Here is a 133,361-nt window from a genome sequence, read left to right on the forward strand (position 1 = left end):
TTTATGATTAAGAAAGTGTAGTATACGGCATTATTTATTGGTTATTATTTTTTCCCTGCTCATTTATGGGGGTCCCCTTAGTCCGGCGCCTCAGCATGCCACGGGGTCTGCAGGGCTCTTATCGCCATCACTGCCTAAAAATCAAATTTATTCTGCTCGATTTTTATGTTTTCGCAAAACTTCTTCCTGACGACCATCAGTTTTGTAATTTTATATGCCAAAATAGCATAAAATGTGATTTCTAGAGATAAAAATTTTCGTATTATGCCCAGAGGGAGATTCCAACCCTCTGACCCACAATGAGTATGCCCCTCCACCTCAACATTATTATCCTGGCTACGCCCCTGGTTGGAACATTATAATGTTGCTATATAGCATAAATAACTTTTATTTGCATTCTCCACATGATCTTTGCATAAGAAAACATTTAAATTGGGCCCGATCTAGAAGTTTTAAATACAATTATTGTACTAATTATTCAAATACTTTACCCCGAGAAATATATATTTCTCGGGGTAAAGTATTTGAATTTTTTCAACCTGTGGGTGGGAAGTCCACCTCTCATGACGCATGAAAAATATATTTCATGCTGTACAGATTAATCCTTTTACTCAATAAGAAATATTAATTACAGAATAAAAACATATCTTTATATTTGAGCCAAGTGAGTTATATATTTTTGAAGAAATCATAACATAGGAATTAACTAGCTAAGAGGAAAGTTTAGAAGAAACCTATAGGTTAATGGTCGGCTGATGCTGATGAGATATGCAGACTTCAGCAGCCAAAATTGTGGCCCGGGGTAGAGTTTGGGTCCTCCGAAGAGAATAGCCCCCTTAACTCTGTGACCCGGGGCAGTCTGCTCGAGCATGAATGAATTAATTCATGAGGAGAGGGCAGATGGATCCATCTGCCCTCTCTTCTGTGTGGCACTGACTATCGGTGGGGATTGAGGGAATAGTTCCCCCCTAAAAGCCTCAGAGAAATAAAAAATACTAAAAACTATTGTCTATGTTTTGACATATAATAACTGCATCAGCTTAAAGTTAAAGATCATTTATTAATATCATGGCAGTTAGATGAGTCACTCAATAGCGACTGGTGACTAAGGAGTCAGGGATGGTGCGACGCCCTGCAACGATGCACAACCCCCCTCCCACAAGTCCCACTCCCCACTTCTCCCCAAAGCATATTCCCAGTTACGCCACCTAAGCAGGCCCATGCTGGGCCCCTTCTTTGGACGGTGGATGGCCATGGCCACAGAGCACCAGCACTATGCAGGGGGAGGACTACAGGCGGGTGTCTGGGGGTGTAGAATATATAATAAATAAATTCACAAATTTTATTACTTACCCTCTTGAGATTACATTGAATCTTAACAGATTTTATTATATTAATTTAAATTATCATTTTTAAAATCAAGATGGTGTTAATCTTGCTGATAAATCATTGAAATTAAGTTAACGGCTCAGTGCTGGTATTCTGACGGCAAAATTTGTCAGCTTCAGAACAAGAGGGCACCAAATATTTCCAGGCTGGTGAGCACACCGGGATATGTCCCGGCAGCCCAGCACGGACGTGCACCTCAGCAGCAGGTTTCTTAAAATCAAGTTTCTTACATGTTGAGTGTCATTAAATGTATGTATTGAACTAATTAAAGAGTTCTTCAGAACTAACTGTTACAGCCCCAGATTGGACTGTGACCCACATGCAGTTAAGTACAGTGGATGACTGGGCATATGCATCTGTGAGGTAAAGGTAAATCTTTGCCCTACTTCCATTAGGCAAACCTACTTCCTCGATCTTCTCCATCACCATTTTTAGGTGGCCGTTGATAAAAATGGATTCTTTCAGGCCCAAAAAGGGTTTTTGCAATCAAGGCATATGCTTTATTTAATTGCTCTTTGCCATGCACACACTTCGTAAACACAATCTAATGATTTGATCGTTGGATTATTCTTCCTCATAGGATAATCCTCCAAAGTTATTGGAATAGCAATGGCTGATGCCTGGTTTCACAGATGGTAAGACCCACCTGCCTTTGTGACGGTGCGGGATTCCTTGTCCCTTCCTTCCCTATCCTGTCCCAGGAGGCTTCCTCAGGCTCCTATCGCGGCGGCTCCTCCTTCCCTTCTCCTTCCTGTCCTCCCCTTCTGGGTGCAGAGGTAAAAAGCTCGCGCTTATAGACCCTGCCCCGGGAGTGTATCCTCGCGAGCCCGCCCTAGGGTTTCGTTCACACTTCGTAAACACACTTATGTTAGACGTGAGGTAAAGTGCTTGCGCCCTGGCACAGGGAGCGGGGGATCTTAGGGGATAAACCCCCCCCCCTAAAGACCAGAGAATTTTTCAAGTTTAATCCATTTTACTTAATTGGATTGATGCTACTTATAGAATAGAGTAAGGATTAATAAAATATCCCTCAGAAGGCCATAAAACTCACTTTTTGAACCATTTTTCTTAACATTTTTCAGGGAGAGGGCCACCGCATCTCCTGCCTATAGGCCTGGAATACCCACCCTGGTGGGTATTCCATACCCCCCAAACACCCCAGTAATAGTTGCACCTAAAACTCCCCCCATTCCTTTATTCCTAAACAGCCTTAAATTCCTAGCTGCCCCCCTACCTGACATTTCCCTGACCAGTATAAACCCCGCTCTAGTTTGCAAAAGTGTTTTTTAAGGATACTTCAAACCACTCCACGTGGTGCTGGAAAAATATCTGACACCACATCAAACAGTCGCGTTACGCATAAATTGCCCGAGAGGCAATTGCTGTGGGACGCAGTTTTGAGATCACGAAGCAATATTGTGCCCCCACACCATCTGTAATACAGTAGATTCCGGTTAATGTGTCCACCGGTTATACGGGGCAGCCGCTTAATTTGGGCAGATCTTGCAGAACAGAAACCAATCGTAGAATATCCTTGAGTTTTCTCTGCTTAACTGGGACAGCATGCCGCTTTATTGGGCCATGAGTCAGCAACCATCAACGAAATGAAAAATTTTTCGTACTTTTTTTTAACATCTAGTCCTATTTTTCTCAAGGGTACCTATTTCTGCCTTATTCTTAAAGCTCTTGTATTTATACTATCCGTCAGAGGATTCATATTCTGTTTCCCGACAACGAGACCTCATTCAACGTAATGTTATTTTTAAGAGGAGAGGACTCCTTTGGCGGCAGTTCGGCTGCAGATAATAGAATCAACCCGGGATAATGATAAAGATAAGAAGTGGCGACACCCATGCTGAGAGTTCACGATACGAGCGGGTACGAGCCAAATTATAGAGATTACTCGCTGATGTCGAGCAGAGGAGACTGGTTAAGATAAACAATGTTGCTTACCAAGAGCTTTTTGTTTGCGACATCTTGCACAAAATTCAACTGACTCATGTGGTCTATCCCCTCTCCCACTTTCCACTACCTATACAACTAAGCTATCGCCATTACAAGATTACAATGTTTCTTCGTTCCTTTTTCTTTTTTCCATCCTGATCTCAGCGGATGATGCATGCCCAGAAGTCATTTTTCTCTCCACTCAAAACTAGTCAACTTAGAACGAACAGTCTAAAACCAGTGTCTGTGGTGCGTATGTTTGATGGGATTTATCTTCTGTTCCACGATATAAGGGAACCCTGAATAAGTGATATTGTTTTAGTGCCTAGAGTTCAATAACACTCCTTTTCTTGAGTAAAATGCTGCGTAAGGACATTTTACTTGCTGAAAAAATTGCCATACTGGAAAAAATTAAAGATCATCCACAATCTGCTGAGATGACTGGAGTGCCGAAATTGACGATAGCTCGGTTATTGCAGCAACAGGATAAGCTGAGAGAAGAATGGAGCCACAATGGAAAGCAAGCACCACCCCTTAAACGCAAATGTCAAGGTAAGGATCCAGATGTTGAGGACACCTTAAACCAATGTTTTTCGATTGTGAGCGAACGTGGGGTTTGCGTTAGCAGTCCAATGCTAAAAAGAAGTCGGAGGAGCTAGCTTTGAAACTTGGTCATGAACATTTTCAGGCAGCAGATGGTTGGCTGTCTAGATGGAAGACCAGAAATGAAATAAAATTTAAGAGAGCTCAAGGAGAAAAAAATAGTGACGATTCTGTGATTGGAGAGGAGTGGAAATTGAACGAACTGCCTTAGTCACTCCAGAAGTTTTCTGCTGATGACATTTACAACGCCGATGAAACGGGACTGTAATACCGAGCAACACCAAATGGCTCTTTTTGTTACAGTTCTGTAGGACTAACGGGCTACAAAAAGGCGATGGATCGCATCACTATTTTGTGTTGTTCGAATATTTCGAGAACTGATAAAAAAAACTCTTCTAGTCATTGGGAAAAATGCTACGCCTCAATGCTTTAAAGGGCTTAGAATAAATGGTTCACTAGTGCGGTACTATGCCAATAGCAACCCATAGGTGATTGCGAGACTCTTAACTCAATGGTTGACCACTTGGGATAAGGAATTAGCACGAAAATAAAAAAAAATTCTTCTTGTACTTAATACTTCTTGACTGATACTTTACAGCGCATCCCAATTTCTCAAGTGAGCTAAAAAATATTCAGTTGGGATTTCTGCCCCCAAACACCACGACCATGGTGGGAAACACTTTACCGTGAGAAATTAGTAGATTATATTCTAGAATCTACAGAAGACAACCTTTTGACATCGTCATCCACTGCCAAAGAAGTAAATTCAAAGGTGAACATTCAGCAGGTGATAATGTTTCTAGCTGAAAGCTGGCTAGATGTCACCCATCAAACAATTCAAAATTGTTTTTATCATTGCGGTTTCATACATTCCAACGCAGTTGGACTTATACCTGACCAGCATAACCTGAAAGTGAATTCAACTCGTAACTGAAGCAAGTGACAAGCCATGAAGAGTGCGATACTATCGACTGCAATTTGGACTGTTATGGCACCTATGAAAATTGTGAAGTTGATATTGTTGAAACCATATTATGCAGGCAACAAGGTGAAGCGGAAGGTGAGGATAGTGATAGAGATGAAATCGCACCTGAGCGTAGCCGGTGACATCTCAAGATGAAAGGAAGTTCGTTGAGAGGTCAAGACTCTTCTCTATGCAAGAGGGCAATGAAGGTAGCCCAATATCGTCATTGGATGTCTGTGCTGGCTTTATTCGTGCGATGAGGATGACAAGAACACAGCAGGGTACATTAGACAAATTCCTCGGACGAGGAGATAAGATTTGAACAGTAAGTATACTTGCATGTTTATAAGTAAAAGAAATATTTCGAATCACATATTCTTAACTAATTAAACGTGAATATTTCTTTAATGGGAATCAGTAAAAGAAAATCATCCAGTGTCGCCTGAGGCTGTGAAAAATATTTTTAGCTAAGATTTAAAAAATTATTGAAAATGTTAATAAGTAAACTATTCTCGCGGATTTATCAAGCAAATGATTAGTTTAATAAATTTAATTTGAATTATAAACATTCTTTAGTCTTCTTTCTATCATTTAAACATTTGTTTATGCCATACACGGGATAGTTCACCTATAGGCGATTATAATTATATTATTATAATTGGGGCAAGGTGCGCCTGCTCCGATGTGTCCCAATTAACTGGAATTTACTGTACATGGAAACTATATAGTAGCATGGAACTCTCATAAAGGCAACCATTAGCAATCACATAGTCATGTATCACACAGTGGTTCTTGGAAACCAGGGGCAGATTAAGGACAATGTTTTTGGGAAGGATAATTCATTACTTTCTGATTGCCTTGATGCTATGAAACATCTCTTAAAAATAACTTATATGAGGTCTGATATACGTACCAAAGTGGCTTTTAGATTTCCTTCTATTATTTTTTAACATTGTTATGCAGGTGAAATAACAACCTTCATTAGTGAGCTAGCCTCAAAGATTTTCATCTTTTCAATTTATCCAGAAATAACAGGGGGCAGCAGCTCCCCCCTTAATCCGCTTCTATAGGAAACCAGGGCTTATAAGGAGGTGATTGCTGGATAGAGATGTAAGGTTTTCAGATAAATAATTTATTTTTCTACTTTCAACCTCCTCCTACCTGGAGACTGTATGGTGGGATAAAGGAATTAAGAACAAGACTCCTGTGAAAAATCCTGGACATGTGTCCAGAAAAAGTAAAAATGATCATTAGATCAACCTAAGCATATAACACAAATCCAAGAATTGTAAACCATTACCTAAGAAATAGCAAACTGCCTGAAACTCTGTACCAGTGAAAGCACTGGGTTTGGGGAAGAGGGTGCCACTTGGCTTCATCAGACCCAGTATAAATAAAAATAATAATAGTAACCAATCCCATCCTTTCTAGTGAAGAATACAGTGGAACTTGGTTATAACGGCATCGGCTGTAACGTCACATTTTATATAGACCAGCCAAAATAGAACATTTTATGTTGTACGAAAACCCGTTTATATCGTCAACAGATATTGCGACGCTCGGGTATAGCGTCAAAAATTTTGCGATTCTTAGGTCGCAAAAGTGGTAGTGTGATTGTATTATGTCCCAAAGTTCATAGATACCATGTCTAGAAACATCAAAAGCAAAAACAGGTCATAAGCTGGACGTTGAGCTGGTGACGGGATGCAACTCTTTTGTTTAATTGGTGTCTGGAGGGAGCGGGGGCTGTGCCGCATACCTGGGTCTTATCCCTTCCCACCCCTACATTCTACAAGGTCTCTGACACAGGCACACTGTATTGTATTGTTTGTATCGTTAGTTACGGTAGATCATCAGGCACATCACTACCTACCTTCGTGTGAGCATCGCGTATGTTGACAGTTGTTTTGTACGTCATTAGTTGTGTTTTGTTTGTGCAATGTCAAGTTGTGGTGTCAAACGGAAGGTGCTTCCTATCAAGGAAAAAGTGCGGGTGATCAGAGCGGTGGAAAGTGGAAGAAAAATCACTGAAGTGTGTCGTGAGTTTGGTCTGGTTATTTGCACTTTTACTTTGTCCTTTCACTCAGATTTAAGGCTGCTTTTTTATAACGTCACTCGGATATAACGTTAAAAATCTTCTGGTCCCTTTGATGACGTTATAACCAAGTTCCACTGTATACCAATAATAATTTAATGCTCCTATCATTAACCCCTCAAGCATTTCCCAAGCAAGTTCCTATGCGGTAAAATTCCTTTTCAGCATCGTAATCATTCACCAAAAATAATTCAAAAATTTATATTCTCTTAACAATAGTGTGACCTTGATATTTATTAATACGTACTTACAATTTTCAGAGCCGTTTACTTTTGCCTGCTCTCTGTATGCCGTGTTTAGTAGTTGACCAGTCTGTGGTGTTTCTCAAAATAAGGTCCTACACAGATTCCTGGACAGTTTTTACACCTTTATCTTGTCTCATATCTCTTTATGTTTTTCTCACTCACTACATACTTTCTTCTTTCAACTCTAAATGTTTCAATTTGTGGGTTATGTTGAACAAAATGCTGTCTGGTCGATCGAGCACCTTCCAAGAATGATGAAGATAAAATGGATTAACCAAGTAATTAATGAGGAAGTGCTAAAAAGAATGGGAGAAAAGAGAAGTATTCTAATAAACCTTAGGAGAAGACAGGGCAACTTTGTTGGCCTCATTATGAGGCTTGATAGCCCTATAAAAACAACTGCCGAAGACGGAAGAAAGGCAAGAGACGGCACCAGATGAATTATATACGACAGGTTATAAAGGATGTAAAAGAGAAGAAATATGTCGCAATGAAAAGATTAGTGGATAGGAGAGCAGAATTGAGAGCTGCATCAAACCAATCTTAGGATTGTTGATTTATGATAATGAAGCAAATGATGTGGAATTACTTGTGTTGAATGGTTTTCTTTCATGATTCTCAGTTATTTCCCTTCAAATGCTTTGAAAAAATTGCATCTGCTCACCTTATCCAACCATAGTTCACCTGAATCTGAAACATACCGTATTTCTCTAAATATAGGCCCGCCCTAATTTTGAGGCTTCAGTTTCAGAAAAATAAAAAAAATGCGTTTGAATACAGTCGCCCCCTTTACTTGTACCATGGACATTTTTGGAAAAAAAGGGGGGCTATATTCCGATAAATACAGTATACATATCTTCCCACCTATTATCCAGCACAAGAAATAAAACAAAATGGGATGAACTGGATTAATTTTATTAATCTCAAGTAACCTCTTGCAGTCCACTCACAAAAAACAAATGAGGTGAACATGTAACATTACTGCAAATCTGAGGGTTACAAAATTTATATCTTGGTTGTGATTATTCAGCTCTATTTTTATATAAGCAGTGTAACATTGAAGAACTAACATCTCAACATAGATTCAAACACCACAAAGGTCCCATAAAATTTCAGAGAACATTGTCTCCAATCAGATAACAAATTATCAGATATCTGCAAATAGTTACAAAGAAAACACTAGTTCATAAAATAATATTCATCATAACATCACTGATGGTTGATTATACATGAGTGCACACAGGACTTTTGTGCTATTCATCTATATCACAGCCTAACGTGTACATAAAGCATCTCAATATCAGTCATAATTATCTTCACTTTGAATTACATTAGGGATCTCACAGATTTCAAAATACAAGTCAAATACTTTTTACATACTGAAAATTTTACTAAAAGAATGTCAACATTGGATATGATCTTCACTAGTCACATAGGAAATTGATTGTTTCCATACTAAGAGTTTACACAGCATGAAGATACTGGACACTCATGATTTTGATTGTTATCACAGGACTGACTACACAAAATTTCCACTGATATTAATGGCTTCAATATTGTCGATACAGATTTTTTACAAGGTAACTGCCACTTCTTTATCTACAGCAGCCTCTATCAGTGATATGTTTAGGTTTTCAGATCATAATTTTTAGCTTTTTATGAGTGCAGAATTAATTGGAGATAAGTCAACATCAACTAATATTTTATTTTTGATTAATCAATTCTCTCTCCAATATTTCGTAACTCTATTTTTGCATCATCAAGGCTTGAGAACTTTTATAACAAACACAAAGCTGAAAAAGTTCTGAAACAGATCTCAATCTTTAGTGTTCCAGTTTAGTAGAGGTTAAGAACTTTTTCTGCTATGCGTTGGTTTACAAAAACTCTCGAGGCCTGATAACATCAATATATACAATTGCCAAACATTGGCTAGAAAATTTGTAAATGAAAAAGCTGTTGACATTATTCTATCGCCAACAAATTCAAGACATACATATTGATTACAAATGGTCAGAAAATACTCGTTAATTTCAGCTTACACAACAATGGCAACCAAAGTTTCCACCTTCGTCACCAAATTACCCCAGATGATATGTTTTCAATTTTCACCATTTAGAATCCAAAAAGCATACAGCTGACTAGAGGCAGACCTAGATAAATTACGGACTGATAATGCAACAACAAATATGTACATACACAATTCCCTCATCGCGAACATGAACTTATTTGATTACTGAAGTTAATATGTTCTCAGCAAATTGCTTCTGCAACAAAATTGCAATGCAAATCATCACCTTACAAAGTAAATTCAAAGCTATCACATAGAAGCAACAAGGGAAGTACAATTATTTTCATCCAAACAAACCTCACATAAATATAAATGATATTCTCTAATGCAAAACATCTTATTTCAAATGCATGTACACGAAATGTAAATAGTAAGCCCAACATGGTTTTTAAAGTAAAGTAAAAAAGAAACAAACTGAAGTCCACTGTGTGATGTAAATGCACATGTATTAACCCTATAGATCAGCCTCAAATGAGATTGGTAAAAAGTAAACCAGCCAGTACTTGTTGTTTAAATGCAACCCAAAAATTGCGGAATGTAAGAAAAACTGCCAAAACACCATGTAAATCCTGCAAAGAGAGCACTGTACGGTCATCAGAAGCTCTGCTAGCATGATGATCATATCACTGCTTTTGATAACAAAATATGTAATGGGAAACCAAATATGTACCTAAGTGATGAGATTCATTGACTTGAGTTGAATATGGCTAACACCTGTCACAACTTTCTTAAATTTTAACACAATGACTTTGATGAAGCACTAGATTTTTATTTATGTAGACTTCTGTCGTATAACTGACTCCATGTAGACTCATCAAAATTTCAGTTATAAGTACTTCATTTCCAAACTAGCCACATCAAAAATTAATAAATGCTAAATGAAAGTTATTGACTTGAATTGAGTATAAAACAAATACCGAACCGCAACATTCATTAATGCCTTAAAAAGCTGATGCTGACAGCAAGGTAATATGTAACAACATTAAAATTGATAGGAAAATTACTAGCTTTAGCATGTCTCATGCATTCGTAGAATGAAGCAATTTTAAAGAAACTAGGGGATGCTTAATGAGTTCAGAAATTGCATCAGTTATGAGAATAAATCAGTCTACTCCAGAGGTACTCCAAGTGTATTCTTTCCTAGTATATTACTTAAGGATTTGCCACGAGAGATTGCCATGAAATCGAAAATGCACTTATGTGACAAGATACATTGAATCTTAAGCTTCAAGTTGTTGCTGTTGTCAAGTTCAATAAGTAAGTACCATCACTGGTTAAACGTAAAAAGAAAGGTGGAACTGGAAGTCAACAAACGCTTGGACAGACTACCGCTAGCAAGTCTCATATGCCAAGGATATTTTGATTGATGCCCTTGCCACTGAAAGGACTACAACTACGTTATCCAATCCATATAAGGTATGAATTATTGGTGAAATCCAAATTTCAACCAGTCATTTGAAGATCAGTGTAAGATAACCAGCCATAATTTCAAAAGACATACATGGAAAAAAAAAATTCCCATCCTTTATACCTACCCCAATAATTTCTCCACAAGCTCAGACAGACATGAGAATGACATGGGAACACATAAATACATCGATTGACACTTTTTAATTTCAATACAACTTTTTATTTGGTAAACCCCAACCAATTTCAACACACACATGTCATTTTAAAAAGAAATACCATAAATTATTAAGGAAGAAGGCACTTCTGATTGGTACAAGGGAAGTAATGTCAAGTAAGAGGAAGGGGAAGAGAAATATTAACACATATTTCCCCAGAGAATGATGCATGAGTGCTGAATCCTGGAAGGGGTTTACCAAATAAAATTAAGTGTGAAATTAACAAATTTTTAATCTATGTATTTGTTTAGCCATGCTTTCAAGATTCCCTAAAGCTAACTTGCAAACCATTTAAGATTTGAGAATAATATCCCAAGCTATCTACCATTACACATACTCGCAAGCAGGAAAACAGACTTCAAAATCTTAAAAAAAAAGCAAAATAAAATGCATGTCAACAAGATCACAGGCATTATATTCCTTTGTGTTTCATTATGAATAGAATGTACCAAATGGCTTACCAATCCTGTTTGAGAAAATATTTGGGCCATGATTCTGCATCCAAAGTTTTTAAGTACAAAATACACCATCAGAATAATGGCATTACTTTTACGACACAAAAGCATTATGAATATTGCATAAGGCCCAATACTTCAGACTGATTAACAATAAATAAAGAGCAACAAAATCTCTACAGCTACCTCTCTGCTAGTGCCAAATACTGTTCTTCACACTTCCAAGGGCTTAATATGTAACTACATCAATACTGAATATAGCAGTATGATCTCAACAAATAAGAATAAAATTATTATAGGTAAAATTCTTTTCATGCAAATGCAAAGAGTAAAAAAAAAATGATAATTTAGCAGCAAATATCAAAACCTTGATGAGTTCAAATATTTCTTTTCTATCAGTTTTGGAACGGTTTGAAATGTACAGGAATGTATCTATGTATTTTTGTAAAAATAACTAAAAAAAAACATGGCTTTTAGAGCCTATAACACAAAAGCAGTTCTTTTCTAATAACACTCTCCTAATAGTCCATGACAGTATTTATGCTCAAAAGAGCTAAAGATGGACTCGACTACAGGAGCACAACCTCTACGTGAGCCTAATACTAAGAATAATTTGTACACCAATGCATACAGAGAGGCTTTTAAAGTGCCTCTTGACTTGCCAAACTTCCCTAAAAAATATTTGGACATGTTCTAAGCATAACGTAGCAGACTAATGAGAAATGACGATTCTCTAAACGAGGCAATTAATGGGCAAGGCCTGGTTGAATACAACTGTCTCTATTCTACAATTTGATCAAACAGTACATAGCTGTAAATAAAATGCATTTTAAACAATTTTTAATATTGAAGCACAGCCACCACCAGTAAGAAATAAGCCTCATCCATGAGCTTTTAATGAGCCAATTTCCACTAATTTAAGAAGGTAATAAATAAATGCATTGAAACAAGTATAGGTAACTTAAACCCATTGATTTTCTCCAGGTTGTTCCAATAATTTATGATCAACTAGATAAATATGTATCCAGGTTGTCTGCAAAAATTTTAACAAATGCTGAAATTTTGTACATCAATTTTTGGCAATTAATATAAAAAAATGAATCTCACTAACAAATTACCCTCCAATGACCCCTTATTCAAAGGCAAGTCACATCAAAGTTGGTACACATCACCATAGGGAATGCATACCTAAAAGTAAGGCATGTCGCAAGATGTAATGTGTCATTGTATAACTTTATTATATTACACACTAAAATTATGCCAACATTTTCTCGTGATGACTGTTTTAAGTATTTTCTAAGGCGTGCCTATTTTGGAGATTTGCATTTACTTGTTTATTGTTCTGACTTCATAGATCACAGAGTCAAAAAGGCATAGTGCAGGTGGCCATGTGACATAATTTCTAACAAAAACACTTGATTACGTTATGCACGTATATAATATATGGTCATTTATAGCTTCTCCAAACCAACTGTTAACCATGAAAATATCAATAATATTTTGTTTTTACCAACACAACAACAAAACAAGGAGTGTAGTATAAAATTGCTGAAGCTACTCTGGCCAAATAAATTTCTTCGTTGCTAACATGAGCATCTAATATAAAAACAACATCATTAAAGTTGCACTCAAATAAAACATTGTGATTTCCCCTGAGTAAACATCTCACTGAAATCTCTTAAGTAGATATTTAAAACATAACTTTTCAAAACAGGAACCTACATTGCCATCTTAAACCACATTAACAAATTCATAAAATACAATGTTCAATTTTTTTTGGTTAACATGACATTTTCTCCAAACGTATCTACAAAGAAGAACCACAAGGGGGTATTATCAATTTGAGCATAACCACTTTCCCATCAGCCAAGGCAGAATGACTGACAGAACATTGACATGGTATGTACCTGGAAATATCATGAGCATGGCAAGGAATAGGCACTACCATCCGGGGAACTGGAATGTACAGTTATACACAAAATATCGATCTAAAAAGCTTCTCTAAATTGTACAAAATATTATACTCTTTTAGAAATTTACCAGTCGATTTTCTTGCTTTTTAACAATTACAGTCTTTCTTCCTCAGACACAAGTGGCAAGGCCGGGGCCCCAACAGAGGGTGCAGATTCAGACGTCGGGGACTTGGTGTCGAGATTCTGAAGTGCCCCTGTAAAAACAATGGAGAGATTAATAATGAAATAGAAAAAGAGTTACCATTACATTGAAATCCTTTCACTGATCAAAGTAAATTATATTAATAATTTATATTTATTAAATACGAATTTATCCACAGATTTGATGTTTAGTGCTCAAGCACTGGATACAGTCTAACTAGTATGCATAATTTCATCATTATTATACCTGAGCAAAATGTAAATACCCAGAAATAGTTGCTCACCTGTATCGATACTACAGGCATGGTTCAATGCGGTAATGTATTCAACATATACTAAATACTTTCTGCTCAATGCCTGAATGGTGCTAGGGACTGACCAATTATCCTGTGTGCATGAAGCCCGAGTGCCACTTCGAATGCGGATCTTAACTACAGCAGCTCTTATTCTTCCGTTTATTCTCTAACTAATAATTTTATCCATAGATTTTAGTGTTAATGCACTGAAGAATATTTACTACAGGCAAATTCATGCTAAATAATTTTAACAGTGTTTACAGCTAAACTTACATTTACTTTACTCTGACTGGCTCAAACGATACACAAAAAAGCCCATATGGCAGGTGCACTACTAGCATTGTGGCAAGCAGAAATGACTATGCTTTATTTTGAAGAGGCATTGAATATAAATTTTTAGGGTTCAGTTGCATTGAATTTACATTTTTGTATTTATAACCTTCAGGTTGAACATTATTTATATACAGTCAACACTTGCTGGCCCTTTCAAATGAATGAATGATAGAAAAATTGATTATAAATAAACCATACATATATTAAAAATATTGACAACATTGAGCCGCAACAACAGTACTTCCCTAGGTAGGATGAAAAAATCCACATGACAGACCACAACCTGTAGAATAACCTCCATTTACAGGTAAAATACTTCAATAATAATATTTTATAAAATAAAGACTTACATAAAAGTAATGCAGACTGAGAAAAAATTACATTATGTGTATAATTTTTATGAGTTGGTTCTGGATCAATGCACATTTTTCCTAGATATTAAAGATAATGAGGACTAAAAATTAGTGGCCAAAAAAACTAAAATAATATCTTGGGTTTAAGAGTAAAAAACAAATCCACAGTATTTTTTTCCTCAAATTTTGGAGACACATTAAGGCGAAAGGTGATTGCCCCGTTAAAAGATGAGTACGATACTATCGTTGTGAAACCTTTGCTAATATACAACAGTCACTGCATTTTTTCTGTCAAGCTTGTCTAAATTGACATAAATTGGAAATTGTAAGTTTTACATGTTGTAATTAATTGAATACATTATTTTTGGCAAAAAACCATCACAACAAAAGAATTCTAGCCAAGTTACCAGTCAAATGAGACTTTTAAAACCAAGATATATGCAGGAGTGAAGTAATAAATTAAATATAATAATGACAAAAACACAACCCGTCGGAGGGCATCACAAGCAGCGAGTAGGGGGAACTAGAACGACTCATCCGCTCTGCGATAGGAGGGGGGGCTGCGAAAGCTTGGGAGGGTAGGGGTGATGATGGGGATGAAGAGTGTTTTCTTTGTGTATGGGAACTCTGCCTTCCTAGCAGCAAGGCACTGAGAGAAAGGTGGGGCAAAGGACGAGCCTGTAAGGTCATGAAATTTTGTGAAATCTTTTTTTCTCGGCAGAAACGTGCGAGCTAAGTGATTTGTGCAGTTGAGTTTCCAGCCTGTCTTGTCTTGTTTGGGTCTAATGCTAATAACACAGGCCTGCATTTTTACGGTTCTACCATTTTTTTTCAAATTCTGTAGATGGAGTACCATATATTCTTGTGCACTGAATCCGAAAACCATCTTACTTTTACTTCATTGAAGCAAATTTATGCTGTTGTAGTGAAAACATTTCATTGCTTTTGGGTGCCATCTAATATAAGAACTAGTGATTCTTTAATAAACCGATACTTATGAGTGAGGGAAACATGATTAACAAAGTTAAATTAGGTCGGAAATGCATCATATTTGGATTTATTCTTTTTTATATTTGGTGCCCATTCCTATTGCTGAAATCATACAGAGTAAAACACTCATTGCGGAAAGTTATTGGTTGTCACCGAAGAACACAGTACATATGTGACTCATGCTATCAGCGTGTTTCAAAAGTTGGGGAGTAGGAAGGCAGGTCGCGTGAAAAGATGAGAGATAGCACAGTGTAATACATACAGTGTGATACATAACACTGTATGCTTAGCACAATATGACAACAACATACATATGATGCTGTGACATATATGGGTCACAATGTGATAATTGGCCTTCTCAAAAGTATTTAGCATAATATCGACACTCAGTGTATCTTGCTTAGGAATCAAATTTTGCAACAGTTTGTACCCACTGAGAGAACTATTGCAGTGCTCCGCATATTATTGTCAAACAGTCCATAGTGAATAATTTTTACCCGAGATGTTAACAAGTGAAAGTTAACCACAGTAAATAACACAAACTTTGTAACTTCCTCAAAAATCCTGCCACTGAAAGAGCATAACTAAAGCGGAAAAATATGTCGTGTAAGCTAAATATGTAAATGTTTATGAAAAATTTTACCTATTTAGGCAGTGGCACAGTGGCGCCGACTCCGTGGGACCTGAGGGGGCCCGAGCCCCCTCAAAGATTCATTTGGGGGGGCGGAGCCTCCTCAATAATTCAAGAAAATAATTAAGTTATAATATGCTTTATGAAATCACAAAAATATATTAGTAATTTTTATTTCCCATGTCTGACGATAGTTACCTTTTAAAATAAATTCGACAATGTGTGTAGAAACAAATAATTATGAGATTAAGCAACTGAATCAAGTAGTGTGAATCATGGTAGTGTTTCGGTGCTGCGACACACTTTGAATTTAACCTCTTCCCGGGGCAAGACCTCCGATATGGGCCCCCCCAATATTAATTTATAAGTCTGCAGTGGCATAACTATGGGGGGATAAAGGTATGGTAGATGCCCCCCCAAAGCCTCAGAGAAATAAAAATAATATTCAAAACATTGTCTAGTTTTGACTTAGAGTAAATTTTAACGTAAACTTTAAATGAAACCCAAATTTTAAGGGCTAAACTTATGTAAAATGTATTCGCAGTCATGTCATTTTTCCAAAATTTTCCTAAAAGGGGGGTTAAGGGTGGGAGGTCGCCCTTCCCCATCCCCTCTCACCCCCCTCCAAAGCATATTCCTAGTTATGCCACTGTATTTAGGTGAAATCAAAGGTTGTGTTAATCACTTTGGTAATCAGGAATTTCCACCTGGCCAGACCTGACTAATTCAGTTTAAAGTGAAACTTATTTAGATCACATCTTACTCACCAACACCACCTCTAAAGGACCAAGACCTTGTTATGTTTGGTCGAAGACTCTTTTTAGTAATCATTATGGATAATGACCGTTTAAGTGGACCACCAACTGAAGAAGTTTCCATGCAGTCAAATCCTAAAATCAAAAAGAAAGAAATCCATCTACATGCAAAAACCAGACTAAAAAGCATGAGCCAAAAAAATAAACTTTTTCCAGTAAAATAACAAAAGGATATAAAAAAGATGAGAACTTAATCTGAAAGCTTGCACCTATACATACATATTTACACAAGGGGGCTTGCAGAGAGCAACGTGTAAGTTAAAAGTATGTATCACCAACAATTTTACTTGAAGTCAAAGTAACTTCTGGAAATGTCCATGAATCACTGAATTGACGGCATTCACTAAAAAAAGTTGACAACCTTCAAAAGCTTTATACACCAGCTATGAAAATCTCACTTTTCAACGCTAATCTGAATTTCCTCCAGTTCTGTATTAAAATGAGTATCATTCATTCTATGAGAATCTTATATATATATATATATATAAAACAAAGTCGAAAAACATGTTAGTTACACCATTTATAACCCGAGAACGGCTCAGCGGCGGATACATATAGGTGTCCAATTTCCCTAGTATCCGGGATACGCAGTGCACTATTCTGAACTGAGTTATACTGGCGCGCCACAAGTCATGGCATATTAATGCTGCTTCCTAGGGGCTATTTTCACGAGATTTTGAGCGTAAGTCAAATATCGGTCTTGAGTTGCCAAACAACCTTAAATGTTGACTTTATTAACTGCTTAATAAGATCTCAAAGTCTAAAATTTCCTAAGGTAAAACATAAAAATTAGAAAATTCATTGAAAAAAATAAGCATACATTTACGTGTCATGGCCTACCCTATGCAGATTAAATACAGAAACTATCTTTCTAGCAAGCAATTGTAATACTTATTTTTGTAGTTTTAGTGATCTTTTTCTTATTTTGTTATAAGTAAAAAATTATTAAAATCAGTACAGCCACTCTTGATTTGCAAATGATGTAACTAAACTTTTCATTGATTATTAGGTGGTACGAAGTTCACCGGGTCAGCTAGTATATCATAAAAAATATTTTTTTAAGAGAAATAATAGAGCATTGTACTTCCCGTACAATAGGAATGTAACAGGAATTCTTCGATAGAACCAGAAAATTACACCAGTTTTACTAGAAATTAAATTTACTCTCCATCTCTATTTCAACGACAAAAACTGAGCAATGAAATATCATTAAGATTTTAGAAAGAAATTTACTGACCATTTTTCTAAACAATTAGAGCAAATCAACGATCTTATCTTATCTAATCCTCAAAATTTGATCATTTGGTCTAATCAAAAGCATTTGCAGCCATGAATAACTGTTTCTAAAAATTTAAGTGCGTAGGTCTTTATAAAAATTGGAAAGAAATAGGCAAAGCTAATTTTGAGAACTCTTGAAGCAAAACCCAAGTAATCTGTCAATTAATTCCCCCACCAGAAAAGAGACAATGGAATCTACAATAAATGCCATTAACCCTCTAAGTGCCACTGAAATTTAATGGTACTAGCAAAAAGTGTCATGGTAAATTTAAGAATTTTGTAGTTATTTAATAAAAAACATAACGTGAAGTTACTACTTTACACATCAATACAATGTTTTTTTTATATTACTGAAAAGGAATTATTTGTTGGTTATAATATTCTAGTACATTGGATAAAGGATAAAACAAAAATCAACTTATTATGATTTTGAATCCCGCCTAAGCTCTATATCAGCTCATTCACTTCTCTCTCGTGAAGCACAAGCCGATATATGTATTGCCCTGTGGCACTAAGAGGGTTAATTATTGTCACCAGAATTTTTTTCCATTTTTACAACTTTAAAATAGGAAGGCAGATAGAAAACTTAAATGTGAATTTTGTTGCAATCTGAAAACATGACAATAAAAGATCATGTCATAAAATATAAGGATGGAACACAGGCAGCCTCAGAAGTAGCATGGCATGCATGTTGAATCAAGTAATGCAGGGGTAGAGGCTGAAACCAACACCCACAAACATGGAGACAAGAACACAGCTAACGATTGAATTTTCATGCACACCGAGTACCAGCTCTGACACATAAAATATTTGTTCGTGACCACACACTCAAACTAAAAGATCAGCTCATAACAAATGGTGCACCTTACTGAAAGTCAATGGCAAATTTCATAAACATTCACTATTGTCATTTTGTTTTGAATTCAACACAAGCGTGACCAATTGCTCTTTTAGGTTTGATCGACTATATTCCATAACTGCCTTTCATTTTCCACAAAGAGATTAAAATTAGGAGGAAGATTTTTACAATTTTCTTAAAACATAGTTACCAATACATACTGATCCATTTGAATCCCAGCACATGAAAATCAGTTTTTCCAATGTAAAGATATAAATTTATATCTACAATAAATGAAAAATCATTAAAACTCATTCACTAAAGAGCTCAATAAGTCTCCACTGAAGAAAACAGCTGAAATTTAGCTGACCACCCTCTTCTATACACTTGTTAGAAAAGGTGAATCCTTTCGCACACAATACAATTATGGGTGACATTACAATAAAAAAAAACAAGATCCATACCCTAACCTTGAACCCCTAACCAGTGGCATGCTTTTTTTAAGAAAAAAGTGACCAGTAGCCAGTGTGTCTGCTACCCTTGAATTAAAACAATGCAGATAAATTTTAAATCTAATCATATAGTCACTGAATAGATTTCTTTGAATACTCTTGCCCTTCACTATGGCATGGCCAACAAATTAATAGCTACACAAAACTTCTGTTAGCCTACAAAATCTATTCTGTAGCCATTGGTAATAAGCATCATTGAAAATATGAATGAATTTTACCACAGAAAATAATCTTACTATATTTATACAAAAATAAATATGTAATTTACCAGCATCAGTTAAGGGTTAAGTATATCTGAAGTTTCTTCATGTGTTTTTTTTTTTATTTTGTGGATACCAGATGATAAGATACATCCTAAATGAATCCACACTTTTTTTTGCAATTGAAAATCTTAAAATATACGACTTCCTATAGAATTTCAACTGTGATTATTTGGTTTAAAAAATACTGAATTCTGACTGGGTCATAATAGTCCTGAAAATTACAACTTTTCCCACAATCTTGGCAAATGCATGGCCATAATCTCATCCAGAATAGCAGCCTTAGTCACATTTTTTTAATTAAAATGACTTGCAAAAGGAAACTATGTATACGTGTTCACAGCATTCCAGAGAAGTTAAGCCTAATGATATGATTTGCATATAAAATGGAAGAAGGAAATATGTAGTCAACAAAAATAAACATTTTTCCTAACTTAACCATTCAGGAGTATACCTCAAGAAAGTATTATCTAAAATGATCCCTTACTTATTGATTATATAAAGCAGCGACTAATTTGCAAAAGCCTCTCAAAATATTTAATATTAAAAATATTTGGCAAATATGTACCATGTAATGCAACATTGCCACAATCACATCAAAAACACAAAAGGCACTTCCTATATACATTCTTGAAAAATTACAAAATAAAAGAAATTAAAAGTATCAAAATGGGTAACAAGCTATGTACAGCACATGCATAAAAAGTTTTGCCTTGAACACGAAAAGAGGAAATGCTGAACTATTCCATAGTCTTTTGAAATCAAAACAAATATTCACAGAATGAATTTCTCTGAAAAAATGAGTCTTTATACTACTATATTGAACACATATTGGCATTCATAAAACATAGTAGTTTCTGTTCCTAACACTAAATTAACACTTGATAGTTCAGATACACAAGGCAAAGGATTGAGGTTCGAGAACCAATCCAGTTGCCCAGAAAGCAAAGGAAGAAAATACGTACATACATTCAAAACAGGACTCGACTGGTCAGGAGGTAAGCCACTTCAAATTAATTTACAATACACGTATAGGCCTATTTTGTATGAAATTTTCTTTGGTTTGTCAAAGGGTAAGAAAATTTAACTAATAACTTCAGGCTTTACTTTGTGAAACCTCTCCATATTGGAAGTAAGGAAATAAAACTTTGTAAGGTTCACTGTTATTTAAGGGGAAGGGAGACACCCCCTCTCCCTATATCAGTCCGTGTTTAACCCTCACCCCCGCTCTTTCAACCAGTCTTTTTCCTTTCCGATAGATGTCCTCACAGTTATTTGTGTACTTTGTGTATAAATGTATGATGCATGCAAGATGAGTCACCTGACGATGCAACCAAGTTACGAAACCCGGGTCGTGCCCATAATTAAATAACAGTGAACCTTGCAAAGTTTTATTTCCTTACTTCCAAGATAAGAAAATTGATGGCAGCAAATGTCTTGGACTCTGAATACTCACCCATTCTCAAGGCTCAATTTGAGAACAAGAACAGGCCTTGAGTCGGAACCTGAAATGCTGGCTGACTCCAATTTTCTTACCCGTTGATAAGCCCAAAAAAGTTCATACATATAATTGGACAGGAAAGTGTTTAATTATACATTACTAATTGGTCAACATCCCTCAGTAAAATCTTGAAAGTGTCACCAGTAATATTAATCACGAGATGCACCAATTCAATGCACCTTTATCAATGAATAGCAATAATATAGCCAACAATTACATTAGCTTTATTTTATTTTACCTAAGGTTTTTGCTTTTTCCATTCGATTCTGCTCCATTTGCTGAGCAATGGCTCTTTTAGCTATAGCCTTTTTAGCATATAGAGAATTTTTCATGATTACAGGCATATTGGCATCTATTTTGGCTTCTTCGGCAATCTGTTCGAAAAACTCTGGAAAGAGACAAATCATAAGTCCATAATCAGCATCACTAATTACAGTAGGAAGAGAGTTTAACTCAAAATGTTAGTCACCAATTTTCTTTGGAAAGAGGAACATCTTCAATTTTTGACAACTTAAAAGAGTCATTAGCATTCAAATAGTCCTAGCACTTACTTTTCAATTGGATGTAACAAAAAATGGGGACTATATTCAGTGCAATACTGTTGAAGTACCATGGGGAAAAAAGAAGCTTGCCTAACCTGAGTACTATTTTCATAGGCGAATAGAATGGTGGCATAGAAGATTCAGTTTATTCAATGAATTGAATTTTTTATAAACATTTCAGAGTTTCCAGCTCTTAAGTTTGGCTTTGACTAAAATGTTGAACCCATCTCAAGTGCAAGAGAAGATAGTGCCTACTTACGCCTAAGCTTTTTAACATCAGGTAATATTTTGGAACGGAGAGAATCACTGATTCCATCACCAGGAACATCAACAAGAGCCAGTGCACCCTCTAAGTTCTGCACTGACGTGTGGGCTGACTGCAGCTGCCTCTCAGCCTCAAGTCTTGCAGATACCTCCAATCGAAGATCTGCTTCAGCGAGGCCTCTTTGGGCCACCAAGTCCTGCAAGAATGTTATCATTAACAACATTAAAATGATGCAAAATGCAATCATTGGTTTGCTTCAAACCTCGGTACACAATGAGCTCCATCACAATTTTGTTTTCTTTAGTGAGAGAGATTGGAAAATTAAGAGACACATATTTTTCCATTTTTTAAATCAGCACCCGAATTCTTCATCACCTACTTCCACAGTGAAAAATTGAATGCCTTGAATGTTGATGACATTACCAGCTCATGCCAAGCAGTTAACTACTTCTTGCCAACTCCTTGGCCTTGTGCATGGGCTCAAAGTGATGAAGAACAATTGGAAATTGTTTATAGATAGAAAACCTTATTTTTTTTAAAAGAGAAAAGTTATACGGCATTATAACAAAGTTCAGCCATCCAAGAGCCCTGTATGCATTCCGACATTACTCAGCAGAGAGCCAAAGAACACACGTTTTCACACAAATAACATCAATGCAAAATCAGTGCATTTTCAACATTGATATTCAAATGAACATCACATCAAATAGGGGCAGTAAACCAAAATTTAGAGTTAGGATAACAGAATCTACCAAATGAATAACATTCCAGTCATATTCCTCACTCATGCAAGTACTCTATTACCACTATGTTTGTAAAGATTAAATCCAGGATTTAATATCCACCATGAAAAATCTATGAGATTAATTTAATTGAAATTTGGTGAGCTATTATAGATCACATCAAACAATTTTTCAGAGCAAAATATTGAGGCCTTTTGAATGATCTTGAAACAAATCATAAAAAAATGTTTTTTTTTTAATTTTATACTAATCTTCACCGTCCCAAAAACAGTGCATGAAAGACCTTTACTACAGGGGAATCTAATAAATAACAATGCTGAACAATCACAAACACCCATGCTCTGAATAGGGCCAACCTGACCAGGCAGGAATTGAACCCATGACCTTCGCTTAGGCAGACTTTACCCCAGCACCACCGAGGCCGGCATGTGCTTTGTTTGCAATACAGTTCATAAGAGGTATCAGGGCAGGCCTTAGGGCGGGACGACCGCCCCGGGCCCCGCGTTTGTGAAAAAAAAATTAAAATATACGATAGTTTTGAAAACGCAATTTCAACTATTACTGTATTGTTAAGTCCGTGCTAGACAAAAGATAATATTATGAAAAAGGAATAATAATGCAGTAATTTTTATTGTGCATTGCGTTTGTCAACACAGAACTGTGTCCTGTGAGTGGTAACAACGAGAGAGAGAACTTGACATGAGTGAGAGCAGGCGCGGCTAGGTAGTTGAAGGAGTTTGTAGATGGGGTATAAGGTTTAATATTTTAAGTGAAGGCTCCCGCACTGAAGGTTCGCCCCTAGCCCCGCACCTGCTAGGGCCGACCCTGAGAGGTACCATAGCAATAGTGAAAATGTATTTTTTCTATTTTTAACCAACAAACTCTCATGTAAAATTTATTTTATAAATTCACTTCCTTTTTTGCTTCTTGCAGAGTAATAATTTTTCCTTTAAAGGGAAGAAAAGGTAATTTTTCAGTTCATACAACTTTACCCCTTCCCAGCCACAATCTCAACACTGTTTAACTTTGAAATAGATTTTATAAAGCCATAATTTTCACCACCCAATAATAACTTCCATCTTCCTCCACACAGAATATATAACCAGATCCCTTCACTCTACATGTCAATAGTTGGAAAATAATCTGAACACTGAAAGAAGTTGCTTCCTTCTGACCATTTCAGTGGCCAATGACTAAAAACATAAGCTCATGACCTATGTGGCCAACAATAATAATAATAATAATAATAATTTTTATTAACTTCACTGGGATAATACATCCATGAGTTTCGCCAAGATAATACAGCATAAAATGCTAACATATAATAAAATACGATACAAACGAGCTATACAAACACACAGCTATCAGTGGGATTGAGGTCATAGGTTATTACACAACACCAGTTAAAAACTCATTTACATTGTAGTAGCTCTTTTCAATTAACACATTTTTCAGTTTGGCTTTGAATTGGATTGATGAGGAAATGGAACGGATGGTGATAGGAATCTTATTGTACACAGTGGCAATGGAGTGGTATGGACCTTTTAAACAGACTCTGTAGGAGTATCCGAGGGTGTGTACGTTGTTTTTGGAGCGTGTGTTGTGATTTGAATTACATGACTTACATTCAACGATGACAAGAGTTCTGATGAGTGCTGACAAATCAACTCCTTTTCCTCCTCCAAAACTTGAGCTCGCAGTTCATTTTCAATGAGCCTATATAAAAATGAAAATTTACTAATCATTTAGAACTAATAAATTAACTGGTCTTAAATGGCATGTCATTTACCTGCCACAAATATGTTCATAAATACTTCAGAAATTCAAATAAATAGCAAAAATCAAAGGCAATGTAAGTTAAAACTGACCTTCTTTCAATTTCACCTTTCTCTGATAGCAAAAATTTAGTGTCTTCTTCGATTTCCTGCAGCTGCTGCTTTAGATTCTGAGTTGCTTGAGATAAATGAGAATTCTTTTTTTCAGATTCTTTGAGATTCCCCAGGATTTTCTTTTTCTCCTTTTCCAGATCTGACAGGTTTTCCTGCATTCAAACACATCCCTGATTACTAATCAATCACAGAGTGTTAGGGTTCTGCTTTTAAAAGTAAGGTCTCAACAAAATCATACGACAAGATTTGTGTACTGAGTTGAGTAATACTTTAATTTATTCCAAAAATCCAGAACTTCCACGGTAATGAGAGGACATAAATGCATAATATGTACGAGCAGCCAATAGGGAGGAAAAAAGATGGTGGTCAAATCATATCACAGAAAGTTTATGCTCAAATAAAATTTCTGAAGATGAACAAATTGTGAGCATAACACCTTTATACCTCATGATTGCAATCAACCCTAGCAAAATAATTACATAATAGAAGTTGTGACAAACTCTAACACACACAGAGGGATAACACGAAAACTAACTAAATTCAAACTGCAATACTTTGTAAAGAATTGAATCTTTTTCTGGACTGATGTGCTTGAGGCGACCGTCCGGCAGCCTGTAGCAACGATATTCGCGCGAAGTCAAAGGCAGCGACTGCTCGGAGGCCCAGTCGACAAGCAGCCGCTTCCCTTGAATATTGTGGAAAGTTCTAGAAGCCTCAGTAACCTTCGCCTGATGATATATAAGCGGTGAGCATTCCACTCCAGACTCTCAGTCGCTCGCTCGCTCACCGTTATTGTACGTGCTGCATAATAAGCGAGCATCACTAGACTGAAAAATGTGCTGGAAAAGTGGCTGTGCAATTATCCACTGTACTCAATTCATGAGTATTTTGAGCTGGACTTTTCTTCTCTTTTATTTTAAATGTAATCTTTGTAATGTATGTGTTTCTAATGTTTTTGATCCAATGTACATGTTTTGTATGTTTCGTTGTATCGAATGTTTTTATAAATGTGTTGTATACAACATCCGCGAGGGCCAATCCTCGCCGTGGATGAATAAAGATAAAGATAAAGATAATAAATCTGTTAAGTAAGATTCTGTTTGTCATTAACGACCAACACGACTCATATTGGTGACCCCGACGTGATAATATGAGGCGTGTCGGTCGTTAATGACAAACAGAATCTTACTTAACAGATTTATTATGCAGCACGTACAATAACGGTGAGCGAGCGAGCGACTGAGAGTCTGGTGTGGAATGCTCGCCGCTTATATATCATCAGGCGAAGGTTACTGAGGCTTCTAGAACTTTCCACAATATTCAAGGGAAGCGGCTGCTTGTCGACTGGGCCTCCGAGCAGTCGCTGCCTTTGACTTCGCGCGAATATCGTTGCTACAGGCCGCCGGACGGTCGCCTCATGCTCATTCTTCAAAGTTAACCCTTAAGCACCAGACATCGGGTGGAGATGATGAGCATTTTCATACGCAGAGCATCTGATGTCGGATATAGCTGCCATGGATTCTTCCACTTAACAAACAGACGTCAGCTCTAGCCGACACGAGGGAAGGGAAGTGACCGCTGAGGTGGCCATTTTCGGATGCATTCAGGCCTGGCCAAAGACCCAGCTTAGCAAGTTCATGGGGCCACTCTTCAGCAATAGGGTGGTTTAATATTATTTTTTTACTGCCTAATTTGAAAGATTATTACTGTACATATTTCACGCTTTTAGATTTTAAAATTACGTTATCTACTTTTCGCAATTAAATGAAAAGTGAAAAAAAGTGCGCAAAAACGAGAAGGCTAAGTATGAATGCTGGGAAAAGCCCATGAGATGTCTGGCTGCTCCTGTGTGAGGCCACCTGGGTGCGAGACTATGAACACCGCTACAATGCAGGCTCCTTGCTGCCGAGCATGGTGGTAGCATAGAGTACCTTGCTAGCAGGTAGCAAGGCTATGAGCGCCGCTACGATGCAGGCTGCTAGCAGGTAGCAGAGTATCCAGATGGCAGGTAGGGCTTGGCTTAAATAAGGATTATTAATACCCTATCAAACGAAGGAAACTTTCTGACCTTAGGCAATTTTAATAGGTGATTATTAAGAGATGTTTCCCTGAGCTCTGTGCCTCATGCATGCATTGGTAATCTCAGACGATGTAAAACTCTCATTTATGATCATCCTCACCACAGGAATTAGTTGCAAAGCGGTTATATTGTCAATAGTTTTTTCAATATTAAATTTGTTTGCATACTACAATTTTTTATACTTTGAAATGAATTCTTCATTTTGTTCTGTGCGTAAGCAATTTTTAAACAAAAATTTTAGTGCTAAAAATTATGCACCTCTGGACTTTTCTTTTCTTCTGGATTCTTTTTACCTTGTATTTTCTAACTTTGTTGTTATTAATGCCAGAAACCAATTTAAAATTCTACAATTCTTAAAAAAAATGATAGTAATTCTTCTAAAAGAGTAAATTATTGAAAATTAAATACAACGCTTGGTTGAAAAAAACACTGGTAGCGTAACAAGTTGAATGTGGATTAGTGCTATGAGAGGGTTAGAGGATGTAGTCCAGCGGCCCGGGTAAGGGACCGTTGAGGTCCCCATGGGCGGATCCAGGATTTCTTTCTGGGAGGGGCACAAGCACGGCCGTATCCAGGATTTTGCTCAGGGGGGGGCACAAGGATACCTCGTTATACAAAACGAACGAAATGAGAATGGGACCATATTAAAAATCTAGCATATTTTTAAGGGTCTGGGGGGGGGCACGTGCCCCTGTGCCCCCCCCCTGGATCCGCCTATGGAGGTCCCAAAGGGTCCCAAAATTTGAGGGACAAAAATACTAGGGTAACTCCACCCAAAATATAGAGCTCCATGCAGGGAGGTTTAAAATATTCTCATGCAAGTCACTGAACAGAAAACGTTTTCCAATTGTAGGCACCGGCAGGAAAGGGTTAAATATAAAATATATAATAACATATAACAATTAAATATTACAAACCATCCACAAAATCTACTCAATATTTCACTACAAAATGACTATGCATCATGGAAAGGTAGCCCAGAATAAAAAATGAAATAGTTAAAATCAGGGCACAGCTGAAAACATAATTTGGAGCTGTACCAGCCTTAATAAAGACACATGGCAGATACTGGCCAAACGTATGATGATACTATTCCTTCTGAAAATATTATAATATCAGCCAAAGCTATAATTATGGGTTATAAATGGTATCCAAAGATGATGCCCATATGTTTTAAGAGCATCATTTAGAAAACTTATCATCATATGTACGAGGGTGAGTCAATACATAAGTCGTAAACATGAGTGTGCCATTTACTGTTTGAAATTACGCAAACATCTTTTGCCAGCAGATCCATCCAGCGTGCAGTCCTGACTTAGTCCCAAGTGATTTTCATCTGTTTTAGCTCCTAAAAAATCATTTGGGTGGCCGTCATTTTGATACAGATGATGCCATAATGTACGGGGTTACACATTGGCTGCGACAGCAACCGAAGAACTTCTTTACTGCTGGCTTTAAGAGATGGGATAAACGCCTGAATGTACTGGGTGAATATGTGGAAAAGTGAAATAAATGTCAGAAAGTTACTTTGATTATTTTTGCCTCAATTCAGTTTTGCGACTGATTTATTGACTCCCCCTTATATTTTTAACTCATATGATTACCTGGTGTGTGCAATAGCTTCCATAATTTTCAACTATATATGTTGTTTTGGTTGAATTCCATGAATTTATTTATTGTGCCAAATGATGACTTAAGAAGTCAAAACCAGTCACAAATAAATTTCATGTGGAATAACAACATTCCCTTTCATTAAAAAAAGGATGTAAAGAGGATGTATGGAGAGGCAATTTGGAAAGACACCAAGTACAGCTCAGTTAAATGTTTGTGACATATACACAAAAACTCATTTTTAGCCCAGGCAAATCTATTTTGATAAACTTCAGGGAGAAAGAGGGTGTGTGGGTGAAAGAGACCATTCTCTCCTGGGACTCCGTTAAGAACACACATTGCACTCCCGGCCAACCACCTACCATTTTCTTCCTCAAGATAAACAGCCTTCAATTTCCCCATCTTAGATTGTCCACCCTAACAACCTGTTGTGACTGATGGCCGGTAAATAATAAAGATATCTCTCGCATCGATCACCATTTGATACTACTCGAATTTATTAGCAGAGATCAACAACAACAACAATACTCATCTCTATGTAAATATAGGTATTGAATCATCCATAAACATAAACATTAATATAAACATTATTATACACATTTAATATAAACATTTAATCACATTAGTTCTCCCCCACTTATTTGAAGACAACATAGTCTTTAAGATAGGTCGGCTTTTGCCGGTTCCTGGGAAGGTGCGGTAGGAGGCTACTGGCCGAAGGAGACTGGGTTGGTCGAACGACTTGCGGAGGAGAAGGTGCCAGCGGCGATTGGTGGGTTGGCGGCAATTGATAATCAGGAGGCACCCCTGCAGCTCCTGCTGAGGATGGCACACCCATTGTGTGTTGTGGAAACAAAGGCGAGAATGTGACTTGTTTCTTCGGAACCAAGGTGGCTATCAGCTGATTGATGTGACGTTTTATGATTCGACCGTTATCCAACTTTACGATGTAATGGCAATTGCCGAGCTTCTTTAATACGATGCCAAACTGCCAACTGTGATGAATTCCTGCATAAATCTTCACCTGTACTCTCTCCCCCAACTGGAGACTGCGAATTCGTGAGTTAGTATGTTTTGTTGGGACAAAAGCTTTGCAGTTGGGAAGCAGGGCATCGAGACGAGTGCGGATCCTCCTCTTTAAGTACAGCTCTGCAGGAGTCCGACCTGAGGCCAAAGGTGTTGCCCTATAGCGGAACATAATGTCCCGTAACTTGGTGGTTAGTGGAGTAGGATCATCAGCAGCAGCTATAAGTCTCCTCTTCAATGTCTGGATGCTGCGTTCTGCAAGTCCATTTGTGGCTGGGTGATTAGGTGCGCTGAACTTCTGGAATATTCCACGCTCTTTGCAGTATTTTAGGAACTCTTCGCTCCTGAAGATGCTTGCATTGTCCGACACCATTACGGAAGGGTAGCCATGTACTGAAAAGATGCCCTCCAGCGTAACAATTGTTTTGGCAGAGGATGGAGCGCCATGGATCATGCGGACTTCTGCCCACTTCGACCTTGCATCCACACACATTAGGAAAAATTGGCTATCAAATGGCCCTGCAAAATCGATATGCACCCTCTCCCAATTCTCATCAGGCTGATTCCAGGGATGAATTGGCGCTTTTGGCGGACTGTGACGGACCTTAGCACAGGACTCGCAACTCTTCACAAGACGTTCTATATCTTTGTCTAAGCCTTCCCAGTACACGTATCTCCGGGCAAGTTGCTTCATCTTCGTGACTCCCAAATGCGACATATGAAGCTCTTTAAGAATTTGTGCTTGGAGTGACTTCGGAATTACTGCACGATCAGAGCGGAACAACATGTCACCAGAGACAGTGTACGGGCTATCCTTGCGGCTGGTCTTGAGCTCCTGTAGAAGCGCTTGCAACTCTGGATCCTTGGCGGTTTCCTCAGCAACAATATCTGCAGTGATTGATGCGCTCGAGATTTGTAGCAGGGTTTCAGCATGCAAAGCGTTGATTTCTTGATCGATAGAGATTTCTAGAGAAGGACTAGATGTAGAGGCTGGGGCGCGAGATAAACAGTCAACATTCTCATTCTCTCTCCCCTTCTTGCATCGAACTGTGTAATCAAGACCACTGAGAAAAGATGCATACCTCAGTAAACGCGAAGAGGTCATCTGTGGTAGTGGACGATCTGGGTGAAAAATCCTTGAGAGTGGCTCATTATCTGTGACGAGAACGAAACGCTTTCCGAAAATGTAGTTGAAGAAGTGCGTTGTTGCATATATAATGGCCAAGGCCTCTCTGTCAAGCTGACTATAATTAGACTCAGCCTGCGTCAGAGCTCGTGAGGCATAAGCAATTGGGCGCTCATGACCATCAATATCATGGCTAAGTACTGCAGCTATCCCAGTTGGTGAGGCATCAGTTGTGAGTATGACTTGCTTTGATGGATCGAATGGAATGAGTAGTCTATCCGAGCACAACTCTGATTTGAGATTTACGAAGGCAGCTTCTTCAGCAGCAGACCAAACGAAGCGTTCACCCGTTCTTAGCAAGCGGCGTAGTGGATAGGACTTTGAAGAGAAGTCTGGAATAAACCTGGAATAATATGTTACTAAGCCCAGGAATCTCCTCAACTCACCTAAATCCTTTGGTCGTGGCATTTGAGAAACTGCTTGAATTTTAACTGGGCACTTTTGAATCTGATTGTGCGACACTACATGACCAAGATAACTGATGCTTTCCTTGAAGAATGAACATTTGGCACGATTGAGATGAAGATCATTCTCTCTGAGGCGTTCCAAACATGCAGTAAGATTTCTGGTACATTCTTCAAGATCTGAACCATGACAGATAATGTCATCGAAGTATGCCTCCACCTTTGGTAAGCCATTCAACAATTGACCTAGAATGCGATTGAATTCCGCTGGAGCAGTCTTAATCCCGAAGCTGAGGCGATTCATTCGGAACGTGCCTTTGTGTGTTGAAATCGTTTGAATCTTGCTCCCTTCTTCATCGACCCGTAAATGCAGGTAAGCCTTGTACAAGTCCAATTTGCAAAAATACTTGGAACCTCTGAGGCTGTGGAGAACCTCGTCTATTCTGCGGATGGGGTAATTTGATGCAACGAGTCTAGAATTCACCCCACATTTGTAGTCTACGCATAGCCTCACTCCTCCATCGGGCTTAGGTATTACCACGAGTGGCGATCCCCAGTCACTTGATATAATGGGAGTGATGACACCTTGTTTTTCCAATGTGGATAACTCTCTTTCAACTCTCTCTCTCAATGCAAAAGGAACATCTCGTTCACGGTTAAAAATGGGTGTCACGCCTTCTCTAAGTTGAAGATGTACTTCGACGTTTGGAACACACCCGACTCTTTCTTCAAAAATTTGTTCATATTTCTTGAAGATGTCTTCTAGTGAGGTAACTACTTTCACATTGACAGTGCGAAGACCTGATTCATGGTTATCTATTTCTTTTAGACTAATTCCAAGTCCACGAATCCACATCCGTCCGAGTAGAGCATCATGCCCTGCTGGTACTATAAATAGATCGGCGTCCATTGACTTCCTATTATAGGTAACCGAGACAGTAACTTTGCCTTTGGGTTTGATAACGTGGTCTGAGTATGAGCGGAAAGAAATTGATGTCGGTTGAAGCGGTATACTAAGTCCAAGTTTGTTGAAATCGGGTTCTGAGATTAAAGAGAAACGCGCACCTGAATCCACTTCGAACGACTGCGGCTTGTTATTGAGAGTGACTGTTACGATGTATTTATCGGTGTCTGGTCCAACTTCATACAAATCCTCAGTGTCTTCGATGCGAGTGATGCCATAATCATTGTTTGAGTGACGATCTTCTTCTTGTTCTTGAGAGCGTTGAGACGACAGGGTGTTGGTCTTCGATTTACGGAGCAGGGTGGTGATGCAGACTTTGGAAATGTGACCGATTTTCCCACAGGAAATGCACTTTAGAGATTCGCGCATTGTTCTGCAATCTCGCGATTTATGGTTTGTGCGACCACATTTGAGGCAAATACCATCGAGACCTAATGACCGATAATTAATATGCCCTCTAGAATTGCGGGAATGGGAAAAATGACGCGGATGAGAGTTGGACTGACGGCGATTATCTTGAGATTCGGAACTCCGGTGACTGCGACGTTTTCCTTCTTGACGACGATAAATCTTATTTGTATCTGCGGCTTGATCCGATGTCTTCTCAGGCGATTTACTCAACTGTCCCGATTCGAAGCGAGATGCTTCTAGTGCTGTGGCTTTCGACAGGATTCCGTCGAAATCCTTGAGATTTGTCTCTTGCAGTATCGCTTCTCGTATCCAGCTATCCTTCAGGCCTCTGATAAACTGAGCACGGAGGAATATATTAGCTATTGAGAACTTCTTTTTGCACGTGGTAGTAGGACAAGTAGCGTAGAAATCACAGTCTTTCAACTTTCCCTTCAGCGATGCGACGAAATCCGAGATTGATTGATGCGGCTGTTGAGTGATGCTGAGAAAATAATGCTGTGAGACGACCGTTGAGACTGATGGTGACAGCATTTTCTCGAAATGAGCCTTCAAGGTTTCGAAATCGATTGCTTTAATAGGATCATCTGGTCCCAGAAATGCAGCAAGATTATTGTAGTGATCTTTTCCGATCGATGAACGCAGGAGTTGAGCCTTTTTTATATCATCGCTGACGTTCTTGAGATCGCAGTAATTATTGAAGCGTTCCATATACGAAGAAAACTTTTCAGTTTTTGCGTCGTAGGCTTCAAATGGAATTATCTGCGGAGCTGGTGTGGTTTGCTGATTTTTGATGACGGAAGTCAGCGCAGAAAGTAATTCTTTGAGCTGTTTTGAGTCCATTATATCCGGGTTAAATTTACGTAAATAAGCGTCGACAAGGTTTTTTCTGGTCTTTGCACTTCACAATCTTTCTTTTTTTTTTAATCCTCGTCGCCAACTTGTTGTGACTGATGGCCGGTAAATAATAAAGATATCTCTCGCATCGATCACCATTTGATACTACTCGAATTTATTAGCAGAGATCAACAACAACAACAATACTCATCTCTATGTAAATATAGGTATTGAATCATCCATAAACATAAACATTAATATAAACATTATTATACACATTTAATATAAACATTTAATCACATTACAACCCCACCTTCCTCTTGATGCCAAGAGCAAAAAAAGGCTTTGCTATTCAATGAATTCATTTACCCTACAAAAAATTGTCATTTTCCCTTCTTCTCCCTACCATTACATGCATTCAGGTGCTGTGAAATTTTCACAGAGCTATACATATAAGAAAGAATATACATGAAAATATAAGGTGACAAGGGAGCGGAATGGAGAACTGTGGCAAACCAATCATTGGAATGCCGATTAAAAAATATGATTAAAAAAGATGACTTACCATCAGTGTTTCAGTGGTATCTTCCAGAGCTTTTTTATCTTGCTGAACCATCTTCATAGCTGTTATGGTTTCCTCATATTCAGCTTTCATATTCAAATGCTCCTGCTGAAATTCCTTAATCATATTTTCTAACCTTTTCTTTTCATCATCAAGGGCAGCATTGATGCGTTCCAATTCCTGAAAATATAAAATGGAAATAATAGAATAAAAGCAATACTTGAGGGTTGAGAACTTACCTAGAATACACAAAAAATGGAAGGACAGGCTGGTGCCTTCCACTTCAATTTATATTCTGAATATTGTACTCCTATTCTTCGTTTAATTTTTCTTTGGTTCTTTTTGAATGGAATGGTAGGCAATGAAATGATATTTTGTAGTTTGTAATCAACAGAGGACAGTGAAATAAAAAGTGATTATTATTTTATATTGTTCAAAAACAAACCCTCTTCCCATAAGAACATCGAGAACACAGCTATCACTACATCACTCGTATAAAATCATACAATTCCTGCTGACGCATCGAATTTCGTAAAATATGAGTTCTTTACGCACATTATGAATGTTTTAACATTGTTGAACTTTCAAAATATTTATATTGTTCCCTGAAATAGTTATAAAATTATGAAAATACGATGACGAGCTACACTCATCATTACAAAATTTAGCATCAGAAGTTCATGACGAACCAGACATGTCATTTCAATGCACGAGGTTAAGGGAATGACTGCCAACAAGCAAGAGAGGGACTATTTTGGGCAAGAAGGGAATGTTGCCAAGAGTCCCATTCATGAAAGTAAGAGTTTGGGCTATAAATATAAGAAGGACCTAGTAGAGCAGGTTAGACCTGATGGTTGAATGTTTTAATACGTTTTTTCCCACAGTTTTTTTGTGCGTACCCATATCTAGTAGTGTACTATATGTATACTGTTCCCACAACAAAAGGTTAAGCACCTAGGTTGCTACTACTTGAAAAAAATAGTGTTTTCTACAGTGATTTTACCAACCAATCAGATTCAGCTTGGTGTTGACTCAACCCTATCATCCTTCCGACCTTCACTCATTCATACTTTCTAAGCATAAACCCTAGTAAGTCGCAAGCTATTATAATTGGATATCCTAAATTACTCAAGTCAATTGACAGGGATCAATTACCGCAACTGTGCATCGCTGATTCTCCTATAAAGTACTGCGACGAAGTTATTAATCTAGGATTGATCATTGATGAAAGTTTGTCTTGGTCATCTCATATAACTAAGATATGTAAAGCAGTGAATAAGTCATTATTTCCATTAATTCGTTTCAGAAACATTATTCCTCTCTCCTTAAAGAAGCAATAAATTTCGACTTTAATACTTCCCCATTTTGACTATGCCGATGTTGCATTTCAAGACATATCTCAAGTGCTGTCGAATAAACTTCACCGCTCCTTAACGCCTGCATTAGGTTCATATTTAATTTACAAATATCAGATCATACCACCAATCATATTAACGATCTCAACTGGTTAAAACCTAATTCTCGACGCCGGCTGCATATCCTTTGTCTTCTTTATCAAATCTTACAGACAAATACACCAGCGTACCTCAGAGACGAATTTCAAACACTTAGTAGAGTACACGAATCAAATACGAGGGGATATGAAAAGCTCGTTATACCTCACCACCGGACAGTCAGATTCAACAAATCATTCATTGTTACTGCATGCCGCGAATGGAACAACATTGACCTACCACTACGTAAATCACCATCACTCGCCTCCTTCAAAAAGGCACTACACGTAAAACTTCTTCAAGAACAACAACGAGACATTTATCATCATGGGAACAGTAGGAAATATTCATCACTTATCTCCTCTGGCTTCATCTAGTTTTATTTTTCTTTGCAGGTACTGGGTGATATTTTCCATGTAATTCATTGTATTTGTAGATACTTAGGTTTACATTAGCCCTCTCAATAGGTTTTCGCAGGTTTTTCATGCCCCCCTTCTTGTGTGGGCGTTTCCCTGCAGTGGGTTTTTTTCCAATAAGGATGACAGTCAATATCCTTAGGTTTTTCCCACGTTCACTAACATCTTTTTACACTTGGTCAATAGTAACTTTGTTAACTTATAATTTTATTTGTTGATTGATAATGGAACTTCTATTTATTTTTATGTAATTTCTCTGCATGTAATTTCATGAGCAACTTGACAATGTATTTAAATGCATATATTTCATGTTTGACGAGGGGTTAGATGGAAGATGGGACTCTCTAGTCCCAATCTCGCCCAATAAAGACGTTTATTATTATTATTATTCATAACTCTCCTGTTTAACTAACCCATCTATTTCAATGCACTATGTCAGGGATGAATTAAGGTAGTTGTTTGTTAAGCTGGGGAAATAAAAACTTTCACTGGAAAGTCACCTTAAAAATTATCATCATTTCAATTTTTCCAGAAATTATCCTCTCCCTCCTTAAGCCACAACTACACTATGTAAGTTGACCAACAGCTCAGACTTGTTGAACCCTTGACAATAGCACAAAAGACCTGGATTTGGTTGGGTAATAGAATCATTGTGGAAAATTACGAAGCCCATTTTTACAATAGGGTAGTTTCCTTCATCAAAGAAAACGAAATTCATTGATTGCGATTCCTTACCCAACATTAGTGTATTCATCATCATCACTGGTCAACAATCCTAGGATTGGTTTGACGCAGCTCTCCACTCAGTTCTCCTATCAGCTAATCTTTTCACTCCTACGTATTTCTTCTCTTAAGTGTGTATTCATAATATACAAATTATTTGGTTTTAGAAATCCCAGTTTAGAAAAATGGCAATGGTCAATTTTAACCTCATTTGAAAAAAGGCCAGATTGGCGCCCATGCGATTCCACTCCACATGACGTCACAGGGACCTAGTTTCTATACACGTAGATAGGAGTTTTACATTGTCTGAGATTACCAATGCATGCATGAGGCATAGAGCTCAGGGAAACATCTCCTAATAATCACCCATTAAAATTACCTAAGCTTGGAAAGTTTCCTTCGCTTGATAGGGGAATAATAATCCTTATTTAAGCCAAGCACTATCTGCTAGCAGGGTACTCAGCTACCTGCTAGCAGCCTGCGTCGTATCAGCGCTCAAGCCTCGCCCCAAGGTCACCTCACACACCGACAGCTGGAACCAGAAATACATCACACGGACTTTTCCCAGCATTCCTACTTAGCCGTCACGTTTTTGTGTGCTTGAAAATTTTTACTTCTCGTTTAATCGCGAAAAATAGATATCGTCATTCGAAAATCTAAGAGCGTGAAATGCATACTCCAGGAGTAATAATCTTTAAATTTAGTTAATAAAAAAATTATAGGAAACCACGCTATTCCTATGGACTTCCACAAAGTAATAGCTTAAGTTGTCCACACTTTTTTCAGCCCTTATGGTGGTTACATAAGACAGGTATCAGTGTATCAAGGTGCTTAAGGATAGAGCAGTGATGGTTAAGCAACACACAATTACAATCTGACAAAGGCCCAGCTGTTGAGAAGATCCTAGACATGCATCATGAACAAAGAAAAGTTGACAATGGAAGTGCGTGATGGAGGAGATAGTAGTGAAACTTAAATTTATTTTTTTATTCAACTTTAAAATCAAACTGCATTAAGATTACATGATATGCTTGCAAATATAGTACATAATTGTTTTTCCGGAAATATGGCACTTCCAGTGTTCATCATAAATTTCTGCAAGTCAGATGAAATACAAAAGTTATCCAATGGGAAAGTGTTGTCTATCGAGTAGAATATGCCCAGTATAATAGGTCCGGTATAATATTATGATTGATCTTCTACAGTGGCGAATCTACAGGGAGGATTAAGTGGGATTCATTCCCCCCACATTGGGTCAAAACATACATCAGATAAAATCAAAATTTTTGGAGTTTACCACTTAATATAAAAGTATTTTGTTATATTTTCTGGTAAATTTTCCTACTTTAACGAATTAACATACAGATTAGCTTTAAACTTAGGGCCTATTTCACGTGATTTGGTGCTAATAAAATGACCTACTACATATGCGTAGTATATAGTGTCTTTTTTTATCAAAGAATTAGCGTAAAACCACTATTTTTGAGGTAGAATAGATTCCAGCCTAAATGAGAACAGGTAATAATAATAATAATGTCGTCTTTATTTAACAAGCGAATTTAGGACTAGATAGTGCTCTCTTACAATTAACTTGTTTGACAATCACATACATCCATGCCCTGGATGGTGGTCAAACCACCCAGGCGGGATTCGAACCCGCGACCTCTAGGTTAGCAGTCGGAGACTATACCCCGGCGCCACCGAGGCAGCCGAGGTAGGGTTGAATGCAGAAGGCACATAGCCAGAACTTTGCTTTGAGGGTGGAGGGGTGGGGTAGGAGATAGGGTGGTGTGTGGATTGCTTTTACTGATATTTTAATTCACCAATTTTCACACATGGGAAAATCATAAATTTCATTAAAGTCAGCTATATTTGTCGTTTGTATAATGCTGAAAGAAAAGTCCATCGTTGTTTATAGACTTATATTATGAAATGTATGTACATAGAACGAAAAAGTGGAGAATCTGATGATAGGTGTCCCTAGACTATCTCCACAGATGTATTGCTGATTGTCCCCAAAATGAACCAGATTTGAGGGGGTGAGGGGGAAGGCTGTAGCCCCAGCCCCTCCTGCCCCCCAACCTCCCAGCTACGTGCCTGCAATGCAGGTAGGGGTGGATTCAGCACCAAATTAGGAGGGGGGCTCATGAACTGGATTTGGGGAGTGTGGAGGGTGAGAGGGGCCTTTTCCCACTTAAATTTTATAAAAATACCCAGTTTTTATGCTTTTAGGAGCCTAAAATTTCATTTTTATTCTTAACAACAGATAAAATTCCTTCGAGGACGCCAAAATATTTTTGAAGTTCCAATGAAAATTAGAAATGCTCGAAAAAAAAAATTGGGGGGTCATGACCCCTGCAACCCTACCCCTGAATGGAGGTATCGATCCTTAGATTTCCTCAGATTAAAAGAAGCATTAATACAACCTAGTTTGAAGTATTTTTGCTGGGGCCTACCTTAAAAACTACCTACCAACGTTTACTTCTTATTGTAAGAGGCCTCCCATAGTGACCCAGGGAAACTTCTGAGGGCAGAAAACTACAGCCCCCCCTCGTTCGCAGCTTGCCGGCCGCACTAGTTAAGGCGACGGATAGTACAATCAAATATCCTACAAAGGGACACTAAGGCAGAAGCCGCGATCTGACGAGATGAAAATCATTCACGCAAAATTGTATGGCATAAATATTTTATTCCTGAAGTATCATGTGCGCAACCATGCACCCAAAAACCGATAACTTGCTTCCAATCTACACCTCGAGGTAGCGAGCCACCTCTGGAATGCGTGGCAAGGGGTAGGTCTTATTTCCCCAACATATACTTAGTCAGCCAGGGATGGTTTGGGGAGCAGGTCGGGCGTCGCCCATCGACTAGCCTGGGAAAATTTTCGCATGACCTGGGCGTCTTCGACCTTACAACCTGGTCAATAATCCTGGCTACGGCCCTGAGCTCAGCAGCATGTAGATACTACCACAATTGCACGTTCAATTGCGTGGCATAGGTTAGTTCTCAACAAAGCACGCACCCAAGAACGCTATAAGAAAGGTTCTTGCACGAACCATTCGCTCCGCTACCTACGACAATAATTTGGCCCAGATAGACACGCATCTTAGGGCATGCAAGAATGCTACGCATGGGCCGCATATTTACCCCCATGGGAGATATTACTCGGAAACAATTAATAAAAATAACTAGGTTAATACGAAATTATACCACGGAAGACCATTTATGATTTTGCGGTGGATTTTGTAACGGTCTTTCATTGTTTAGGGAAGTAATAATTTTTTAACATTTAGACTATTTAATTCCCTTGATTTTGTATAAAAAGCCAAAAGAGCATATTTCAACGTCGCGATGAGACAACTCTTGTTTCTTTTAAACTCGTTCCGTTCAAAATAAAAAGGATGATACAATATTTTCAGCGATTATTGCAAAATCAACGTTTAAAATTTCGTTGTAATTTCTCAAACGATCGCTGAAGTGGTTATCAACTTCAATGAGTCAACAATGATGATGTGGATAACTCAAAAAGAAAACAATGAGTCAGAGGCGGGCACGTATCAACAAGGCTGCGGTTGGGAGTGGGGTGAGTCGCGCCGGGGCCTCGCCGAGTTCTTGGCAGCCGACGCAGATCAATACGCCAACGCGGACTACCCGTGACGTCATCACCAATGCGGGAGGAAGTTTCCAGAACAAGGCCGAGGTGATTCTGCGTCGTTCTAGCGCTACCTCATTCACCCACCCACGAATGCGTATATGCCACACTGTTTCTGCTAACGGAAGGCTCCAAAGGTTATTCCTTCAGATAATTTATGCATACGGTTTCCAAGATATTAGAGGATTCTAAATCCAACGCAACAATATACCACTGAAATAATGGCACAGAGTACAATACACTTTGTGATCGCAGTAGAGAGCATCATACGATAGAAATGTGACGAATATTCTGAATGGCCCCATGAAGTAGGGCTGATGGCAGAAATCACACGAGCACAACGCATGACGGCCAGATTCGTGATTAGTTGTAACAATAAAAAAGAGTAGCGTTTCCAATGTGTTAGACGAATTAGGATTGAAATCTTAAAATAAGCGTAGAGCGAGGGATATGCTAAATTTACTAAGTACGTTGTTAAAGGAATTACTAACCATTGGTATGTATTGCCTTTGCATGAATGCGGACGTATATTTTTTTGAGCGTAATACTTTAATGACCGTATGGTGGGAGTCCTCTTGCATGCTCGTGATTGATCACCCTGTTCCAAGCATCCAAGAGGATAATCTACTAGGATACTCGCAGGGTATTGCACATTACATAGAGATAGACAATATGGGCGTATCGAGGAAAATGGGGAGGTGGCAACAGATTGCCCGAGAAGCGGGTTTTGCTGTCACATTTAATAAACTCTTTGATGGCGAAGGCCATTGCAATAATTGCTATATACATTCGGAGAACCTCGGCAATCAGAGAAATACCTTTAGTAGAACACGGCACATTATTCTGCGAATTAGGAACAGAACTGCATATTATAGAAAGTTGCGAAAGAAAAATCCCTTCTCTTAATGATGGCATTCCGCCACGCTTTTATGAGAGAAGCAACTACGATTTCACTTTTTTTCATTTCCTAAGGAAGTGCACCACATCATTTCCATTCCTTATCACATGGAGTGGATCTTCGGATACATGGAAACGATCTAAGAATGCACTGCAAAAAATTATACTCGAAAACAACAATCAAATCAATTCAAATGATGAACCATTTTGGCAACTTACAAGAGCGTACCCAGGATCAAAACTAGGGGCGGGGGCAAGCCATGGCTGTGCAAAAGTTGTAGGTAAGATGGAAAAGGTGACTGAAATCAATATTTTAAGGAAACTTTAACGTAACTTGAGAAATCGTGAATTTAAAAAATATTTCTTTAACAGGTGAAGTTTTTCGATTATAAAAAGGGTAAAAATTAGTTTAAAACCCATTACTTAGTACTCTGTTTTTCAAAGATTTTCCTCCCTGATTTTGGACCCCCCCGAACGAAATTCCTGGCTACGCCACTGCCAGCGAAGTAATGATAGCAAGGCTATTATAACAATTGGGGGTTCGCAACGATGGGTGCGTGAATCATTTCATCTTTTATCATTATGGGTGCGTGAATCATCTTTTAACAGGACATTTAATCTTTAGTGCTTTGAGTGGGTGAGTATTCCTATCATGCATATATAAGCTACCACAATTACAGGAAATAAAAGCAACAGATGAGAATGCCGTTGAAGTTATTCATTCATTAAATGGGTTTTTAATTGTGACAGAAGCTTTAACAATCACGGACAGGAGACAACAAAGTTGGGATGGGAAATACATATGCGAATTCACAGGAATGGTGGCTAGAAGGAAGCACTTTCCTTCAAGGGAAATAAGTGACGTAGTCATCCGGTCTTCGCAGTCACTCCTTGCAACGCATATGGCGTGCGCAGATTTGGCAACGTTGCTAACGCCGTGACCTCCTCGAGCTTTTTATGGCGTTGGGAAAGAGGTGGAGGGGGGAGAAGGGAAGTTTCCGAGTGCTTGGGAAGGCAAAATGTTGTGGGGGAACTGCGTCGCTGTCTGTGAGTGGTGTGAGGGACGGCTGCGTTCCCGGCCCAACAGAAGAATGAAAGGACTGGCGGGACTGGTCTCAAGAAGGGACAAAGGAATTCTCTCGCAGCTGCTTCTCGAAACCCAACTTGAGTTCCCATGGGACGAGAAATTATCTTTCGCTAGGTCCCTCACATGAAGAAAAGGGTCCCACAGGTTTCCCTAAAACCCGACCCTAATGCTACCAACGGCTCAGGGAAAATAGACATTTCCTCATTCTGCACGGTTATGTGGATGTACTCCATGTGGATGTCCCTCCATGACGATTTTCTTCGCGCCGAAGGATGTATACACACACATACCTGGTCAAAAAGTAGCCATTAGATTAACTTCATTGGTACATTCCGGGAGGAAACATACATTATCGTAATCTTAGACCATATATCGTAATTATTCGTTTCGTCATGTATAAATTTCCCTGCGATATATCTCAAGGCTGTTTGGAGGGGACTTACCAATCACCAGCATGGAATAGGTTTCCTAAATGCACAAAAACGGTTGCAAAAATATAAATAATGATAATAATAATAATAATAATACGTATGCATTTGCTCAGGTGGTGTGAGCTCCCACCAAAGGCTAACTGATCCAACCAAACCGAGATTATAGCACAAAAGCACTTATTGAGTAAAAATCTGTCAACGGCCTGTAATAAGTATATCCAGACAACATTACAACACCCTGCCAAACACCCAATGAGGTGGCTCGAATGGTATTATGCGTTTTAATATGCGTTTTAATGCGAACCGAGATGGTACGACGCGGAAGTGAGAAAATCATTGAGGCGACAGAGAGCGTGTCATGCTAAAATGAAAAAAGTCAGCACGGATTTATCCGCTAATGAACGCGAGCTAATAATTAAAAAATATAGGATGACTAAAGCCGCCACGAAGGAAGCGTTCAGGAATGCGTTCACGAATTTTAAAAGAAAAACACTAGTAGAGCAGTTACAGGATAACCCAAAAGCATTTTGGTCATATGTTAGGGAAGTTCAAGGTAAACGATCTACCGTATGCTCGCTGAGAAACGACAATGGAGATGTGTTGACAAGCAGTTACGATAAAGCCAATTTATTAAATTCCTACTTTAAGAGCGTGTTCACGGAGCCTTCCGAAAACTCACCCGAGACCGATGACAATCCCTGTATTCATAAGATGCCAGCTATTGACATTAGTACGCTCGGAATAGAAAATATATTGAAATCGCTTAGTCCAAATAAATCACCTGGTCCAGACGAAATCCCTTCTCGCGTATATAAAGAACTAGCCTCAGAACTTGCCCCCTACTTGCAGTTAATATTCAGTAAATCCATCAAGCAACACGAAGTACCTAACGACTGGAAAATCGCTAATGTAACGCCTATATTTAAAAGTGGAGACAAGGAACAGCCATCTAATTACAGGCCGATATCTTTAACGTCCATCTCTTGCAAAGTCCTTGAACACATCGTAGTCAGCTCGGTAATGAAACACCTAGACGCGCAAAACTTATTAATGGGAAATCAACATGGATTCAGGAAAAGCAGATCGTGCGAAACTCAGTTAGCGCTTTTCGCCCACGATATTTTAGTCTCCGGGGAAGACAACATTCCAGTAGACGCGATTTTTCTTGATTTCAAAAAGGCATTTGATAAAGTACCCCACGGAAAGTTAATATTAAAACTGAAATCTTATGGTCTAGACGAAGATGTCATTTCCTGGATTAGAAAATTTTTGAGCGACCGCGTCCAAAGAGTAGTATTAGACGGTGCAGTCTCCAATGAGGTTAGAGTGACTTCTGGCGTTCCTCAGGGTAGTGTCATTGGCCCACTCCTATTCCTTCTTTATATAAACGACATTGGCGAAGTAGTGCAGAGTAAGTTACGATTATTTGCAGACGACGCTGTAGTTTACAGAGAAATTCGTTCCAGCAAAGATATAGATGAACTAACGAATGACCTTGCTGCTATCCAAGCTTGGTGCGATGCTTGGCAGTTAGAATTAAATTTGGAAAAATGCGTCGTAATGAATTTCTGGAAGAAGAATAACTCCCTACAGCGTAACTATGTCATTCGGGGCGCGCAGTTAAAGGCAGTTGAATCTGTGAAATATCTAGGGGTTAGACTCAATAATGATCTATCGTGGAATAAACATATTCGAGAAATAACCGGTCAAGCTAATCGTAAAATGGGTTTTGTTAAAAGAATATTAGGAAAGTGCGACGACAAAGTGAGAGAAATTAGCTACTTTTCCCTCGTTAGACCACATTTGGAATACGCTGCCAGTGTTTGGGACCCTCATGAAAAAGGCTTAATAACAGAGTTAGAACGCGTGCAAAGAAGAGCTGCCAGGTATGTGAAAGGTCGTTACGATAGTCTTGTTAGTGTAACTGACCTCTTAGATAAACTCGGATGGGAATCTCTGTCGGACCGTAGATTGAAAAATAGACTAAACCTTTTAGATAAATTCAAGAGCAGTGTCTTTTCTGACGAAGTTAACCATATCTTGCGGACGCCAACGTACTACGGAAGATCAGATCATATAAATAAAATAAGAGAGATAGATTGCAGAACAGACAGATTCCGAATGTCATTTTTTCCACGATCAATAAGAGATTATAACGGCAGCAATAGAACGCGTAAATAGATTGCATGACTTGTAGTGTAGCCTACTAACCTATGTAAAACTGACTGCATGTTTCTGAATTTCTATTCTATATTCTATTTCTAACAGCATATAGTAGTAAAGTTTGTTATTATACGGGACGTTTCTTGGACGGTGTGGTGTGCATGTGGGAGTCCAAATGCATGCTGCATGCTGGTGATTGATCACCCCCTGCCAAACACCCTAGAGGTGGCTCGCAGGGTAATTTGTAGATGTAGATGTAGATGTAAGTAGAATAATGCGAAGGATTTACCACGAATAAATAAATACCAAACAACAATCAACAATGAATTTACGAAGGAAAATACTGCGAACAAAACAATACAAATGTAATAAGAAAAACAAGTCGACTTAGCTACAGCTGCCATTGATTTTATAAACGTAGAAACCGTAGCTATCCCTAATAGTTCTGAGAAAGAAACTTGTGTTCTTTAGTTGATCTCCTTGATCTTCTTCTTGCGATCCCATTTACCATAGTACGGCGAAGGGCAGATTTCATATCACCTGAGAAATACATATCTCCTAATTTGCTAAGTAAATTTAGCTTATATTTCGCTCTACGCTGCGAATCAGTGAATATTCATAGCATATTGGAAACGTTGTACTTTTTATCGTTAACGAATCTCGCCGCCTGGCTCTGTACTCGCCATTCGATGCATAAATCCCGTTTGCGGCGTGACTTCTTCCTAAGGATATGTCCTTATCTACAAAATTCATAACAATAAAATTTTCAAAATTTTATCATATATCCTAATATCTGCACCATTACTTCATGGTAGCGAGGTCTTTCTCTAATGTTATCCTATTGGAATCTACATAAATTCCTACGTTAAGAAGCGATTCTTACTCGTGACCGCGGTATTAAGGTAATTATTGTAAAGACGAACAGGTCCTATCACTTCCTTGACGTGTACCCGACGTAGCTTTCACAGTATCCGAGCACACTATATCCTATACCAATATACAACCAGGTCGAGATCGTTCAAGAAGTTCTTTACACGAACTACTACGTGCTCATCCACACCATATAGATGGAAGAGAGCCCTAACGTCACCACGCTCTCCCGGACCGAAGGCTGAAGCGTCCCCATGTGGCTCATTGTCAGATGTAGAGGTCATAATTTTTAATTCAGATTATTCCATGGCAAAGCACTGTTTCTTGATCTCCAATGAAATCTACACGCCTCGTGTATCGAATCTCCCTTGTTAGTCCCGCTGCACGGGAAAGCCGTTATCTATGAAGTCTGGCAACCATGCTTAAGCAAGCCAAGCGATAAAAAAATGCTGCTGTGTGACTTTCACGCCGCGAAATAACATTTCGCAAGGGTAAACTTTTCATTCGAGAGATTCACGAATATTACATTAATGAAGCCCCCTCGGAGAGATTAATAACTATATTATAGCTACGTGAAATCGGTTAAATTAAAGACATCTTAAATGAGGCCAGTTTTTACAGGCATGCAGTATATTTTTAATGGCAGAATTGTGGAATGAAATTTTTTTAGTAAATATAGAAAGAAAATCGCATGACGCACAAAATACGGAACTCCCACGAGCAATATCGCCGCGGGTGATCACACTTGCGTAATTCAGGATATTGCGTTCGTACTATTTATGATGAAATACATAATAAAAAAATCAGGATCTGCGCATTCATCGACAGCTAATCGCGGGCATTTCTAATAATTATCTTTGAATTTATTTGCGGTAATCGCCCTTTTTAACACCTTGCATGGATAAACTATGTCTAATTATTCGCCGTAAACTAATATTTAGCTTAGTCAAGATAATAGGATCTGTTCTGTACAGTTGAGTTGAATGAAGGAATGTAGCCTTGGTCGGAGCTCACACTGCCTGAATACATGTTACACGCGTTGGTTTTTCGATACCATGAAGAGCGCATATAGCATATTGCGAGGTGGTGAACGCTCACCACCTGCCTAATACCCTTGAGATGGCTCGCACGATATCATGAGGGAGCGGTGGATGTTTCGACGTAGCTCACATCGGCTGCATGCATTTGCACTTGCCTTTCTTCTTCCTTCGACACCGATGAAATGAACCTGCAGCTGAAAAATGGCCTCCTGCCGTGCATCCTTGACGTTGCACGCAGGGTTATCACTTAGATGCAAAACAGTTTCTCAGCTTTTCTATCGGGTAATTTGCTCCATGCCTTCCAGGGAGAAATAGAACAAAGTACCCGGTGGAAAACCCGAAAAACCTTTCCGCACTTGATACGCCGGGAGAAACTAAGATCTTATATCAGGTAGATGCATAAACCTTCACTACATTTCTCAAGAAAATCCTCTATTCATCCCTGTTCCGTGTTACACTTACAGATTAGGAGAAATGCGTAATGATGACCATAGGAACCTAATCGCCATCCCCTAGGTTCGCTACAGCAGCATCGACAACACAAACGATTTTTAGTACGAAATGAATACTTAAGTCCTTAAAAATCCAAGGTAAAAATTAGGCAAAAGGTATACTTCTACTTTTATGTACCCTCGAACATTTGCTTCGCAATCATTCATTTAAGAGATAATTTAAGGGGAAGGGGTGCTAATAAGCATTCTTGGAACCCACGCAAAAATGCTGAACACGCCGAAGGTGACGATCAACAATCAACGACCAATCAGCATGAAATTTGACCGTTTTTCCTCAACAATAAAAGACTAAATAAAATTCTAGGCGGAACATTGTTAAAGCATTTCTTTAGTGATAATTGTTAACGGCTGATTACTTAAACAAAACCGAAAGACGCCTATTGCGGCGGCTTCCGGGTTAATATGTGGATGTAGATGGAATTTGGCCAGTGCATGTAGTTTTTCCAGGAGAGGGTTTACGAGCAAATTAATGTACCGTGACTATAATAGCAAAACTAGGCAGACATTGGAGATAGCAAATAATACGTCCAGTTTCATTCGAGTATTGATTGCAGATGCTGCGGGAAAGAACAGACTTGGCAACGTCGCTTCCAGAAACATCTTTCTAAGGCATCCCATCGATCCCGTCTCCTCTGAAAGGAGAACGCGGCGGGCGGGGGGGGGGGGGGGGGGGGAGGAGGAGATCGAACCAGCAACTGCCTACCCTCCACAACACAAGCCAACGTTGCTCCCATGGGCGTTGACTGCAGCGTCAGATAAAGATCGCGCCAGACGATGAAGTGACACATTGAAGGACGAATTCCATTACTCGTCATTTATTACTCATCCATTTCCAAAACAAGGAAACTGGCTAGAATTAGAGACATTATTAAGCTAATAGAAGGAAGAATTTTTAGTATTTCAATTTAATAATTTTGCCCATATCGTTAGCTGAGGAACGCAAGCCTAATGGAAGTACCTAGTTCTGCGTCTAGCTGGAGATGCTTGGTTGGAGCTAATTCCTCCTACAAGTAATTTCGCAGAAATTTGTTCTCTGGCGGCGGAAATATATCCTTCGATTACATCGTAAAGGGGTGGATTTATTCTCGAGAAGAAAATAAGGGAATTAGACTGTGAAACAGAGAAATTTAAAATGTTATTACCTCCTCGTACATCTACATCTACATAATAACAATAAGAATAGCAATAATAATCGTAATAGGAATAGCGACGGTGACTCGATTACTAAACTTAATGACGTCACTGGCTAGGACGACTCATGCGTATTTTAATTTTTCCATTATTTTAACATTGATTGGATTTACTAGGGGAATTATCAAACCGTTCGCAAGTTTTGTATCTGCATGAATATAGAGTTCTATTCTGATTATAATGCGCAATATTTATAATACCGTCCTGGGTGCCTGATCCTCTTAAATGCTGGTGATTGGACACCCCCTGCCAAACACCCAAGAGGTGGCTCGCCGGGTTTTATGTAGATATGCATAAGAATTAGGCAATCACAATCATGAAAATAAATAAATAATCAACAACATTAGGAAGCTTGTATAAGGAAATGTGGACAGGAAACAAGGAAAAGGAAGGACTTAATGACGAACATAACAGTTAATAAAAGAAATAATAGAGAAGACAAATGTAAAAATGAAAAGATAAGGGGATACCTAAACTCACTCACTCACACACTTGAAAATGTCGCTGTAACGACGAAACGCGTAGTGTAAAATAAATCTATAAGTGGAAATATTGCAATGTGTCATTTCAACAAGGATACCTAAACCTTCATTCCTTCAAACACACCTCAACCGCCTCAACTGTGGCCCACATAATGAAAGAATTTTTTTTATTTCAACAATTCATGAATGGCCTAGACAAGAATTTTAAAATCATACTTCACGCAGTGCAAGGAACAGACTGCAGAAACAAAATCTCACTTTGGGATTTCATAAATATACCCACTAAGTTTCCCAAATGAGTGCAAATTTGAAAATTTTAAATCATGTACGCACATACAATCCTCATTTACCAATGCAACTTAAGTGGCTAGGATTTCAATTTAATAACTTTAGCATATCTAAAATTTGGGATTATAATTTATTAACATTTACAGACTGGTGGCCCAGTGGTTAAAGCAATGGGCTACAGTTTGAAAGTCCATGGGTTTAAATTTGAAGAGAAGCACTTGAACACTTACTACAACAAAATTGGCCAAGTGAGAAGTTTTTTCAATGTTGTCAATCAAGAAAGAGACTGAAAAATATTGAGACCAATATTTTTCTGTCCTTCCTCATCATTTTGAGCTATTTGCCCAAACAAACCTATAACCATGACTCATTGGAGATAAATTGATAACGTCATAGACTTCTACCGATAGGGACCCTGTATCTCATGAAAAAAATCAAGCAGAGCCACATATGGTTGCATACATATGATTCCAGCATTTCATTCTTTTTTTATTTGCTAAAAATAATGATCAAACAATTTTAATTTGAAAAGACATTTTCTTTTCATTATATAGAAATAAATATGATAATTGGAGCTCAATTCCCAACTGGCATCGTACCTAATTGCTGAAAGAGTGCATAACATCTAGAAATATTTTTGCTGTCAAATTATCTTTTCCATGAATACAGAACAACACCGAAATAATGCCATCCTTGGTTATTGTTCCACACAAGCGTATAATAAGCAAGAGACTTTGTAAGCTGGTAAAGATGCAAGCCGAATATTTTTGGGTTTTATGGGTCAAAATAGGAATCGCTTGCCTAATAGATCATTTTCAGAACTTAATGACTATTTATCCCATCATAATAGCAAAACATTTCATCTGATGACATGAGTGTTTCGCAGTATGCAGGCAGTCAGTGGAGTAACCAGGAATTTCATTCAGGGGTCCAAAACAAGGGGGGAAAATTTTTGAAAAAGGGGGTACTAATTACAGGGTTTAAAACTACACTTTAAACACTTTTCATAATCAAAAAAACTTCATTTGTCAATGCATATTCACGTGCATGTGTGATTTAAAATTTTCAAGTTTGCAATCAATTGGGTAACTTAGTGGGTAGATTAATTACAATGAAAACTGATTTGTTTCTTCAGTAAAATCCTCGAACTGCCCTAAGTATGATTTTCAAATTCTTGTCTAGTCCATTGAATTTTTGAAATGAAAAAATTCTTGAAATAAAATAACTTCATTTTGTAAATTCATAATTTTTCAACATTTTGTTCTTTTTCATGAAGTAAAGTAATTGTGTTTTTACATTTCGGGGGGGGGTCTGGAACCCCCAAAACTCCCCCTTCCTACACCACTGTATGCTGTCAGGATACATATGGAGATTCTTTATTTTTACCCAGGCTTGAAGACAGGAATCAGCCATTGTTTATTTTTGTTTGGAACATTTCAATATTTAAGTCTAAAGTTTCATCACAAGGTTAGAAAATTACTCTTTAGGGAGCTCTTGCTGATGGATATACAAGGAACAAAGAGTAAAGCAAAATAAAGTGTCAGTACCCGAAACGTCGGTGCTCTTACAAAATCTTACCCGCATGGAATCCCGAGAAAAGTTTATATATTCTATTCGCCGGGAAAGTGTAAAATTTTACCCATATACAACATTTTCCAGGCCTTAACCATCAGGATTAGGGCATTATATACCACCAAAATCTGCCAAAAAAAAAAGAGTAGTGAGCTGTCGTTTCCTTCAACCACAATTCAATTTTTAAATTTCCTACCAGCATATTCCATAAGTTGAAACTCTTGGCATGGTATCTGGAGGAGACAACCAACAGTTGAGGTCATTTGCAGCATGAGGGAAGGGTAGGGAAGGAAGGGTACAGAGAAACCTGGCATTGCTATTAGTCTGCTCTTAATGAAGGGTACCTAGGGGACCAGCGCTTAACCCATTAGTGCATAGCGTCCGATATATCGGACGTGTGCCATTTCTCACATAAATACTTCTCTAGTCGATAAATTCAATGAGTCAACTAAAATATTAGCGGGGGGGTGAAGACAGACATTCATTTGAACTTAATACAGTGTATTAAAATGTAGCGCAAGTCAACTGGAGCCCATAAAAAAATAAAATACACACATCCGATATATCGGACACTATGCACTAATGGGTTAATGTCTCACCTGTCGTACAGAATGTTGCACTTGAAGTGCCTCGACAAAGCACTCAAGCAGGGATCAGGCAGTCTATGAAAAATCTCTGCCACCGCCGGGATTCGAACCCCAACCAACAGGGTTCATCCCCAGCCAACACCCTAGCCACCATACCAACCCGATCTCCCTAAAACTCTCGGATAATCAATCTAGAATCATCCCTAAATATGCAGCTAAATATGACATTTAATATTAGCAATTTATCCCACAGAGAATATGATATATTATGAAACACTAGAAATTCCCATGATATACTAATAATGTCAATTCCTCAACCCAGCATTAAATGTAAGATTTTAAAGTGATTAAAATTATCAAATCATTGAGATTAGTACAATAACTCACCAAATTTTTATCAATTTCATCCCTCAAGGCAATTGTCTCCACATGCAATTTTTCTGCAGATGAAGAGACGAGTATAAAAAAATAGAAAATAGGCAAACACTATCTATGCACAGCATCAAAATTTCAAGCACTCACCCACATATGACTGCTTCTCCTTATTTAATTGCAATCCCTGTGTCTCCAAATCTCTGATGATTGACTCTCCCATTCGAGTATTATCCCAAGTTCTGCACACATGTGAGGAGGAAATTCAGCATTACCATTCAAACCATTCCCAATACCCACATTAACTACCAATCGCAGTAAAAATCATTTTTACATCAGTGATGTCATGATGCCAGGACACAGTTCCGGCACTGGCTTACAAAAGGCATAACAGTCAAATAACACCTTTATCAATTTTAGTTGCTTCAAAATTTCTAAATGCGATGGTGGTTGGCGTAACATGGCGAAACTCCTTCATGATGCACAAAGGTTAAGAAAAAGACTTCACTGTTTCACACAATAAAATATATTTACGACCGGTTTCAATAGATGATGATACGCTGTATCGAAACCGGTCGCAAATATATTTTATTTTGTGAAACAGCGAAGTCTTTTTCTTAACCTTTGTGCATCAAAATTTCTAAATTATATATTTGTAACCAGAACAAAAAACTTAGCATAAAATGAAAATAATGACTCGAGATAAATAAAATAGACAGTAATACTTCACTTCTAAAGAAAGTTAAGGAAAGTGTGTTCCAGCACTGCTAATTTTGCCATGACGTCACCGTTTTTACATATTCCCGGAAACCAATATCCAATCAAAATGACTTAAGGTGAACAGGTCAAAAGATGTGATGGTGAAAAATCAATTACGTGTGAACTTTAAAAATTGAGTTAATTCATTCAATTTTATTTTCCAACCATTTATCAACTAGTGGTAATCATATTTCACGACATGAAAAGTAAAAATGTGTCAGTACATGGCCTAATCACTTAAACTTTGAGTAAGTTGAACACATACAATTTTGGGGTTCTTGGAAATTACATTATCAGTAATGAGTAAAGAGATTTTAATGAATTTTGAAGCAATTGTTAGGAACAAAAGCAGTAATTAAATCAAATCATAACCCAAAAAGCCTAATGTTGTTATTGTTTAAATAATGAGTACCTATAGATAGAAAATCTTACATTCTTGCAGCCTCTCGAAGCACCTGCACCCACTTGTCCTGGTCATATTTATTCTCAACGGCCAAAGACAGATTACCCTAACGAGGAAAAATAACGACTAATTACCTACTAAGATTTATGAAAGGATATATATGCATGACTGGGTACAGATAAATGGAAAATTAACTATCCCAATAATGTTTTCTAAATCCTTAGTGCCCCTTTAACCATGGTGCAATGCATTTCCAAATATGCAGTAAATCTCCAAAACAATAAAAAAATGTTTTTTTTTCCGATGAAATATAAACCTCAATAGCATAGTAATTATAGCATATGAACATTTACAAAGGAAAAACAGACTAATTTAAGGTGAAGAGAATTTATCCATTAAAATCATTAAGCATACATATTACCCACATTTTTATTGCACAGAACAATTTCTTATATTGATAAGTAGGTATTACTTAACGACTGCACTACATGATCATATCATTTGACGGCGGAAAATGACATGTAAAGTCCGAGAGAATGGGGATTTTATAAAATTAACTTCCAACGTAGCTATTACACAGGAGGTCAAATTAGATTGCAATGTCGGGAAAGAAGTGAATATAATTAATGAATGAAATTATTTTAATACTGTACGTTAAAATGAGAAGTAAGGACAGTGGGTAAGCGCAAAATTACGACTTTAATATAACGATGCTGGGCCCGGAAATAAAATTAACTGTAACATTATAAGGACATACATACGTTTATGAAATCATCACTTTTTATCCAAATCATATAATCTTGACCCAAATCTGCGGCAGGTTCAATAATACATCCACCAAGGGGTATTACACCTTTAGGATGAATATTTAAATACCCCCTTTTGACGAAGGACTTCTTTTCGTTCTCGGGGTAATACAACAAGAACCCTTCTTTAACAATAAAAAACCTACAGAGGTAAAAAGATGGATTTAATACTTATTATAAACGTAAAATAAACAATACAATGACAACTTCAAGAACCCCAGTTGGCTTTATAACTAAATATGAAGGTAATTGACGTATATTGATGATGAAAGTACTAAAAATAATCTACATGATGCATCAATACAAATACTTGTAACGAACGCCTTATAGGCAGTTCTGATTTTTCTTGCCTCTTTGACCATTTGGCTGAGTGTAGGGCAAAGGATTTCTTCAGTAGTAATCCACTATGTTGGACTCTAGTTAATATGCAAAATGTACAATCACCATGTTCACCCATTTTTATTGTATATTCTCGAGCGAAGAGTAAATCGTAAATTTTACAAGAAACTTGGTCATCACATGTTTACAAAATACTCAAACGTTAGTGATTTGTTTGTCTGAAGTGGGGGAAAGAAATCGAGATGACGTCATACTTTTGGTATAAGTTGCGTCGGAAAATATGCTTCCGCGCCGAAATATATGTTATGTTATAGGAAGTGGTCAAGTTGTGACCTAAATACTATTTTAAAACTCATAATTAGTTTTATCAAATATATGAATGCCATAAAATAGTATGATTAACCACAAATACCACAGATTAACTCATTTGGCTGAGGACTATATTTTGAGATTGCGCGTACGAACACTGTTAATACTGAGCCGTTGTCTATATAAAGAGAAACTCGTCCTCCATCGCGTCATGGGAAAGCGGCCTCCTGCTTCTGTGGTTTGTCCAAGCAAGTCCTCCGGGATGGGTCTCCTGCCCTAGCTTCACACCCGCTTGCAGCGTAGCTGGACGAGTTTGGTACAGGTGTGTACCTTAAAACTCCCTATTTATTTTTTGGCTATTTCTGATTTGTGGGGGTTTGTTTTCGGAATAAGTTGAGATGGGTGTGGCTCTGAAGTGCAGAGATTCTGAATCTTTGAAAAGAATTAAAGGACAAACGGAAGATCTGTTACGTTGGATATCTAAGTTAAGGTGCAAGAAGATAACCTTCAAGAAGCAGCGCAGAAAAGATATCAGAGTTGAAGCAGTGTTATCCTGTGCTTTGTTGCGAGCTGAAAGTGAACTGCGAATGAAGCAACGTGAACGTTATATGAAGTGGCAAACTCTTAAGTCAGAATTGTATAATCATGATAGTGAAAAGTTTGTTAATAATTCTGAAGTTCACGATAAGAGTTCATGGGACATTTGTAATTGCGAAGAAATAGACAGTTTAAACACGTTCATGAATATGTTGAAACAATTCAAAGGCCCAATGTAAAGTCATTGTTGATGAAGGGGCTTATGTTCAGATATAAGAGAACGTCTATTATTGAAGCGTTTTTTCATTCCAGTCTCCATAAGCGAAGGCACGCCTTCCCATGGACATCTTAAGACTACTGGGCTCAGGTCACCTGTTCCTGGAGAACAGCATTGTGGTTTGTAGTATCAGATAGGTCTAGTCATGATTCGTTGTCGAATCGATATTTTTTGCTTCAAGTTGAAGCTTGTACGACCACTGTGTGGTTATTCATAATAAATATTTGATTTATCTTTACTCACTTTGAAATGATTGCTTGATGGGAGCTTCCATTTATCTTTTAAGGAACACTTAGTTCTATATATCTCAAGTAGCCTTTTCTGTCAGGCCAGAGATTTTTCTTGCATTGAGTGGAAGCTTGTAATGGTTTCAAATTGGACTCCTTATATTGGATTCATTATACGTTCAATACCAGATCATTTCAATCTCGTATTGGCTAGATCTTATCCTCTCGTAGGAATCCATTGTGCGCTCTATTTGTGCTTTTTTTCAGAGTTCCTTGGATGCGCTTAATTTCAAGATACGTCTACCGTTAGAGTACGACCTGTCCTCGCGATCATGATAAGATGTCGAAGATGGGCGACACCTTGGGCTATATACGGAATTCTTCTGAGTTACAATTTAAATGGATTTGTATTTGCAGGATACGTTTTAGTAACCTAATTATCTTTTCCATGCAGATTGGTTGACACTGTTACTTCACTTTTCAGATTTCCAAGTATGCATTTCTAATGCGATCGTAGTCACTGAGAATTTTTCCATTCTACGCTAAGGTATTTTAAGGATTATGAGGTACGCGAATCATTTATGTGGACACTCGCACTTGAACGCATGGACCTCAGAAGATTGAAACTCACGAGGGAGTATCTAATGCACATTGCCTTACTTGTTCAGGGTTTTTGGTCCTTGATGAGCCTAATCCTGCAACCTTTGGTTTGTAAATTCAATGTGAATAATCAAGTTCTTCTAGTTTGCATATTTTAACATTATTTCTAGTTGAAGTCGTCACTGTTCTTACACTAGGTTTGGTGCACTTGGGATTCACTTTATTTTTCTCCTGTATTTCCCTTTAGGTATTAGGCTAGCATTGACAATGTTTGCCGATACATTTTTTATCTTTGCCGGAGAGGGTAGGCTGACATTTGTGATATGTAGTGGGAAGATTGTTGCTTTATGGATGGAGATATAACATGGAATGAGCATGGAAATCGATGGAAGGCTTTTGATTTTTGTCTTTTAGTAATGTGGTATGTTGTCTGGCGTCCAACCAGTTAGCGTTGTCGCCCACGAAGAGGTACAACTCTTAGTAGGTAATTTCTATTGATGTTTGAGTGACGATTAGATTTTCAGGTCACTGTACAATTGAGTTGCTATATTTATTGCACACATGGCATGAATTTCAAGGAAATGGCAAAAAGAATTTTCTCGTTAAAATGAATGTGGAATGGAGCATTAACTATGTATAAAATTCCATGTGATATGTTCTCCAGTGTTTGGAATGGATTCCTAAGTTTCTTAAGTCCTTATTGAATAAGCTTTAAAAGCCTTGAGAAAACAGCTCTAATATCTTAAGGTATGTGGCTAACTGAAATTGATGCGCATGCTGCGATACTTTCTTTACTGTTAGGAAGATGGCAGTGCATGGGGTTTTCCTGCTGGTACTTACCAGTGAGTAATGTAACGTTTTTCCATAGTAATGGTGTTAATTGTTGAGCTTAATGGCATAATTGCTATTGAAGATCCATGATATGGCGTGAATGGAAGGTATTAACTATCATACCAGATTACAGAAGTTGCTTGGACAATGCTTTGCACTTGATTTTTATCAAAGTGGTCGTTTTTCTTGGATTCTTCATTAAGGTAAAACTTACTTGTTGACCAACCACCTAAGCTGGGGTTGGCATGAGTTAATATAAGCTTTTGCATTTTATCCTCTCGTAATGTAGTTAACATGTCCATTATATGGCTTTGGAAGGAGTCCTATTGCAGATCCAGGAAAACTTATTTTTAATGCAGGTATTGGATGATAAAGCCAGCAGTTAGTGCCTTGTTTCCACTCATCCTTTTGTTCAATGTGGATTGATCCCTTGTAATAACCTCAAGATGTGCACTAGTGCTCTGATTTCAAGAACTATTCAAGTACCGGCTTCTCATACCATGCACTTGCATGTTCCCAGTCTTTGTGAATAAGTATATTCTCAGTTTCTTGAATTGCTGACCTACATGTGGTACTTAGCTCTGATTTTTGCTGCTTGTAGTATTTGCATAGCAATATGTTGCGGGTGGTTTTTTCCAATGACTCTTCAACAGGTCCGTTGCAATTAACTCCTCTTTCGATGCCCTTGGATCATTAACTCACGAGAGGAAAGTGGATCGTAAAGGTGGCGTGGATAACATGGAAGTTGTCAAGTAAGAGCTGTTTCAAGAGCTTCATTTCCCCATGAGAATCTCGGTACCAAGGTTTCGGAGAAGTTCTTTTGATAGGCACACACATAATATTATGAAAATGCATTATGCACCTCATCAACGGAACATCAATGATCCAGTGCGGGTGACTACATTTTATCAATATATATATATATTCCGGTAATGTCATGTTGGCAATGTACTTGGTTTGCTGATCTTTCATTCACATTAAAATCTATGATTGGCTATAAGGAGAACTTTAAATGAATTTTAAAAGATTTATTGAAAACGTAAAAAGCATTCAAATTCTCCTTTTTCAAATTTAATGTGAGCCTGTTCATGTTGAAATAGAAATTCCAATCCTCTTTCTGCTGAGGATATATGCACACAATATGAGTTATTCTCATTTGCTGCAATTAACTACTTTGGCATGGGAATGTCATTGATTGTATATGGTCTATGCGTTCGGTCTTTCTCGTCACTTTCATTTCAGCACACTTGTCACAAAACCTGTCAGAAGGTCATGGTCATTGTCCGATTGTTGAAGATGTTCTGCATTGGAGTACATGCGTACACCTGTCCTGGGTTGTCAGTAATGTCCCTCCGGTGCTGGATGCCAGCCATTACTGCCCCATGCGTTTTGCTGCTCTTACAAATGAGACTGGGTAACATTTGAACATAGAGGTTTGTGACATAGAGAGGTGTATGCCCGCATGGTAAATAAAAAGATTCTTTTTGCTATAGTCAACTTTTGTTTGTCTCAGGACAATGTTATAGAAGGGCTCAATTCAATTAATTAAAATCTTTAGTGAAAGCCCTGTTAGTTATGTAGGTTAAAGTCATTCTCGCTCGTGTCGTCATTATACTACTTGCAGTAATTCTGGGCCATGATGGTGGATACCTGAAGTAAATGCTGTTAAGATTTGGAGGACTGAGCTGTGTATCTTCGTGGATCACTGAACAGGAAAGAATAGTGTACAATGCTACATCACTTATTCCTTTAGAATCGGTCGTAGCCTTACTACTTCCATTGCAATTGTGTTTTTTTTTGTTTTCGTGGTATTTTTCGATGACTCTATTTTCAGCGTTCCCAAAGATTTTATGCATGCTCGCATACTTCAATAAATTGAAAATGGTCTGTGGGATGAAAGGAATTAGCAGTGAGGATTCATTGGATGGAATTATTGAAAAATATGGATTCAACCTGAATGTTCCTGGCCATGCTGTACTATACTGTTCTTATCTGAGAAAATCCATGTCATCAGAAATGAGTCAACCAAGGAAGCATGAAAGCTATTGGGTTTGCGTTGGGTATAACTTCTGAAAGTTCGCTTAGTGTTTTTTCATTTTAGAACTGTTTGAACAAATTTCTTTTCAATATCCATAATTGGATTTTATTTTAATTGGTTGATGAGCAGGATTCACTTAGCATGTCAACCATGGATATTGGGGTTGTATCATTTTGGGTATGGGTCTCTTTCGGTAACTATCATTTCAGCTATCTCCGTACGCTAACGTTTGCCCAAACCTATGTGATGTCACGAGGGTGACTGGCGGAAGAGTGGATCCTACGTAGTGCAGCAGATGTGGAATGAGAATTGAGCCCTAAATCCCTAGAATGCAGATTTTCACCAGCTCTGGGCCGTGCTGCTGTAATGTCGATTATTTCAGAGCTATTCCACCCACCCAACTGGAAGAAGTTGTCGCTTGATGAGTATTTAGTTGAGCTATATCGCTCCGTGAACTTGACTTGTGGAAGCAATTCCAACAATTTAAAAAAACCTATTGTCTTAAATTTGGGCACTTAATGCTGGAAAAAAGAATCATAACAAGTGGTTTTATTTCAATATAAAAATTTTCAAGCATAAAGTTCACTTCTTTCAGATAATATTGAATTTTAAGATATTCTGCGTTGCATATGTTGTTCTCGTGTGGGTCTTTTCGGTGACTCTCATTTCAGCACACTTGAGGGCAATTGCTTTCCCCTAAGCAGCAACTGTTGTAGAGAAAGTTTGGAAGAGAGGATGCTCTGATAAGCACAGGAGCCTTTGGGAGAATGTCGCGCACCCACTTCCAAGTATGCTGACTTGTCGACCATGTCCTGTTTCCCGCCCCTGCTGCTTTTCTTACTCGCTGCAACGTCTCACTGAATCATCAAGGGATCATTTTGAGTTAAAAATGGGTTTGCGTTTGATATCTTTTATGAGAATACCTAATTCATGCTTACTTCAGTTTTATTAATAATTACTCCTAGTTGAGAAGTGCAGTTAATCAGAATAAATTGTCATTGGACATTTGACGCTTATAAGATCCAAATTTTTTTCTGTTAAGGCTTACTTGGCCCAAATAATGAGTTTAAAGTAATGAAACTGGCCTTCTGCCGATTTTTAAGTAAAGCATCGTAGGTTTAGCATTTGTTTTGGGCAAGATATTCGCCCTGCCTTGTCCTTTTCCAGTTCAGTCACCTCGAAAGGGTGGGTTGCCCGGAAGCATACTGTAATGAGAGGAGTACCAGGTTATGGAATAAGCAGCCTTGTCAAAGCAGCATTATCTGGTGTATCTGCTGCAAATCACGGAGCCCTGTCACCTAGTGGAAGAGTCGCCAATTCTTCCCTATAAGAGTATCACAACGTTGTGATAGCTGCTGCACCCTAACTACCTGGGCTGCCCTTTAGCATCTAGGAAGTTGGATTTGCCTTGCGCTCCTTTATGGTCCTCTGCATGCGGAGTTGGGGATATCCTGGCTGTCTTCTCCCTAGCGGTTAATGCCGTGTCAGTCTACCTGGCAGATTCCATTTCTCCTGAGGAGTTGTGAAGTTCTGCAAGTTTGTGCCCCTTATTTGTGCATTTTGAAGATAGTGTTTTGATTCAGTCAAGTTCATTTTCTTTCTGTGCATAAATTTTTTATCTATGTGATAGTCGTTTGTGTTCAAATAGTGTTGGAATCCGTGATCGTGGAATGTGATGAAATCTTAGACTTATTTGGACCAAAAACTTGAAAAGATTTCAGTATCAGTAATTGAGAAGTTATCAGTAATTCAGTTGCTATGTAATCTCTCTATTGTTCACTTTGCGATAAGTTATCTATTGATTCTTAATATTTTGAATGTTAAATTTTTTGGAGAGTGATATTTGGGGGAAAGGGTTAATCATGAAATTATTTTAAATGGCTTCACCAATTTAACTTAAAGAATTGTTAGTCTTCTTTCTGATTATATCAGTTATCTCCTGTAATCGTTGGCGAGAGGGTTGTTTTGATTTTGTTACACAATGTCAATTAATTCGGTGAATTTTGTTAGTTTGGGTGGATAGTTCGGGAGGGTTTCTGAATGTTGGGGCTGGGTTTCTTTCTTTTAAGAGAGGATGCAGGTGGAAGCAGCGTAGAGATGTCAGGAGGCTAGATTGTAATTCCAGTGGATGGCTGATGCAGGTGGAGGCAGCATAGAGATGTCAGGAGGCTAGATTGTAATTCCAGTGGATGGCTGATGCAGGCGAAGGCAGCGTAGAGATGTCAGGAAACTAGATCGTATTTCCAGCAGATGCCTGATAGCATAGGGAAGTGGACAAGGGAGCGAATTGCAGAGTAGAGGAAGAGTTTGAGAGAGAGCAGTATGCGGCAGATCATTAGCTTATGGTGTACCTAGAATGTTCGCTGCGCTGAGAGCTGAGGTAGAAATTTTGAAGAAATACAAGGCATTGTAACTAATGTCACTTGGAGATCCTTCCTCTCATGAATGCAGAATCTTTATCGGCAATTTAAGATTGAAATTCTGCCATTCTTGCTTGGAGGGTAATAGCATTCTGTCAAGAAGTATTTGATCAGTTTGCATCCAGTTCCTCAGATGTGGCGATAGTTCACACATGCTGAAATAGTCCTGTTAAAGCTTAGAGGAAGGGTATCAAGGAAGTAGGCACAACATAGTTGGTTGCAGTCTGGAGAAGTTCTAGCTATGATTGCATTGATAGAGGAACACAGCAAGATACATTTATTCTGTTACTGAGGTCTATAAAAGCAACTGCTGCAGACCTGTAATGATACCACTACCCTGGACCTGGAGGAAGAGGACCGCTACCCAGGACCTGGATGAAGAGGATCACCACCCTGGACCTGGAAGAAGAGGTTGAGGACCCGGAGGAAGAAGACACCGCCCTGGACCTGGAGGAAGAGGACTACCACCCTGGACCTGGAAGAAGAGGCTGAGGACCTGGAGGAAGACCACCACCCTGGACCTGGAAGAAGAGGCTGAGGACCCGGAGGAAGACCACCACCCTGGACCTGGAGGAAGAGGACCATCACCCCGGACCCGGAGGAAGAAGACCACCACCCTGGACCTGGAGGAAGAGGATGAGGACCCGGAAGAAGTTTAATACCACAGCTATTTATCGAGAAAAATTGCTTCAGGCGTACTAGGTTGCAATTTTAGGAGGGGGGAGATAGAGTAATTTGGAGAGGGTAGGGCCTGCTGCAGGATAGTTTTTATTCACAGATTAGTCCTATAAACAATCAACTGGGAAGTAAAGGACCATCATGGACCGCCGAAGAAGAAGACCACTGGACCTGGAGGACTGCCGAAGAAGAGGACCATCGTGGACCTGGAGGACCGCCGAAGAAGAGGACCATCGTGGACCTGGAGGACCGCCGAAGAAGAGGACCATCGTGGACCTGGAGGACCGCCGAAGAAGAGGACCATCGTGGACCTGGAGGACCGCCGAAGAAGAGGACCATCGTGGACCTGGAGGACCGCAGGGCTTCAGTAAATAATAGATGTTGAGAAAGGCCTCCTGCATAGATTGTCAGTAGATAAAATCTCTAATAACGCTAGGGAAAAGAAGGTAGTTGCATTAGAATGATTAAGTGAAGGAAGAATACCTGGGAGCTTAAGGAAGTGGAGGCAGTTTGTGTAAGGTTGTCAATGCCTTGAGGTGAACTAGTTAGAGGTATGAATGACATTAGATGAAGTTGGTAGGAAACCAAAAATGCTATTTATGCAGATGGTCAAGAGGACGTGGTGAGGTAATCGTGTGAGGACGGTGAATGAAGCATTACGTAGCAGTCAGTTTAGCAAAATGATAGGACCATAAGAAAGGTCAGGATATATCATTGTGCATTGGCAGTTGAAGGTATTTTTTCGGTGCCGTATTTTTCTTAAGTATTGAGGGATATGCTACATTATAACATTTGATTCGTAACCTACTTCATCAAATCTTTTCTGAAATGTTGAGTAACTCTTAGGTATATTGTTCTCCTGAGTCTTTTAAGCTCGTAAGTTTTTTTTTTTTTTACTTGCTGTATACTAGATTACACGAAATATTACCTTGACAAAGGAAGGTGTGATGTCATCATTCTTGAAATGCTTTATTAGCAGCACTACGTAGCTATTTCATTGATATTATTGCACTGTTCCTTCCACATTCGTAGGTTCAATTGCAATTGTTTTGATGTAACGTCTAAGTTAGTCTCTTTTGGTGAAAAGCAGCTTCATTGTTTACCTGTCTATTTATCATTGTTGTCCTTCATCCTTGGTACTTTCTTTCAGAGTCCAGTTTCTATTCATGGCCTAGGGAAAGCAGTGATGTTTACTATTGCATTTCTTATTTTTCCATTATTTGCAAGAAGTTTCAAGATTCCATCATATTTTAAGGACGTTTGTGTGGAATATTCTGTGATATTTAAATCAAACATTGAAAGATTTTTAGCCATTATATTGCGAGTGAAAGATAACACTCTATTTATTTTTGTTGCTTGTTAAGTTGTCTGAGAAGATCTGAAAAGTTTATCCAGATATATCATCTTGTTTTATTTTGTTGGCGTGGACAGTTCAGTTCACCTTAAAATTCCATGTTGCGTGTTGTCAATGATTAAAAGCGTGTGATATTAATTTGCATTTCTCATTTTGCCTTTGTGGCTACTACTTGATCAATACGTCTGTTGAGTTCTTAATTGTCCTCTGCACTTCTGCAATGGCTCTCTGTAATGGCCAGTAGCAAGTTTCTGGAGGATTTAGTGTGCCTGCGGACATAGGCAGTGGCGAGAATATGTACAAAACATCTTGAATAAAGAGTTACCTATGCTTTACGATTTGCGTTCTTGACTGGAAACCCTGACCTTAGATATGCAGTCGTGGCAGCAATGAGCAATTTCTTAGAAAACTACTTGAGAGTTCAGGTAGCCTCTGAGATTGCTTGTACGAAATCGTCAGTGTGGCGATGAAGGTAATGTAAGCACGGAACCTATGACAGCCTTGGCAAATCTGTTTGACGTAGTCCCTTCTGGGTACTAGTTGGACGAGGTAAAGTCTGAAATTATTATTCTTTGTAAATGATAGAGCTTGGCCACATAGATAATACTTGACTATGAAGGAATGAGATAAAAATTAGATTTTCTGATTTATGCTTTTAACATCTGAATTAAGTAAGATTAAATAAGGACATAATTACATCCTCTTTGACAAGAAAATTGCCTGTCAGGTGTGCAGTTGTTATGCAATGCAACATTGTGTAGACTAAAGCATATTCATTGAAGCTTAATGAGGTTAGCATTTTTCTTGGAAGAAGTTATTGAATTTTGAAAGATATATTTTGGCACTTGTAGCACTTGCTGAGTAATTTATCTGTTATTAGTGGAATCATATGAAATAACATTTTCATGGTATTGATTATGGAGTTGAGGAGCCATCTAGTACAGGTAGTTCTCATGAGCTAAGATTTGATGGAGGTACCATTCACATGGTGCATTCGTACCCACTGTCATTAACTCATGGCAGGAATCAATAAGATCGCCGACTGGGCTTGTAGAATACATCCTATTTCACTTTTCATGGCTTTTACATAATGCCATGATTTCTTTCAGAATGTAAATGTAGAGGTGAGAGTTCAAATGCTTCGGTGATTGCTAAGTATGGCTGAATGAACCGTGATAAGTTGGATGTTTTCTTGTTTGTCTTTCTCTGCCACAGATCTGGTCTCTGCAACGGTTGCGGGTGAAAAGTAAGTGGAATTTAAATTATTCTCTTAGGTTAAGGAGAGATAATCTGAGAAAATTCTCGGTATACTTAGTATTCTTTGAAGGGCCATTTGAGGACTGTATTTATTGCAATTGCGTTCTACCCACTGTGTTTGGTAATGAGGCTTCAGTCCCATACCTTCATGTTATTAGTACTTCACCATCCCATTAGGACTTATTGCTTTAAGTCAGATAAATATGCTTATTGAGGATTTTATAACCTCATATTCTACTGTATTTAGCTGTGGGAGTTTTCAGATGTGAATAGCAGAATACTAAGATATTATTCATTTGTCACTGTTGTTCATGATGTTATGCATAATATATCGTGGTAGACCATTCCGAGGGCATGATGGTAAATTTTTGACAGATGCAGCTTCGTATATTTAATGTCGAGGTGAATAGGAAGTTGATGGATGTAGATGCCCACTGGAGGCATTGTTGCTTGCAGTCAGCGACTCATGAGTGCTAATTATGATACACATGTCAATACTTGGCTAATTCTTCTACCTCGGCTAATGATTTGGTCACAATGCTTGCCAGACAATTCTCTGAGGACTAACTTTTTCAACTACTGTACGTGGTTTGAATATCCTAGGGCTTCACGGCAAACTCCTTTATATCAATTGATGCTGTAATTTATCTCGGCTTCAATTGGAAATGGGGATGGCATTCACCTTTGATGTGTCATGTTTAATTTGCTATTATCAAGCAAAAATCAAAATCTTGTTCTCCTCAGTGCACAAGTATATGATTAAGTTCATTGGTCTTATCAGCAATGTTAGGCCTTGTAAAGGGGGCATACATTTTTGTAGTGGCTCCACTGAGCTGTATTATCTACAATATGACACAAGTGAGGGTATCTCTTTTTCAGAACTGGCATAATTTAATTATATACATTTTTTACTGTTGTTAAGCAAGTTTAGTGGAATAGTTACCAGAACGTAAATTGCATTTAGTGGCCCGTGAGCAGTCTTGTCTGCCTATGGACCCCAATAGGTTCCTGTGGCGGGTGTTAAGTGAAATTGGTTTTCAATGCAATTAAGAATATTATTGTGACCTTAGGATCGCATTCATTTGTATTGTCTGATTTAAGAATTTTTTTTTAACAACTTCATCTTGGGTTTATGTATGTTAGACGCTAAGCTATATTCTCTTCAGGGAATTACTGCAGGAGATTGATCAATTATATCCAAGATATATTTCTTAGTAAATAATTTTTTTATATTCATAGTGAAGTGTCGTGTTTTGAGTAGATTTCACAAAGTTGAACTGGAGTGCTGTACAAGCACTTCTAACTTTTCCAGTTAGCGTTGTTTAAGTGAGTATTGACTTCAATGGATGAAGGCTAATCCTTCGGTGCGGACAGTTGTTAATTTTAAAATGACATCATTAACTGTTCACCACTGTGTCCCTTGTTTCATGTCTCACTTCCCTCCAATGTTAGCCAGCTACGTCAAAATAAAGGCCCAATGGTTGAAAGTGGAGTGGGTTTGCAGGGAATTCTTAATCACACTCTGGAATTTGGCAGTATGCTTATTTTTGAAACCACGAGAGACAACATTTGTGTTGGAATTTTGATCAATCAATGTTGCTGCAGGTAATCAGTGCAGTAGTCTTATGCTGTGGCACCTAATTTTTTCTGTTTGTAATGAGATGAAGTAGTTAATTACCATTGCCCATTTGAAGTATGTGAAGTTAGGTTGGGACAGAAGTTCATGGCATTCATCCGAAGTTCAATCATTGATTGTGTAGGTTAAAGTAATACAACTAGAGTAATTTGTTAAAAGATCAATAAATAGTGCACAGGAAGTAACATACTTTGAGGCCTCTGAATCCAATTTCCCTATTGGGTGATAGTTACTGATCCAGAAAGAGTTACGAGTAGTTAGACATTGCATTACTAGAATCCCATTCTTTAATAAAGATACATTAGATACTTTTCTAGACCCTGTAGTAGTAGAGCCTGTAGTAGTGTGAGAATGTAGGTGTGAATTGGAAGTACATTGAGTGAGATTTTTCCCTAGGTCTTGAATTTGATGCAGCAGTGTGTGAATCAAAATTTCCCCAAAATACATTTTGGATAAATGGCGCTCATGATATGTGCGGATATTCGATTTTCTAATTGGTAGGTAATATGTACGTAGGGATTTGAATGTCCATAGAAAGAACTAACTTGTGTAAGTTTTTGTTTCATTGTTTAAGTGCATACTTTAGTGCACGCCCTTACCTCTCGGAGTATTGAAATTTTACCTGAGGATAATGTTCACCTAGAGCATTTACGTATTGTTAATTAGTTACAACGGAATATTTGGTACGGCTAGTCCACTACATTTCTTTGTCCTAGTTGAATAGTATGAATGATGAGGAAGATCATGGGGAATTTGAAGCATTATTTTTTATAGTTTGCTTTACTTCTTCTGAAGAAGTAATTTGTTGAAGGAGTATTCTGCAGTGGTTGATGGAAAACAGACTGATGTCCAGTGCTAGAGTTGGCAACTAAAAGCAATAATAGTATTTTGACAAGTATGGTGTCCCTCATCCTCTAAAATAAGGGAAAATTATACGGTGCGACTTATCACCTATTAGTTGAGTGTGATAGTTCCTAGGAAAGTTAATTGGATATTATTTCTCCCAAAATTTGAAAGTATGAAGAATGAGTGAGTCTTAAGAAAAGCGTGAGTAGTGTTTAACATTTTTCTCTAGTTTTTTGTTGATAATGAAGGAATATTTAACTGTGAGAGTTTCGAATTATACTAAGTATGTCTTTGCTTTAGTTGATAAACAATGGAACTGATAATTTATATATTGATAAACATTGAGAAATCACAATTTTGGCGAATTTTGATCAAACCTTGTGGGATTTTTTGTGCCTTTCGGTTTTGTTAAGCTCATATTTGATTTCATTTTTCTGTTAAAATATGCCAGAGTGAACTCTTGGTTATCCATGCCAATGAATGTAAGGGTCATACTATATTAAAGTGTAAATTGACCATTAAAAATAGTGTAGTTGTATATCCACACTTTAATGCATAGTATGGAAAATATGTCACACAACAGTATGTTAAGCATTATTAGAAGTAAAAAAAATTGAAAAGTTAAGTCGCTTAAACAAACATCTATTTATAATGTGGCAATTTTTAAAAAAGCAACAGCAGCTGAAACAATGCCATTAAATAGTAGTTCTCTTGTAAAAGTAATTTCATAACTCCTAGCAATCAAAAAGCTAGTCCTATTTTATATTGTGAACTTAGTGTTGAAATAAGTGAATACAGTAAAACCTCTACATCGTAATGGAAGGGACCTAAATTTGGGCATTTTGATGTATGGAGGTTCACCATAGAGAGGTTTTAGTGATAGGCACCATTTTTTCATATCCTTTGGAAATGAAAGGCACTACTGTATTTTAAACCATTATATTTATGTGTTTAAACACACATGCATGCATCAGTGAACATACATTTATTATTTAATAATAACAGACAGCAAACGATATCACATGATTTTTACCATGATTTTAGAGAAAATGATGTGATCTCTCAATTCAACAGTCTTTAAATGATTGGGATATTTGGATACCTTTTTTCTTATTTACTGTTAGGTATGGTCTCATATTGAACAAAATGGCCACAACTTATGATTAACGTGAAAATAACAGCATAATGAGGTGTATAAGAAAAAAAAGAGAGAAAAATGTATTGCTGAAAGTATCATTCCATGTGCGTAACCATGTCTGCGTTAATGGTCTCTTGTTGTCTCGGTACGATTTGCGGAGGTAGTTAGGCCATCTCGGGGGTGTCTCCTTGGTATGATAAGTGGAGGTTTTACGATATAAAGAGGTTCACTATAGAGAGGTTTGCCTATAAATTTGCATGTAAATCAGACGGGACCATAGGGGTGGTATGATGTTTGGAGGTTTATGATGTAAAGAGGTTCACTACATAGAGGTTTTACTGTACTTAGGTGATAATTATGATGATTTTTATTTCATTCTTGATAGTTAGTAACTATGGTAATTCCAAAATGTCTCTGTGCATTAATTAATGAATTAATGAATGAATGTGCATTAATGAATCAACAGCAATAGCAGGATAATGATATAATTAAGTTGTGCTACTAATTGGCTAAAGGGAATAAGTGGGAAGGCAGGAAATCCAAATACACCCATGTCTTGTATAGCGCAATTTCGATTAGCGCAATTTCGATTAGCGCAATTTCGATATAGCGCAAATTCGTTCCTCGGGGAAACATTGCAACGCAGTGTAGCCTAATCAAAAATCTTAAACGCTCTCGTGATAAAACGTGAACTTGCGCTAAGTACACACGAAATTTCTATCAATTTACGCATAGTAATATTATTTCTTGCCTCAAATCTTCTTTTTTGTTTATATGTTAATCGAAATTCATTGCTGCGCAATTGCCAAAAGTATTACTCGTCATTGGGTCTAGATAGCCGGCCTACCGAAGATTTATCTCGTCTCCTTAACAGAATGATAATAAATAATTTAGATCGTTAATTAAGCGTGGGGCTAGTGGAAATGAGTTTTTTTTCAGCAATACGGTTTGAGACGTATTTTTGCCGTCGTAGGTTACCGGGCGATTGACTTCCAGGTAGAGAGTCTACGCTAAAGCCTTCAAGGTCATCGGTATTCACGGGGGAGAAATGGAGCGGTGGCCGAGTTGAGCATGAATAGCATCAACACATAAAAGGGTCCGCTATAGAGTCTCAAACACAATGGCTTCGTTCCCTCCCCGCAGTCTTAGGCCTTCTGCGTCTCAGGAATACAGTTCAGCAGTGGAAGGTGATTTAGATAGAGCCATACAGAGTAAAAACCAAGAGAATATGGCAAAAAATAGGAATGCGTGTAGAAAAATCAAGAATTTATCAATAAAAACTATAAACCTAGAAGAGTACTTGAGAGAGGTCAATTGCTTTGAAAATGGAGAGCGTCAAAGCGATATTGCGCGGAAGTTTAAACGCACGATGCCTTATTCTGAATAAAGACGAAGCTAAAATATCAGTGACCTCAGCCGCACCAACTTCAACCAAGCGGTCTACACATACGGAAAGTTCATGGTGAATCAGTACAAAAAGACGAGAGTGGTAATCGCTCCGAGACATTAAGTGAAAGCTCCGGTTGGTTCCAGAATTTAAACGGCAAGCAGGTATTTTCAGTGCGGCGATATCAGGTGAATCTGCAAGTGTTGATAGCGCAGCCACCACAACATTTTCTGATGAACTCCAAGCTGTTATTGAAAGTGGCTCCTTTCCCCCTCAACTAGTTTTTAGTGTTGATGAGACTATATTCTTTTGGAAAAGAATGCATTCTCGTTCATTCATTTTCACGGAAGGAAAACCTGGGTCAGGTTTCAAGGCATTTAAAGACTGTTTCACGTAGCTGCTAATGACTCGGAGGACTTCAAATTAAAATGATTTCTCATCCATAAACTCCGCTAGCTATGAAATGGCATTTAAAGTAGCATTTTCCTGTCATTTCGATGAGCGACAAAAGGGCCTGGGTGGCACAATAGTTGTTTTTAGACTAGTTTGAAAAATCATCAACTGCCGGCAACGCATTACGATCCCCTGAGATAGCAGATGTTAGCCCACCCGCACGACAGGATGGAATTTCGAAAGCACGTAAGAATTTTTTTTAACGTGAATAAAAGTCTTTGAATGCGTGAATACTATCTTTAAAGATGTTTTAAACTATAAATATTTATAGAAATAATGTTTTCTAAGGCTTTTTATGGGAATATAGATGTTTTAGAGGAAATTCAATACCCAAGACCTATGCTACCAGGAACGCATCCCTATCTTCCCTATGTTAAAACGCTCTCGTATAACGCAAATTCGTATAGCGCAAAGACCCCAAGGAACGCATCCCTTGCGCTATACGAGACATGGGTGTACCATTTAAAGTGTGTGGGGAAAAGTATTTCTGAAACAGGTTTTTTGATTGTTTTAGGCAATCTATAACGGGCATGAGACCACATGTTAACCCAAGGAGGGCTAGGAATTGTTTCATTTGGTTTTTGTATAAGTGATTACATGCTCTGCATTTAACACTGTAGATTCGCTACTATTGTTAAGAAGGGGATATCTGAAGGATTTTTGAGATATATCATTAAGTCCTGAACCATTAGTAAAGGTATGCATGCTAGTACTGCAGTTACGTTTGTGTCCACAGTCTTATCCGAGCTTTGATATGATTCCTTCCTTTTCAATTTGTACAACTAATACTTTGCCTTAAATGCAACATCAATGTGTATAATATTGAGGGATTAGGAAATTATTTTAGCTGTTGGTGTAGATAGAAAATTAATTTTTCTGGTTACTTAAAGTGAATCCAAAACACAATTATGCTGTTTCTATCATTTTTTCCTATATTTTATTAGTCATATTCGTTGATATTGATAGTTCCCACACTAACTAAAGCATTGAAAAAAATCCCTATTCTTATGCTTTTGGTATGTAAATACTGTCCAATCATGTTTTGGGATAGAAAAACACAATGCTATATGTATTTTTAGGACAGAAAATTCAGAATGAGGATAAGGTATGGAATTTGCTCATCATACTACATAGTTAGTCTCATTGAATAGTCAATTTTATTAAGAATCTAAATATATAAGCATGAACGCTCTTAGTACTCCACGAATGTTATTAAATGTTAATTAAAAGTGCTCGAATATTGGTTGCGTGCTAAGAGAGTAGAGCAGTAGAGCCTTGATTGTAAGACATCAAAGTAGACATCATCGTCGAGCTTTGTAGTAGTTCCTCAGAGGACAAATTGACTTTAGAGGGATTTAAGAAGGCAAAATACACAGTTTACCTTTGGTCGACTCCCTTGTGGCGGTTGGTATCCTAAAAAAAGTACAGTGATGCACAGAGTAGAATCAAGCAGGTAAATAAGTATGCGATTAGTAAAAATTGTGCTACGAACATTTTTAAATATTTTTTTTATTTATTGCGCAGTAAGATTTAAAGATCCATTGCTAGCTGAAAATCTATCGTATTTATTTACTCAGCAGCTCTCCATATGGAACTTAGATAATTTTCCCCAATCGGCCAGAGTCGAGATTCAAGTGATCGTTAAAAGCTAATAAAAAAGTATTTGATAGACCGACCAAATTAACTTCAAGTACTATACACACTCTTTTTAAACTGAATCCCACAGCAGAAACCTGTTGATATTTAAGGTTTTCCGTTGCCATACAGTAAACTTAATGGGCATCATAGTAGCAAATATTTAGTTTATCTTGCCAAAAAAGATCATATTTCTCATATATTCCTTTTTTCTGTAGTTTAAGAGTAATCAGTATTTATTTTCGTGAATAGCCACTCGTCTTCATATTTAATCCTAAAATGGGTAGACTATCAGGTACTTTTCTGGGGTTGTTTACTTAGTGAAATGAGTGATACATCCTAAATTTGGTGGCCATCCGATATAAACTGGCGATTTGATAAAACCCCATGGGAACCCTGAATTAAGAGTATAATCACATTGAGTAAGATCCTGTTGACAATATAGATATTTAATTCCATTCTGTAAGTCATCAACCACTATCTTCTCTTATGTCTTGTCTTTTGGGACACAAGCAAAAACCTTCTCTGGTGATAAAATTGAGGTACTTGAGCGATGGGGCACTATAAACGATTTATTTGGTTTTCCCCCTTTTTTCTATTGAATATCCATGCTGCAATGCACTTATTCCACTAGGCAAATGATGTAGTTATGTAACGTAGTTCACAATCTGCAATAAACTTATTCCCATTTAATCTTTCCATGTCTCCCCAAACATCCCCTTTATATGTAGGTTCGAAGATTTTTGCGGCGTTGATTAGATGATCTCTCCATTCTATTTGGGTTTTCACTGCGTTGGTTGTGTTTTAGTGACAACGGTTTCGCTGACATTGCAGTCAGCGTCTTCAGGTCGAAGGTGAGGAAATTTGGAAAATTTTATGCCAGAAAAGGTGGATTAAAATTTGCTGTTCTAGGAAGGCTATGGTTATTCAAACAAATTTTTCATGATGGCCTTTATTTGCTACACTTATGTGGCTTCCCTTCCTGATGTCCGCCGTTCCCTTCCTGCTGTAAGAATCCCAAATTAAAATTCTCATAGGGTTACCAAGGGAAAGGAAACTTTGGAAAAATCAAATGGTAACAAGTTGTATCGTCATTTGCAAAAGTCGTGCAACAAATCGAGCGGCGCCACTTTCGCTCCATTGTTGATTTCTGGCCACCATTGAATTTGAATTATCACTATCTGGGTATGAATCTTCATGGTAGCTCGGAAACGACTCGCGAACGGGTCATCGTGACACAGGAGGGAGACATAGGAGATCATTACGATTCTCAGATGCCTCCAGGAAAAGGCAAAAGAAGGGCAGCGTTTGAATATTATACCTTGCTTACACTTTTGTTAGAAGTAGAAATACTGAAAAAAAAAGGTTTTTTGTCTTATCAGCAATAAAGCATTCGAATATACTAACAGCAGATATACCCAAGGGATAAATGGATGCTTGATTTTGGGATTGGTGTACTTTTCCAATCGGTGAACATGAACATAGAAATGTTCAGCCACGGGATACCCTATCTCCGGTCGTCAATTAAATCATTTTAATTCTCACAAAATAATTAAAACTGTACGAAAGCCAAAGTTGTTTTACAAAACTATAGCTTAAAAATTTTTTTTGAGATCAAAAATTAGTTATTTTATCAGTTCTACGTGGAAGCACGCCAGGAAGAGTTGCAGACTTACTTAAAGTTTTTTTTATGATGGCATGATTATTCTGGACGCAATTTTAGCTCTGAAAATTGAAATTATGCTGTGATGTTGAATATTCATTAAAATAGTTAGCCATATGCCCAACCAATGAGAAAAGTTATTCTATGTCGTTAGATGCACTTAGCACAATGGTCAAGATGGCAAAACCAACATTTCGCAACATATTTCTTACAATCTGTGGTACGGTACTAAAATCAACCTTAACTTGGGGCATGTGCTTTCATTCCATGCCGTCATTAGCGTAGAGGAGATCTAGCTATTTGTATCAATTTGCAATGTTAGTTTGAGCTTCGTCGCCATTAATTCAGGATGAGGTTATATGATAAGGTATAATATTTGACAAGCTTTTTTTTACCATTTACTATCATATACGTTTTTAGAGACAAATTTGCGTTAATTCCAACTTTTTTCCGAGATTTACAATTCTTTAAACAGGAAAACAGGTTTGTGAGACGACGTGATTTCAAATTTCTAAATTTGGATTATTTTCAATTAAAATTATATCAATATCAATGCTGGGGAGGCTAATTCCTGTATAGACAGCGAACACATTTATTTCTTTTGTTAGAACCCAGTGAAGATACACTTCCTAGCTTACTGGTGCTTAACTGACGTTAACTAACATTATTTTGAAAATTAGAATGCAGTTGGTGTTTCTTAAATAGAAAATTCATAATTTTCTGCCATGCAGGAATGATTTAGCAAATATTAAGAGTATTTCAAGTCACTAGTTATAATTTAACAAGTAATTTAGCTCTTGAACTCTTCTTGAGAGTACCAATTTCTAGTTGGCAACGAGTCATGTTTGTGTCACATCCGTGTGAGTATTGAGTCCATAAGTGGTTGAAAGAGCAAAAAAGTCACTATGTCATTTAAAAGGAATAGATATAGATATCAAAGAGGATAATGAAATTGTCAAAATGTCTTTTTGAATTGAATGATTTAAGTGTTGCAGAGAAGTATAAAATAAATGACTGATGACCATGTGAATCATAAGTATATGTTAGTTTTTTAGTCCTTGTCCGGGTAGCTCATTTGTTCCCTTCAGTAGCGTTTGAATGCAGGCTGGCAGAGAAAGTTATTCATTTTGGAGATAAGTTCTATCTTATTGTTCTGTGAATTAAAATCGATTAAGATTGGGAGATATTCATGAAACGTAGGATTCACATAACATTTCCTCCTTCCCGTTACATCAAAACTGCATTGTAGGAAAAAAGTGTGGCTGAGTTTAAATCATTCAAAGATCACAATGAATATGCCTTGAATATTGAAGTTTTTGTCCTCCAATGATGCCTATTTTCTTGCAATGTTGTGATGGAATTATATTGAGGAACGAGCTCTCTATTAAAACTATGCGAAACGGATTGATTGTAATGAATATTGAAATACGGCCATGAAACATGAATTGGGGATACACCGTTGTACAATGCTGCATCAAAGAAAAGAAGTCCATATTTAAAAATAATTAACCAAATAAATTTTGTTTGAATACTTATGTGCCTTACTGTACCATCCATTGCATTAGCTACTACTCCGAAGATGTGAATGAATTAGATCGATTTCAATTTACTTTATATTGAATATAGAAATCGTTTAAAAATGAATAGAATGGTAGGCATGGAGACATGAGGAAAATTACTAATGAAAAGTTATTAACAGTATCAAATTCCGAAAATTTTGGACCCATACCTTTGATGCCATAAGAGCAGCTGAATTTTATCAATATATAATTTTAAATCGATATAGCTTGACAACAAAAATATATAGGTCATAACAAACGATTTTCGAAAATAACACTTTGCTGTCCCAAGGAATTATATAAATTCAGTATCCGTAGTGCCAATGTTGCAATCTGCATTTATCGAATGTATAATTTTATCGATTATAACTTCAATTGTGTGGAAGGGATTAGTTTCATTTTAAATTTATCTAAATTTGCTCTCCAACTTCGATGATCGATATGGGTTTGTCTTATATCGCAATAAGTAAAAAAAAGGTTTTGGTGAAAAGTGCAATCCAAAGAAAGTCAGTGTTATATTACTCTCAAATAATCGATCAAGTGGAGTGCCCACTGTGGCCTAATGTGACTTACCAGAAATTAAATTGCTTACGGTACCGTTGTAGCGATGTGTAATGTGTTATCCATTGCGTGGACTGTAATTATTCGATTTGTTTGATTTAACTTTGAACTTTAGTTCAATTTTGTCGAGGAATTTGTCTTGTACCTTCTTCTAGGTTGTTAGCGAATGAAGTTTATCCAAGGAGATTGGTATCGATATTACTCGCACATGATTTGATCAAGTTAAGTGATCATCATTGCAAAATTTACCCCTTCAGATGATAGCAATACCCTGAAAATTTCATTCATATAGCTCAAAAATTTATTAAGTACATTCAATTCATACCGCGCACATAAAAAATGGGGAAAATGAGTTCTCAAATCGCAGGAAATTTTACAGAATTAAGGTCTGAATTAACCATGAAGGTTATGTGATAAAGAGTATACTGTCAAGTTTTTTCTGCAGATTCCTTATATTTATACGCCGAAGTCTTGGGTCTGAAGTCGAAAATTCGACTATCTTGGCAATGTAAAATCGAGAATCGTGTATTCCTCAGAATTGGTTTGATGTATGGAAATTTGATGATAGCCAAAGAAATCAAGTTAAAAATGCAGTGTTTTGCTTTTCAAGGAAGTTGTCGTTTGATTATTGCAAGTTGGTCAACAAAATTTTGAAGCTAATCTGCTAGCTCCATAAGAAAAGCATTATTAATTTGAAAAAGATATCATAAAAAATACTAAATTCATAATACCAATTAAGCACTACAATAACCACATCAAAAAATTGACCTAAAAATCTAGTTTTCATTAATGGAATTTCATGCTCCTGAGAATTTTTAAATAGTCAATATTAATGATAACATTTTAGTCCCACGATGTCATTTTTATACTAGTAGATATGTGTTGAAAACTAATAGACTTTTTCGAGTGTTTGGATTTTTTCTTCCTGTGATTTTTTTTAACTTTTACTTCCTGAAAAGCGCATATCCACACCTATTACAATTAGGCTGCGAATTTGTATGAATCAGTCGTTGTTCAATCAATTTGAGGCTCTATACAGGTGAATTAGGTCAATTTTGAGTAAAATAATGCACTCATGAATTACGATATGTAGTTGCACGTCAGGGAATGGAATTGGGATGATTCTTTGATATGCATTCCAAGTGTAAATAAAATGTTTCGTACAATTTCCTTAGTGATCTTCTATTGGTATACCAGAGTCGAATTTTAAAATATAAACCAACAGTTAAGCCTCTGCTATTGGAGACCACCTCAGGTTAATGAAAATTGTCTATGGACATGAATGATATCTCGACAGATTCACGTATAAGACGCGGATGATATTCTTCCGTCTTCGCCAATACCTGTGTAGCGTTAAACATTATTTTATGCCCAGGGCTGGAGGTGTAATGTTCAGCGACTGCTGATGCGTCCCACTGATGTAGTTTTGATGCTCTTTCATGCCCTTTAATCCTTTAGGAGATAGAACGCTTGCTCTGTCCCACGTAGCTTCTGCCGCAGAAGCAGGGAATACACTCCCATGGGTTGAAGGGGAGGATGGCTATCCTTCGGTGAAGGTGGGATATTTTGAATTTTCATCACCGTGCAGAAGCGAGTTTTGATGTTGCCTTTTTAAATGAATCTAGCGATTCTACCCCGGAGATGTATGGAAGTTTAGCATATGCTCATGGCTTCTTCCCCTTGTGGTCGTCATCTTGAGTGTTCTTCTTTCATCGCTCTTTTTATGAGAGAGACACTGTAACCATTACATTTCAGTGCCCACATAAGGTGTTGCATTTCACCACTGATATGGTCTGCATCACACACGATTTTGGCTCAGTGGAATAGCATTTTTATGACGCAGGCCCTTTGTGGTGGGTGGTACTGCGATTGTTGTTTCAATCCTTCCACAGACACGTCATGAAATTTTGTTGAAGTGCAGTTGTTTCTCAGCTGCCCCTTAGATTTGTTAATGTCTTGTGAAGGTTTATTGCTTATTCATTGTTCAGAGCTTTCTATCTGCGGTAACGGGGGTCCTCCGCGAATGAAGGTTTTAATGGCAGGAAATCCCAATGGCATCACTGCTCATGTAAAGTGGATGGCCACGAATGCGTTTGCAATTTTAAAATGATTTACAAATGGCTGGATGCGGAATAAATTTCCTTCGTTGTAACCTATCTTTTCCGCCCCCTACCAAACTCTTTTATTAAAATGTGATTCCAGAAGTGAGTGAATGATATACGGCACTGCAATGCCCCCAAAACTTAAATAATTGCCCTAAATTGTATAATGCTATAAAATTACTGATACAAACAAAAAATACTCTTTTTGTGGTCTTGAGAAAATGTCCTATGATATATTTGATGAAGGTAGGAATAGTGGAAATAATAGGTTCACACGCCAAATTTCTGCAGTCTTTCTTAATTATGAAAATATGTGTTGTGATTATCGGTATTAATTCAGTGCATGTGACCAAAAATGAACGAAGAAAATGATTTTGCAACTGTATTGATTACATTCTTGATTGTCCTCTTGGCAAATGGTATGTTCGAGTCTTAGGTAATTACACTGATAGGTTATGGTCTTCTTTAAATTGCTAGACTTGGAAATTTTCAAAAGGTAACTGGAGTGAATATGTTCCCAGATGGCAATAAGTAAGAGTGTTACCCATTTCTTATCGTTTTATTACGGAAAAAATTGATAAGCAGCTCATCGTAAGCTAAGGGGCTTATATAAGGCAAGGGTAAGAATAGGTAAGGAATGCCATCAAATATCCTCAGGCAATGTAAGATGCTTCTGTTGTAGTGCCAAAGGCGGCTGAACAGCATAACAATTTCATGTATGTACAGGATGCTATGCTGCTCCTCCAGACATGAATTTATAGCCTGCCGGTGAAATTCAGCGTGTTTTTATAAGAGCTTAACAATTGATAATAGATTTTCCCGTAAGTAGAAAAAAATTAACAACTGCAAGCGACTGGCTGGTGAAGATACCAAGCATAATACAAGTACTTTATCCTCACGGGGGAAAGAAAAAATTAACTACGGGGAGAACCGATTGTATGACCTACGCATCTGCAGCTCTATACACTAACTACTACACCATGGCAACTGATAACTATGAAAGGCATACATAGTTACCTCTTTAAAATCCAGTTATGTAGAAAAACTTGGCTGGCAGGTGCATGAAAAACTGAAATTATTCTAGGTCCACACAATATAATATTTTTGGATTTTAATTTATGGTCTGATAACCCGAAGGATATAATATATATTAGGGATTACCTCTGGCATATTTATATTATTCTACATCGCTATTCTTGTGAAATGATGTGTTTTTCCTACGACCGTCGTTTTGCTATCAGTTCATAAATGTGAAAGATTTCAAATTATGGCCGTATGATGTTTTTTCTACTCATATTATGGAAGTGCCAAGAATGGAAAAATTATTTTTATACATATATCCCTTAATGAATGCTCTAAAACGATGAAATTAAAACAACATCTACGGAAGTGCTGAAAGTTTGGCATCCATTTTGACATTACTCTGGATGTTTGTCGGCCTGGTCGTAAGAAATCCATAACAAGCTTACTTGATAAAGTGCCTTCCTTATTTCTTCCTCTCACCTTATCTCAATGACTTATAATGTGCTGGCGTATGGATCGAAATTCCCCAAAAACTTGTGTGCAGTATTGCTTGCTCTCAAGGATGAACTTATTTGACAAGGTTAAAAATTCCCTGTGGTATGTCTTAATATGTATCATTAAACATTGTGTAATGGTTTTTATGTCGGAAGGATTGATAAGTATGATGCATAGGTGTTGAAAAAGCACCCTCAAATCATTTCCCCGCAGTACGTCGAAAAAGATACATGTCCACCCTCAGCATATGATGTTGCAAAAAGTAGAGAAGTGTAGTTTATAAGATGACTTTGAAATTGTCTCACAGGCCTTTAAGCACCTGCTGCAAAAACATGTGCTTGTTGTAAATTGGTAAAATGAACTTGGTGCGTCTACTTATGCAATTGAATTTTTGGGTAGGCTATTTGTCCATATTCTGCGGTGAATGGTATGAAATATTTTCAGTATGTACATTACTAGAATTGACAGAAACAAACTCGTTAATTTTTGTAGTATGATATTTTCCACCTCTTCTTCAAAATTATATTAATATGTATCAATGGCACCTACTTACGGATGTAATTGAATGCAACAGAATACTTTCAGAAGTGAATTGGGCATTATCTTTTTTAATTTTTTAATCCTTCTGGATAGTAATACAACTGCTGCTTTTAGAGTGTTTTGTGGTTGTCTTTGGTTCTTCGTTTTTGAAGGATTACTCCAAATTATGGAGTGAAAAGTTTACTGAATTTATCCTTTACTTAGTTCATTACAGTGATCTTATTATTTTTATTTCATCCATTAGTATCTCTTATATATTTTGTTTTTATTTAGGAAATGCTTATGGAATCCCTGCCTGTATCATGTTGTTTGAGCTATATTGTTAGTAGAGGGCATACTTTTATTAAAATATTATATCTTAGGTGTTTTATTATTCTAGGTGACAGAGTGGAGCCTATATAAGATGGTTCTAGAGATTTACCTCTTTTTTTATTGATATTCTGTGTGTTCATAATATTAGCCAGTTCCATGAGTAGTTAAGGCATTGATAAATTAATTAAAGACAGTTGCTTCTTCGGAATCGGAAACAAGGTCAAATTACTAGTGGAACAAGATTGTAATATATAAGGTAGTAGGTGTATCTATTCATAATTATATGCATTACGGAATGTTATAGGAGGTTTTATGAGTAAATGTAGGACATAATTACATTTTTGAAGGGAATTAAATTGTGTTATGATTCTTAGATCCCCAAAAGAAGAGTACGTATCACATATTAACATCAAACAAAACTAATGTATTGATGACACTGTCTCTGCGAAAGAGAATTATTCTACTATGAATTGGTTTTACAACCTAATTGACAGCAATTGGTAACCGTTTTGTGTGATCTGTTTCTTTGATGTGCTTTCCAAGAGTACATAGAATGCGTCGAACTCGTGCAATACTAACGGATTTGGTGACACTATCACCGCAATATAGGACAATTAGTTTTATGTCCCAACTGACAGCATTTATCAATTTGAGTGATCGAACTCTTTCATGCGCTTTCCAACAGTACGCACAATGTATCAAAACACGCAATAGAAACGGATGTGATTACACTGTTTGACTGCGATATAGGGCAATTGGTTTTCATCCCAACTGACAGCAATTGATTATCATTTTGAGTGATCTAATTCTCTCATGTGCTTTCCAAGAGTACATACAGTAGAACCTTGGTTATACGACCCTTAGTTATAGGATGACCTCACTTATAGAGATTTTTTAAATCCTGTCATTCACCCCATACTATAAGCCAATATCTAATATATAAAATTCTCGTGTCACGGTTTTTTGTTTCCCAACTCCTCCGAAACAGCTGGACCGATTCCTATGAAATGTGGAGTGTATATCCAGTAAGACTTAGAACATGTTGTAAACTATTTTCCATTCTTCTTCAGGGCCCATGAGGCCCTGGAATGGGCCCTGAGTCATTTCCATAAGAAATAAATGTAAAGTTCGTTTTTAATGACTGCAGACTTTTTTTGCATATTTAAATTAGTGATAATGGTCACATTAAGTTGAGACACATACCACTAGAAAGAAAACGAAATGCACGTTCTTATTCTTAAAATCAAATTTCGTTTTCCTCGTGATTGATGGTGAATTTAAAAAAAGAACATAAAAAAAGCTGAAATTTGAGCGACCTTCGCTTACTAAACTATGTCGAACTATCGAACTACGATAATGAAATACGATTTTGAACATTTTGAATGGAAAGTTATAAGGAGAACATTTATCACTACCACGAATCCTTATTATTCTGATAGATGTGCCAGTTGAATTCAAACAGGTTCATTTTCCAATTTGATTGGCATTCGCAATGACAGTATTCTCACATATTCTCACACATACGTGACATGGCATTATCTCGCATGGTGAAGGACTCACTAAAATATCATACATTCCATTACTCTTAGAGACTGATGATATTTATTATTTTTTAATGTCATTATTTGTGAAAGAGATGTAATTTAAAATTTATTGATTAAGATTATAAAAGCACAATGCATTCAAAAAATGAATGTTAGGTGTTTTTTTTATTTTTACAGGTCATCATTGCTCACAGCGCTCCATTCCACTTAGAGTCGTATGCTGCATCCCCACTCACAATAAGTCGGTTATCTTTTATTTGACTGTCAAAATATTCACTAGAAATAATTTTTATGGCAACACGTTTGCTGGGTCAGCTAGTATGTATATATATATATATTATTTCCGACCTCTGTTATGAAACTTTTCACTTATATGACGACCTAGTCCCATGAGATAAAATACCTTACTTATACAACTTGTCAGTGAACTGTTCTATGAGAAGATTGCGGTAGATGCACCAATTTTTAGTCGCACAAGCAGGAGTACTGTGTGTTCATTACATAGAGATGCCAATAAAGAATAATAAGTTTTGATAGTGTGCGATGTTGTTTGTTTAGTATTTATTATAATTATAGTAGATGATAGTTAATCTGGAATTATGAACCATGAAGTATCTCTCTCTAACAGAAGATTTTCTAAAATTTTGCCAACATTATGTTTTCCATAGCCTCAGCACAATAATGCCCAAAATGAGCTGTTAAATATCCTTCTGTATCAAAATGTAGGACTCCAAGGGCATTCAAAAAAGAGAATCATATTTCGTATATGGATGGTTATTCAACACGATGGTCAAAACAGCATATGTGGTCTCATTATGTGGGCTAACCCCACATCTGCTGTACGAATGCAGCCGGGGAAAAGTTGCATATGTGGCAAGCTGATCTAAACTGATCCGTATTGTATACATTGGGTTTTAATGAAACATGGTTGGGCCTTGAACAGCTATTAGCTTAACTCTGGCTGCCGGCAAGTGTTTATTTTTAACAGTACGGGAGTTACTGAAAATGCCCTCTGTGAATAACCTGCGTCGTCAGTTGTCACGTAATCATTAAAGTCAAATTCGAGACGTGAAATATAAGACAGTCCTTTAGGACTCAGGAATCTAATGTACTGTTAATGTGCCAACTTTATTCGAAAATTGGCTTCTCTGTGAACATTTAGTATCACCATTCCAAAATATCTACACTGCAACAGCCTTGCGGCTTAGGGCCAGAAATGCTAGCAATTCAACCGAGACGTTTAACCATGGGAAACAGGACATCTGTGGTGTTGCTTGAGAGTATATCAGATTATTAGGCTTTATTTTCATGCCTCCAAATGAGAAATTGCATCCAGACACATAGCAGACCCGATTGAAAAGGGTTACATGCTCGTTAGTTCGTTTACCAAAAATCTCACGTATGAAACTTTTTTTGGTTCTCCACTGAAAGTTTCTAAGGGAAGGCTCTAATGTAGGAGGTACCAAACTACTGCAATAATAGCAGATTTTATTACTCTTTGTCACTGCGGTATTGTATAATTGGTTTTACATCCCTTCTGACAGCAATTGACTATCGTTTTGAGTGATCTAATTCTTTGATGAGTTTTCCTTGAGTAAATTGAATGTAGCGAGCTACTTCAATACCAACTAATATGATGACAATGTGTCACTGCGATATAGAACAAATGGTTTTAGATCCCAACTGACAGAAGTTGATTATTGTAGTTATCTAATTCTTTTATGTGCTTTCCCAGATAACATTTGATGTATCATGCTAGTGTAACAATAATGGATTTGATGACTGTCTCTGCAAAATTGGATAATTGGTTTTATGTCCCAACTGACAGCAATTGATTAATGGTTTGAGTGAACTGATTCTTAGATGCCCTTTCCAATTGTACTTTGACTGTATCAGGGTTCCCCTCTCAACCTTGAAAACCTTAAAACCGTGAATTTCATATACCGTGAAAAAAAACCTGGAAAAAGCCGTGAATTTCGTCATAAAACCTTATAAATCTCTCAATCATGATTTCACGATCGTAGAACTAAGATTGACAGATTAATAGAAAAATTGATATTTCGATCATATTTCAAGGTCAGTCACGCGCAGGCATGGCCACGGACTTATCTGCGCACGTATATTCGAAGTGCAATTACTGGTCCGTGTGCCGTGATGGCACATTGACCATAAGCCTGAACCAAAGCCGGAAGACTGGTAACCAAAGTGTCCATTAACACTTGCGAAAATTCAGACACATCTTAACTTCCCTGGCACCCTGGTCCCTATATTTTCTCACTCACAACCTTTAGCCGGAGCTGAATGTTTCAAACAATATGTGACGTCATGAGAGATAGCACTTTCATTCAGGGACGCCGACTTACAAAAAATATTTAGGGGGCCCAAACCGGGGATCTTGCCACAGGAAATTTTCTAAGTAGTGAGTTTTAAGTTTTTTAAGGATTATAAAGAGTCATATGATCAACATTAGTATCCTTATAACTCGAATCTTGATATCTGGACACATTTTTTCCTCACACCCATAATGGATTTTTGAGGGGGCTCGGGTCCCCTCAAGCCCCATGGAGTCGGCGCCTATGCTTTCATTGCTGCGTTTAAATTCACTGTATCTGTCGAGTTTGTTAAATTTTAGTTAATGTACGGCCGATGATTGCTACGTGATCAATATTTCTGCTTAAAATGCCTTATCTACAAACCGTGGATTTGAAGACATTTAGACCGTGAAAACCTGGAAAAAACTGTGAATTTTATATTTAAGATTGAATGGGAACCATGTGTATCAAATTACAGCAATTCTAACGGATTTGAAGACAGTGTCACTGTGAATCCAAACTGACGCCATTGATTATTGCTTGAGTAATCTAATTCTTTGTTCCACTTTCCAGGAGTGCAAACAATGCATCAAAATACTGGATGTAATTGATGATCGTTTTGAGTTCTCTGATTCTTTAAGCGCTTTGGAAAAGTAGGTAGAATCTATCAAACTATTGCAATACTAATTGATTTTATGATACTATACCAGTACTTTATAATATAATATTTCTACACCCCAACTGACAATAGTGGATGTTGTTGTAATTGATCTAATTCTCTGTTGCACTTTCAAGGAGTACAAAGAATGAATCACACTACTGCAATACTAGCGGACTTGATTGCACTGCATCACTTCAATGTAGGACACTGGTTTATATCTCCCAACTGACATTAATCTATTATTGTTTTCTGTGATCCGATTCTTTGATGGGCTTTACGAGAGAGCATAGAATTTATCGAACCACTGCAATTCTAATTTATTTTATGACACTGTGTCCTTGCGAATTACAGTGGAACTCTGTTAAATCGATCACGGGCTACTGCAAGACCCAGAAAGGACTCTAATCCCAGCGGAATATCTTAAGAAGTATTTCCCACATGATATAAGGTAGACGAAATGGAACTCTTTTACAACCTACTCCCCGACAAAACCCTTGCAGCTCGGGGTGTTTCTTGCAATGATGCTTCTAGGTGTAGGCAATGCGCTGTTAGCGATGACATATGTGAAAAGCTGATGCTGAGCTTTTAGTTTATTTAATTTAAAAAAATTCTGCATTCTTTTTCATGTTTCGCAGTCATTATTGAGAATGTAAAATCAATAAATTCATACTTGCAAGTTTTGTTGGCTTTAGGGTCCACCAGATGTGTATACTTGTTCATTTCTTTGTTGCATATTTTACCCATGTTTTATATTAGTTGCAGTTTCTTGCAGCTTGCTTTTGTTTTACTTAAGGGACATCAGCATAATATCTGCGTTATATTTTTCATGAAATAATATCAAGTTAACATTTTTTCTTATTTTACCAATTTTAATTCAAAATATTTTTATTGTTGTGGTCTGTGTATATAAACTCTTGTGTATTATATCAATGACGTCGCAGGCATAACACTCAAAATGGACCTTTTCTTACATTACATTAGCAATTTTAATCATACCATTATGCAAGCTTAGTAGACTTCTTAGTGTAGATAGTGAAGATATTACATCGGATGATAGAAAAGGTCTTCCGAGGCAGGATAGTTCTACCACCTTCCATCTTATTCATCTGCAGAAACAGATGTGATACGTTATTTCACATAACTTACGCAAAATGTATGGGAACAATAAATATACACTAATGTGAGCATTTGAGGCATTAAATAACCATGATATAGTTTTATCGGTAATTGTTTGAATTTTCAGCAGAAAATGCCAAAATAATAGAATGATCACATAAATGCAATAATTAAGTACCGTTTAAGCGCACGTAAGAGGCACACCTTTTTTCCCAGAAATTTCTGCCGAAAATGGGGGTGCATCTCTTGCAAAAACTTCTTATCTTCCCCCCTCCCTTTCACCGGTCGTAAGTCTAAGGGGAGCTGAGTGGCCTTGGTTTTCAGCGTGAGTCAGTCATCTGAAATCCTACGTCAAAAACAAGTGGCAGTCAGGGGAGTTCTCCCTAGTGACGTATTTTTCAAATGCTCCTGTTCGCTTTTCTTACTTGTAAACATAGAGCCGTCACGTCGGTACCTCAGAGGTGAATATGGAAAAGATCATGCGGGGTTTTTCGCTCCAGAGGGCACGCTAAATTTACTGCCACAACTGGGCATCCTGCCGCATTTATACTGCAAATAGTAATCGCATATCAAACATAGAGAAACGTGTAGTTTTAAAGGATAATACCTGGTTAATAGTCAACTTCTGTCTTGCCAAGTAGTTTCCATTATGTGGAGGACGTGATATTTCAAAAATCATCTTCAGATTATAATATGGGGATTATTGCAACTGAATATATATTGGTATCAAAACCTACAGTGTAAAAAAGTTGAATGAGTGTGTACATTGTTGGACTAAATGGTGGATACAAGAAATAGGAAATGCTTTTAAGTGGTCGAGGGGAAGGAGCGTGCTCCATCTTTCAAGCAATGAGGCTACAAGCGAAGGAGATAAGGACGAACACAACCGATCTTGCATGTGACATCGTTGCCTTCAAAGCAAAGGGGCGAAGGGACAGCAATGTGATATACGCAGTTTGCATTGCCTGAAGTTCCCAGTCGGTCTCGTCTTGTTTGAATGCGCTCATGCTATGCTTGTTTCTTTCGAAATGGTCCTGTTTGGACTATGTTGAATATTAGTAGCCATGTTGTGACTAAAAATCTTTGGGTCAATAAATTAGAGCTTATAAGACTTAAATGCTGTTAGATATGCTTCGCATCAGGTCTCATTCTTTTTTGAACCTCGTGCGTGTCATACAATTGCTTAAAGTCATCGAGATATCATAGAGCCCAGTAGGTGACTCACCTAGCATTTGGCCTCCAGAAACAGGGAGGATTGAACCTGGTAGACCAAAAAAGGTCAGTTGGTGAGATGGGGTAGGGACAAACACGTTTCAATTGTTCCTGTGTAACTTGATATTTTCCTTTGAGGCAAGTGATTTATGGTCTGTGGGGTCTCGGAAAGGAAAAAACACAGCAAAGGCATTTGATGATGGAGGGCCGAAATGGTTCCGTGAAATCTACGACGTGGTTATTTTCCTATGGAGCTGAGATTCCCCCGATTGTTGTTCAATCTCTTGGGAAGGTTCATACTCTGTCGTGTTTTGCCTTAAAATTTTCCACGGCTGCAATTCTATTGCAATACTCCTACGAGAGCTTTTGAACAAAATTGTTCGTGAGTAGGACAAGCATTGTAGGGCAATGGCGTATGCAAAGAGAGGATCGGAACTCTTTCTACTCCCTCTTATGGGACGTTGCATTCACGGAAGTATTGATTTAAAATTTTGGATTCAGATTCAATTTCTTCCATGAATTTGGAACTGCAGTATAAGGTGAAGGGCATTATCCATGGATATTTGGATCCCAGGTATCCAATCTGACCATCCCTTGTATGCATCATGAGGTTAAAACTATTATTGAATACCTACATATCTCCGAGTGCCATACATACTGTGTAAATTTAGCTGAAAAAATTTTGATAACTGTCGAAAGTCCGGGCATATGTCTGCAACATGGCACGATAGGAACAGGGAAAATGCCACAAAATTTTTTTCTTCAGCTTCAATGCTCTAAAGGGGTGTGTCTCTTACATGCGTGCGCCTCTTTCACGCACTTATATGGTTCATAGAAAAATGGCTTCGTCGGTTGTGTAGTGGCATAATGAATGACAAAGCAAGGCTTTGCATGATTTTTATTCAGTTCGGCGCTAACTAATTGAATGGCTTCTTTGTAATTAAGCTAAGGAAATTTATTGATGCAACAAATATCTCTCCTTTCGTCTGGATTTATGCTTAAGTTTATCAGTTAGAAATATCTTTGTCACCACACCAATCCTCTTCCTGTATAAGTGTTCAAAATAGGTATATTGGCTATTATTTGCTCCACCTTCGGTAAGGCAACAATTCGCTATAGAGAGTGTTCATTTGAGCACCACGGGGTCTCGTTTTATCAAGTTTGCACTGTAGTAGAATTGGTTTGATGTCCCAACTGACTCAATTGATGATCATTTTGAGTGATTGTCTGTGATGCACTTAACTAGTTTAATATGTATATAGTTTTTTGTGATCTGATTCTTTGATGGGCTTCTCTAGAATGCATAGAATTTATTGAACTGCTGCAATTCTTCACTTACTTTATACACCATGTCACTTCGAATTAGGATACAGCAGACTCCCGATTATCTGGCTGTGCTTTATCCAGGTTGCGGATTATCTGTGCATGATTTTAACTGTCGCTCAATTTGTCCGAGATCTTCATAAAAAAAATAATATCGGACGCAAAATCACTGTAATTACTGCATTAATGCTAGGATAAACCGGGTTTATTATATCCATTAGAATCCCCTTCGTAAAATGGAAGCGATCGTGCACCGGCTGCATTCACGGGAGCACTGTGTTCCTGTTTTCCAAGCCTCGCAGTGCATGATAGTGCTCAGTGATCACAGATACACGTCCTACAGCTGTTGCAACGGCAACTTGTGCGATAGGCGACTACATGGCGTGGTGCCTGTCAGTGTAATATCTGACATCGAGCAGTGGTTTTGAAGCGTTCGTGCAAACCACTTTTCTGTATCCGTGATCACAGCCACGGATGATTGGTTTTCAAAACCAGGCCTTATATCTGAATCATTAATAATAGGAGTACAACCATGTTAAGGCCGCTAATATGTTTGCGAACAGGTGAAGAAAGCTCTCACCGAGTCCAGGAAGCACTCTAAAATAACAAGAGTAACTGCATAAATAATAATAATATACTGTATTTTTAACGTAAATTATGAACATTGCAAGACATTTATGTGAAAGTTTGGGTTATCTGTGTTTTCCGATTATTCGTGCTGTCTCTCCCCTTCATTAGCCCGGATAATAGGGAGTGTACTATAATTGGTTTAACGTCCCAACTGACACAATTGATGATGATTTTGGTTTTCTGATTTTTTTTATATGCTTTCGATGAGTACATATAATGTATTGAGGTACTGCAATACTAATTGATTTTAAGATATTTGGTCACTCGATTATTGGGTAATTGGTTTTATATCCTAACTAACTGAAATTGATTATTGTTGTGAGTGATCTGAAACTTTAATGTGCAACGCAAGAGTTGATAAAATGTATATAACTACTGCAATGCTAACTGATTTGATGACTCTATATAATTGTTATATAGGTCAAAAAGTGTTATATATCAACTGACGCAATTTATTATCGTATTGTGTGATCTGTTTCTTTGTTGAGTTTTCCAAGAGTACATAAAATGTATCTAACTACCTCACTTCTATCTGATTTGATAATACTGTGTCACTGCAAAATAGGACAATGGGTTTTACATCTCAACTGACCGAAATTGATCATTGCTTTGAGTGATCCGAGTCTTTGGTGTGCTTTCAAAGAGTAAACATAACCTATCAAACTACTGCAATTCTAAATGATTTGATGTCATTGTAACACTGCGATGTAGGATAATTGGTTTTACATCCCAACTGACAGCAATTGATTATTGTTTTGAGTAATCTAACTCTTTGTTTCGCTTTTCAAGAGTACATAGGATGTATAAAGCTTCTTCAATGCTTACGAATTTGCTGATACTGTGTCACTGCGATATAGTATAATTGGTTTTACATCCAAACAGATGCAGTGGATGATCGTTTTGAGTTTTCTTGTTTTATGCGCTTTGGAAGAGTACATTGAATGTATCAAACTACGGCAATACTAATGGATATGTTGACACTGTATCTCTGCGATTTACGACCATTGGTTTTACATCCAATTAGACAGTTTTTGATTATTGTTTTGGGTGATCTGATTTTTTGATGCGTGTTTTAAGAGTGCATAGAATGTATTAAACTGATACAATACAAACTGATTTTATTGCGCTGTGTCACCGCTGTAGGGTAACTGGGCTTTCATCTAATCTTTCACTAATGCAATTGATTGCTGTTTTGATTGACCTGATTCTTTTTGCAGTTTCCATGTGTTCTTTGAATGTATCTAACTACACCAATGGTAATGGATTTGATGACACTGTGTCACTGTGAAGTAGGATAATTGGATTTAAATCCCATGATGCAAATGCATATCGTTTTACCTTATTCTTTGATGCACTTTCCAAGAGTACATAGAATGTAGTGATGAGTACATACTAACTGAATTGATGACGCCCTGTCAATGAGATACAGGATAATTGGCGTGACATCCCTACTGATTATTGATTTCATTGATCTGATCCTTCGATATGCTTTCTATTTGTAAATAGAATGTATCTTACTGCTACAATACACTGATTTGAGGACACTATGTCACTGCGACATTTAATAATCTGTTTTACATCCTTTTAGCAATTGTTTAGTGGTTTGATTGATCTGATTCGTTGATGCCCTTTCCAAGATTGCATAGGAAAATACCAAATTGCTGCTATTCCAATTGATTTGATGACAGTGCGTCACTTTGAAATAGCATAATTGGTTTTACCTCCCAACTGACGGCAATTGATTATAGTTTTTAGTGGTCTGATTCTTTGATGCGCTATCTAATAGTAAGTAGAATGAATCAAACCCCTGCAATACCAACTTATTTTATTACTATTGTGTGACAACAAAGTAAGATAATTGGTTTTACATATCATATGATATCAATTGATAATTGTTTTGAGTGATCTGATCCTTTGATTCGCTTTCCAATGGTGCATAGAATGTATCAAACTACTGCAATTCTAACTGATTTAATTACACTGTGCCTCTGCGAAATAGAATAATTGGATATGCATTCCAACTGTGTGCAAATATTACCTTTTTGGGTGATAAGCATCAATCTTGGTTATTAACTCTATGCGTATATCTTATATAATGATGGAAAAAATTATGGTAATGCATTACTTTGAGGGGAATAGTCAATTGGTGAGAAGTACGATTTATTATTGTCTATATCTCTATGATTTATTACTTATTTATTTTCTATATCTCTTTCTAAATATTATTATTTTATGCATAGTAATTATTTATAGTAGGTAATCCGAAATGTTTTATACTATAAATTCGTAGCTTAGTGTCTTGCACAGTTGTTAAAAGAAATATATCGACTATTAACGAAAAGATTGTGTTAAATATAGTTTAGGTAAATGAAATTATATGATGGTGCTTCGATATGCATTCCAAACCTACTATATTCCGTATGCACTGCACCAAAGTGCATGAAGTCGCACCCAAGACAATCAGTTGTATAAAATTTTGTGTTTTGACAATCTCTCCTAGGATTTCGGATAATTTTAGAGGAGGCTAATTATATAGCTTTTTGATGATTAAATTCCAGGTTAATTCCGCATCGACTCATTTTTGGCGGACGACAGTTTCTGGTGCATTCCAGCTCCCTCTTTGGGTCCAAATGATCTGGCAGGCAGGCAGGCAGTTGGGCTGTGCTGGTGCACATATGCTTCGATATTCAGCCTCAGCTGCTAATCGTTCAAGTGTTGATGTTTATTTGGCGGTTTTGTCAATAGGGCGTATTCTTAATAGGTGTGTTTGTAATTTAGTGTATTGTGTATTTTATTGTTTCAGGAGTTCTTCATTGGTTTGTGAGAGGTTCTAGACGGAGGGGGAATTTTGGTCTTCTGTGTTTAAAGTGAGGGTTAGGTTCGTATTTCCATATGTCTTGTATGAGTGTGTTCAGAGCTGTAATCCTTTAAATATAAGGCTAGTCAGGGGCCCGTTGGTTTGAATTCCATTGTTGGAAGAGCTGTTTGAATGATGAAGCTATAGGATAGCTGTCCTCCCTTTTGCTTTTTTCGCTTTTTGTCGCATCTCTTCCTCCCTTTCGCTTTTTGTTGCATCTCGTCTTATCCGCCTGAAACATTTTTTGTGAGTGAGTCACTGAGCAAGTGGTGGTAGTCGGGTTTTACAGTAAAGAGATGATTCTCCATCAATAGCAGGGTATTGACTCTTTTTGTATCTCTTTAAATTGTATTTATAATGCATTAAATCTTAGAAAATTTCCAAATATGTCGTATGTTACGGTCATCGTATCTTAAGTTCTTTGTTTTAAGTAGTGCAGTGGAGGAATATTTGTGAGGAAGGTTTATGGTTATTGGTCAAGTTTTTATCAGAAGCACCGGGTAATTATGTATTTTTACGCTGTTTAAATTAATATTATTTCTCATGAATAATTTAACGCAATACTAATTATAAGGAGATTCATTTGCTTTAACTTCTCTGTGTTAAAATTTTACTTCCTCTTCCACTGGTATGATTTATATGATGGCCTCAATGTATTATCACATTAATATGAAGGGAAAAAGAAATGATTTGAGAGGCTCTCTTTGGAAGGATGTAGAAATGTTCTCTGGTTAACGATATGTGATCCTATTTCTATTGGTATCGTATTGATTTTCATGACTGTAGTTATGGAGTCGTTGGCTAACTACAGTGGAACCTCGAACTGTCATTTTTCAGGGGGATGGACGAAAAAAACGATGAATGGTCGAAAATGATCAATATGGGAATGTTTGGCTAGGTTGCCTATGTCCCAGGAAACACATGATTTTTGCCTGTAATTATGATATTCGTTGAAGGATTTAAACAAGATATTAGCTAATTACAAGAATACTAGTACTTAATCGAAACACTTGTGCCATATTGACTATTTGACGATTGATTCGACTAATATCTCTTTCTAATATCCTAAAGGAACTCGCCACCTCGCTAAAAATGTTTGATCTCCACTCTGCATTTACAATGCTATTACGGATTTCTGTCTGATGTAAAAATTGTTATCCATCAAACGCCATTTCCAGTACACGTATTCACGAGAGCAATGTGCATGTTATGCCTAAAACAACCACTTTTGCCAGCGCAGTGATTGGTTGTGAAATGGATCTCAAAGGCAAAAAATAATTATTAATCGAAATGTTTCTTTCTAATAAATATATTTTTCATATAATTGAGGTTATGTGTAAAGCGTTAACAATGTTACGTTAATCGCCAGCGGCACACCCACTTGATCCTCAGCTTCATCCCACTTATTATTTTTACAAGGTAGATCGATCTACCCCCACCCCTACTGTCATATGCTAGCGGACAAAATGAGGCGTTCTGCAATATTTACATGCTTCTAGTCCGGATTCTTTTCTTCATTTTCAATTATTTTCAGTCCATCTTATGAAGTTCTCTCTTGTTTCTTTGGAAGGGCAATGATCCGAAGACGAATAAAAATAAAACTAATAAAAATGAAACCTGACTTTATTAAGCCCACACAGGGAAAACACTCTCAAGTTTGAAGTCAACCCACCCTGGAAAGTACGGAACCACTCGTACGAGGTGAAGTTCGGCACTATCGCACAGCATACTGCAGAGGGTTAAGGATGACCATATGACTGCGCCATGAAATTTTTTGTCCTAAAGATAAGGCAACATACCCATTATTTTCTGATTAGCGTAGTGCCAGATGAGCAGATGAATTCGGATTGCTTATAGAGAGAAGCAAAATATCCTGAGAAGATATACCTTCGTCAGTAGCTCGGACAAGTACGTGAGACTTATCGTATAATTCGTAAATTGGTGACTAATAATAACCTGATATCATGTTTTCGGAAAAAATGCCGCATCAACTGCCGAGAAGCTCGGCTACGAGGATATCGAGTTTTGCCGAAAATCACCATCATATTTTTCCAACTATTTCCTTGCTTAAAATGCTTAAATAACGTTAGAAATATGTCGTGTTTGGTCCCGTTCTTCTTTAAATTACGTGCGCATTACTATTATTTCACTCAAATAAAAGTATAATGACAATTGCCGAAATTCATTGTTGGACATCTTTTGGGCTAATAGGTGATTCATGAAGTAGTTGACCTCCAGAAATGGGGAACTTTGAAGCGAGTCGGCTAAAAAAAGTCAGCGGGGCGAGAAAGGGAGAGGTCTGAAAAAGGTTTCTTTTGTTCTCATGTAACTTGATATTTTCTTTTGAAGCTAAGGTCTTCATAATAAGGCTGGAATCTTTTGTTTAATTTTGGGGAAAAGGAAAGCGTTAGAGCAGGGAAGCGAATTGCGAATGGAGTGGGATAACGGATCTTAGGAAATGTGCTAATGTTACTATCCCACAGCACTAAGCTTCTCCCTATGGTAATTCCATCTCCTAGGGAAGATTCGAACTATGAGCCTGTCGTTATTAGCCATGAGTGACATGTATATATTTCGTCTCATTTTCGTCAAACGATGGATGTGGGAAAATTATATGTCCGGACCGCGATCTTCAAACGATCAATGTGGAAAAAACAATACTTCGGGGAACAATAGATGTTGGAAAAAATTACATTGTCTCTATGGAACTTTATTTGGAACCAGGAACGGCGAGCGATGGATGCGGGAACGATAGATCAAGGTTCCACTCTATTGTGTTAAAAAAATGAATCTTGGATTCATCATTTCGTTAATTTGAGATGACGGATTGGTAAAATATTGTCCATATACTGAGACAACGGTATCTTAAAATAACCTCATGTGTGGTCTTATTGTTGGAAAATTTTCTAAAATATTTGATGAAGGTAGGAATATGGGAAATTTTTGTTTACTTCCCAAGCAACAACAATTACCTGCGTTTAAAGTTTCTCGAGATTCTTCAATATTGACCCCATTTGTATGATTCCTGTATTAATGACAGTGTGTGGCAGGCATTCTATTTTTGCCTTAAAGTTCAAGGTTTACTTTACTTTTAGGCAATTAAAAGTTTGGCTACGGTCACTTAAGAGGTTGATAACTTTGGAACTGGTTAAAAAAATAGAGTATCTTTTCAATTTGCCTGATATTTTTAGTTTGATTAGTGACTATTTTTTATGATTGTAATTTTGATGTGGTAATTTTGAACACCATGCTTGCAATTCTTTGCCCCTTAGAGTATTGAAAAATTTACATGATGGTCGATGTCGATTAATGATTGAATTCTTCAAGTAGGTTTCGATTTGATGACTGAGACTGTTAAGTCATATGAGTTTGAGTGTTGTGTCCATAAGTGCTTCAAATACCATAAAAATTAATGAATACATGATTGAAAGAGAATATATGTTCACAAAGCACCTTCATTTGGTGCTGGAACCCTGTGAGCGGGTTCCAGTTGAGGGCTAACTCATTGTTGAGTAAAGTTATCTTGCATATTGTGTCGAAAATCACTTCATGTTCCCAAAAATTCAAACATTTGACCAAGTGGTGGTAATATTATTAATCTAATTGGAGTGCTAATTTGAAATTGATACATCTTGATTGTTTGTCAACATGTATTTAATCTGGCAATTGACAGCAATGAAGCCAGAAACATATCATAAAAGCTTCACGCTAATTGATCCAAAACTGTTGTTGTGACTCAAAAGAGTATTGAAATAAGAGACGATCATTATTGATTAGTAAATGATATATCTTGGATGAGTTGAAAGGCTTATATGCCACGAAACATTTTTAGTATGTTCTGTCAATTTTGAATTGACACCGTTGAAATTGACGTGGATAAAGGCGTGTATGAAAGTGCTAATTGACGAACAATAAATCGTTCAAATATCGAAAGCGTATGGATGGATTTGACTGCTTCTATCTGCTTATCAATAGTATTTTTAATGCTATATTTATCCATGAGTCTATGCCAAATCGTATGATGCACGTCCCCATCATATTTTACCTGTCCACCAATAATTATTAGGCAGTTAGGCCGGTATGAATGGATGGCTGAAAAATGGAATCAATCCAGGAAAAATCATGTCAAAAGTTTCAGCTAAGTAATCATTTGATTGAAAAATCCGCAACGTTATAAGTAGCCCAAACAGGTAGTGGTTATGATTATGTTGAAAAATGAATCTCCAGAAGGGATGTCATATACTATGGCTTTGTAATTTGAAATTGATTAGTATTCAACATCAACCATACATTGAATGTGACAATTGTTAACTATCATGCCAAAACAATATCCTGAAACCTTCATGCAAGTCAGTTATTAGCTGTAGTCGTGACAAGGGAGTATTGAGTCAGGAGACTATCAACCCTTATCTAAAAGTGGTCGATATATCTCAGAAAAATTCTGCGTCCTACATGCCTCGAACCTATACGTTCTGAAAATTTCAATATACCTTTGAAAACAAGGTGGATAACGGCGTGTATTGAAAAGTTAATTTACATTAAAAAAATGATCAAATATCGAAAAATGAATGGTTGGACTCTACTGCTTTTACATGTTTCTAAATAGTCTACATAATATAATATTTGTTTGTAAGATTCAGCAATATTTTCTTAAAATTGTGGGAGTTATTAGCACTCAAATGTTTTTCTAGAAAATACCAAATTGATATGTATTGAAAATGGGCCACTCGAAAAATTAATTAATTTGATTTGAAGGCTGAGAGGTTGTAGAGTCACGTGATGTAGGGTGCATTCATAAGTGTGTCAAGTAATGAAAACGTCCTCATTACGAAAAAGTGGTGGTGATATTTCTAATATTATGGAATTATAAATTAAAGTTGAAATATATCAATAGGTATTAAATTGACTTCACTGAATCCGAAATTAAGTCCTGAAACTTACATGCAAATCGACATGAAAATGTAGACGCGACTCGGGACGCGACTGGTATCAAATCGGGAGACAATCGAATTTTATCAAAAAGTAAACGACTAATGTCACATAAGTTGTATTGCTTTCATGCCTGAAATCTTTTCCAGTACCTTCTAAGTTTAAATCAATGCTGTTGAAAGCTACGAGGATAATGACGGGTAGTGAAATGCTTATTGATGAAAAAGAATGAGATCAATATTGAAAACTAAATCAATTTATTCTTTAACTTTCACATACAGTAGACTCTTGTAATTACGAAGTTCACGGGACTGAAAAACCAAAGGTTTGTAATATCAAAGTTTGTGTGAACGTTTCTTTTAGGAATCATCGAAAAAATATAGTTTGTAAAATTTCATATCTCTTCCATTTCCTCGCACTGCAACATTGCTGCTGAGTTAAGTGTATAATATATGTGATTAAATTACATGAATATATATATAACGGCAAACATTTGTTTCATTGTCTCAGTAGAAGTATGCGGCATGATAATATCGAGGGTTGATAACTTCCCGAATGCCATAAGTGCTCGATATACGAACATGCATTCCTTGAGACCTTGCTCGTAAATTGATAAATCTATGGAAGGCATGGAGGAGTGCGGTTATCCTGCAGAATGCAATATAGCATTACAATTGTGCGCTTACTCGGGATTGTGACGAACTGATCTAGCTGGGCGTACAATGCAGGCGAAACGCTGAACAGTTCCTGACTTCAGACTGGATTCAATGATACTTAGTTCAGATTATGCCCAAAGTGCGAGTTCCTCAACGCCACACTGTGTCGCATCGGCCAACTCGAAAAGTGCCAATTTGAAATTTCAGGCATGCTTGAATTTTTTTGAATGTTCGTATATCTCTGAAAGTTAGTAAATCAAATGTGCGTAGGAAGAGGACTAACTGTGCATCCAATTTATGAGCGGTAATGAGTGGATCACCATGATTCCACTGGAATGAAGCCTATTATATGATTTGCGTGGATACTGAAGTATCTCCTACTGAATAAAGAACTATAATTGACACTCTTGGGCACAGTGCACAAGGAGAACGGAAACATAGCTCTATGATTTTGACGTAGCGTAGTGTATGTAAACGCCGTTAGTGTGTTATAAAATGATTATAAATATAAGGCCTGTAAAAAGTTTCAGTTACCTTCCCTGGTAATAAAATTTCTAAATCGTCGTTTGGTTTTGATGCTTTTCTATAAAATACAAAATTGAGGTGTGTAAAAAATGAGCATGAAAGATTTTGTCCCAACCATGTTTTAATCATCTGGAGAAAATGCTTGTAAAGTTATGCCAATGGACGTGTTTTCCTGGAAAATTGAATCGATGGTTCTCCCATATTAAGTGCTACTGTTAAAAATGCAGGATGGTGTGAGGGTCCCCTCCAGGCAATGGTGATTCCTGTACTAAAGTGAAGTTACTTATAGGTTACAAGGTGGCAAATCGTTAGATGCACCTCCCCTGCAAATTCGTCTGCCATAAACTTACCAAGAGATCCCAATGGACCCAATTCTCTGGAAAAACAAATTTCTCTTATTTAAATCACCACAGTGAAAAATAAATTATGGCATGAGTGTGTCTTTCAGGCAATGGTTATTCTAATTTGAAATGTCATTGACATACTGCTGGTGTTGATATTTCCACGGTGTTTTTAGCAATTGATATGTCATAGAAAATGCAGTATCAATTCGTTTTGAAAATCGTTCCACCTACGGATGTGCCGTTTACGTTGCAAGAGGGAGAATCATAATATGCACCTCCCCTGTAACTTTTATTCGCTTGTCTCAACTTCCCACGAATATGTGGAGATTGATGTTATCCTAAAAAAAATCAAACTGACATTTCTCTCACATTGACTACCGCAGTGAGAATTCCACGACTGCTATGGTGTCCTTTCCTAGCAATGGTCACTCTCATAAGAAATTTTGAGTTACCCTTCCCAAGTGATATTATTTCCTAGAAAGATATTAAGTTTCAATGCTTTTGCAGAAAGAATGGAATTGTGATGTACATACATTGTAAATGTGCTACATAAAAATATATTCTCTAGTGTGAAAGCAGCAAATTTTTAGTCACCATTACTCTCCAGTTTTCATTCTATTAAGGATAAACTTATGAATTTAAACCGTTGGACATGATTACTGTTAAAATGGAATACATTTTTCTCCTCCATTAATCACTGTATTGAAAAATCCAGCGTGGCGTGAGATTACCTTCCAGGCATAGCCATTCCTGTCAGAAATTCCAGTTACCAACACCTGGTGATAATGTTTCCATGACGTTATAAGTTACGGTAGCTAATATGAAGTAAAGAATCTATTATCGAAAATTAGCCCTCCTGAATGAACCAGAATGTGTTCCCGAGTGTGCCTAATGAAGAACCGTATGATGTACCTCCCCTATATATTTAATTCTAGTAACGGGAATATTTACAAAGTTAGGTTAATGGATGTGATTCTCTATAGTATCAAATAAATATTTCTCACATTTAAACTGGTTTAGTGAAAAAAATAGCACAATGGCATGAGTGTGCCTTACTAGCAATGGTCATTCTAAATAGAAATGTTATTAACAAAAATCTAGTGGTAATATTTCCATGGAGTTATTAGTAACCAAAACTTTTCCAGAAAATAGATTGTAGATACGTAATTGAAAATGGGCCCACCAACTAATGTGTTCTCTATGTTGCAAGATGGGAAATGGTGATTTGCACCTCCACTGCGAATTTCATTTGCCTGCTGTAAATTTTTATGCAGATAAGCAAATGGACATCATTCTCTGAAAAACGAATTTTTACAGTGTATCTCTCATTTAAACTTATATAGCGAAAATCCTCCATGGAATAATTGTGCCTTGCAGGCAATGGTAATTTTCAATGGAAATGTCATTGTCGCATCCCTAGTGATAATATTTCCACGAAGCTATTAATAACCGATATATTATAGAAAATACAGTACTGATACATTTTGAAAATTGTCCCACCTGCCGATGCTTTCTCTGTGTTGTAAGGCGGAGAATAGTAATATGCACCTTCCCTTCAATATTCGTATACCTGCTGTAATTTCTTATGGAGATGTGGAGATGGACGTTATTCTTTGAAAAATTAATCATTGTTTTTCTTATATGAACGGCTGTAATGAAAACCCATGACTGCTTGAGTGTGCATCGCAGGCAATGATCATTCGCAATATAAATGTCATTGACGCATCCCTAGTATGATAGTATTTCCATAGAGTTAATGGCAACCAACACCTTTCTAGAAAACACAGTATCGATATTTATTGAAAAAGGGCCACGTACCGATGTGCTCCCTGCGTTGCAAGATGGTGACTCGTAATATGCACCTCCCCTGCAATTTTATTTTGTCTGAAGTAGATTCTTACTAAAATATACAGATGGACGTTATCCTCTGAATAACAAATCGATGTTTCTTTCATGTAAACCTTGATATACTATATTATAGCATAAAATCCACCATGAAATGAGTGTGCCTTCCAGGCAGTGGTCAATCTCTCTAGAAATGTTATTAGCATACTGCTGGAGTTGATAATTTCACAGAGTTATAAGAAAATGATACTTTTCTAGAAAAAACATTGATAAGTGCTGAAAATGTTACTTACTGTTGTGTACTCGGCTTTGTGAGATGGTGAATCGGGAAATACACTTCCCTTGCAATTTTCTTTTGCATGCTGTAAATTCCTACGAAGACATGTCGATGGACATAGTTCTCAGGAAAACAAATCAATGTTTCTCTTATTTAAACCACTATCGTGAGCAATCTACGGCATGAGTGGACCTTTCAGGCAATGGTCATTCTCATTAGAAATGTCAATAACATACTGATGATGTTGGTATTTCCACGGAGTAATTAGCTATCGATACTGTTCTAGATAATACAGTATCATTGCGTGTTAAAAATGGGCCCCTCATAAGATGTGTTCTCTACGATGCAAGATGGCGAATCGTGATATGTATCTCCAATGCAAATTTAATTCACCTGCCGTATATTTTTGGGAAAATATGCATATTGACATTGTTCTTTTAAAAAAATGAATCTATGTTTCTCTAATTTGAGCTGCTATAATGAAAAATTGTTGACAGCATTAGTGAGTTTTAGTCAATGGTATTTCGTGATAGAAATTTAATTGACGTACCTTTGGGTATTGATATTTCCTCTAATTTATTAGCAATGGATAATTTTCTAGAAAATAATTATTGATACGTATTAAAAACAATTAAAAATTGCCCATCTACCGATGTGTTTTCTGCTTTACTAGATAGGGAGTCGCGATATGCACCTCCCCTTTGAATTTCATTTGCCTGCTAAAAATTCTTGCTAAGATTTACGGATGAATGTTTTTCCTGTGTATGGCAATGTTTCTTTCATTTCAGCCATGTGAAAAATCCATGACAGTAAGAGCGTGCCTTCCAGGAGAGGGTCATTCCCATTAGAATCGTTATTGATGTATCCCTTGTGATAATATTTCTACGGTGTTAGTAGCAACCAATACTTACAGTATCAATACATATTGAAAATGGTCCCACATGCAGATGTACTCTTTACGTTGCAAATGGTGAATCATGAAATGCACCTTCCCTGCAATTGTCAAATGCCTGCTATAAATTCTTTTGAAGTTACCCTGGTGGGTGTTATTCTCTGAAAAATGAATCAATGTTTTTATCATCAAAACTGCTTAAGTGAAAAATCCATGACAGTTGCTCTCCAAGCAATGGTCAGTCTATATAGAAATTTCGTTGATTGTTCCTAGTGGTAATATTTTCACGTAGGTATTAGCAACGATACTTTTTTAGAAAGTACAGTATCGATAAGTGTTGAAATGGGCCCACCTACTGATGCGTTCTCAGTGCTGGTAGAAGGCGAAACCTGATATGGCCCTCCGCTGCGAAATTCATGTGACTGCCGTAAATTCTTTCAAAGACAATCATAAGGATGCTGTTCTATGAAAATGAATCTGCATATCTCTGATTTAAACATCTGAAAACTGCATGATATCATGAGTGTTTCAGGCAATGGTATTTCTCAATAGAAATGTAATTGTCAAACTGTTGGTGTTGATATTTCCATAGTTATTAGCAACTGATATATTATAGAAAATACAGTACTGATACATTTTTAAAATTGTCCTCCCTACCGATGTGTTTTCTATTTTACGTGATGACGTATTGTGATATGCTCCTCTGCTGTGAATTTCATTCGCCTGCTGTAAATTCTTATGAAGATTTTCCGATGTACATTATTCTCTGAAAAACGAATCAATCTCATTTAAACTGCTTTAGTGAAAAATCTATGCGAGCATGATTTTGTCTTTAAGGCAATGGTAATTCTTGTTCTTTATGCCATTGACATTCTGCTGGTGTTGATATTTCCATGGAGTTATTAACAAAGGATATGTTCTAGAAACTATAGCATCGATACGTATTGTAAATGGGCCCACCTACTGATGTGTTTTCTGCATTGCAAGATGGTGAATCATGGTATGCACCTCCACTTCAATTTTCATTTGCCTGCCAATAATTATTACGAAGGTATGCAGAGGGATGTTTTTCTCTTGAGTGATTGAATTGTTGTTTCTCTCACTCTAACTGCTGTAGTGGAAAATTCAGGACGGCATAATTGTGCCTTTCAGGTAATGATCGTTCTCATTAGAAATGCCAATGATATATCCCTTGTGATAGTATTTCCGTGGAGTTTAAAGGAACCAATACCTTTCTAGAAAAACAGTATCGTTAGGTATTAAAAATGGGCCCATTTATTTGCTCTCTTTGATGTCGGATTAAGAGTCGCTAAATGCAAATTTCACTCGTCCTCCGATATTTTTCATGGAGTTACACAAAATACTTATGGAGACATGCCCAGCCCATTCACGTGGTTGACTGTGAAATGGCAACGGCCCAGTATGCCGTATGGCGAATTCATTAAAAAAATTATTTCATAAGTTTACGAAATGAGAACTGGATTCACAAAAAGACCTAAATATTTTCTCTACGAGATACTGTTGTAATATTTTCCTTGCGGATCCAGAAATCTACATCCATATACTACCCCACAAGCTGCCTGAAAAGGCGTGTGGAAGGGGGTGTTAGGACACCAGCTGTTTACACATTAGAAAGGAAATGCTCTTACGAAATTACAATTAGCATTTAATAAAGTCCTTTATGGTTCGGGACAAAAACTAATTCCCATATCTATCCATTAGGCACAATATCTCTCTTAATTTATTGGTTTTGTCAGACCTGGAATTATAGTGGGGCTCTAATATTACGTTCTGTGTCGCTCTAAAAGATCAGTTTACCACTGATTCGTTAAATCCGCATGACTGTAATGTGTATAACGTTTGTGAGACACTGTGCCGAAGGCTTTCTTAAAATCCAGAAATAATGCATCTACTTGTCTTTTCGATTCACCATTTGAGAACGTCGTCATGAAAGAGCACGAGCTATGCTTCGGATGATATGCCTTTTTGGAATCCGTGCCGATAGCCATAGAAGAAGTTGCGAGTGTACTAGAAAGACATATTATTGCCAATGATGATGTGTTCGAGTATGTTGCCTGTAATTGATGTTAATGAAATTGGACGATAGTTGCCTGGGTCCTGTCTGTTTCCGTTTTTGAATAATAATCGGTATAACGCTTGCAAGTTTCCAGTCTAGTGGTAACTTTCATGCGGACAATGACTTCTTGAATATCATCTCTAAGACCGGTGCGATCTGTGACGTTAAGGACACGCACGGATATTCCCTCTGGAACCGGAGATTTGCTATTTTTAATCGATTGTTGTGGTATATGTAGTTTTCCCATCGCATTGTATGGAGATTTCTTCCATTGGTTTCTCAATACATATGATGTCTTAAAGAAATTCAGTATTGTCTGCAATGTATACACTTTCAAAGTGAAAATTTAACGCATTAGCTTTGTTAATATTTTCAGTGACAAGTTTACCATCGTTTCCAAATAAGGAATCTACTGTTGAATATTTTTCCTTAAGCTCGCCAAAATCATGGCTTTTGGCTCTTGATTCTTAAATCAAAGTTACAAAAGGTCATATGTAAACCAATATCTTGTTGTTGGCTCTATCTGTACACTGTGAACTGGTTAATTATATTTCAACCAATATTGTGGAATCTGAAATATTGGGCAACTTTTAATGAAACACATCAGGAATTTCTGCACAACATGTTTAGCATAATCTACATTATGATTGGTGAGGTATTTCAGCATTGTAAATTATTTCATGAATCATAAACCGTTTACAGAAGCATATGCTTTTATTGCAGGTTTATATTCACTAGTTTTTTTCTGAGTGTTGAAATGATACACTCCTCATTACTGGTACGATTTGTATGCTGGCCTCAATGCAGCATTATTGAATTTAGTAGGCAGTAATGAATGTTGATAGGAGTTAGTGTTATTATATATTTTATATGGATTCTACAAGAAGAGTCAGTATGTGATGGCCATATTTTTATTGCTTTTTATCTATATAATCGATGAAAATCATGTTTGTAGTTATAAAAAGTTCCAAGGCAAAGTTGTGTTTTGAAAAATTATCGTGAGGCCCTCTTGTTTGCTGAAAAACCATGACATTACGAACTTAATGAGATTGAAACATAACATGCTGTAGGAATCTCTCTTACATAAGATAAAAAAATTAATGTGTCATTGAAGGACTATGGAAATATTGTATTAGTGAAAGTTATGGGTGGTAACTATATTTTAGAATACTAACAAATATTCTTTGACGTATACCTCAAGTTGTGAGCGAGTACCTCAATATTTTGGAAAGTTATTGGCATAATTTATTCTTTTTCGAATCATATTGAATAATTATCGAAAAGTATATCTTAAGAAATATCTTACTATTATGTTTTGGTTGAATTATCTTGAGTGCTTTATATGGCATATTGAATGAATATTTTGCTGGATTGAAACAAATTGTGCTAATTTCGTCCACTGCTAGAGTTGACAATAATGAAGTTGTCTCTTGATATTTGACCATTACAGAGCTTTAGTTTCTGAATATTAAGCTTTGAAGATTAATGGGTGCATTCACCTATGCAATGGAATGCAACAGTATCTTTTGGAAAGCTATTTGCCTATTTTTTTAAATCATCATTTGGAAACAATAATGAGGTGAATCTTGTGAACTTTCTTATCAATATGTTTCGTGGTTTTCTCTCTGCTATTCGTTTCTGAGGGAATATTCCAAGTACATACTACTTTTGTCCATTTCTACCGTTGGCAACAAGGAATTATTTACCCGTCATTTGACCTGAATATTGGTATAAATTATGTGGCATAATTTTAATCATGCGTACCAGGAATATCTGCGCGATATATGTTGACTCAATTATATCTTTTTCCAGCTTGTAAACTAAACCAGCTTATTTCCGAGTGTTTATTGTTTTTTTTGGCAGCAGAGGTGTGTACTTTTCCTGCAGTTATCTACTCTATCATTGCTATTTGTTAAATGACACCCTGCTATTCAATTAGTAGACACAGATGTTAACCAGGGTGCAGCATCACAGGAATAAACAAGTAATAGGAAGTGAAAGTAGAAGTGAGAGTTATGAGCAAAAGATTTTCTCTGTTTGTTAAAGTGGAGCCAATATGCCACGACATGTGATGCTTTTTCTCTCTTTTCTTGATATTTGTCATGCTAATCATTATATCTGGTTCCCAGAGTGACTTCTACATCTACATATAACCCCGCAAGCCGCCTAAAAGGCGTGTGGCAGGGGTGTTAGGACACCAGCCGTTTAAAGCTAAAAAAAAAATGAAGTGATCTAACGAGGTTGGGACTAGGGTTTATTAAAGTCCTATATAGTTCAGGGGAAAAACGAATTCCCATATCTATCTGTTCGGCAAAATATCTCTCTTAATTTATCGCTTCTATCGGACCTGGAAACATAGTGTGGCTCTAATATTATGTTCTCTGTGTCGCTCGTAAAGATATCCATTCTCAATTGTTCAAGCAATCTAAGCCTAGCGCGCAGCCTCCGAGTCTCCAACGGCTCCCAGCCTAATTAGCTTTACATCTGGGTAACACTGTCTGTACGCCCGTAGCAGTTTTTGGACGAAATGCGCAGCCTTCCTTTGTGTTTTATTCAGTTCGCATATTAAGTCTTTCTGCATGGGATCCCATACGCTCGCTGCATATTAAAGGTGCGTTCGGACGAGGGCGAAATAGCACCTTTCTTTCACTTTCTCATCCGAAAATCTTCCCACAATATGCATGACGAATCCTAATTTCTTCAGGGCTATGCCGCAAATATTCTTTATATGTGTTCCCCACGTGAGGTTCGAGGTTATCGTAACTCCCAGGTACTTCACTTCGTCTGTTGCCTTTATGTTAATATCATCCACTGCATAAACATGGTTAGAGTTGGATGAATTCTGCAAGAAATGTACCGCCATGCATTTGCTCAGATTAAGTTAGAGTCCCCACTCTTGGCTCCACAAATGAACATTGTTTAAGTCAGATGATAGAATTTCATAGAGTGATCACTAAGTTCGCGATAGATGACAGCGTCGTCAGCAAGTAAACGTATTTTACTGCTAATGCGGGAGCAGAGATCATTAATGTATATAATGAATAACAGGGGGCCGATTACTCTTATTACGCGGGTATTCCCTCCGGACCCGGGGATTTACTAATCTTAATCGATTGTAATTGTTTAGTTATCCCATCACGTTGTATAGATATTTCTTCCATCGATTCCTCAGTATATGGGATGTCTACATTGAATTGAGTATCGTCAGTAGTTTATACACTTTTGAAGTGGGAATTTAAAGTGTCAGCTTTGTCAATATTTTCGGTGACAAGTTAACCATCTTTATGAAATAATGAATCTACGGTTGAATGCTTTCCCTGAAGCTCCCTCGCATACGACCAAAAGGATTTAGGATTTTCTTCGAGTAATTCACAGAGTACTTTTTTCTTAAACTTTCGCCTTGCAGTTCGCATTGATTTCCTTTTTATTGAGCACTGTGCAGCGTAACTTTCTTTATCTTCAAGTTCCTTCTATTTATTACGTGACGTAATGGACTTTCTGTACAAGTTGTATAGTTTTCTCTGTTTCCTAAGTTCCCTTCTGACATCGTTGTTGTACCAGCGAGGTTCCTTATTATCACATTTCAGTTTTTGTGGAATATGTTCGTTGATTCCTTGGCGCAGAATTTCTAAGAAGTGTTGCCCTCTTACATATGTGCTTTGATCCTTTTATGTAACAACGAATTTTTTGTAGGAGTCATTAAGCATCTCGCCAAATTTAGTGTAGTTACATTTATCAAATAAGTAAATATTGCGTTTTGGTTTTACGGCTGACACTACATCAATTTTTAATGTTGCAAAGATTACTCAGTGATCGCTTATACCGTAAATAATATCGACTTGTTTTATCAACTTAGGATGGCTTTCTGCTAAAAGGTCTAATATCTTATTTTCTCTCGTACGCTTGCCAACTACTTGGGCGAGAGAGTGATTTGCAAGTATGTTGAGTAATACCTCGCTGATTTCTCTAATCCTTGAATTCGGTTGTACAGTGTAAGTATCCCAATTTATGGAGATGGAATATTAAAATGTCCCCCGATTACTATTACACTTTTACTGTCTCTCTGAGTAAATGCGGATATTTGATTTTCTAGAAGGTACATAATATCGACTTTGGAGTTTGGCGATCTATAAAAAGAGCAAACATGAATACTCCTTTTGTTTCATTGTTTAATTGTACACCATACGCTTTCTATTTCGTTGTCAATCATTTAGTGGGCGGCGCTGTGTGAATGTGATTTAACTGCTATAAAAACTCCGCCACCTGTTGTATTGCATCGATCGCATCTGTAAATTTTATATTCTGGAGGAAAAACTTAGCTGTCGCTTATATCTTCCGTAAGCCAGCTCTCTGTCCCCATGACCACGTCTGCGTCCTGAAAAATATGCTCGATTTCGGCGTGCTTGTTTTTTACGCTACGGTAATTAAATACAACAAGGTTAATGTCATATTTTGTAGTTAGAGTTTTGGTTGGTTCTTTTCCAAGCTTCCGTATACTCAGCGTGTGAATTTTATTGGCAGTACTAATAATTTTTGACATGTTTTCTTTCTCTGGAGCACGCGTTTTGGGAATAATGACGCTATTTTCCAGCGTTACCGCTCCTAAGTTTACTTTCTAGTATCTTTTCATCGCGGATTTCCTCGGAGGCAACTTTTAATTATATCATTGATAATCCCGCTAGATGACCTACCCTCTAGTTTAAAAAATACCTACAGTGCTCAAAAATCCTACGAGCCCCCCATTCCGACCCCTCTTTGGAATAATGCACCCCAGACGAATTGAGGGGAGCGCGGCACGATCTAACAATAAGCACCGGCCGTAGATTCACGAACTCTGCCCCAATGCTCACACAGAGTTCCCACAGCCTCTTAGTTGATCCAGGAAATCCTGTCCTTACGCGAAACTTGCGCATCAAAAAATTTATCAAAGGCAGTCTTACTTGTCAGGTGTAATATCTTGCATTTTATATCCCAATAACGTATCCATGTTTCTTTTGCAATTATTTAAGATAAAGAATCAATTCATTTTGTATGCCATTGTGTTGGCCCACATGTAGTGCTACCTTTAGGAAAATAAGGGTTAAGACAGATGATTTTTATTCAGGAATTCTTCAAGGGCTCTACACCTGGTTAATTCAGTCATATTGGCCGATGTTTCGCAAAACGACTTGTCTTCTATTCTCAGGGCATGTTACTGTCTGAATGTCCAAATTCACATTGTACCGAATTGACTGTTTGGCGAGTAAAACACTAAAGCTATCTGATTGGCTGATGGTCTTTTGAAGTTCTTAATGTACTTTCCTTATGTTTTTTGGTGAAAGCCAGTATCACGATTAAATTTCTTTGGATTGAGGTGGATCTTGATGGATGATTATGCAGTTCCAGTAGCGTTTTGAGTGGCAAAGAATTTTTGCATTTCCCCATCTAATGGCATTCCCTTCATTCATATGCGTTCTGTATTCCACCACAGCCGACGTCCCTGGTTGCGCAAATATAAAATGCCTTTGGTGTTCACCTGTTGCCTTCAGGCCTATAGGATCTAATGCCCTCACCAATCGGTGCCGTAATTTAGGTGGTGGTGGATAGATTGTTTGGATGTTATACCATCATAGAATGCAGTGGATCTTACCAGATATGGTTTAAACATACAGGATAAAAGCTTTTGACAACTATTTTTCAGGCGGCTCATCTGGGCAACTCTTTTGTTTCTTGTTTGATGTACTTAGGGCCTTGAAAATTTGTTGTTTGCTATAGCTGTTCTGTGAAAACGTTTGTTTTAGGTGACTGTCTAACTCGGCGGAGATGCTCAAATTATCCGATTTTAACTTGGTTCGAAGGACCAAGGTATATAATTCAGTGGCTTTCTGCGATGGATGGTGGTGGTGGCTCTGCCCATTGAGGTACAGGCCGGTATGGGTTAGTTTCCAATGAACAGTTAAGGCTTCCATCCTAGGCTTACATCTACGTTTCCTACGTATTGAGATGTCCAGGAAAGGAAGTTGGCCATTCTCTTCTATCTCCATTGTAAAAGTGATACTTGAGTGTTGATGGTTCATGTGATTTAGAAATTTCTGTAATGCAACCATACCATGTGGACGAACTAAAAAGTAATTTCTGCATATCGGAAAAAAACATTTTGGACAGAAGCTGTACAGCTGTACATGCTTATCTGAGTGGATGCTGTGTTGTTGTACAGCTGTACATACGTATTGAGGGCTTTTTTCTCAAAATCTTCCATAGAGATATTTGCTATTGCCGGTGATAAAATGATGATCCTATTTTGACCCAATCTCTTAGCTCGTAGAAAATCTCCCAAAAAAAATTTTTTTTTTGTATTTAGTCCATGTAAATTGATGTTTAGCACTCATTCATGAAAGTTGAATGAATATCTCTTTTCTGGTCTTTTATCTCAGATTCATCAAAATTGGTTATTATTGAAGCAGTTCTGTAATTAATAACTTGCTATTTTAGCCACTGCATTGAAATGTCAATTTAGACCCAAATGCTGGTCAGGAAGGAGAAGGATACCACCAATTTAATAATGCAACAGCATTTAAAATCAAACCCTGAGGAGTGTTGGAAGGAGTTGGGAGAATGTTTTGTTCATTCTTGTTTAAGGAGGCTTGTATTATCTTATAGACTGTTGCAAGTATATAATAATATGCATTAGAAATCTCCCCCATAGGATGAAATATGTACATTGCAAATGAAATAATATCTCAGACGAAAAATCTCATTATTCTACTGCCTGCTTTTTCTGTTGATATGGGAATAGTCAATGACCAATCATTTGACGTGGGTGTCCAATGATTTAGTCAATGACAAATGAATAGGTTTATTGATACAATTTCAGCAATTTTTTCATATTTTCAAATAGTTTTCAAAACTGGGAAAACTTAGCTCTTTTCTGACGATTTTATTTTGTTGCCATTCACCTTCCTTACTTGATTGAGACATAATTGTAAATTACGTTGGTAAGCATTAGTGAATGATTAACAAGTTGCAAAATGTATTTTCAAAGAGATTTACTAGTCCTTATAACTATAGGAAACTCTAAATGGAGGTAAAAATTTCATTGTTTTAAGGTGATAGTGGTAGCCTAGTACTATTTTGTAGGTTTTTTGGCCCACTTGTGGATCAATGGCAAAAGAAGGTTAGGAGATAGTATTATCATATTAGCTCCTGAACATATTAGGAGGTATTTTGTCAATTTTGAGGAACTCATCAAGTGGTTGCCAAAAAAAGAGTAAATTGTCAAATTTCTGAGTGGATATTTAACTCCGTTCTATGTTAGGCCTTTGCATTTAGTCATGAGGGTAAATTGTGATATAACACAAATTTTCAATTTCTTGATTTGATGCAATTTTTTGTTTCCAATCCTTGATTTTGTCGCAATAGGAAAAGGATACCCAAATCGTCATTTCAGGAGCATATGTATTTTTCAAATAGTTTTCAACTAAAGTAAATTTTGACTGTCAGAACGTACTTGAGGAAGAGCTACATGACAGAACTCGGGGACTGCCTGTCTGATATATGTTAGCATAGTGATTCTTTATGCATGATATCATGCGCTTTGGCTTCTTTAACCATATTATTTACTTTCTAATGAGTTACCCCCCAACGAATTGATCATTGTCAATCAAGTAGGCTCAATGGTAGATTACTATATCAATTGTTTCGTGGTTTCAATGATGTTTTGAGAATTGACATGATTAGAAACTTGTTTTGTAACGATTGTCTACCTCATTCATCCTTCAGTATCTTCATTCTGTGGTAGGCATTATGAAATTAGTCGGTTGAGTAAATTATAACATAGCAGTGAATCCAAAACTCAAGCCCCAGTGATTTGCTGACCCAATGGTAGTGTGAGACATTTAAGGGTTCAATTTTTAGTGGTTCAATCATAATTTGTGGCGAGTTCGAAAAACGAGGTTCTATGATTGTAGGGGGTTTGAGACAAATTAGTCCCATTAACAAATTATTGTCACTCATTGGTATACTTAATTGATACTTAGTGTAAATTGCTGAGAAAACGACAGGTGGTTATATCTTTGAATGTATGCAATCTCTTTTTTTTTACTTACTTAACCGTCCCCCTCCTGACATGATATCCTCCAATGAATTGAGTGTGATTGATAGAGCAGGTCCAATGGTATTAAGCTCTATGGTGGAAAGCAGAACAAACTATTTCCAATGGTTGAGGAAAAAACATGGAAAGAATAGGTCCAATGGTTAAGAAAAAATGTGAAAAGAATAGGTCCAATGGTTTATTGTATATATAAATCAAGGTAGTCTTTCTTCATTTTCTGTATTCAGATTGTGGTTCTTCCAAGTGCCTAGATGAAAACATCTTATATAATAATCATATCTTATTGCATGGCCTATCCACCAGGTCTCAGCATCTGCCTTCAGCACCAAGTCTCAAAGACTTAGTCTTTTATGGTCAGCTTTTTCAAATTGTCCTAATCACTGACCCATAGAATTCCACTGCTCACATGAATTTTTTTGCATACCATTTACATGTCTCCATTCAAATACTCCTGGAGCAGCTTCCAATTCCTAATATTCAAGAAATTCTGTCGCTCATCTCCTCAGTTTGAAGATAAGTCAAATTGTCATGAAATAATGAAACAGTTCTTTGAAGTGTAGCCGTAATTGCAGGCAGTCTCACATTTAGATAAGGTTTGACTTGCACTGAATCTAAAGTAGAACCGAATTGTAAAGCTGTACTTTTCAAAGCAGCAACCGTCTCAAGAGATTCACTTTTGCGCTCTGAAATATTTTTGTGGAATAATTTTAACATAAGGTATCTAGGTAAGAAGTGCAACTCTGTCATGCTCATAACTGATATTAAGTTTTATACAGATACTTAAAAGTTTTCGCTAGAAATTTTGAGATGCTCGACTATCATTAACTTTTTCCTTTCTCTTTCTCGAAGCAGATAGTTCTCAGGTCGTTTTAATCATTGAGTAAGTCTAGTCTCCAATATGTTTCATCCCACTGGCTGTCATAAATTATATGAAATTTTAAAACTTGTTAAACGTTAATAAGGGGACTAACATTGAAATTAAGGAATCATCGGAGTTTCAGTAAATATGTTAACTCTGGGAAAACATACAGTGTACCTAATTGTGGTTACATACTAGAGAATTTCTAAAGCAGTGCAGTGGTAGGTATTAGTAGTGTGGATGAAATTCAATTTTAGAGGACAAATAGATTAAGCAAAATGAATATCTTGGACATCGTTAATTTAAATAAAAGATAAGTGGCTATCCCAGATTTTCATCAATTCTGATTACTTCAGGGGTTCATAAAGTGAATGACTTTTCATTATTACGTGGTACATATTGATGTTTAATAATGTCCATAATTATATGTTGAAACTGCATGGGTATTCAAAATTTCCTTGATTGTTGGGAGTGAAATTCCTCATCTTCGGTCCACATTGGTCCATATTTTTTTTTCAGATAAACTCTCTCTTCGATTTTTTGATGACATCTTCATTATGCCCTCTCTCATGAAAAATTGACCAATTGATGATACTTCTTCAGTATTAATATTTCAGGCATTGAACTCCTTCATTCACAATGCTGGGAAGTCCATCACTGTCCCTTGGAAGGCTTCCCTCAGCAGGAATCTCATTATCCCTCCAATATTAGACAGAGACGTCGTGAGCATAGGCCCAATGGTTGTTGGTTGGAGGAGGACAAGCTGCACATCATCTTCGAATCACCAAATCAATTCCTGCCATACTCAATTGAGAAGAGAATAATCGTTCTCCCATAGTTGAAGTATTTTGAATAACCCATGCATTGAGTATCATTTTGGTATGATTACTCTTTTGGAGAATTTTTGTTTGAGAATAGTCTTTCACCTGAAGTAACCACTTTGATGAATCAGGCTGCATATTCAAAGCTAGTGCATCCTTCCTAGTAAATCCTTAGGCATTTGTCTGGATGTGGAGGTAATTATGCAAATTTTGTGCAATTTCATCTTAAGTTAGATCCATGTGATTGCTTCAGCTGTATCGTAGGATTTAGTAAATTCAGTTAGTATTAATTTAAAATTGCTCAGAGATATATTAAAGTAGATTTGAATGTAGGATAACATAGATGATTTTAAATATACATACTCTTTAATTCCAAGTATAACTCGTCCACTTAATTCCTGATTTATTGTTTTGTCGGAAATATTGCACCAAGTCCCTGGGGTTAGATGGCTAGAGAGAATTTTTTTTCTAAGATAATTTCACTTTTGTGATTTGATAACTTTTGACTGTCGTTTCAATGTTAGGATACATGATGTATACTGAGCACCTTATATGTGATTCCTTCTCCTTTCAACCTTAGGTGGACAGTCCCTCATATTTTCTCAACCTCTTTTTCCTACATAGCTTTAATTTCTATGGATTCATCCTCATTCAACCACAAAGGCCCTCTCAATTAGCTTGTGGTGGGTGGTATTCAGAAGCTAATCACAAACCTATAATGGAATGAATTCATTAACGCTTGAATTATTCAAGCAGGTTCGATTTGAAGGCCAAGATATTGTTGAGATGCGTGTTATCGAGTATTGTAGCCATAAGCATTTCAATCAGTCACAACTTCCCTGAGGATTTTGTTGAAACTGAAGAAATGTTCACAGAGCACTTTCATTATTGCTTGATTTCTTTGAGTGGTTTGATTTGGTGGCTGAGACATTTTTGAGTCACAGGATCTTGCATATTGTGTCTAAAATCACTACAAGTAATCAAAAAGTCCACGATATCTACATACTACCCCACGAGCTGCCTAAAAGGTGTGTGGCAGGGGATGTTCGGAAACCAGCCATGTATACATAAAAAGCAAAGACTCGAGGAAAATTTCGAATAGCATTTATTAAAGTCCTTAATGGTTTGGGGAAAAACAATTTCCCATATCTATCCGTTCTGCATAATATCTGTCTTAATTTATCACTTCTGTCGGACCTGGAAATATAGTGGGGCTTTAATATTATGTTCTCTGTGTCGCTCCGGAATTTTGTTGTTCAATTGTTAAAGTAATCATAGCCTAGCATGCAGCCTCCGAGTCTCTAGTGGCTCCCAGCCTGATTCGCTTAATGTATGGGTAACGAATCTTGCAGCTGTCCTTCGTATTTTATTCGGTTCATGGATTAAGTCTTTCTGCACTAGATCCCAAATGCTAGCTGCATATTCGAGGTGTGGTTCGAGAATAATTTGAAATAGCACTTTTATTTTACTTTCTCATCCAAAAATCTTCCCTGAATACGATTGACCAATCTCAACTTCTCCAGGGCTCTGCCACCAATATTTCTTATATGTGTTCCCTGCGATGGGTTCAAAGTTATTGTAACTCCCAGGTACTCCACTTCGTCTGTTGCCTTTATGTTATGAATGTGGTCTATGTCATAGACGTATTTTTAATTTCATTTCGAAAAGGTTTCGTTTTGGGTCTCGATGTTCTCGGCAAATGGTATACTTTAGCCATTATATCTCAGGTGTTTTGGGAAAATAAATACTATATTTTAAGGGTATTGGCACAATATTGCGAATTCAATGACTTGGTTTGAAATTATGGGCACCATATTCATTCATCATACCATAAACTTTGGTTCTAATGTGTGATAAAAGTTAAGATGGTTATAGTTGATGAACGTTGTTTAAATCTGATGTTAGAATTTCAAAGTCTGAGTGATAACTAATTTTGCAATAGATGACAGCATCGTCAGCAAATAAACATATATTACTGGTAATTCAGGAGCAAGAGGTCATTCATGAACAAAATTGGGTTGATTAAGCTTTGAGGGACATCTAATGTCACTTTAACTACATCAGAGCTAATTCCGTCAAGAACTACTTTTTGCTAATGATCACTGAAAATCGCATATCCAGTTAACCACTATTTCGGTTTATCTGCATGAGTACGATTGGAATAAAAGTTGGTTGTGAGGTAACTTGTCAAAAGCTTTCTTAAAATCCAGGAATAATGCATCAACTTGTCTTTTCGATTCACCATATTTGAGAACGTCATGAAGAAAAGGCAAATATTCTTTATATGTGTTCCCCACGTGTGGTTCGAGGTTATTGTAACTACCAGGTACTTCACTTCGTCTGTTGCCTTAATGTTAATACCATCCACTGCATAAACATGGTTAGAGTTGGACGAATTCCGCAAGAAATGTACCGCCATGCATTTGCTCAGATTAAGTTGAAGTCCTCACTCTTGGCTCCACAAATGAACGTAATTAAGTCCGATGATAGAATTTTATAGTCAGAATGATCACTAATTTTGCGATAGATGACAGCATCGTCAGCAAATAAACGTATTTTACTGCTTATGCAGGAGCAGAGATCATTAATGTATATAATGAACAACAGGGGGTCGATTACGCTTCCTTGTGGAACACCTGATGAAACTTTTACAATATCAGAGCTAATTTCGTCAAGAACTACTTTTTGTTTACGATTACTGAGAAAGTTGCATATCCAGTTTACAACTGTTTTGTTTAATCCGCATGATTGTAATTCGTGTAAAAGTTTGTTGTGAGGTACAGTGTCGAAAGCTTTCATGAAATCTAGAAATAGTGTGTCAACTTGTCTTTTCGATTCACCAGATTTTCCCTCCTTGAGGACATGTGCTGGTCATCCCTATGGTCCAGGAGATTTACTATTCTATATCGATTGCAGCTATTTAATCATCCCATTGTGCTTGATAGAGATTTCTCCCATTGGTTCCTCAGTGAATGGTATGTCTTAATTACATGCAGTATTGTCTGTAGTGTATACAGTTTTGAAGTGGGAATTGAGCGTTTTAGCTATGTCATTGTTTCGGTTTTACCTGAAGCTCTCTTGTGTATGACCAAAAACATTTAGGATTTCCTTCAAGCATTTCACTGAGCGATGAATTTTGTGTAGGAGTCATTAAGCCTATGGAAAAATTCAATGAAGTGGCATTTATCAAATAAGTAATTCTTGCATTTAGGGTTTACAGCTGACTCTATATCAATTTTTAACACTGCAAACATTACTCTTTGATCACTTACACCTATACTATCAATATTATGAATTTGTTTTATCAACTGAGGATGGCTTAGTGCTAGAAGGTCTAATATTTTATTTCCTCTCGTAGGCTTTCAACTAGTTGGGCGAGAGAGTGATTTTCAAGTGAGTTGAGTAAAATCTCGGTGATTTCTCTATTGCTTGAATTTGGTTTTACAATATAGGAATCTTAATTAATTGGTGGGAGATTAAAATCTCCCCCAATAATTATTACACTTCCTCTGTTTCTCAGAGTAAATGTGGATATTTGATTTTCTAGTTGGCAAATAATATCAACTTTGGAGTTGGAGTGTCTATAAAAAGAGCAAACATGATTACTCCTTTTGTTTGGTGGACTAATTGTACACCATACACTTTCTATTCCATTGTGAATTATTTTATGGGTGGCACTGTGTACATGTGATTTTAACTGCCATAAAAACTCGGCCACCAGTTCTATTACGTTGGTCGTATCTGTAGATTTTATATCCAGGTGGAAAAAGTTCGCTGTCGCTCATATCTTCTGTAAGCCAGCTCTCAGTTCCTCTGACCTTGTCTGTGTCCTGAAATATATGCTAGATTTCCGTGTGCTTGTCTTTAACTCTATGGCAATTAACTACAACGAAGATTATGTCATATTTTGCAGTTGGAGTTCTTTTCCAAGCCTTTGTGTACTATACAGGATAATTTTCCTGGAATTGCTTGTTATATTTGATATGTTTTTTTTCTCTAGGGCACGCGTTTTGGGAATAATGTTGCTATTGTCTGGTGTCACCACTCCTATGTTTACTTTGGTTTGAATATTTACGCAATACGGATTTCCTCAGAGGCAATGTTTAGTTGACCACTCCTATGGGCCACTTGTTCAGATGCCTCTTTTTTGTAATGCACTCCAGACTAATTGGGAGATGTCCGGCACGATCTAAGCACCGGCCAAACATCCATGAACTCTACCCCAATGCTCATTGTGTTCCTAGTGCCTCTTCTTTATCTAAGCAACCCTGTCCCAAATTCGAGGGCCACAGTCCATTGGACAATGCTGTAAATGAATAGTCGCCACCAGAATATCGACACCAGTGCCCCCTCTGAATTCTTTCCACCCCTAAGTTAAGATCCGTAAAGGAATCCAAGATCTTATACCCTCTACATTTGGAAGCATCATTAGTGCCAACATGGGCCACCACCTGCAGTCTAGAGCAGCCTGTGCCCTTCACCGCTAATATCACAGCTGTCATATTATTGACCACTTTGGTGAAAAATCCATTACTGCATTGGTGTCCCTTTCTGAAATGGTAATTTTCATTATAAATTTCATTTCCTTCTCCCGTAGATGGCATTTTGAAGAAGTTATTCATTAAGGTTAATGTACTTTTATAGAAAATACAGAATGGATATGTATGAAAAAATAGGCCACTTGAATATAATCTCCAGTGTTTAGGATAGCAAATTGCAAGATGCAGGTCCTCAGCAAAATTTCATTTATCTAATGGAAATTCTTACGAAGGTATGCCTATATACATATTTGTGATTAAAATCGAATGGATGTTTCTATCACATTGACATGTCTTTGAAAGTGAAAAAACTGCAAGTGTATTAGTGTCCCTTCCAGGCAAATGTCATCCTCATTATGAATTCTAGTTACCTGCCCCTGGTGATGATACTTCTAAGGAGGTTGCGATACTTATCAAGAAAATACAGAATTGACATTATTGAAAATTAGCCCATCTAGAAATGTGTACTTTGGTGGGCAACATTTTGAATAGCGAGATGCACATCCTCAGCAAATTTCTTTTGTCTAACTATAATAATTACGAAGATTGCCTATGAACATGTTTTCAAGAATAATTGAATCGACGTTTCTCTCACATTGGCCGCTATAGTGAAAAATTCAGTACTGCCTTGGTGTCCCTTCTAAGCAATGGTCATTCTAATTATTAATTCTAGTTACCTTCCTCGATGATGATATTTCTAAAGGGTCATAGGTTTTTTTATTATTTTAATGTTTCGATACTCTCTTAGAAAATAGCGAAGCGATATGTATCCAAAATGAGCCCACCAATAAATGTGTTCCCCTGTGTGCGCAAGATGGCCGATCATGATTTGCAAGTCCTTTTCCTGCCGTAAATTATTACGAAGGTATGCTGATGGACTTGCCCTTAAAAAGTCTTATTGATGTTGCCCTTTTATTAACCACAATAGTGAAAACTCTGTCATGGCATGAGAAGTGTCTTTGTCATACCCCCAGTGTTAATATTTCCTTGCTGTTATTAATTCTTGTCATTTACCTAGAAAAAACAGAATCGATATGTGTTGAAAATGAACCCACCGTATACTGCCGAACCCACCTACCTGCTGATATTTTCGCTACAGAGCAAAATATATTATCTTATGAGTGAAAATCTCTTTGGAGCCTCCCATCCTACTCTGCTTCAAACAGAGGGGCTCATGAATCAGCGCAACCAATCGATGATAGTTTTAAATGCCCAAATGATCTTATCCAATAGCTGTACTACTATACATTTGAAGTCGTGAATACTTCTGACTAAAATCGATGCTATTTATTACTATTACATCTCCATACTGGCAAGTTTAACGTTCTATCATTATATTGTCATGTTTTATTATTTACTAGCAGGCTATTGCTTGGGAAGTGGCAAAGAAATTGAAGTAAGTCGGTGAGCGTAAGGTGCTTAACCTTAAACAATGGAAGAAATGATTTATGTATAAAGCACACGGGATCAGCTTATCAGTTCTACAACATTGATTGTTATGTGTGTCTGTATGTGCTTAGACCAAAAACATTAGAACGCATGCCTCAAAAAAAGGTTTGCACCAAGACGATAAATAGGAGAGTGTAATATCCATTTATGTTTTCCCTTTGAGAGTGTCATTAGGTGTGCATACCAGGCAGGATTCCCAATCCCAGAAATTGTATGATATGACATAACAAATGGTAATGAGAAAACGATGGTATGGACGTGTTGCACTCAACCGAAAGTAGCAATACAAAGCTAGGAGGCATGAGATGCACCTTTGTACCAACTTCAGTTGTAATTCATGCTGCCGTATGGTAATATGTAGTGGACAAAGAGACACCCTCTTTTATATTTCTATTCGTTTTTTATTGTTCTATTCGTCACTCTTGTTTACTGAATCTACTGGTCTGCTCTGGTTACTAGATCATGTGGTTGATTTACCTCTCGCATTAAATGGGAAGATAAGCGCAAGGAAAAATTTGGGCCGACCACAGACGAGCGTAGAAGAATGAGCTCACGCTCATGACATTCTAAGATCTTTGGTTGCACTCTCAACTACATCAAGGTTGAGCCCATGTGTCTTATTTAGGTGTCAAGCCTCTAATTTCGAGGCATAGTGAAAAGAAAACTAAGGTTATTGATCCATTTGTTACAAGCAAAACAATTTCAAACTTAATGTACTTCAAAGTGTGGTGCGTGTGTATGTGAATGAATTCACATTTGCCACTATGCAACAATCAACTCCTTTCCAATTTTAAAGGCATGTGACTGCTCTTACTATTTAACAGTATAGTTTACCCCCCAATGAATTGTCTGATGGTCCATTATCTCATTACATGTTCCATGCATAATAAGCCTGCTGATAGAAAAAAATGAGAGCATAATATCCCCCTCAAACCCATGCTTGTACATTTCCCATTTACTGCCACCCTTAAATAAATTTTATATTTCTTATTACTATATGAATTATATGCCCTTGCGTTTTATACATAGACCAACATGCCTCTAATCATTTCCGATGAAAGCCAATTGTGAAAAAACCCTGTGTCCTCTGGTAATGTCACAAAGGCCTTCTGCCATCCAATGGTCATTGATGACCCACTGGCCTTATGCCACCCAATGGTCTGTTTATATGACCCAGTAAGGAGTTATGTTCATGAGCATCTTGAATTACCATAGCAAGTCCTCAAATTGTAAGCTCAGAATTATGGTAACATGCCAATATAGGTTCTCAGATTCTACATCTCTTTACTCCTGAAGATGATTCATGGGGTGTGTGTCTGGTCGGGTTAGGTTGCCAACCATTATCCTTTGTGTGTAGTGCTTTCTAGGCTCTCTTTTTATCCAAGTCCTTCATTGTCCATAGGTAAAAGGATTTCTTATGCCAATGCATTTAGCGAAATATATCTCTTATTTATCGTTACCAGTGGTCTGGAAATGCTGTGCTGTTCTAATATGATGACCTCTGTGTCACTCCGAAAGATGTCTGTTCTTCTTTATTTAAGCAATTATCTTGGCATTTTTTAAAGTCTTACATTGTTTGAAGAAAATCAAATTCCTACATCTATCCGTTCGGCAAAATATCTCAAATATTTTATTGTTTCTGGTGGTCCTGGAAATATTGTGCGGTTCTAGAATGATGACCTCTGTGCCATTCTTAAGCTGTCTAATCCTAATTATTCAAGCAATCTCTTTCAGTAAATTTTAATATTTGATTTGCTAATTGGTAAACGATTTGTACTGTGTAGGTGGGAGGCCATTCAGAAGATCTGTGAAAATATGTATGACTTAATTGTGGGAAAAACTCCATCACCTGCCCTGTGTTGTTTATACAATCTGTAGACTTTATATCAAGGTGGAAAAACTTAATTGTTCACCCCCTCTATTAGCCATTGCTCTGTTCCTTTGGCCACATCCATAACCTGGAATGCCTCTTTTTTCCCTATTGCAATGACTATTACTACTTGTTACAGTAGAAATTATATGCCCTAATGTTTTATGTGTAGACCAATATGCCTCTCCACGTATCCAATGAAAGCCAATTGTGAAAAAACCCTGTGTCCTCTGGTGATGCCACAAAGGCCTTCTGCCATCCAATGGTCATTGATGACCCAATGGCCTTATGCCACCCAATGGTGAAATAATCTTATCTCTTATAAATGTTATTGTCTTACTTCGTTTGGTGAAAGTTAGCGTATGCATAACCAAATTTGTGTGTATTAGGTCTGGTATATTCCCTAGTATAATGAAACCTGTATTAAGCAATCACCAATGTTTCTATAAAAAAATGGTGGCTACGAGGAGTGGTCATTGGACAGGGCTGACATGGATTAATACATATTAGTAAAAATGAGATTCTACGGTATGAAATGACTGTGTAAATCATGTCTATTTATCTTTTATGTGTATAATAAGTGTTTCTTTCATATTTGCATTAGGTAGGAAAAATTGTTTAGTAGATGTTTGCCCCAGACCTTTGAATTTCTTCTTCGCCACTTCATTGTCAATCCTAGATTTTAATTCACTGAAAAGTGTGTTAATTTTCTCCCAATGGAAGTTTGGTACTTCTCACTGAAATATTGGATTTCTCTATTATTTGCCAAAGCTGAAAAATTAAAGACGTCATCTATGGCTTACCGTTCGCATACCTTTGCATGCTTAACTTGCACATGCCTGATCCCTCAAAGCATCAGTGCAACCCTCGCATCAGTGCAACCCTCGCATCAGTGCCGCAAGCATCATGCACATGTAGCTTAATGAATAACAGAGAGAAATACTCGGTCATCCTAGAGGTGAATCGCTGGGATTTATGTTGTTGTAGTTGTATATGTAGGTGCAAATAGAAAATTTTAATATTTTTCGCTAGCTCTCTCAAATGACAATAGACAACTTGCGCTTGAACCATTTTACATAGCATTTTTATTTTCTGACCTAAGGGAAACTTTCTTTGAGGCACCGCTAACACATTTAAATGTATCAAATAATTTTCGTATGAATGGATTTGATGATAATTTTCGGCATGTATTATCGGCATCATTGTTTCTGGATCTTTTTAAGTGTTGTATGAAACTTAGATGTAACCGTAATGCGTGATAATTTTAATGCTTGTTCTACAGTGGCATAATTTATCCTATTGTTGATGGAAGCTTCAGCAGAGTGGTGCAGTAGCCGCAACTAGGTTTTTGGATTTTCCTCCGCGTAGAATCATCTTCATGATAATAGTTTCGTCAGTGTCACAGCAGGTGTCTTCAAGTTCAAAGTGTCTGATGATGCAAGTTTTTGCCTGTCTTATTTAGGCCTTGATTTGGCCAGTTGTGTTCGGATTGGTCGGTTTGTGGAGGAGCCTCTTTTAGGCGTGGGAGAGGGAATATCTGTCCTCCCTGTTGTAAATTTTTTTAAGCTAGTTTTGGCTATTTCGATAGCCTCCTGTACAATTCGGGGATAGTAATACTTCTCTCTAGCAAATGCTCCTTCATAGCACGGTTGGCAATTAATAACCTTTTTGAATATTGAAAATTAATTTTGATTCCTCGATATCCACGCAATGAGTGTGTTTCCTATTATTCAAGAAAATAATAGTATTCGAAAACTATGGATGACATTAGTGTTTCTCCTTAAGCCCAGTGCGTATGCTGGGAACTTCGCACAATCACAAAGATAGTGTATGGTCCATTGTGTAGTAGATGGCTTCGCGTAAGAGATGGCGACTGGTTAACATAGTATGTCATCATTCTTGGTCGTTTTTCTATGATTTTTCAATATTTATATGATGGAAATACCCCAATCTCTCTTATGCATTATTGCTTATTCTGAGATTTTAGGATTTTGAAGAAATAGCCTATAGGATTGTGTATTTTGAGTTTTGTATTTTATAATGTATTTGATGTAGACAGGATTTAGAAATAAGTTCCACGTCATATATACCAACACATCCTCGATAATAAGTTAAGAGAGTGAATTAAATGCGATCTATGTACTTTGTTGTGGAATCTATGGGAATATTTGGGAAAGTTATTCAGCCATTTTTCTTCAAACAAATAAGAATGGGAGAAAGAATGAATTATGTGTTCACATTTACAAGCTACCCCATATGCCGCCTAAAAAAAAAGGTGTGGCAGGGGATGTTAGGACATCGGCCATTTATATATAATAAGCAAAGACTCAAACAAAATTATTACGACCAGCATTTATTTAAGTCATTTATGGTTCAGTGGAGAAATGAATTCCCATATCTATTTGTTCTGCAAAATATCTTTCTTAATTTTTCGCCTCTAACTATATCAGAGCTAATTCCGTCAAGAACTACTTTTTACTTATGGTCACTGAAAGTCTCATATCTAGTCGACCAGTGTTTTATTCCTTTGACTGCAATGTTTTGCTTATTCCTTTGACTGCAATGTGTATAAAAGTTTGTTGTGTGGTACCATGTCGAAAGCTTTCTTGAAATCTAGAAATAATGCGTCAACTTGTCTTTTTGATTCAACAGATTTGAGAACGTCGTGAAGAAAGAGCACAAGCCTTGTTTTGCTTGATCTACCTTTTCAGAAGCCGTACTGACAGCCATTTAGGAAGTTGTGACTGTCCAAGAAAGTCATGATATTATTAATGATGATATATTCGAAGTATCTTGCCTAATATCGATGTTAATGATATTGGACGATAGGTCTCTAGATTACATGTTTCCCTTTTTGAATATTGGTGTAATTCGTGCAATTTTTCAGTCTAGCTGTAACTTTCCTTCAGATAGTGACTTCTTGTATACTATATCTAAGTAAGGTGTCATCTGTGGAGCTAACTCCTTGAGGACACGTGCGGGTATTCCCTCCGAATCCGGAGATTTACTATTCTTTATTGATTGTAGTTGTTTAGGTATCCCATCACGTTGTTTGGAGATTTCTTCCATCAGTTTCCCAGTGAATGGGATGTCTAAATTAAATGCAGTATCACCTGTAGTGTGTACACATCAGATGTGGGAATTCAACGTGTTAGCTTTGTCAATATTTTTGGGTGACAAGTTTACCATCTTTATCAAATAATGAATTTGACGATAAAGTACGGTTGAAGATTTTCCCTGAAGCTCTTTCGCATACGACCAAAAGGATTTTAGATTTTTTTGAGTAATTCACTGAGTCCTTTTTTCTTGAACTTACGCAGTGCAGTTTGCATTGATTACTTGAAGTGAAGTTGCATTTATCAAATAAGTAAATCTTGCGTTTTGGTTTTACAGCTGACACAACGTCAATTTTTAACATCGCAAAAATTACTCTTTTATCACTTATACTTATACCCTTAATAATATCAATTTGTTTTATCAACTGAGGATGGCTTAGCGCTAGAAGGTCTAATATTTTATTTCCTCTCATAGGCTTGTCAACTATTAGGGCGGGAGAGAGATTTTCAAGTGTGTTGAGTAAAATCTCGCTGATTTCTCTATTCCTTGAATTTGGTTTTACAGTGTAGGAATCTTAATTAATAGGAAGGGGATTAAAATCTCCCCCAATAATTTTTACGCTTTTTCTGTCTCTCGGAGTGAATGCAGAAATTTGATTTTCTAGTCTGTAAATGATGTCAACTTTGAGTTTGAGTGTCGATAAAAAGAGCATACATGAATACTCCTCTTGTTTGGTTGTTTAATGGTGCACCATATGCATTCTATTTCATTGTCAATTAGGAAACTTCCAAGTATCATGTTGAGTAATTTTCTCCATAGTTCATCATCTTTTAAGGATTGTACCACCAAGATAAGTGCGAAATATGCTGTATACGAACATTGCTAGGGTTTAAAACAAATTGGTGACATTTTTTTCAACCAAGATTTCAATCAAGGTTTTTCAAAGTATTATACACCCAATGCTTTTTATTTTTGGCAATTATTTCATGGGCAGGGCTGTGTATATGTGATTTAACAGCTGTAAAACTCTGCCACCAGTTATATCGCTTTGATCGTATCAGTAGATTTTGTATTCCGAAGGAGAAACTTTGCTGTTGCTTATATCCTCTGTAAGTTGCTCTTTGTTCCCATGACCACTTCTGTGCCCTAAATATAGATATGCTCGATTTCATTGCACTGGTTTCTATCTCTACAACAATTTAATGTCATATTTTGTAGTTTGGATATCGTTTGGGTATTTTCCAAGTTTTTTTTGTAATAGGCAGGAAGATTTTACTGGAAGTGCTTTTTACTTTTGATATTTTCTTTGGAGCACAAGTCCGGCTTTACCACTCCTAAATTTAATTTAGTTTACCATTACTCGACTTAATAACAAATTCGTGAATGGTTTTTCAACCAAGATAGTGTAATCTTGGAAGTATTTAGAAACTTTTAATTATACATTAGGTACCTATTTTCTGCAAATTATATCTAGTTTATATTACATTATGATTGTTGAGGTATTTTACCATTATAAATTATTTGGTATTTCCTGTATCTTGGAGAGAGGCATGTGCTTTTGCTACAGTTTTATATTACATACTCTTATTTTCTGAGCCTACTAACGATCTTTCCATGATGATACAAATAATCCCTCTATTAAAGTGTACGATTTTATGACCAGGATGTAGTATTTCAGGAATGAGTTGGCATTAGGAAACATGAATAGGAGTTAGTATTTATGGATAAATATTTTCTCTGAAGGAGACCATGCGATAACCCTATTTATACGGCTTTTTCAATATTTTATTGATAATTATGGCACGTTCTCGGGCAAACTAATGCATTGTAAACTTAATGTAAGATTATTGCTTGTGGGCAATTGATAATTCTATCCTAGTATAAACATAATGAGATTGAAAACAAGAGTGTAATTAGTGTTTTCACAACAGGAAATTGATAAATTATGCAAAATAGGATCCAATAAGACTATTTAAGCTAATAATGTGATCTGATATTAACTTTGAAAGCAATATTATTTTGGTTATGAAATTGTTTCAGGATTATTCCATATGTGCACTACAATAATACCGTAAATGTATCAAGCAGTTATAACATGAATGGATTTGAGTACGTTATAGTCTCACTGCTACATATATACTTTGTTTGTACAAGCATAACTTCGTCTTTATTTGGACTAGTAACGTTTTCGGAATCCATACAATATTTGGGAAATTTAAGTTATGTATATTAATTAGAGAAATCATGAGAAATTACTGTAAATAGATAAATACTTGTACTATTTTCTTAATTGGGATGTGATGAAGCTATTGCTAGTGATTTTTCTTTATTTTCTTTACCTTCTATATCTTACTAAATTTTGCAAAATCTCTGAATTTCCTAATTTAACTGATGCATAGAAAAATTAATTGGTATAGTAGATACTATCCAATTAATAATGTAAAAAAACTCAAAAAATTTTAGTTGTTTTTCAATTTAGTTGGTTACACTGCGACCCGATATTCAAAGTTATGTTATGCAATAGACGAAGGAATTATGAAAATATTGATGTATTAATGTACAAAAATGTGAATTAAGTACATTTAAGAGTATTAAAAATTATTCTTGGATATGCGCCCTGAACTTATGTAAATAAGTAAAGTAATCCTTCTAGGTGGTTCGAATTGAGGGCTGACTCACTGTAGAGTCATGTGATCTTGGGTATTATACCTATCTATCTATATCTACAAAATATCCCGCAAGACACCTGAAAGGTGTTTGGCAGGGGGTGTTAGGGCACCAGCCGTTTACACATAAAAATGAAGTGCTCTAACAAAGTTGGGACTAGCATTTATTTAAGTCCTTGATGGTTCGGGGAAAAAACGAATTCCCATGTCTATCGGTTCGGCAAAACATCTTTTTTAATTTATTGCTTCTATTGGACGTGGAAATATAGTGTTGCTCTAATATTATGTTCTCCGTATCGCTCTTAAAGATATCCATTCTCAATTGTTCAAGCAATCTAAGCCTAGAGCGCAGCCTCCGAGTCTCCAGCGGCTCTCAGCCTAATTCACTTTAACATCTAAGTAATGCTGTCTGTATGCCCGTAGCAGTTTTTGACCAATCGCACAGCCTTCCTTTGTATTTTATTCAGTTTGCGGATTAAATCTTTCTGCACCGGATCCCATACGCTCGCTGCATATTCAAGGTGCGGTGGGACGAATGCGAAATAGCACCTTTCTTTTTTTTCTCTCATCCGAAAATCTTCCCACAATACGCTTGACGAATCCTAATTTCTTCAAGGCTATGCCGCAATTATTCCTTATGTATGTTCCCCACAAGAGGTTCTAGGTTATCGTAACTCCCAGGTATTTCACTTCGTCTGTTGTCTTAATGTTTTAGCTTCAAGTTCCTTCGATTTATCACATAACGAAATGGACTGAATAAAATGGGTTTATTGTCAATAAGTGGTTGAAGTAGCCTAAAAGTCATTAGCTATGTTGATTATTGGGAAGGAATGGATACGTATCGCACTCATTTACCGTTAACAACACTGGTGGTCGCACTAGCATCTAATCAGAAGAGAAGGATTAAATTGTTGAATATTGTATTGAAATGAGTTATTTGCAAATTGGGATGTTAGAGAAATGCATTGACTGGTAAAGAAAGAGAAACATTTCTCCTTTGCCCATGTTATTGTAAATGTCCGGAAATTGTATTTTGTCGTTTTTCAAGCTGTTATACACTTGCATGACCTCAGAGAATAAGTGGGTGTTTTCCTTGCTCTTTAGTTTTATGTTGTGTGCAGTATAGTGGAGAAGTGTTATGCAGCAAGTGAGGCAAGAATACGAAGTCAATTGCCAGAGTTGCCAAAAAGAATTGCTTATTTTTATTTTACTAATATAGTGTAATCCGTTAAAAATTTGGCAAATTTTAATCACTAAATAACAGGAATTTTCATTTGTTAGAAGTAATTTACTTTATGATTGTTCTGGTTTTTTACCATAGAAATTTACTTAACACATCCAGAAGCGCAGTAAAAGTAAGATAAGAAATGATTTTCGGAGTTGTATGAAAATAGGTAATATATTCTCAGATTACCTTAGTGGACCTAAGGTAAGATGTGATGGCTATATTACTAGAGTTATTTTTTCCTCTATATTCTTCATGTTAGCAGTTAAAGCTAGTTCCCAGACTAACTAATGCATTGAAAAATCAATGGAAGACTGGTGGGCAATGGTAGAAATCATACAAATATGATTGTATATAGCTTGAAATTGCAATAGCATGGGTGTGTCCATGCCACGGATAAATTATATTTTACACTGTATAGGAATGAAGAGTGTATCTGAAAATAATCGAAACTATTTACTTATAAGGGCAATGAAATTGTATTAGATCTTTGATATAAAATGTTTAATTTATTAAAAACTTATGGACATAAAGGAAAATATTGAGTAGGCTAACTTCTGCAGTTTATCACAGCGGATTAAGTTTGATGGTATTCAGTATCAATATGTAGCAATACATTAAACATACAATCATTATTTCTGGTTAGTTTTCACTGTAACATCGAATGTGGCCACATATTTAATGCTCCCATTACTTGAATGTTCATCCTGAAATTTTATAATAATATTCGATTACTGAGGTAAAGGCATTGAAAAATAACCTTCCATGGTCTTAATGTAAGAAAATTTTCTGAAATGTATTTGATGAAGGCCGAAGTGAGGTAAATTATGGTTATACTTCTTACATCACTGCTATTTATTATCTTTTTGAGTTAAGAAAATGTATTTTGATACTCCAATATGCGAAGCGAATTATGAGTATCATCATAGTATTTACTCCTATAGTCTTAATGTTATAAAATGCATATGTTTACATGTGTTAATGCTATAATTAGTACAGGATTTATTTAAATAAGTAATTGTTTGCGAAAGAGGTGATGATGAGAATATTCTTTTAAGTGTAATTTTTTATTTAGGCCTTAACTACTTTTTCACTATCAACATTATTGACCTTAATTATTCTACTAATGTAACTTTAAGGACTATTAATCGAAGCCTGTGTTAGACTGTTTGTGCAATACAGATTTTACTTTCTTGGTTTCAGAGAAAATTCATCAAATCTTTCGAGGGTTCAAATGAGTTCATCACTCAAACCATCTTCGGTTATCATTTCTCCGTAGAAACGTAGTGCAAGTCTTACTGAATTTGCAGAAATAATTTCATTTTTTCAAGTATTGGAGGAGCCTATGTGTTAGTTTAGGAAGGCAGAATTCTGGTAAAGGCATGATCCATTTTTAACTACTTGCGCACAACGCTTATTTTCCGTCCTTATCCTACCCACATAAAACATCTAAACAAATGAAAGAATTTCCTTGATGTTACATAAGTCATTATTTAGGGCATTAGAATGAAATGCCAAGTGTATTTGTCAGTTAAATTTGATGAATTATTTAGAATTTTCACTTGTTTATAGAACTTGCTCCCATTACAGAAGTGTTCTTTTCAAGAAGTAGATTAAACTCAGCTTTTAAATGCAAATTATGTGGAAGACTCCCTTACAGTTAACATTCTAGCACAGTTTGTTGGCTATGCTGGCTATTCATATTGACAAACGGGAAAATAACTGTGATGGTAAATTGGTATTAATACTATCCAGGGAGTTATTTTTTTGCTATCCTTGTATTGTCAAATGGTAGGTGTCATGCTTTCAGGTTTGCTATTTCTTTTCATGGCTCCGCTATGGCACGAGTCTTCTGTCCATGGGTGGGTGCCTTCACCGCATCTCAGCAACCTTCCTCCAGTCTTACTGCCCATCACCGATCCTTCCCACATCATGGCCTCCAGGTCTCCACCTTCCCGTTCCTCCTGTGGCCTGCCTGCTAACAACTCCCAGCCAGAGCCTTCAAGCCCATTGGCCGACCCACAACCCTTAAAGCTGCCATGCCCATCTGCGGTGGAAAGCAAACCTATCGGGAATCCATTGGATCATCCCAGCCCATCACCATTCATCCCAACCCTCTGGCCTCCCTGAGGACTTCTCTTCCATTGGAGGACCACTAGGAAATGGCTGATTGCTGATATCCACTCCAGCCTCCTCTGTAGCCTGTTGCTGACCTCAAGGAACGACTCAGTTTGATTTTCATCCCAGGATTCCATCCCAGAAACCAAATGTTTGAAGAGAATCCTTACAAGCTCTTCTTGTCTTGTCTCAGAGGTCAAATTCCCAAGTTTATGGCCAATCTATTAATCGCCATGGTGTTTTTTATGGAGAGCATCCATGACCTTTCACATGTTCCTTGTTGAACATTCCATTTCTTCAGTTCTACCATCTACAATGGTTTGTACCACCTTTTGGTGGCTTTTCTACAGTTTACCATCTCTGTAAAGTTCTGCCTTGGTTTTCAAAGGTCTTTGTTTGCATCAGATGGATTAAGGATACCAATGAACTGTCAGCAACATCCTTTCAAATCCCAATTCCAGCCCTCCTGACTTCTAAAGACAATGTGTGGTTACATGAAAGTCCTTCTGCCTACCTAGCTCCAGTTCCTTCCCTTTTATCTATATTATCTCCTTCACATGATTAAACCTCTCATCAGCATCCATTCCCTGCACTGTATCAGGCCATGTTCTTACTATCTACTCCAGCATCGGCTCCTGAAACTTAGAGCCAATAATAATTCTCAGTGAATTCAAAAACAACTGTATCAATTGCTGAGAAGAAAAATTTGTGCTTGTACTATTTAGTGATTTTCTTCTACAACATATCTACTGATACAGGGCATTTCATTGTCCCTGCTTTTAACCTCCGTTGTCATAAGATTCTTTCACATTCACTAGTTTTGTGATTCTCTTCCCGAATATTCTGATTCCATTTTACTCGATATAATTCCTACTTGATGTGGTCCTCCTCATAATGCAAGAAATAGTTTCTATAACAATGCTTCTTCATACTTTAATTGAAAGGAACAGATGGCCTGGAGCTGAAATTTCTTTGTCATATCACATTTCTGGAAGTGATTCCGAAGTATAGGGAAAAAATCTGCTATAATTTTTTAACTTACCAGCTGCCTGAATATATTCCTCTGCAAGTTTAAGCATCTGTTTTATGCTTTCAATCTTAAATTGCATTGTTGATCATCTACCAGTCTCTGTTAATTTCCTATATGTGTAGTCCTTCAATTGCTAAGGAATAAGATATTGAGAGAAGAGGTTAGCCTCTGCAAGCATGACACTTGTGTATTTATCCGACTTGTCTACTTCTAAATGAAAATCCTACCACCCCAATTATTTCATCCTATCTTGCAGCATTGTGCGCGCCCTGTGTAAGAGCCTCCCTATCCCTGAATAATAATTCACAATTGCTATTCAAAAAATTGCTAAATTGCTTAAAAAAATTGCCTGTTAATAAGGTTCTTGTGCGTTAAATCCCTTCCTTATACCCTCCTCTATGTTACTGCAAGTAATCAGCATTGGCGTTACATGGTGACCAAAGGCATGCTGAATATAATTTTTGGCTATCATGCTCTCGTCCTAAATGATAGCCATCACTTTAACACTTCAAAAACACTCAGCATCCTCATCCATGTAATGTTGTATCACAGCTCTTCTGGTTTCTTTCTTCCTGTTACTTATTGATCCATTCCAATTAAACCTTCCAATGGTACAGCAGCATCCAATGCCATCAGCGACCGCATGGCCATCATCATTCATCAGCTAGCTAGATGCCGTGTAATAATGCTGTGATACTTGCTTTTCAGGCTATTCGAAATCGTTATCTCTCAGGGCTCTGAAGAATACCATCTGTCACATATCGTTCAACAGCTAAGCCTTATATCTCGCCATCATATCTTTTAGATGTGACATTCCGGCTGAAGTATAATATTATCCAATGCTCACTTGCATTCATAGAGGATTCCTTCAACCCATGAGTCCCTGTCCATATGTATACCTTTTCATTTATAGTTATGGTTTGAATAGGATCAAGATACTAGCCAGTCGTTTTCATTCTTCTTTTAATTAAAAATATCTTCATTTTTGCATAATTACTGAAAATGATTAGGTAACTGAAACCTCTAATATATTAGAGCTTTCTCCTTGCCCTAATTGTGCTCAAGTATGAAGGAAATAAGTTTTTTCCAATTATTCTTTGCATTTAGGAAGACCGATAGCTAGTATACATAATTATTTGCTTTGGTTCAGGGAAATTTTTCCTCAGATATCATAATATTTTGAATTCTACTCGTGAACACCATGATATCGAGTCAAAAGTCATAACTAATTTTTGCAATTTTTTAACTTCAATCCATTATTATGGCCACTCTGGCCTGCATTATTATTTATGCCTTAAAGAGAAATAAGTTATTTCAATACATATATGCATTTTTGCTTCTCTGTTGAAACAACATTATTTGTCTGCTCTCTCTTCAGCTGTCTTCATTGCTTGATTCAAAATTATCTACGTTTGTATGCTTGTGGAATATATCTTCAAAACATTTCTTCATGAGTGATGAGCTATTTCTTCCCTGAAAGAAGCGGTCCATAGTTGTCCCAATAATTTGGCAACTATGGGGGTGGTTTGGTGGGACTTCTCCCCCTTTTAAGGGGGATATTTCTAACAAATAATTATCACTATCCATTATGCAAATACGTTGTCAATTCAAGAGGACGATCATTCATTAATATTTGATAGTAACTTTATCATAGAATTCCTCTGGATTTTCTTACTAGTCTTCTTTGTATTTTGAATGTTCCTCAATCAATTTTTTCCAAAATAAGCAGTCTGCAGTCTCTGATGAGAGCTGCAGGGGTGGTCTGGTGGGACTGCTTCCCCCTAAGAAGGGGGATTTTTTTCTTCATTTCAAAGATGGCTCTTCCTCTGAATGCCTATTTAATCTCTTATCCCTTCACACTTACAAGAAACCATTTCTCTAATTTTTCCTCGAGTTATTTCATCTCATGAGATATCATATTGATAAGCATTGCTAACAAAAAACCCTTCTCCCACAAGCATTACACAACAGTTTTTTTTCTGTATGAATGCAGCAAGAATTGCCCTCCACCTCCTAAATTCAGAAAATTAAATTGTCTGAATTGCAAAAATGCAAATATTGTTGTGCAACGAGAAAGCCTTGTATCAACTTTTCTATGCAAAAATGTACCCATTGTTTTCTTTCGATTCTAAAATTGTAATGAAAGAGAAAAATAACAAGAGTTATTATTGCTGTTTTAATCTTTGTTTATGACATCTGATTGAGTTCTCATCCTACTTAAAAGTTTTCTATATTTAACTAACTGAATGCAAAGGCTAATTTATGCAAATAAATATGCATTTGGTATTAGCAAGAAATTTTGAAAATAAAATCTCTACAAACTTTAAATGGCATTATTTATTTATTACTAACCTTAAATCAAACCCCTATTTATAACCAGGTAATAACATATCGTCACCATAAATGTAAAACCTTGTAAATCTAAAAATATCAAAATTTACAGCATGAACATAAAAAATGTTGATTTTTCTTGTCATATTACACTCTATAATAACTATTTTGGTTTTTAAATTCATTCAATTCAAATTTTTATGGTATTTTTTCTGCTGTACTTTCCGAAATACAAGATTTTACAACTAATGGCATAAAAATCTAATTCTTATGAAATTTTTTATTTATGAGGTTTTACACTTCAGGTGACGATATGTATCA

General features: G+C 37.1%; 1 protein-coding gene and 2 long non-coding RNA genes across 7 annotated transcripts; 1 reads left to right on the forward strand and 2 right to left on the reverse strand.

The window, feature by feature from the left end:
- Window positions 1-8,141: 8,141 nt before the first annotated feature.
- On the reverse strand, window positions 8,142-54,127 carry LOC124167878 (pleckstrin homology domain-containing family D member 1-like). 5 transcript variants are annotated; one of them, XM_046545939.1, is made up of 12 exons: window positions 54,015-54,127; window positions 53,526-53,712; window positions 52,794-52,870; window positions 51,753-51,844; window positions 51,618-51,670; window positions 33,830-34,006; window positions 24,728-24,900; window positions 24,485-24,575; window positions 22,111-22,312; window positions 21,548-21,697; window positions 16,873-16,995; window positions 8,142-13,555 (listed from the first exon to the last, which is right to left on the reverse strand). In XM_046545939.1, the coding sequence occupies exons 2-12, from the start codon at window positions 53,556-53,558 to the stop codon at window positions 13,455-13,457; spliced, it is 1,272 nt and encodes a 423-aa protein (XP_046401895.1). In that variant the 5' UTR covers window positions 53,559-53,712; window positions 54,015-54,127; the 3' UTR covers window positions 8,142-13,454. The 5 variants fall into 5 exon arrangements, with proteins under 5 accessions (XP_046401895.1, XP_046401892.1, XP_046401893.1 ...); XM_046545936.1 differs by having other exon boundaries at window positions 53,921-54,112; XM_046545937.1 differs by lacking the exon at window positions 16,873-16,995 and having other exon boundaries at window positions 53,921-54,112.
- Window positions 54,128-54,221: 94 nt separating this feature from the next.
- Window positions 54,222-63,515, forward strand: LOC124167880. The gene is made up of 2 exons (XR_006866782.1): window positions 54,222-54,540; window positions 55,068-63,515. It is a non-coding gene; the product is annotated as an uncharacterized LOC124167880 (long non-coding RNA).
- On the reverse strand, window positions 59,772-67,780 carry LOC124167879. Its single transcript, XR_006866781.1, has 2 exons — window positions 62,173-67,780; window positions 59,772-62,137 (listed from the first exon to the last, which is right to left on the reverse strand). It is a non-coding gene; the product is annotated as an uncharacterized LOC124167879 (long non-coding RNA).
- Window positions 67,781-133,361: the final 65,581 nt, after the last annotated feature.

The sequence above is a fragment of the Ischnura elegans genome, chromosome 11 (genome assembly GCF_921293095.1).
Source record: "Ischnura elegans chromosome 11, ioIscEleg1.1, whole genome shotgun sequence".
Taxonomy (NCBI): Eukaryota; Metazoa; Arthropoda; class Insecta; order Odonata; family Coenagrionidae; genus Ischnura; species Ischnura elegans.

Excerpts from the sequence above, each read along its gene's own strand:
- LOC124167878 (XM_046545936.1), bottom strand. The coding sequence starts at position 54,027 with ATGGGTGAACATGGTGATTGTACATTTTGCATATTAACTAGAGTCCAA. Across the intron at positions 51,845-52,793 it reads CTTCGAGAGGCTGCAAGAAT|AACTTGGGATAATACTCGAA; the intron begins GTAAGATTTTCT and ends ACATGTGTGCAG. Across the intron at positions 51,671-51,752 it reads GGAGAAGCAGTCATATGTGG|AAAAATTGCATGTGGAGACA; the intron begins GTGAGTGCTTGA and ends CTTCATCTGCAG.